The sequence below is a fragment of the Loxodonta africana genome, chromosome 1 (genome assembly GCF_030014295.1).
Source record: "Loxodonta africana isolate mLoxAfr1 chromosome 1, mLoxAfr1.hap2, whole genome shotgun sequence".
Taxonomy (NCBI): domain Eukaryota; kingdom Metazoa; phylum Chordata; class Mammalia; order Proboscidea; family Elephantidae; genus Loxodonta; species Loxodonta africana.
The window spans coordinates 35,370,453-35,514,631 of NC_087342.1; the positions used below are offsets into that span (position 1 = coordinate 35,370,453).

The following is a 144,179-nucleotide window of genomic DNA, read 5'->3' on the forward strand; positions in this document are numbered from 1 at the left end:
AAAAAAGAAAAGCTAAACTCATTGCCGTCGAGTTGATTCTGACTCATGGTAATCCCTTGTGTTACAGAGTAGAACTATAATCCGTAGGGTTTTCATGCCCGTAATCTTTACACAAGCAGATCGCCAGGCCTTTCGTGTTTGACACTGTTGGGTAGGTTTGAACTGCCAACCTTTAGGTTAGTAGGCGAGTCCAAGCTGTGCCATCCAGGGATCTCAATATTTTACATAAAAAAAAGAAAATAACCTGTTGCCATCAGGTCAACTCACACTCATAGCAACCCTGTAAGACAGAGTGGAACTGCCTCATAGGGTTTCCAGGGGGCCCCTGGTGGGTTCAAACTGCTGACCTTTTGGTTAACAGCCGAACTCTTGATCAGTACGTCACCAGGGTTTCCAGTATTTGGCATAGCTGACAATAAATTTATAGAACTTGCTACTTTAAGAGGTGGTACTGCTGAAAATATAAGCATACTAAAAATGGTTTCAGCGAATTCACAGACAATAGTTTCAAAATGTATTGCATAAAATTTAAGAGAAATCCTTATTATGTTGAGTTCAGCGACGTTCTCATGACACGTTTGGTTTCAGTTACTTAACACTGTGCTCTATCTTAGCACTTACTTCTTAACATTATTGTTGTTACTCGTCTGTTTCACATGAGCTGATGAACTTTTCTGATGAGAGGTCCCTGTGCCTAGCACTGGGTAAATGTTAAATACATGTTTATTGAGTGGAGGAGTGAATCACATGATGATTTGGCCTGACAGTACGTCAGAATCGTGCTCACTTAAGTACTTTAGGTTAGTCGATGAAAATAATAGGATTAATACAGGAATAAAATCTTTTTGAAAAGCTTCCCAAAGTGTTGATTCGAAAAGAGCTAAACCTATTGATGTAATGCTTCCATTGTAATCTCTATATAAATATCAAACCAAACCAAACCCATTGCTGTTGGGTTGATTCCGACTCATAGCGACCCTATAGGGCAGAGTAGAACTGCTGCATAGGATTGCCAAGGTGCAACTGGTGGATTCAAACTGCCAGCCTTTTGGTAAGCAGCCAGGCTCTTAACCACTGCACCACCAGGGCCCCCTATATATAAATAAGAATTTTTAAAAAATCTAAAAGAGCAGAAACATATCAACTCTATATTTAAAACATGCTCTCTGCATCAGATTTTTATACAGCACCTGACATTAGTGTAATTTTAGGTTTGTTAGCTTTGCCTTGAAGACTTCTCGTTCTTTTCCCTTTTACTTAAAAGAGAAATTTTTATTTTAAATCTTGAAATTAAGCTTACGTAAAGAACTCCTGATTTAAACGTTCAGCTTTTATAAATGTCAGAAACCAGATGTCTAAAACATTACAGATGACATGCATTTAATTTATAAAACACAAATGTAAAAACGCATAGGAATGAAACACCAAAATCAATTTGCTTTTAATTCCATGAATTCCTGTTAATTTTTTTAATTTTTATGCATGACATTTTATTGGGTCATGGAATTTACCATTTTCTGCATCAATGACATATTGGATTCAATGACAAAACCCTAATTATTATCCACAGTGTTTACCCCTGATGGGTCCATTTATGATATTGGATAAAGAACTTGTTTTTATTGATTGGTTTATAACTTTGTGTGTAATGATCACATTGTGCCTTTTTGAGAAAACCTACTGAGAAGTTCTTAAAAAATCAAAATGTATAAAAATCACCTTCACCATTTCAGAATCCAAGGTCCTTTTTGAGTTAATTTTAAAGATATATGAAACACTATGATCTTGGTGGGTTATTTTCATATAAAAAAAATTGCATGTAAGCCTTAAATTTAAAAAAAGTTTTTTTTTTATTAACTTTTATTAAGCTTCAAGTGAACATTTACAAATCCAATCAGTCTGTCACATATAAGTTTACATACATCTCACTCCCTACTCCCACTTGCTCTCCCCCTATTGAGTCAGCCCTTTCAGTCTCTCCTTTCGTGACAATTTTGCCAGCTTCCCTCTCTCTCTATCCTCCCATCCCCCCTCCAGACAAGAGTTGCCAACACACTCTCAAGTGACCACCTGATATAATTAGCTCACTCTTGATCAGCATCTCTCTCCCACCCGCTGACCAGTCCCTTTCATGTCTGATGAGTTGTCTTCGGGGATGGTTCCCGTCCTATGCCAACAGAAGGTCTGGGGAGCATGGCCGCCGGGATTCCTCTAGTCTCAGTCAAACCATTAAGTATGGTCTTTTTATGAGAATTTGGGGTCTGCATCCCACTGATCTCCCGCTCCCTCAGGAGTTCTCTGTTGTGCTCCCTGTCAGGGCAGTCATCGATTGTGGCCGGGCACCAACTAGTTCTTCTGGTCTCAGGATGATGTAGGTCTCTGGTTCATGTGGCCCTTTCTGTCTCTTGGGCTCTTAGTTGTCATGTGACCTTGGTGTTCTTCATTCTCCTTTGCTCCAGGTGGGTTGAGACCAATTGATGCATCTTAGATGGCCACTTGTTAGCATTTAAGACCCCAGACGCCACATTTCAAAGTGGGGTGCAGAATGTTTTCATACTAGAATTATTTTGCCAATTGACTTAGAAGTCCCCTCAAACCATGTTCCCCAGACCCCCACCCCTGCTCCACTGACCTTTGAAGCATTCATTTTATCCCGGAAACTTCTTTGCTTTTGGTCCAGTCCAGTCCAGTTGAGCTGACCTTCCATGTATTGAGTGTTGTCTTTCCCTTCACCCAAAGCAGTTCTTATCTACTGATTAATCAATAAAAAGCCCTCTCCCTCCCTCCCTCCCTCCCCCCTTCGTAACCACAAAAGTATGTGTTCTTCTCAGTTTTTACTATTTCTCAAGATCTTATAATAGTGGTCTCATACAATATTTGTCCTTTTGCCTCTGACTAATTTCGCTCAGTATAATGCCTTCCAGGTTCCTCCATGTTATGAAATGTTTCACAGATTCATCACTGTTCTTTATAGATGTGTAGTATTCCATTGTGTGAATATACCACAATTTATTTAACCATTCATCTGTTGATGGACACCTTGGTTGCTTCCAGCTTTTTGCTATTGTAAACAGAGCTGCAATAAACATGGGTGTGCATATATCTGTTTGTATGAAGGCTCTTGTATCTCTAGGGTATATTCCGAGGAGTGGGATTTCTGGGTTGTATGGTAGTTCTATTTCTAACTCTTTAAGATAACACCAGATAGATTTCCAAAGTGGTTGTACCATTTTACATTCCCACCGGCAGTGTATAAGAGTTCCAATCTCTCCGCAGCCTCTCGAACATTTATTATTTTGTGTTTTTTGGATTAATGCCAGCCTTGTTGGTGTGAGATGGAATCTCATCGTAGTTTTAATTTGCATTTCTCTAATGGCTAATGATCGAGAGCATTTTCTCATGTATCTGTTGGCTGCCTGAATATCTTCTTTAGTGAAATGTGTGTTCATATCCTTTGCCCACTTCTTGATTGGGTTGTTTGTCTTTTTGTGGTTGAGTTTTGACAGAATCATGTAGATTTTAGAGATCAGGTGCTGGTCGGAGATGTCATAGCTGAAAATTCTTTCCCAGTCTGTAGGTGGTCTTTTACTCTTCTGGTGAAGTCTTTGGATGAGCATAGGTGTTTGATTTTTAGGAGCTCCCAGTTATCGGGTTTCTCTTCATCATTTTTGGTAATGTTTTGTATTCTGTTTATGCCTTGTATTAGGGCTCCTAGGGTTGTCCCAATTTTTTCTTCCATGATCTTTATCGTTTTAGTCTTTATGTTTAGGTCTTTGATCCACTTGGAGTTAGTTTTTGTGCATGGTGTGAGGTATGGGTCCTGTTTCATTCTTTTCCAAATGGATATCCAGTTATGCCAGCACCATTTGTTAAAAAGACTGTCTTTTCCCCAATTAACTGACACTGGTCCTTTGTCAAATATCAGCTGCTCATACGTGGATGGATTTATATCTGGGTTCTCAATTCTGTTCCATTGGTCTATGTGCCTGTTGTTGTACCAGTACCAGGCTGTTTTGACTACTGTGGCTGTATAATAGGTTCTGAAATCAGGTAGAGTGAGGCCTCCCACTTTCTTCTTCTTTTTCAGTAATGCTTTGCTTATCCGGGGCTTCTTTCCCTTCCATATGAAATTGGTGATTTGTTTCTCTATCCCCTTAAAATATGACATCGGATTTTGGATCGGAAGTGCGTTATATGTATAGATGGCTTTTGGTAGAATAGACATTTTTACTATGTTAAGTCTTCCTATCCATGAGCAAGGTATGTTTTTCCACTTAAGTATGTCCTTTTGAATTTCTTGTAGTAGAGCTTTGTAGTTTTCTTTGTATAGGTCTTTTACATCCTTGGTAAGATTTATTCCTAAGTATTTTATCTTCTTGGGGGCTACTGTGAATGGTATTGATTTGGTTATTTCCTCTTCGGTGTTCTTTTTGTTGATGTAGAGGAACCCAAGTGATTTTTGTATGTTTATTTTATAACCTGAGACTCTGCCAAACTCTTCTATTAGTTTCAGTAGTTTTCTGGAGGATTCCTTAGGGTTTTCTGTGTATAAGATCATGTCATCTGCAAATAGTGATAACTTTACTTCCTCCTTGCCAATCCGGATACCCTTTATTTCTTTGTCTAGCCTAACTGCCCTGGCTAGGACTTCAAGTACGATGTTGAATAAGAGCGGTGATAAAGAGCATCCTTGTAAAAAAAAGTTTTTTTTCAAGTACATCTGTTTTCAGGTGGCAGGAATATTGCAAGACGAAAAGACGATGGCTTAATTCCTTAGGGATCCTTCCAACCATAGTGTTTATTTCATTCTATTCTCAGTAAAGTGAGACCAGATATGTTCCATTATGTTAAGGGTGGTTTTAGCTGACCCCAAAATCAAAATTTTGCCAGATTTACTGTTTCCCTTGAAGAAAGAAAACATTTTAAGTTGGGGGTGTTGAGAAATATGAAATTCATATGGAAATGTGTCCTTTTTTTGCCTATTGACTCTTTTTCCATTCTGAATTCATCCTTCAGGAAAAAGAAATAAAAATCTTGTTACAATTCAGATATGGGAAATCATTTTGTATTATTTTAAAACCAAACCAATAAGAATGGGAACAATTTTCTGTATAATTATGTGTTCCCTCTTACATCTTTTTTTTTTTTTTTTAAGTATTTAGATTCTTGTTTGACTAAGAAGGTAGCATAAATGGCAGTTTGGTTGTTTTTAGGAACTTCTTAATGCATGAACACACAGTCTTAAACTTCCCTCCAATCAAATGTTTTTAGACTGGTTTCCTTGTGTAAATAAGAATTTAGACCAGTGATTATCAAACTAGGGTATATCAAGTCACCTGGAGAGCTTGTTAAAACACAAATTGTTGTCTCCACTCCAGAGTTCTTGATTCACAAGTTCCTAAGTGTTGCTGATGCTGCCTGTCCCAGTGAGAATCACTGGTTTACACTGTTTGGTTAACAGCTGTGTTTCCTCCCTCATACCTGAGGACGTAATGGTAATAATAATCAGTCAGGCATTGGAGCAGGAATGGCTGCAACAGTTCAGGCGCTCTCAGGGGGTGGGGCAGAGATTGGAGTCTTCAGGACGTGGTGTAGGTTGAGGAAGACCTTCAAGTGATTGGATTTTTTCCCCTCTATCATCTGCCTCTTTGAACTCCCTCCCGGTTAGAGAGCCCAGGTCTGTGTGAAAGACTGCACCCAGGATAGTTATGGCCTCTCCCAGAAAACAGAAGGACACAGCCCTAGAGTCAGAGAAGAAATAACAGTTGCCTCAGTGCTTCTCAGGTGGCACAGTGGTTAAGAGCTACAACTGCTAACCAAAAGGTTGGTTAGCCAACCAAAAGGTTGGCGGTTTGAATCCACCAGCTGCTCCTTGGAAACCCTACGGGGCAGTTCTTCTCTGTCCTACAGGGTCGCTGTGAGTTGGAATTGACTGGACACAATGGTTTCAGTGCTTCTCAAAGAGTTAAGGAGAGAAAGAAGTGGTTACATTGCAGCGTGATTAGAGTGGTAAAGTCATGGAAGGAGTTTTTTCTGAAAATAATTTTCATTGAAAGTATGGTTGAATTATACTTAGGAATATCCACCTGAATAGTGTTTATAGTTACAGCTTCTTCTTGTACTTCTGTTACTGGACCAAATTAACTCTGACTTAAAGGTCAAAGGACATTTTTTTAAAAAGTGTATTATTTATCCCCCAAACAATCCCATGGGTAGATGTTATTATCCCCACTGTGCGCATGAGGAAGAAGTACAACGAAAACGCTCCCTAGAAGGGAGGATGATGAGACTTTGTCTCACATACTTTGGACATGTTATCAGGAGGGACCGGTCCCTGGAGAAAGACATCACGCTTGGTAAAGTACAGGGTCAGTGGAAAAGAGGAAGACCCTCAACGAGGTGGATTGACACAGTGGCTGCAACAATGGGCTCAAACATAACAATTGTGAGGATGGTGGAGGACTGGGCAGTGGTTTATTCTGTTGTACATAGGGTCTCTATGAGTCAGAATCAACTTGACGACACCTAACAGCACAACACAGATGAGGGAATTGAAATTCAGAGAAGTTAAATAATTTCTAGAATCACAGAGTGAGTGACAGAGCTTGGTAGTGATGTTCTGGCTGCAGTAGGTTGTGTGAATTTGGGTAAAGTCCATAACCTCCATGCCTAAAGTTTCCTCATCTATAGAATGAGGCAACATTAGTATCTACCTTCTGAGGTTGTTTTGAGAATTAAATGAGTTACTAAGCCTTAAATGGCTCAAAAACCAAATCTGTAGCTGTCGGGTGGTTTCAGATCATAGCGACCCTATAGGACAGAGTAAAGCTGCCCCATAGGGTTTTCAAGGTGTAGCTGGTGGATTCAAATTGCTGACTTTTTGGTTAGCAGCCGAACACTTAACCACTTTGCTGCCAGGGCCCCTTAAATAGCACAGTGATGTGTAGTAAGTGCTCAATAAATGTTATCTCTTGATGGGCCGACTTCTACTGAGTATCTACCTTTGTGTTGGGTAATCTTTCTCATATGTATCACAGGTCAGCAATCTCTTATCCATGATTTAGAAATCCAAAATGCTTTGAAAATGAAGTTGTTTTTCATAAATAATTTAGTTGCAAAATCTTAGGTGACCTGAAGTCATTTGTTGGCAAAACCTGACCTGAACTAACATGCAGTTATTGACAGTGTATACTTCTCCTGTTCAGTGTGAATATACTTCCATTCTTCTGCAGAAATATTAATGCTTGATGATGTGGGGTGCTGCCCCAAGGTGTGGTTGGGGGATTCTGTGATTTATAATGAACACACTTCTAAAATCTGAAAAATTCCAAATTCTGAAATGTATCTGTCCCTAGGGTTGAGGCTAACAAATTGTGGGCTTATATGAGTATGTGTTCATATGTCTGTCTTTCTGTACTGGGAACTCCTTGAGGGTTGGGCCTGTGTCTTATGCATGTGGAATCCGGCACCTGGCACATAACAGGCATCCAGGAAATGTTTGGTGAAAGAATAAACTGCTGGAAACACAGCACTTGGGTGAAGGGAAACAGACTCAAGAGCAGTACCTTATCTATTTTTTGTAACACAGATAAAAGACTCCCTTCAGTTCACAAGCGGTTGAATTGTTTTACTTTTTGGGTATTTAAGAATGCTTAATGTAACGAGTAATTTGCTACCAACAACAACAAAAAACCCAAGTTAATGCCTCTTGCTTTAATTTCAGCATCTCTAGCTGAATTTTTTTCTCTTAGCCATTTGTTCCGTGCAGCTCTAGATTTTTGGCTAACTTCTTGAGAAAGAACGCCATGTGGGAATATCTATATGAGGAATACTTGGGGCAGGGATGGGCATGTGTGTTTTAAAATTCCTCAGAAAATGATAATAACAGCTTTAAATACATTACCATATTAATTATGATTTTTTATTTGCAAATAAAGTATAAAACCGAAGACCAAACCCATTGCTGTCGAGTCGATTCCCACTCATAGCGTCCCTATAGGACAGAGTAGAACTAACCCATAGGGTTTCCAAGGAGCAGCTGGTGACCTTTTGGTTAGCAGCCAAATGCTTAACTGCTGTGCTACCAGGGCTCCAAGTAAAGTGTAGGAATTAGAAATCTAGATTACAAAAAGAAAAGTAGAATGTTAGTATTATGATAATCACAAACTTAAAATCACTTTTTTTTTTTTATAACTTTTATTAAGCTTCAAGTGAACGTTTACAAATCCAATCAGTCTGTCACATATAAGTTTACATACATCTCACTCCCTACTCCCACTTGCTCTCCCCCTCTTGAGTCAGCCCTTTCAGTCTCTCCTTTCTTGACAGTTTTGCCGGCTTCCCTCTCTCTCTATCCTCCCATCCCCCCTCCAGACAAGAGTTGCCAACACAATCTCAAGTGTCCACCTGATATAATTAGCTCACTCTTCATCAGCGTCTCTCTTCCACCCGCTGACCAGTCCCTTTCATGTCTGATGAGTTGTCTTCGGGGATGGTTCCCGTCGTGTGCCAACAGAAGGTCTGGGGAGCATGGCCGCCGGGATTCCTCTAGTCTCAGTCAGACCATTAAGTTTGGTCTTTTTATGAGAATTTGGGGTCTGCATCCCACTGATCTTCTGCTCCCTCAGGGGTCCTCTGCTGTGCTCCCTGTCAGGGCAGTCATCGATTGTGGCCGGGCACCAACTAGTTCTTCTGGTCTCAGGATAATGTAGGTCTCTGGTTCATGTGGCCCTTTCTGTCTCTTGGGCTCTTAGTTGTCGTGTGGCCTTGGTGTTCTTCATTTTCCTTTGCTCCAGGTGGGTTGAGACCAATTGATGCATCTTAGATGGCCGCTTGTTAGCATTTAAGACCCCAGACGCCACATTTCAAAGTGGAATGCAGAATGATTTCATAATAGAATTATTTTGCCAATTGACTTAGAAGTCCCCGCAAACCATGTTCCCCATACCCCCGCGCTTGCTCTGCTGACCTTTGAAGCATTGATTTTATCCCGGAAACTTCTTTGCTTTTGTTCCAGTCCAGTTGAGCTGACCTTCCATGTATTGAGTGTTGTCTTTCCCTTCACCTAAAGCAGTTCTTATCTACTGATTAATCAATAAAAAACCCTCTCCCACCCTCCCTATCTCTCCCCCCCTCGTAACCACAAAAGTATGTGTTCTTCTCAGGTTTACTATTTCTCAAGATTTTATAATAGTGGTCTTATACAATATTTGTCCTTTTGCCTCTGACTGATTTTGCTCAGCATAATGCCTTCCAGGTTCCTCCATGTTATGAAATGTTTCACAGATTCGTCACTGTTCTTTATAGATGTGTAGTATTCCATTGTGTGAATATACCACAATTTATTTAACCATTCATCCGTTGATGGACACCTTGGTTGCTTCCAACTTTTTGTTATTGTAAACAGAGCTGCAATAAACATGGGTGTGCATATATCTGTTTGTATGAAGGGTTTTGTATCTCTAGGGTATATTCCGAGGAGTGGGATTTCTGGGTTGTATGGTAGTTCTATTTCTAACTCTTTAAGATAACACCAGATAGATTTCCAAAGTGGTTGTACCATTTTACATTCCCACCAGCAGTGTATGAGAGTTGCAATCTCTCCACAGCCTCTCCAACATTTATTATTTTGTGTTTTTTGGATTAATGCCAGCCTTGTTGGTGTGAGATGGAATCTCATTGTAGTTTTAATTTGCATTTCTCTAATGGCTAATGATCGAGAGCATTTTCTCATGTATCTGTTGGCTGCCTGAATATCTTCTTTAGTGAAATGTGTGTTCATATCCTTTGCCCACTTCTTGATTGGGTTGTTTGTCTTTTTGTGGTTGAGTTTTGACAGAATCATGTAGATTTTAGAGATCAGGCGCTGGTCGGAGATGTCATAGCTGAAAATTCTTTCCCAGTCTCTAGGTGGTCTTTTTACTCTTCTGGTGAAGTCTTTGGATGAGCATAGGTGTTTGATTTTTAGGAGCTCCCAGTTATCGGGTTTCTCTTCATCATTTTTGGTAATGTTTTGTATTCTGTTTATACCTTGTATTAGGGCTCCTAGGGTTGTCCCAATTTTTTCTTCCATGATCTTTATCGTTTTAGTCTTTATGTTTAGGTCTTTGATCTACTTGGAGTTAGTTTTTGTGCATGGTGTGAGGTATGGGTCCTGTTTCATTTTTTTGCAAATGGATATCCAGTTATGCCAGCACCATTTGTTAAAAAGGCTATCTTTTCCCCAATTAATTGACACTGGTCCTTTGTCAAATATCAGCTGCTCATACGTGGATGGATCTATGTCTGGGTTCTCAATTCTGTTCCATTGGTCTATGTGCCTGTTGTTGTACCAGTACCAGGCTGTTTTGACTACTGTGGCTGTATAATAGGTTCTGAAGTCAGGTAAAGTGAGGCCTCCCACTTTCTTCTTCTTTTTCAGTAGTGCTTTGTTTATCCGGGGCTTCTTTCCCTTCCATATGAAATTGGTGATTTGTTTCTCTATCCCCTTAAAATATGACATTGGAATTTGGATCGGAAGTGCGTTAAATGTATAGATGGCTTTTGGTAGAATAGACATTTTTACTATGTTAAGTCTTTCTATCCATGAGCAGGGTATGTTTTTCCACTTAAGTATGTCCTTTTGAATTTCTTGTAGTAGAGCTTTGTAGTTTTCTTTGTATAGGTCTTTTACATCCTTGGTAAGATTTATTCCTAAGTATCTTATCTTCTTGGGGGCTACTGTGAATGGTATTGATTTGGTTATTTCCTCTTCGGTGTTCTTTTTGTTGATGTAGAGGAACCCAAGTGATTTTTCTATGTTTATTTTATAACCTGAGACTCTGCCAAACTCGTCTATTAGTTTCAGTAGTTTTCTGGAGGATTCCTTAGGGTTTTCTGTGTATATAATCATGTCATCTGCAAATAGTGATAACTTTACTTCTTCCTTGCCAATCCAGATACCTTTTATTTCTTTGTCTAGCCTAATTGCCCTGGCTAGGACTTCCAGCACGATGTTGAATAAGAGCGGTGATAAAGGGCATCCTTGTCTGGTTCCCGTTCTCAAGGGAAATGCTTTCAGGTTCTCTCCATTTAGAGTGATATTGGCTGTTGGCTTTGCATAGATGCCCTTTATTATGTTGAGGAATTTTCCTTCAATTCCTATTTTGGTAAGAGTTTTTATCATGAATGGGTGTTGGGCTTTGTCAAATGCCTTTTCTGCATCAATTGATAAGATCATGTGGTTTTTATCTTTTGTTTTATTTATGTGATGGGTTACATTAATGGTTTTTCTAATATTAAACCAGCCTTGCATACCTGGCATAAATCCCACTTGATCAGGGTGAATTATTTTTTTGATGTGTTGTTGGATTCTATTGGCTAGAATTTTGTTGAGGATTTTTGCATCAATGTTCATGAGGGATATAGGTCTATAATTTTCTTTTTTTGTAATGTCTTTACCTGGTTTTGGTATCAGGGAGATGTTGGCTTCATAGAATGAGTTGGGTAGTATTCCGTCATTTTCTATGCTTTGGAATACCTTCAGAAGTAGTGATGTTAACTCTTCTCTGAAAGTTTGGTAGAACTCTGCTGTGAAGCCGTCCGGGCCAGGGCTTTTTTTTGTTGGGAGTTTTTTGATTACCGTTTCAATCTCTTTTTTTGTTATGGGTCTATTTAGTTGTTCTACTTCTGAATGTGTTAGTTTAGGTAGGTAGTGTTTTTCCAGGAATTCATCCATTTCTCCTAGGTTTTCAAATTTGTTAGAGTACAATTTTTCATAATAATCTGAAATGATTCTTTTAATTTCATTTGGTTCTGTTGTGATGTGGTCCTTCTCGTTTCTTATTCGGGTTATTTGTTTCCTTTCCTGTATTTCTTTAGTCAGTCTAGCCAATGGTTTATCAATTTTGTTAATTTTTTCAAAGAACCAGCTTTTGGCTTTGTTAATTCTTTCAATTGTTTTTCTGTTCTCTAATTCATTTAGTTCAGCTCTAATTTTTATTATTTGTTTTCTTCTGGAGCCTGATGGATTCTTTTGTTGCTCAATTTCTATTTGTTCAAGTTGTAGGGATAGTTCTCTGATTTTGGCTCTTTCTTCTTTTTGTATGTGTGCATTTATCGATATACATTGGCCTCTGAGCACTGCTTTTGCTGTGTCCCAGAGGTTTTGATAGGAAGTATTTTCATTCTCGTTGCTTTCTATGAATTTCCTTATTCCCTCCTTGATGTCTTCTATAACCCAGTCTTTTTTCAGGAGGGTATTGTTCATTTTCCAAGTATTTGATTTCTTTTCCCTAGTTTTTCTGTTATTGATCTCTATTTTTATTGCCTTGTGGTCTGAGAAGATGCTTTGTAATATTTCGATGTTTTGGACTCTGCAAAGGTTTGTTTTATGACCTAATATGTGGTCTATTCTAGAGAATGTTCCATGTGCGCTAGAAAAAAAAGTATAATTTGCAGCAGTTGGGTGGAGAGTTCTGTATAAGTCAATGAGGTCAAGTTGGTTGATTGTTGTAATTAGATCTTCCGTGTCTCTATTGAGCTTCTTACTGGATGTCCTGTCCTTCTCCGAAAGTGGTGTGTTGAAGTCTCCTACTATAATTGTGGAGGTATCTATCTCACTTTTCAATTCTGTTAAAATTTGATTTATGTATCTTGCAGGCCTTTCATTGGGTGCATATATATTTAATATGGTTATGTTTTCCTGATCAATTGTCCCTTTTATCATTATATAGTGTCCTTCTTTATCGTTTGTGGTGGATTTAAGTCTAAAGTCTATTTTGTCTGAAATTAATATTGCTACTCCTCTTCTTTTTTGCTTATTGTTTGCTTGATATACTTTTTTCCATCCTTTGAGTTTTAGTTTGTTTGTGTCTCTAAGTCTAAGGTGCGTCTCTTGTAGGCAGCATATAGATGGATCGTGTTTCTTTATCCAGTCTGTGACTCTCTGTCTCTTTATTGGTGCATTTAGTCCATTTACATTCAGCGTAATTATAGATAAATAAGTTTTTAGTGCTGTCATTTTGATGCCTTTTTATGTGTGTTGTTGACACTTTCATTTTTCCACATACTTTTTTGTGCTGAGGCGTTTTTCTTAGTAAATTGTGAGATCCTCATTTTCATAGTGTTTGACTTTATGTTAGTTGAGTCGTTACGTTTTTCTTGGCTTTTATCTTGAGTTATAGAGTTGTTATACCTTTTTGTGGTTACCTTATTATTTACCCCTATTTTTCTAAGTAAAAACCTAACTTGTATTGTTCTATATCGTCTTGTATCACTCTCCATATGGCAGTTCAGTGCCTCCTGTATTTAGTCCCTCTTTTTGATTATTGTGATCTTTTACCTATTGACTTCCATGATTCCCTGTTATGTGTATTTTTTTTTAATTAATCTTAATTTGTTTGTTTTTGTGATTTCCCTATTTGAGTTGATATCAGGACGTTCTGTTTTGTGACCTTGTGTTGTGCTGATATCTGATATTATTGGTTCTCTGACCAAACAATATCCTTTAGTATTTCTTGTAGCTTTGGTTTGGTTTTTGTAAATTCTCTAAACTTGTGTTTGTCTGTAAATATCTTAATTTCGCCTTCATATTTCAGAGAGAGTTTTGCTGGATATACGATCCTTGGCTCGCAGTTTTTCTCCTTCAGTGTTCTGTATATGTCGTCCCATTCCCTTCTTGCCTGCATGGTTTCTGCTGAGTAGTCTGAACTTATTCTTATTGATTCTCCCTTGAAGGAGACCTTTCTTTTCTCCCTGGCTGCTTTTAAAATTTTCTGTTTATCTTTGGTTTTGGTGAGTTTGATGACAATATGTCTTGGTGTTTTTCTTTTTGGATCAATCTTAAATGGGGTTCGATGAGCATCTTGGATAGATATCCTTTCGTTTTTCATGATGTCAGGGAAGTTTTCTGTCAGGAGTTCTTCAACTATTTTCTCTGTGTTTTCTGTCTCCCCTCCCTGTTCTGGGACTGCAATCACCCGCAGGTTATCCTTCTTGATAGAGTCCCACATAATTCTTAGGGTTTCTTCATTTTTTTTAATTCTTTTATCTGATTTTTTTTCAGCTATGTTGGTGTTGATTCCCTGGTCTTCCAGATGTCCCAGTCTGCATTCTAATTGCTCGAGTCTGCTCCTCTGACTTCCTATTGCGTTGTCTAATTCTGTAATTTTATTGTTAATCTTCTGGATTTCTACATGTTGTCTCTCTATGGATTCTTGCAACTTATTAATTTTTCCACTATGTTCTTGAATAATTTTTTTGAGTTCTTCAACAGTTTTATCGGTGTATTCCTTGGCTTTTTCTGCAGTTATCCTAATTTCATTTGTGATATCTTTAAGCATTCTGTAAATTAGTTTTTTATATTCTGTATCTGATAATTCCAGGATTGTATCTTCATTTGGGAAAGATTTTGATTCTTTTGTTTGGGGGATTGGAGAAGCTGTCATGGTCTGTTTCTTTAAGTGGTTTGATATGGATTGTTGTCTCCGAGCCATCACTGGGAAACTAGTTTTTCCAGAAAATCCGCTAAAAAAAAAAATGCAGTCAGATCCCTATCAGAGTTCTCCCTCTGGCTCAGGCTATTCGGATGTTAATGAAGCCGCCTGGGGAGGGTGGGGGAGGGAACAGAGAGATAGGAGAGTAGCACCTCAGAATATAGCCAGAGTTGCTTGTCTTGCTTGGAATGACTATTATATCTGAGATTCCCGTGGGCGCGTCGCCTATGTGTGTTGGCTGTGTGGAGATTGCCCCCGGGGGGGTCTGGCCCGCTGGAGTCACGGTCAGATCCTCCGCTTCCAGCCCCATGCCCAGCGTCAAGGCTCCCCTACTGGGACGGTGCACTCTCGACTCCAAAATCAGTGGCTGCCTCCCGGGGACTTCTCGTCTCTCCAGCCGTGTGGCCGTGCCGCCCCCGCGAACCAGTTGGGCCTCCTCCCGGGGTTAGTTCAGATGGGTGGAGCAGCTCCCCGTGCTTGTGCCGTGACCGAGTGTCCCGGCTGGGACGCTGTTCTCCCCGTTCCAATACCAGTCGCTGCCTCCCGGGGACTTCTCCTACCGGCTGCGTCCCATGCCGCCCGCGCGACCCGGCTGGGCCCCTTCCCGGGGTTAGTTCAGGGGGGTGGAGCAGCTCTCCGTGTTTATGCCGTACCTGCGTCCAGTCCAAATCCCGGCGGGACGGTTCTCCGGCTGGGACGCTGCTCTTCCTGACTGGTACGCTGGCTCCAGGCTCTGGAAACAATCGCTGCTTCCCCGTATTAGTTCGTTCTCCATCTCTAAATCTGTGTTTGTTGTTCAGGGTTCATAGATTGTTATGTATGTGATCGATTCGCTTGTTTTTCCGTGTCTTTGTTGTAAGAGGGATCCGAGGTAGCGTCTGCCTAGTCCGCCATCTTGGCTCCCAACCCCTAAAATCACTTTTGATGAATAGACCTTTACCTTTATATTTTATGATTTCCAAATTTTAGGAAGCAAAACTAGTTTATGCTTAAAATTGTTAAGTATGATTTAAAATGTTCTTCCATGTCTTCTATGAGCTTTCATGAACAATGTGAAAATTAGGAGTTAAGAAATACTTGTATTTTCTAGTTTCATGTAGATTAAAATAGCTGTTCATCAACACAGCAGTATGATTGTACAGACTACATAATGCCTGGCTTTACTAAAATTTCTGGAGTGAGAAGGCCATTTGAATTATGCAACTGTATTTTTTTTTCCATTTTATTTAACAGATTGGCTTAGATACAATGACTTATTGGTATCTTCTGATATTTGTAACTGGTACAGCTGAACTTTTAAAAGATAACTGATAGGGTGCTTTCTGCTCCACTTAAAATGCTGTCACTATGTGATAGAGTTATTTAAAATGTATAAAATGAATCAAACCTTCATATTGAGAAAGAACTTAGTCAAGAAGTTATAGTAATTCAAAATAAGAGTACTGTGCTTGTATCAAACTCATTTCTGTTAAATTATTAGTTTAAAATTTGTTTAGTAAGCCTCTTCAATGCCATCTCAAAGATCAGTTGTGATGATAGGCTCAGATTTGACCTTGAGCAAAAGGCACCATTAGTGAAATTCCTTTAATATTAATTACACTGACTGTACCCCTGTGGCTTTTTTTTTTTTTGGTGGGAGGGTGGTAAAGGAAGGTAGAGATGGTTCATATATATCTCATACTTATTTTTATCTTCCTCCCAGGAGGGAAGTTTTGTAACTAGCTTGCTGAAGCTAGAACCCTGGGAAACATAAATGTTTAAGAAGTGAATTGGGAGAAAAAGGGCCCACAGAGAAGAATAGTCAGTGAAGTATAAGGGAAGCCAGGAAAGTGCGGTGTCATGAAAGCCAAAGGAGTAAGTTTAAATAAAAAGGAGATTCAGCAGAGAGGTCTGTGCTAGGCACTCATATTGTTATGCTCAGTAATTAAGCAATTGTTGGGTGAAGAGGAGAAGATCAACACAGAAAGTCTGAGTAACCAAAATGTTCTCTCTACTAAGTGACAAAACTGGTAAGTTTTCTTTTTATTTTAATGGAGTGAAAAGTTAGCTTCTCTTTTTAGCAGCAGGAAGAAAAGGAGGGAAAGACAGCTTTGATATTTGTTTTCAGACGTCCAGAGAACAGCTGTGGTTATCTGGTACAGGCATCCTAAGTGTCCTGACTTTGCAGCTTAGACGCATTTCTCAGCCCTTCGTCTTATACATGCCCTCTCTCTCTCCCTCATGCCTGCTTAAATTTAGCAAAAGTCTGTTGGTCATGAATGAGATTTGAGAATTCAGAATTCCCTGTGAGGTAATGGAGTCACGTATAGGCAACTGTCTTTAAAATTTCTCAAGAAAGAGAAGAAAAAAGGACTCTAATTGGAGGTGAAAGGTATGGTCAAGGAATTTGTCATCATTATGAAAAGGAGACACATGGGCATGGTTAGCCACTGATGGAAACAATCCAGTTGGAGGTGAAGGATTCCCTGCCTCCTTTGTCATGAGACCAAAAGAACTGGATGGTGCCCTGCTTATCATTACCGCACGTTTTGATCAAAGATTCTATAGAAGTGTCTTATCGGAAGGAGAAGAATGCAGAACAGAATTTAAAATTCTCACGGACTCCAGACTTTTTGGAGCCATGGAGGCTGGATAAACCCCTGAAACTATTGCCCTGAGATAAACTTTAAACCTTAAACCAAAAATATCCCCTGAAATTGGTTTAACCGGTAACAGACGTCTGCCTTGAGCATTATGCTCTTTATGAATCAGAATCAACTCTACAGCGATGGGTTTTTTTTTTTTTTTTTGGTTTATGCGGGATCAAATTGACAACAGCAACTTGAATGATTAGATAGGAACCTTAGAGGGCAGTGAGTTTATGTTAACGGGGGAGGAATAACTCAGAAAAGGAAGGTGAGAATGGTTGCACAACTTGAAGAATATAATCAATGTCACTGAATTGTGTATGTAGAAACAGCTGAATTGGTATATGTTTTGCTATGCATAGTCTCAACAACAACAAAATAAATAAAATTAAAAAAAAAAAGAAAGCGAAAGATTCTCCACAGATTATTTGCTGGGTGAAAGTGGGGGATACATAACTTTTCCGTGGACAAATTAGGCTGTTAACAACAGAACACACCGTTCAGTCTCAACTTCACCAATAGTGGGGCCATGATGGGACAACGGTTAAGTGCGCAGCTACTCACCAAGATGTCAGCAGTTCAAACCCATCAGTGGCTCCATGGGAGAAAAGACGTGGAGATCTGCTGCTGTAAAGATTACAGCCTAGGAAACACTATGGGGCAGTTTTACTCTGTCATATGGGGTTGTAGTGGGTCGGAATTGACTCGATGGCACACATCAACAACATCAACGATAGTGGAGTAACCAAATATTAGGTTCATTCTGATGTACTACAATATGAAGTCCATAGGCTCCACCACCCAGCCACTGCCGTCGAGTCAATTCCGACTCATAGCGACCCTATAGGACAGAGTAGAACTGCCCCATAGAGTTTCCAAGGAGCGCCTGGCAGATTCGAACTGCTGACCTTTTGGTTAGCAGCTGCAAGTATTCTTGCCAAACATGTTGAACTGGAATATAATCCAGGCTATAGATATAACTTCCTTCAAGTTTACAGGTAGTATAGGGCATACAGAAACAAGATAAACAGTACCATAAGGAAGTAAGCAGAATGTGGGACATTCTGTAGGACTAGTGGCTCAGTCTCTCTGCTAAGTTGATATCATAGGGAAAAAAAGAAAGCAGGAGGTGAGCAGTCCTCACTGGGGAAATTTAAGAGACATAGCTAAATGCAATATATAGTCGGATGTAAAAGAAAATTGGCAAAACAATTGGGGAAATTTCAAATAGACTGGGTATTAAGTATTAAAGAATTATCATTAATTTTGGTAGGTACAATAACATTAGGGTTTGGTAAAAAAGTGACATGATATTTTTAGAGATGTATACTGAAGTCAGCAAAAAAGCAGAAGACGACCCTCAATGAGATGGATTGACACAGTGGCTGCAACAATGGGCTCAAACATAGCAACGATTGTGAGGATGGCGCAGGACCGGGCAGTGTTTCATTCTGTGGCATGTAGGGTTGCTATGAGTAGGAACGGGCTTGATGGCACCTAACAACAACAACATACTGAAATATTTAGGGGTAAAATGTCTTAATTCTGTAGTTGGCTTTAAAATATTTTAGCAAGAAAAAAAGATGAAGTAAATATGGAAAAATATTAATGGTAAACCTACGTGATGGGTGTTACGGGTTTCGTTATCCTAATCGCTACTTTTCTGTTTACTTGGTTGTTTACTAAGCAACTTTAAGTTCCAGTAATAACTATCTTATTTGAGTTTCAGAAGGTCCAAAAAGGAGAATTTATATGTCTGTATTTCTTTTTACATTTTTGTCGTGCTTTAAGTGAAAGTTTACAAATCAAGTCAGTCTCTCATACAAAAATTTATAGACACCTTGCTATATACTCCTAGTTGCTCTCCCTCTAATGAGACAGTCTGCTCCTTCCCTCCACTCTCTCTTTTCATGACCATTCCGCCAGCTTCTGACCCCGTCTGTCCTCTCATCTTCCCTCCAGACAGGAGCTGCCAGCATAGTCTGAAGTGTCTACTTGATCCAAGAAGCTCACTCTTTACCGATATCATTTTCTGTTCCATTGTGCAGTCCAATCCCTGTTTGAAGAGTTGGCTTTGGGAATGGTTCCTGTCTTGGTCTAACAGAAGGTCTGGGGGCCATGACCACCGGGGTCCTTCTAGTCTCAGTCAGACCATTAAGTCCGGTCTTTTTACAAGAATTTGGCGTCTGCATCCCACTACTCTCCTCCTCCCTCAGAGGTTCTCTGTTGTGTTCCCTGTCAGGGCAGCCATCGGTTTTAGCCAGGCACCATCTAGTTCTTCTGGTCTCAGGCTGATGTAGTCTCTGGTTTATGTGTCCCTTTCTCTCTAGAGCTCGTAATTACCTTGTGTCCTTCATTCTCCTTTGGTCCAGGTGAGTTGAGTCCAATTGATGCATCTTAGATGGCGGCTTGCTAGCATTTAAGACCCCAGACGCCACTCTCCAGGGTGGGATGCAGAATGTTTTCTTAATAGATTTTATTATGCCATTTGACTTAGATGTCCCCTGAAACCATGGTCCCCAAACCCCCGTATGTCAGTATTTTTTTAAGTAGATTGATACATAAATGGAGAATTTAATCTTTATTTCTCTCTTTTTTAACAGTTGCTGTCATGTGTTAATTCCGAGATAACAAATGTAAAGGATGAGTGAACTGGAGCAGTTGAGGCAAGAAGCAGAAGAGCTGTGAAATCAGATCCAGGTACGAGCTAACTGTTTGTTTTGAACTTTTAGCAATTCTTTTTAGTATCTGCAGTTACATGGTAAGGATCAGCATGAATCCAATCCCCAAAATGTGGAAATTGATCCGGTCCTCACATTTCCACTTCTCCATCCTCATTGCCAGCTGCCCTGTGATGCGATCTCTCTTTGACTGTAGCCACCCGGAGCTCACAAGTTAGAGGGACACGGTCCTTCAGGTAGCCCAGTAGGCAGACACCATTTGCAAGTTTGTGGAGTCCATATAACACCCCAACTTTCTGACCTGCTGGCCACAAATTCGGTGCTGGTTTCCTACTTCCCCTTCAGGATGTCAGCCACAAGCTCGTGAGACCATAAGACACCCTTACTTTCTGACCTGCTGGTTCCTACTGTACCGTTGGGTTCGATAGTTCACTGGAAAGACTCACAGAATTTGTGAAGAATATTTTTATACCATACTTATGACTACAGATTTATTATAGCCAAAAAGGGTACAAATGAAGAGATGCATAGGCCCTGGGAGGGTTCCCAACTCGAAGCTTCCCTGTCCCAAGGGATGCGCTGCCCCCTGAGAGCAGATGTTCTCATCAACCAGGAAGCTCTCCGGGCCTTCATGTCCTGGGCTTTTATCAGCCATCCCTGCATGATAGGCTAAATCATGCCTCCTAAAGCTAGTAGATGTCAGCCTCCTAGGTGAGTCTTTGGTGCTCTGGCCAGCCCTCATTCTCACATGTGGCCAGGAAGTCCCAAACCAAGGCACCGACCGCAATTACTTCAAAGGTTATTTCTCTGGAGCCAAGGGCAAAGACCACCTTACTTGGGGCATAACTAGGTCCTTCACCCTATAGCAATGTACAAAGTTGCTCATTACTTTACCAGTCTATGTATATTAAATAATTTATGAGGCTGGAAATAAACTCTTCAAATTTTGTCCCTAACAATTATTTTTGTAAACTAATGACTTCTGCATCCCTGAGAAGTTAATATTATGTATGTCTCTGTGTGTGTGTGTATATATATATATAATATAATATTTATTGGGGCCCTCGGGGCACAGTGGTTTAAGCATTTGGTTGCTAACCAAAGGCCAGCAGTTCGAATCCATCAGCTGCTCCTTGGAAATCCTGTGGGGCAGTTATGCTCTGTCCTGTAGGGTCTCTATGAGTCAAAATCTATTCGACAGCAATGAGTTTATTATATTTATACTTAATATTATATATAAATACATTATAAAATTAAATATTTTATATATATATATACACACATACACACATGCTTGCTGAAAAACAAATATAATTCCCTTCATATTCACACAACTGGAATTGTAGTTTGATTTTTGGTTCAATATAATGAAGCAGATACTATCACATTATAATATACTAGATTATGCTAAAAAATTAACAGTTGCTGTTGAGTCGACTCCCACTCTTGGCAACCCCATGTATGTCCGAGAAGAACTGTGCTCTATGGGATTTTCAGTGGCTGATATTTCAGAAGTAGACAACCAGACCTTTCTTCAAAGGCACCTCTGGATAGACTAGAACCTTCAACCTTTTGGTTAGCAACTGGGTGTGTTAACTGTACCACCTAGGGCACTCCAAAATAACATTAAGATTGCAGAAAAATATTAAAAATTATTAGTGGTACTTTTGGTTTTAAGGTGGTAAAGACATGTCTAATAAATCTTCCTCTTGCAAATCAACTCAAAGCAATAAGGATCATGAGATAAAAACACAAGCTCTACCCTCAATAGAGCTAAAATACTTACAGAGCTTCAAACCATAACAGGATGTGGAAGCACCGCCAAATGCAGTGATGTGGGAGGGAAGACTCTGGAGAAGACCCTGCAGGTGTAAATCTCAGACAAAGTAGGTCGCAGCTCCTGAGGGACACCACCACCCATCGCTTGTTTGGAACAGTGGAAACAGATCCTTCCTGGACTTTGTTGGCACTGAGGAACATCAGTGAAGGCAGAACTGAGGACAAAAGGATAAAAACATGTCATCTTTCAGGAAGCTTCTCTTGGTGAGCAGGGCAGAGAAGAGAGACTTGTGCGAAGCCTAGAAGCTGCTATTTCTTCTGTCTTGGGAAAAGTAAAGGCTGAAACAACTTAAAAGTATAAGTGAAGAACTTCAACACAAAGCTGGGAGAAGCCCTGATAACTTGCAACACTGCTGTGGCCCCTCCCCATTATGAACCTTTTGCAAATAGCTATTTCAGAAGACTTCATGTGATTTACAAGTCAGGAAGAATCAAAAAGGAACAAGCATAACATCTACGCAAAGATTTTACGAGAAAAGAGCAGGAAAACAAGGGAAAGATGAAGAATACTTTCCAGAAAAATGTTGATATTAAGAAGATAGAAATCATAACCAGACTTGCTGCCATGAATTCAAGGAGATTTATGATTTAAGGAAAGGAGACATGGTGGCACAGTGGTTAAGTGCTCAGATGCTAACTGGTAGGTTGGTAGTTCGAACACACCAGCTGCTCCGTGGGAGACAAGACCTAGCAATCTGCTCCCGTAAGGATTACAACCTAGGAAACCCTATGGGGCAGTTCTCTGTCCTGTAGGGTTGCTATGAGTCAGAATCAACTTGACGGCACACAACAACAACAACGATTTAGATACAAATTAGAACTCTGAGGTGTCTGAACAAAGCTGCCAAAACAAAGGAGGGATTTATTTTGCCTGGAATGATCGGAGATGGCTGTGTGGGCTAATCTGTGTGTTTGATGTTACTGCCACCAGCAGAACGATTGCTCCACCACCTTTGCTTCCTTGTGCTGCTTGCTCCACGTGCTGATTGGCTAAGCATATGGTCACATACCCATCTCATTTAGGCCTCATGGCAACCCTGTGAGGCAGGTGGTATTATTTTATTTTACAGCTGAGGAACAGAACAACTAGTAAACCAGTTGATGTAGGATCCAGACCAGGTTGTTTTGATCCCGAAGCCTTGCTCTGTCACCAGCGCCGCACTGCTTTCTGGACTTGTTTACCAGCATCCTTTCCTACAGCCCGTCCTGTAGCCTTCCTGGTCTTGCCGTTGCCTGCCCTTGCCCACCTTCTGCCTTTTTTCACATTGTTCCCTTTGCCTGGAATCATACTCCATCTGCCCCATTTTTACTCCTTGGAACCCTCTCCATCAAGTACCAGTTTTCCTCCAGAAAAACCTCTTCAGACAGAACTACTCACTTGGATTTGCTGTTTCTGCTGTTGGAAGGCAGCATGGCATGGTGCCTGGGCTCCACCTTTTAATTACTTTGTAGCTGTGAGCAAATTTCTTAACCTTTTTGAGTCTCAGTATCTTTATTGCAAAAGGAAAATACCATTGCACATTTTATATGTTTGTGGACAGGATGAAATGAAATAACAGTGAAGGACTTAGTCCAGCACCAGTAAGTGGCAGTTCCTTGTTTGTACAGCACTTCGTCCTTCTGTGACCAGGAGTACCACAGCCTGCCTTGTGTTCCAGTTGCTTCTTCGCATTTGCTTCCACCACTTGTACTTGGATGGAAAGTCCGTGTCTCAGTGGTCTTCCTCTCTCACCAGCATCCCAGCACAATGTCCTGTGCTTCCTCCCATGATTTCAAAGACCATGTACTTTTCTTCTCTGGTTAATCAGGTTATACTATATTTAAGGTCCCTTTCTTCCTTCTTTCCGTTATTTCTTCCTTCCTTCCGAAGTGTATGGTGTAAACACAGGGTATAATATAAATGTATGCTCTTTGATGCACATACGATACATTTAAAGTAAAAAAAACACAAAGAGAAAATATAGATTTTGGTTTTTTTTTTAATTTCTTTTGTGACCATTAACTCTTTGATTTGGAATGAGAGATATGTCACAGTTCTTATCTTTTACACAAAGATGTTAGTATCAGATCTTGTATTTTATGTTGTAGCAGATAGTATGGAATTCAGCCGTTAGTTGGGAATAATTCTTTTATATCCAGTTTTATAATGGATCATAGTGCTCATAAAAGTAAATTCTTCTCGATGTGAGTAGAAACTTTCATAATAAAATTTGCCAGTGAATGCTGCAAAGATATTTGTAGAATTCTTGTATTCAGCATGATGTTTAATTTTCAGTACCGATTTGTACTGTAGTTCAGTAATTTGCATCTACAGTTCTTTATTGCACTATTAATATTAATATGCTGTCTAGGTGGTACAAATAGTCAATGTGCTTGGCTTCTAACTGAAAGGTTGGGGGTTTGAGTCCACCCAGAGGTGCCTCAAAAGAAAGGCCTGGTGATCTACTTCTGAAAAACCAGCTATTGAAATCTCTGTGGAGCACAGTTCTACTCTGACACACGAAGGGGTTGCCATGAGTGGGAGTTAACTTGACAGCATCTGGTTTGGTGTTTTTTCTTTTTAATCATAGTATTTAAAATAGTGCCTGGCACATAGTAAGAGAGCAGCAGATTTTTGTCAAATGACTAAATCAAGAATGATGACTTGAACAATGTTAGTTCATTTTCCTAAAGCTTGAGGTCAGAGAACCTTTTTTTTTTTTTAGAGATTAGTCTTCAATTCCAGCAGTTTGGGAGCATGGTACAGCCATGACTGTCATTCCTGAAGATTCTTTTCATTTAGGGAAGGGAGCACAATTATTTCTTGCCAGAGGAGGTTTTAAAACCCACAATTTGGCTGAGAATGAGAATCAAATCAAATGTTTGTGCAACTGCTTGTGAACACCCGAAAAGATCAAGCCTGTGATCCAGTCTTTGCTGCAAGCTGAGGCAGGCATTTTTCCCTTGGCTGGCTGAAACAAGTTCCTTTAGGACATTTATTCAACAAATATTGTGTGCCTTCTGTTTGCTCAGAAGTATGCTTAGGTACTGTAGGGAGAAATAAAATCGAAGAGGATACCCACCTAAACTTTAAGAAAAAAAAATTGAAACCCTAGTGGCATAGTGGATAAGTGCTATGACTGTTAAACAAAAAGTCAGCACTTTGAATCCACCAGGCGCTCCTTGGAAACCATACGGGGCAGTTCTACTCTGTCCTGTAGGGTGACTATGAGTCAGAATCAACTCAATGGCAATCGGTTTTTAAAGTCTAGCAGGAAGAATTAATTATACTGCTGATTTTTCTGTGTATAGAATCTTCTAAATTTGTTACTTTCTGGTAAATTTGGTTTAAAACATTTTATTTCTTACCAAGTATGTTTTTGCTTACCTTGTTTTATTATATTCATTTCTATCCCACTATCTTCCTTTTGATAATTCCCTTTAGTTTGTATTTTTTTTTTTCCTTTTCCCATTTGAGGTCTTTTAGGAAGTCTATCCTAAAATGTTTAGGTACAAATACTTGCATACAGGTAGGGAGCTTGCTATTAATATAAAAATATAGATGTCACTCAGTATAAATTGTTGCCTGTTATATAAAAATGATTTTCCTGAGATAATCGTATCTTATTTTTATAAGTAAAATGTTTTGTTTTAATAGCATTTTAAAGAAGTGGTTTTCCTTTTTAAAATATTTCTGAAATAACCTGGAATATACTATAAATACCTTCCCTATATCTCAACTTTTAGGTGGCAGAACAAATAAAAGGGAATTCAGAATTCTTGTTTTGTGCTGAAGCTTGATATCAAATATAACTCTGAATACAAGGGGCTTACTAAGCCCCCCCCCCCGGCTCATTTTATTCAAGGGATGCAATTAAAATTAAAAAAAAAATTATAAACAAAAAATATATTTACACAATAGAATTGAGAGCCCAGAAGTAACCTGTATACCGGTAGTTCGGCTTTCCACAAGGGTCCCAGGATCATTCACTGGGGGAAAGCATAGGCGCTTCATCACGTGGTGCTGGAACAATTGAATAAATGTGGACTCCTGCCTCATGTTGTATATAAAAATTACCTAAAATGTATCAAAGACCTAAATGTAAGAACTAAACTATAAAATCCTTAGAAGTAAACTTAGGTGTACATCTTCATGACCTTTGAGTAGGCACTGGTTAAATTTGACATCAAAAGTACAAGAACAAAAGAAAAAAATAGGTGAATTTAACTTCCTCAAAATTAAAAGCTTGTACATCAAAGGGCACTAACAAGAAAGTGAAAAGACAGCCTCTGTCAAATGGAAGGAAATATTTGCAAATCATATATCCAGTAAGGGTCTGGTATCCAGATATAAAGAACTCTTAGAGCTCAACAATAAAAAAGACAAACTTGCTAAAAAATGGGCAAAGGATTTATATAGACATTTCTCCAAGGAGGAAACACAAATGGCCAGTAAGAACATGAAAGTATGCTCAACATCCTTAGTCATTAAAAAACCCAAACCAAACCCGATGCCGTCAAGTCATTTCCGACTCATAGTGACCCTAAAGGACAGAGTAGAGCTGCCCCATAGAGTTTCCAAGGAGCGCCTGGTGGATTCAAACTGCCGACCTTTTGGTTAGCAGCAGTAGCTCTTAACCACTACGCCACCAGGGTTTCCTCTTTAGTCAGTAGGGAAATGCAAATCAAAACCACATTGAGATACACTTCATACCTACTACCTACCAGTACCATGGAGTCTGTTCCCACTCAGGGAGACCCCACGTGTGTCAGAGTAGAACTGTGTTCCAGAGGGTTTTCACTGGTTGCTTTTTCAGAAGTAGATCACCAGGCTTTTCTTCCAAGGTACCTCTGGGTGGACTCAAACCTCCAACCTTTCAGTTAGCAGACCAGAATGTTAACTGCACCACCCAGGGACTCCATCAAATAGTTCAGCCACTGTGAAAAACAGCTTGGCAGTTTCTGAAAACATTTAAAGTTTCCTTGCTGTTGTTGTTGTTAGGTGTCATCGAGTCAGTTCCATTTGATAGATTCGATACTGCAGAAGTTGGTAAAAATCTTCAGTTTCTTCATCTTTGGCCTTAATGGTTGGTGTATAAGTTTGAATAATAGTTGTATTAACTGGTCTTCCTTGTAGGTGTATGGGTATTATCCTATCACTGACAGCATTGAACTTCAGGATAAATCTTGAAATGTTCTTTTTGACGATGAATGCAACCCCATTCCTCTTCAATTTGTCATTTCCAGCATAGTAGACCATATGATTGATTCAAAATGGCCAATACCAGTCCATTTCAGCTCACTAATGCCTAGGGTATCGATCTTTATGTGTCCCATTTCATTTTTGACGACTTCAATTTTCCTAGATTCTTATTTCGCACATTCCACATTCCGATTATTAATGGATGTTTGTAGCTGTTTCTTCTCTTTTGGAGTCATGCCATATCAGCAGTTGAAGGTCCTGAAGGCTTTACTCCATCCACATCATTAAGGTCAACTCTCCTTTGAGGAGGCAGCTCTTCCCCAGTTGTATTTTGAGTGCCTTCCAACCTAGTGGCTCATCTTCCTGCACTGTATCAATGTACTACAAGTTTCTTTACGACTCATTAATTCTAGTCCTAGATATATTACTCAAGAGAATTAAAAACATGTTCACTCAAAACTTGTACAGGAAGGTTCGTAACATCATTTTTCAAAATAGAAAGTGAAACTAACAAAATATTCATCAGCAGACTAATGGATAAACAAAATGTATATTTTTCAGACGTGGAATATTATTCATACGTAAAAATGGGTGAAACTCAAAAATATTATGCTAAGTGAAAGAAGTTAGTCACAGAAGGTCACATACTATATGACTCTACTGACGTGAAAGGTCCAGAACAGGTAAATTTATAGCAGAAAGTAGGTTGGTGATTGCCAGCAAACGGGGAGGAGAAAGATAGGAGGCATGAAGTTTCTTTTCAGGGTTATGGAAATATTCTGGAATTAGATGGTGGTGATTACAACAATATTGTGAGTATATTAACCACTGAGTTATTCACTTTAAAATGGTTAAAATGATGAATATTATATGTGTTATCTCAATAAAAACTTTTTTAACAATAAAGATTATGTGGTACAGTGAAAAAAGTATATATGCAAATTTTTTAAAAATAATACAGCATTATTTTTAATCATATCAAGAGGCTCCCACATCTAAACATGTTGTAACCATCTTTCTTCAGAATTCCAGGAAAGCGTGTAATGATGCTACGCTTGTTCAGGTAAAGTATTTTTTTTTTTCTCTTTTAGTAATTCACATGAAGTAGCTTGACACTGAATGCAAATGGCATTCAGGTTCTTTTTATTAGTACTTAATACTGTATGAAAACGGAGCCCTGGTGGCACAGTGGTTAAGAGCTCGGCTGCTAACCAAAAGGTCAGCAGTTCCAGTCTACCAGCTGCTCCTTGGAAACCCTATGGGGCAGTTCTACTCTGTCCTATAGGGTCACTGTGAGTCAGAATCGACTCAACGGCAGTGAATTTTTTTATTTGAAAATACTTTATTTGTCAAATGTACAGTACAAGGGCTTCTTGAAGCATACTATTAAAGGTTCTGCAGACAAGTAAGTCCTATAAAAATATATAGATTCATGTAAATATAGCATATGCCCCTTTGTAAGTAGTTTCTGATGTGTGTATGTGTGTGTGTGTACGTGTGCCCTAAGTAAACATTTGTTTTTCTTACAGAAACTCTTAGGAGAGTTTGATTGGTTTAATTAATATTATTTTTTAAGGAAACATTTTATGTGCTGTACATATGTAAACCTAGCTTTCTGTTACCAAACCAAAAAAGGAAACTCATTGCCATTGAGTCGATTCTGACTCCCAGCAACCCTGTAGGACAGAGTAGAAGTGCCCCATAGGGTTTGCAAGACTGTAATCTTTATGACACTAGACTGCCACATTTTTCTCCCTTGGAGCACCTCATGGGTTCGAATTGTCAACCGTTCATTTAGCATGTGAGCGCTTTACCACTGTGCTACTTGGGCTCCTGACTTTTTTGTAGACAATTAAAATTATAAATATTTTACTTTTTGAGCTTCTATTCTATTATTAAATTTTTATTTGTGGTTAGTATTTTACTAAAGTTTACAGAAATGTCTTTTTTTTTTTTTAAATAGTCTGTAGAACATATTCTCATCTCTAGTGGCAAATAGGATCATTTAATCATGCTTTATTTTTTTGAGCAACATGTTGATCCCATAACAACTCTGAAATTATATTAAATTATCTTCATAATTTAATAAAACATAAGATTGTTTTATGTCTACTTTTTTCCTCTACTAATTGTTTCTAGGTTTAAGTTCTTTTCTGAACCATGGCTAAGGTAAAGAATAACATTTTTATTGCTTTCTAAAAGATCACATCAAACATGGACTCCATGGGTCAAATACAAATGCGAACAAGACGTTCGCTGAGGGGTCACCTAGCTAAAATTTATGCTATGCACTGCGGATATGATTCAAGGTTTGTACCTGTTGTTTTCAAACTATCCACAGAATTATTTTTGCTAAGAATCATCATTTGCATTTTATTTGTTTAAAAACAAACTCTGTATGAAATGTTTGCAGAAAGTGTATCCATTATGAACACTTTGCTTTCACTAAAAATATTCACTGACATCTTAAAAGTTTAAAAACCTTTAATATGGAAAGTAAATGTGCCTGAAAAATCTCCATCATTCATACAGTGGAATGTTATTCAGCCTTACAGAGAACTGCAGTCCTGATGCATGCTATGCATGGGTGAACCTTGAAAACGTGATGCTGTAATAAGTCAGGCACCAAGCTCTTATGGGGGAATATGTAAATTAAATAACTGACAGCTGACGTAAAGCTAAGCCAAATGCTTTGTTCTTTATCTTAGAGAAGTTTAAGATCAAAATAATTTACACATTGATATAGCAAACTTTTAACGCAAAATACCAAAACCAAAAAAAACCAAACCCGTTGCTGTGGAGTCGATTCCAGCTCCTAGCTACGCTACAGGACAGAGTAGAACTGCCGTATAGGGTTTCCAAGGAGCAGCTGGTGGATTCAAACTGCCGGCCTTTTGGTTAGCAGCCGTAGCTCTTAACCACTGCACCACCAGGGCTCCAAGTATGATTACTTGAAAAAATGTTAGTGGTTCTTGATTTCCTTAAACATTTTTTAAGAGTTAAATCTTCATAGGTAAACAAGTATCACCAAGGAACCTACTGCACTTAGTCTTCCTCCTCATTCTGATGATCAGCCCTTGACCCAAGGCTGTGCCGTCCTCATGTGCAGGTCAGAGCAGGTGCACGCAGTGCTTTTCAGCCTTACTTTAGTGCGAGAAAAAGGAGCCTTGGTGGTGCAGTGGTTAACGCTCTCAGCAGCTAACCAAAAGTTTGGTGGTTTGAACCAATCAGCCACCCGTGGAATAAAGGTGTGGCAGTCTGCTTCTGTAAAGATTTACAGCCTTGGAAACCCTATGGGGGCAGTTCTTCTCAGTCCTGTAGGGTTGCTTTTGAGTCATAATCAACTCAAGGGCAGTGGATTAGTTCAGTGGGTAGTACAAGAGGCTCCAAGCCTTTTCAGTGATTTAAGAGCGACATGTGCAGGAAGTGAAGGTGATTGTGATGAAGAATTTGTCTGGAATATAGTAGGGGTTGGTTCAATAGTTCAGAGTAAGGGCACATTTACCTAACGTTAAAGGGCAAATACGAATTGTCTGTAAGTCTGACCTTCGTAAAGTGAGGACTTACTGTACTAATTATTTAGCTGACTCCATACTCCTTAGGTAGCTGTGAGTTGAAATCAACTTGACAGCAACTTTTTTTTTTTTTTTTGATATTCCTTAGCATGGCAAACAAGCCTTTCTACAATCTGAGTCTCACCTGCTTTTCTAAATTTATTTTTCCTGTTTCTCACAAACTGTATACAACTGAAATATTCATAGTTCCTGAAACACTTTCACTGTGTTTTTCTGCCTTTTGTCATTGATCATACTTTACCCTTCTCTTAGAATATAGACTTTTCTTTAGCTCCCAAAATTGTGCTTTTCGAGACACATTCCCTTTTACGAGGCTTTACTTGATTAACTCAACTAGCACTGCTTTCTTTTTCACTGTCCTATAGGCTTTTTTTTTTTTTATACCACTCCTCTGACATGTTTCACTTACTTGAATTATTATGATTAAGTTAAATGTCTTCTCTCCACCACTGAGGTAGGTCTCAAGGGCAGAAGTATGGCCTGTGTTGTACCTATAATGCTTTCAAAGGCTCTCAATTAATGTTTTTAGATTGAGTAAAATAAGACTGTTTGGCTTGCGTATACTCCATCGTCTGTTAAATTTCAGTAAGTCAGTAAATACTAAACCAGTCAGCTGGTATCTACCAGAATCTTGAATGAGAACTAAAATGTTGCCACCATGAAAAAGTTGAATTATCACCAGAGATGTTTTTAGTCCATTGCTAAGTCTTATTTTATGTTAAAAACTTTTGGCATGCAGCATTTTTTTTTAAAGTTGGGAGAATATTTTTGGTATCAAGTTATTAACTAGAAAAATGGTAATTTTTCTTTTCTGAATTGTTCTATATTGATGCAGTGTGTAACTAATTTAAATTACTTTTTTTCCCCTAAGTATTGAATTATTTTTGTGTTTGTTCTTCTAGGCTACTAGTCAGTGCTTCCCAAGATGGAAAATTAATTATTTGGGATAGCTATACAACAAATAAGGTAGAATTTTATGATCATTCTTTTAAATGACCTTGTATTGGGTTTGCCATCCACTGATTCTTTCCTTTATTCTACTTCAGACTTTAATTTCTTTCTGGGAGAAATTGATCCCATTTATTCTAATCTAGATCCTCTCTTTAGGCTTAAACCCATTGCTGTTGAGTCAATTCCAACTCATAGCGACCCTATAGGACAGAGTAGAACTGCCCCACAGAGTTTCCAAGGAGCGCCTGGCGGATTCAAACTGCCGACCCTTTCGTTAACAGCCGTAGCACTTAACCGCTACACCACCAGGGTTTCCACTTTAGGCTTAGTGCTTGCTTTCTATTCCCAAGGACAACTACAAGAATATTACTCAGTGTGTTTTACCTGAGTCTCCTGTTTCATATTTGAATATTAGAAAGAATGATACACCATTTTTATATGTAAATTTTTTTTTTTTTTTTTTCAAATCTCATTCCTAATACGACAATGACCCTGAATTTTTTATTTCTGGTTGTGGGCAAGCCAAATGGCTAGTTTAAACCTTTTTTTGGTCCACTCAGATATTGATTTGAAATTCTGGACTGCTTAGAAGGTATGGTAAATTGGAGGTACATTAGAATTTGTTTAGATTTCTAGGTGGTGAAAGATTATGGATCCTGATATGACCACCGGAAGGATCCCTGGCTTGAAGTTGTTGAGTGGTAGTGAAAAAGTTTCAGAAGTACTTGCACACGTCAGATACCTTTAGGTTCTGTATGCACTTATATCACTGTTTTTGTGAAACATTTGAAAATACTATTCCGAGAAATAAGCAATAGCTTCAGCCTGATGGAAATTTTAAAGCTAGTCAAGACAATTATTGTAACAGAACAGTTTTTTTATGTCGTTGTTGTTAGGTGCCATTGAGTCAGTTCCAATAAATAGCGACCCTATGCACAACAGAACAAAACACTGCCCCCGGTCCTGCGCCATCCTCACAATTGTTGCGATGCTTGAACCCATTGTTGCAGCCACTGCCAGCTGTTTCTTCTCATTTTGAGTTGTGCCACATCAGCAAATGAAGGTCCCAAAAGCTTGACTCCATCCACGTCATTAAGGTCGACTCTACGTTGAGGAGGCAGCTCTTCCCAAGTCGTCTTTTGAGTGCCTTCCAACCTGGGGGGCTCATCTTCCAGCATTATATCAGACAATGTTCCACTGCTATTTGTAAGGTTTTCACTGGCTAATTCTTTTCAGAAGTAGACTAAGTAGACTACTGGGTCCTTCTTCCTAGCCTGTCTTAGTCTGGAAGCCCATCTGAAACCTGTCCACCATGGGTGACCCTGCTGGTATCTGAATACTAGTGGCATAGCTCACAGCATTACAGCAACACATGAGTCCCCACAGTATGACAAACTGGCTGATGCTTTTTTATGTTAATCAGCATTAAACCTGTATCTTGTTCCTAAAACAAAATAATTTTTTCTGTGGTTTAAAAATGTCATTTTAGATTAAATGAGAACGCAGTAGTAATTAAATAATGTGTTGATTTCCCATATAGACAATTTGTCCTTGCTGTTCACTAACAGGTTATATTTTGCTACCTGACCTGTACTTGATTGGTGTTGCATAACAAGGCACCAGACAGGGACGTGACTAGATCAGTGGAAAACTGTTGCCTTTGTTGGAATGGGATTGCAGCATGTGCCCTGTTAAGAGAAGGATGTGGTGGCATCTCTTTTAATTGTTCAGAAAATTCCTTTTTTGAGCACTGTGGCACAAAGAATTTTGTTAAAATCTTTAACATATAACACTTGATTTTTCAAATGGCTGTATTAGCATTACAACATATTTGTGTCTTTGCTTCTATTACAAGATTGATTTCTGAAGAGAGTACTTTTTTGTTCTTTTGCAGCTTTTATCTCTATTTCCACTTTTCCTTTTTTTTTTTTTTTGAATATTGTGTTTTAGGTAAAAGTTTGCATAGCAAAGTAAGGGTTCCCATTTAACAGTTTTTGTACAAATTGTTCCATGCCATTGGTTAGTTTTTGCAGTGTGTCAGTGTTCTCATTATTTCCATTCTGACTGTTCTGTTTCCATTTATCTAGCTTCCCTGCCCCTCCTTGACTTTTCGTCTTTGCTTTTGAGTAAATGTTGACCACTTGGTCTCGTATAGTTGATTGTTTAATGGATCACATTCCTCAGAGGTGATATTTTTTATTTTATAAGCTAATGTATTATTTGGCTGAAGGGAGATATCCAGGAGTGGCTTCATTCCAAGTTAAAACAGTATCTTAAGGCAATAGTCTTGGGGGTTCCTCTAGTCTATATCAGTCCCGTAAGACTGGTCTTTTTGAGGAATTTGAGGTTTTTTCGGCATTTTTCTCCCATTACATCCAAGACCTTCAATTGTGTTCTTGGTCAGAATGGTTGGTAGTGATAACTGGGCACCATCTAGTACTTTTGGTCTCAGGCTAGAAGAGGCAGTGGGCAGTTAGTCCTGTGATCTAGTTTCTTCATTGAGTCTTTGGTTTCCTTCATTCTCTTTTGCTGCAGATGGGAAGAGACCAATAGTTGTATCTTAGATGGCTGCTTGCAAGCTTGAAAAGAACACTTTTTAAATTCAAATGATTTGATGGTATGGAAAAAAAATAGGCATTTTAATGTGGATTAGTATTTTATTTTTCATTGTTCACGTTCTCAAACCATAGCCATCTTTATTTTATTTGGTATATCCTTCATAGCAGGATTTAATTTTTAGTGTATTTGCTTCTGTGCCAATAGGTTTGAAAACCTGGTGATTGTTTTCCTAATCTTTATTTAGTAATAGTCTTTGTGCATGGCATTTGTTCTGCAGATGCATGCGATTCCTCTGAGGTCCTCGTGGGTGATGACCTGTGCCTATGCTCCCTCTGGTAATTATGTTGCTTGTGGAGGATTGGACAATATCTGCTCCATATACAACTTAAAAACCAGAGAGGGAAATGTGAGAGTGAGCTGAGAGTTACCAGGTCACTCAGGTGAGCTCCACTAATGTTATCCTTTCCTTAGATTCCCTTCTTAGAATAAGCTGGTCAAGGAGAACAAGTTACAAATTGTTCTCAGCTGGCTAAGGGGTGGGTATTGAGTGAGAGAGTAGAAATTACTGTGCATCAGGGAAGCAGTGATGACTTTTAATCATGCAAGTGGTAATCATAATTTTATTTTTCTTTCAAAAATAGCTGGACTATTTTTATAAAAATGTTAAATTTACTGCAAAGAATTCAAACAATAATGAAAAATGCAAGAAGAAAGCAAATATATTTTTTCATATTTTCTTTTGCTATATAATTAAGAGATTTTGGCATCTGTACTCAATCACAAAATTGAAAATATGTTTTAAGAATATATTTATGGCTTGGAAACACTGAATTTCTGTTATGGGTGATGGAAAAAATTGGAAACAGTGGTGATGGTTGTACAACATGATGAACGTATTTGATGTCACTGAATTGTACACTTAAAAAGTGTTGAAATGGCAAATGTTTTATATATATTTTTACCACAATAAAAAAGAATGTATTCATGAAGTATTTATCATTATGTGATAGTGTGTTGTGTGATTTGCAGTGCGTGCACCATAGTCCAGCAGTACAGTGCTTGCTCAGCAGTGCTAGTTTATTGTTGCTCTGGTTTCTGCCCTTCTGGGCTTCGGCAGTGCTACTTGACCATGCTTCCACACATCTCTGGAATGACCTTTTCCTGCCCTTTCCATATGTTGAAACGATGATGAATGCTGAGCTTTCAGAAGCCACATCTTTCATGAAGCCTTCCCTGCTGCTGCTGTCCTAATTTCTCATAACACTTTCTTACGTATTTCTCCAAGGTGCTTAACACAGTCTACTGTAGACCATAGTTGTTTGTGTAGAGGAGCATATCTCCCTCCTGGGGAATTGTCAAGGCACCCTGGTGGCGTAGTGGTTAAGTGCTTGGCTGCTAACTGAAATGTTAGCAATTTGAACCCACCCAGTGGCTCCACGGGAGAAAAGACGTGGCGACCAGCTCCCATGAAGTTTACAGCCTATGAAACCCTATGAGGCAGCTCTACTCTGTCCTATAGGGTCACTGTGAGTCAAAATTGACTCAGTGGCAACTAATGATAACAACAGGTAATTGTCTTAGGTGGCAGTGAATTACTCAACTTAATAACTTTCAGAGTACCCAGCACAATGTCATTGGCCCAATAAGTGTCTAAGATGGGTTTGTTGGATAAAGTGTAGTTGCAGACAGCTTACAGTTTGAAGTAATTAAAAGTAGCACTATAGCTTATACTGACAGAACAGCTGGTGGATAGGTATTATATTTTTAAAAATACATCTCACTATTTTATACTTTAATTGAGTTATTCAATCAGTGATATCCTAAAATTTGCTGTTCTCTGCACTGTAGGCTACTTGTCCTGCTGCCATTTTTTAGATGACAGCCAAATTGTAACAAGTTCAGGAGATACAGCTTGGTAAGTTTGTTTCAGAAGAACATTGACTTGGGGGTTAGGTGTGGCACTAGGAACTAACATAAGAGATAATAGCCATTAAGTGTGTGTTTATCCATTTTTAATTATAGTGCTTTATGGGACATCGAAACCGCCCAGCAGACCACCACATTCCCTGGTCGTTCTGGAGATGTGATGAGTCTCTCTCTAAGTCCTGATATGAGAACTTTTGTTTCTGGTGCCTGTGATGCCTCCTCCAGACTCTGGGATATTCGAGATGGGATGTGTCGACAGTCCTTCACTGGACATGTGTCAGACATTAATGCTGTCAGTGTAAGTGAAGAGCTTCCTCAGAGAAGCTGATTGTGCGTTTAGAGCGTTGAGCCGCATAGCATGATTTTTAAAGCAAGTTGCTTTCAAGGATTCTGATAAACAATGTGCTCTTATAACACGAACCCCCACGTAATAAACGTTCTAGTCAGGAAAACAGGTTTTTATTTGCAAGCGAACAATAAGTTTTATTTCCAAGATTAGAGTGATAGATCGATCAGCTTGAACAAACAAGCAGGCCATGGATGTACGCAGCAGTGTACGTATTCAGTTGAGAAAAAAGCCCCATATCTCTGGGGCCAGAGGGAACAACCCAAAGAGAGAACAATCAGGAAGGAAAAGGCAGCTCTTCGGTATAGAGTATAAAGTTGGAAATCTTTCTTACCCCAAAGTCTGTTGTTACACTGCCTTACATGATCTTTGTATATGTCTATGGAATAAATGTTTGCTGATTTTCTTTCTAGCTTTTTCCAAACGGATATGCCTTTGCCACTGGCTCTGATGACACCACTTGCCGGCTCTTTGACCTTCGTGCAGACCAAGAGTTATTATTATATTCTTTCATGACAATATTATCTGTGGAATCACTTCTGTAGCTTTCTCAAAAAGTGGGCGCCTCCTGTTAGCTGGTTATGATGACTTCAATTGTAATGTATGGTACACGCTAAAAGGAGATCGTGCAGGTTAGTAAATAAGTACACATTAGGTTCATTTTCTTACAGTTTTGTCAGGAAACGTGAAGAGGTTTCCATCTTGCGGTATTCCAGGGCCTCCATGCACGTGCTGGAGATGTGGAAAATGGCAGCCAAGCGGTTCTCGGTCACCTTGTTGTTGTCATCCTTTGAGGGCAGCTATGGTCCATAAACTAACATTTATACTTCCGTTTCCCAAAGAGTAACGTCTAGCTCTGTATTTACTTGTTTGGTAATTTTTGGCATATAGTTTAGTAAATATGATTCAGTATTTTTTTTTTTAAATCACTCTTTTCTAGCCTGATAGGAAACCTTTCTGCTGCTGTGAATCATCTTTTGGAGCAGACCTTGTATGAGATAGGACCTAGAAGACTTTGAGTTCTCTGCTGCAGGTTCCAAAGTACTACAGAGCACGTCAGGCCATACTGGGGACTGTCACTGATAAAAACTTAATGTAATGTTTAAATTTAAAAAAAAAATTAAATTTTTACTTATACATAGTTTAAGGAATAAAATGGTTATTCATGCCTTGTTAACAAAAAACAGCAGTCCTCTGACTCCAACGTGTATTTTTCTCCTCCCAAAGGCAGCTACTTTTGACTTTTTTTGGAATTTATTTTCATATCTTAAATAACATGCCTGTATTGCTGCTCCTGAGCCCTCGTGGAACAGTGGTTAAAGCGTTTGACTGCTAACCAGTCCCACTCTGTGGGAGAAAGATGTGGCAGTCTGCTTCCATAAAGATTTACAGCCTTGAAAACCCTATAGGGCAGTTTTACTCTGTCCTGTAGGGTCACTGTGGGTCAGGATCAACTCCTCAGCAGTGTGTTCTTTTTGTTTTATTGCTGCTATTTGATTTTTTTGTTTGTTTAAGTTTTAGGTTATCTGTTAATAACTTCTGGAAGATGAGGGTTTGCTTTCTTTCTTGAACATCTCTGTCCCCAACCACAGCCACATCCTTCCCATCCTGCATTTTTTCCTGTATACAACCCAAACCCACTGCCATCTAGTTGATTCTGACTGGACAGAGTAGAACTGCCCCATAGGGTTTCCAAGGCTGTAAATATTTTACAGAAGCAGACAGCACCGTCTTTCTCCCGCGGAGGCACTGGGTGGGTTCTAACCTTTTAACTAGTGAGCCTCAAGCCTCCTTTTCCCCATATAGGCGTATACCGTTTTGTTTAGAACAACACTCACTGTTTACATAAAAAGTATTTACTACTGAGTCATGAGGTATACTATGACTTGTTTTGCTATAACCAAAAACCAAAACCAAACCTGTTCTGTCAAGTCTATCCCAACTTATAACGAACCTACAGGACAGAGTGGAACTGTCCCGCAGCATTTTCAAGGAGCGCCTGGTGGATTTGAACTGCCAACCTTTTGGTTAGTGGTCATAGCACTTAACCACTACACACCAGGGTTTTCTCTTTTGCTTTCCAGCTTTTTAAATAGATACTTTCTGGAGTTAAGTCAATTTTTGGTTTATTTTTTGTTTTCTCTGTACTTCTCACTGGTTCATCCTCAGGCTTTCTGCTAGTTGTGGTATATGATATTTCATTCACTATGCTGGGGATCCAGTGGACCCTCTCAATCTAGAAACTCGGACCTTGCAGTACTGGAAAATTTGGGGGGCTTATTTCTTTGCAAATTTTTCTATCATTTATTTTTTTGCAAATTTTTCTATCGGTATTTTTCTCTTCTGGAACTTCGGTTATTTTTATGTTGGACCTCCTAGACTAGTCCTTTGACTTTATTGTATTTTCTTCTATTCTCCATGTGTGTCTTTTTTTGCTGTATGTTCTGGGAGAAATCCTCACCTTTTCCTTCAGCCTTTCTGTTAAGTTTTGCTTTTTTATTTTTCTATCATCTTTTTGAGAGCTATTTTGGTCTTTATTTTTTATGGTACCCATTCTTTTTTCATGAATGTAGTCTTTTGTTTCTTTGAGGTTATTAATGATAATTTTTTTTTAAAGTTTTCTCCTTTCAGCACTTTATTGTGTCTTCCAAGTTGCTTTTTTTTTTTCCTCCTGTTTACTGACTTCATTTCCAGTCTTTATTTTTGAAGTGTTTCTTCAAAAGCCTATGACTCTTAGCTATTTATTCATTTAAGAGTGGGTGCTAAAAATATTTGAAAGCTTTCTGCACTTGGTTGGGGCATATTGACTGTAGGCCTAACTGAAGTGCTATCTGACCAGGCTTTCTTTCACTGGGGAGCCCCTGGTGTATCTTAAGGTCTTTTTTCCCTGGGCTAGTCATTTTTTTTTTTTAGTCATAGTCCCCTGAGATGGACCTTCCTACGTGGAGTGTCTAAGCTGGCTGCCAGAGTTCAGAGGCTGATTTCAGAAGGAAAGTGTGTGTATTGGGGGGCGGGGGGAAGGGAGAACAATTAGCAAGTAAACTTTCTTTAGTTTCCATTTCAGCACAGTTTCACCAGTCTCAGCTATGTCTACTTTCCCCCAGGCAAGACATCCTGTTTTTCTTGCTCTGGCAAATAAATCTCTAGTCTTACGCCACAGTGCAGTATAGTTTGATTCTGATCACCTTCTAATGCAGTCTTATTTTAGCCCTACTTTGCCCCTACCTGGTTCCAAAGATACCTGGTTCCAGTAGTGTCTGACACTTTTGGGGGTTCTGCAGTATAATTTTGTTTCTTGGCTTACCAGATCTTTGGCTTTGAATTCAGCATTTTGGGATCCACTAACTCGGTTACCACCATCCAGCTTATAAAATTTTGTTGCCATCACCTGCCCTCATGTTGTCACAGTCCTTGTGGGTTTGTGCCCCTTTAGAGCCCCGTAAAGTTGTTGTGTTCCTAGGGAGTGGAGGCAATATCAGTGTTCCCAGGGGTTATTTTCTGACTCTTAAGAAACTGCAGAAAACTTGAGTTTTGTACAAGTTGATTTTTGGAAATATCCTGTTGCCCAAAGCCAATTGCTTTTTTTTAAGGCGTTAGGTGTTCTGCCTGGATTGAATCACTTGTTAGTATCTGTGACAAAATTGGGAGCCCTGGTGGAGTGGTTAAGAGCTCGGCTGCTAACCAAAAGTTTGGCAGTTCCAGCCTCTGCTTGGAAACCTTATGGGGCATGTCTACTGAACATGGGATTGCTATGAGTCGAAGCCAACGCGATGGCAGCTACCAACAACGACATGACAAAATGTGTTTGTCTTCCACGTTTTTAACGTGTGCTTGAATTTTAGTTTTGCTTTGTTTCTAGCTGACTTCAAACTTCAAGTTTGCTCAAATGGAACTTTTGCCTCATGGTTGAATCTTGATGTGTGAATTGCTAATTAATTCTCATCTCCAGTGCAACTTGGAGTATTTAGCAACAATATTCAGTTTTGTTATTTTAACCCATAGTGGGAAACTTTCCCATTGCAAAAATTTGTCGTACGGGAGGTACTGTGGGGAATATTAATGGTTAGACAAGATAATCTTCTCTTCCTGAGACTGAGTGAAAATGATGTGCTTCATTATATAGAGAGGTGATTCAGAGTCAAACACAATATATTGAAGAAAACATTCTTGAGAAATTGATATGTTCTGTTTTCTTCTTTGTCACATGGAGCCTCTATGAGTTGAAATCGACTTGATGGCACCTAAAAACAACAATAACTTTTTCTTTTACCTTTTACATTTCTCAGTTTTCTCCCAGATATTTGGTAGTATTTTGTCCTATGTGGTGGTCAGATATCAAGTGAGTTTAACTTTAATATGCAAAATAAACTAAAACCAGATGTGTTGAAGGTTTCAGGAAGTTATAATCCACAATGATTTATCTGTCCCGGTCATTCCAGTGTTTGATGGTTAGCAGAAGAAAGTAAATAAATTATGTTGGTCTTTTTGGAAGTGGTGATGTAAGACAAGTTCATTCTTATGTTTTTGTGATTCCTTTTTTTTTTTTTTTTTTGGCAAAAGACTGTTTCACTGAACGTCATTTAAATTTTTGTTTTTGTTTTAGAGAAAATAGCATAGCTCAGTAGCAAAATTTTGACTGTGATATAGAATGAACTTACTAGAGATGTAGAATAAAATTCTACGTTTTCCTAGATGTAAGAAAACTTAATCATAAAATAACATTTCAAAATTAAAAACACGAATTGATGCACATCGTAAAAATTTTAAGTATTTTGAAGTACATGTTCAGCTTGCTTCTGACCCTCCATTTTCCCCCTCAGAAAAACCTGTTAGTTTTTAAGCACTGCTCTATTGATCGCTTATGTATATATTTGTTTAATTCTAAAACTCTGCAGACTTTTTACTCAACCTCTTTTTTTTCCAGGTGTCCTTGCTGGTCATGACAACCATGTCAGCTGTTTAGGTGTAACTGATGATGGCATGGCTGTGGCAACAGGCTCTTGAGACAGTTTTCTTCGAATCTGGAATTAACAGTGTTGTACGTATTTTCTGTTCTCCGTTGGTACCTGGAGAAATCAATGCTACAGCCTATAGCTGTGAAAAAAAATTCTGCCTTGTATTTGCAGGTGAACATTTTTCTATTGAGATTATTATATACAAAAAGAAACTTTCAGTAAACTACAAAAAAAAAGCAAAGGTGCTTACTAAGATCAAAAGGGCCCCAGTGCATTAATTTGAGGAGTTCGGTTAATTTAGCCTTGAATTTTTGCTTGTCCTCAAGTCTAATTTTTTATTTTGTATAGAACAGAATGTACATGTTAGAACAGAATGTACATGTTATCGCAGCCTCTATCATGTTTGATTGTATGTATTTGAATTTTTAAAGAACTTCATTGGTAACTTCGTATACCTGTCACAGTTCTGAGCTTTATAATGGAAGAACTAGGCACAGTAATAGGTGGAAGTGGTACTTACATTTGGAGAATATCTCCTTGAATTCTGACCATCCTTTTCAGTATAAAAGAGATCCTGATTGCTTAATGTTTAAGAATGCTGATAGGCCTGGATGCCACCGAGGCAAGTCCTTTCAGTTATCGTTGGTTCCTGGCACACCCTTTGCCATCTGATTAATCTCCAAAAACGCTCACATTCAGTTCTTTGAGGGGGCAGATAATCTGAAGGCCAGGGAGTAGAGATGTTTCTTTGCCATTTAAGACATACATAAGAAACTTTAACTAGAATTTATTGTATTAATAAAAAGTAGATAGCAGTAATAGCACATAAATGGTCCTTAGCATTTTTAAAGGCTAGTTATGATCAAATGACATTTGAGTAGCCCTCTAAATGGTCAATTGAATTTTTTTCTATTGATTTAATATCCTGGAACTGAGTTAGTAGGATACTCATTATTCACAAGTTTGATGAACACTGGATTGTCACTGCACGTGAAGAGTCTGTCCCAGTGTCTTCTGTCAGCATACATCTGGATGGGAAGCATAGTGTGACAGTGTTACATTTTTGAGAGAAATGTTAAAGTTAACCAATGATTAAACCCAACCCAGTGCCCTTGAGTCGATTCCAACTCAAATAGCCCTACTTTATGAGTTTTATGTTCTTGTAATATAAAGTCTGAATTGATATAAGCTTTTTTTTACTTGTGCCTTCAAATTTCTTAAAATGAGACATTTAAGCTTTTTGCTGTTCTGTAGGATTTCTCCTCTTAGCACAAAAGAGTGCTTTCTAAGTGGTTTTGCTTCAAAGAATGCCTAGATCTCAGCCAAAAGAAAAACTCCTAAAGCAATTCTTGAAGGAGTCAGAGAAATATATATACTGAGCAGTTCTTCTGTTTGTCAGTGGTATACTGTGTCTGTTACTAGGAAGAAAACAGGCCCCCCTGAATTTTAAACAGAGATACTTTTCTCCCTGGATTTTTTCTTACAAATAAATCTAAATGATGGATAGTAGAAGATTGTTGGTCTTAATGGGGAAAGTTAGTTAGAAATGCAGTGTTTTGTAACTTAGTGAATTGTTTTAAGTTATTGTTGAGATAGATCACTGTAAACTTTTGGTCACTTGTAACCCTAATCTGAATACTCCCAAATTTTACCCGTAAGTTTCCATTTTTATATTGTGAATGTGCTAACTAGTGCATCAACTAATGGAGTATCATTTTTCTCTATTGAGGTCAGTTTTTATTAGAGAATAAAATGGATAAAAGCAGATTATAATATAGGACCAAACTAGAATATTTTAGATGGCAGGAATGAATGTATATTTCTATTTTTGTTAGTATCTATGAACTTTTTTCTAGTACTATTTATGAACTATATCTCTTCATAAGGAGCAGCTCTTTGAGACAAGGCAAGATTTTAAAGGAATTTCCAATAAAATGGGGGAGGGAGGAGTTTGCCATGTAGCTCAGCAAATCATTCCCCAAAATAACTTCATGTATAGTATCTTTCTACTTTGAATGTTATTCTAGTAACAAGGTACTTTAGTCAAAGATTTTTTTGGAGAGGTGTTTAAAGCAATTCCCTTAATTGAATATGTCCTAGGCAACTTGAAAACCCTATCTAACACTTGTGGCAAATTATACATATGACAGAATAATCTCATTATGTCTTAGTTATCCAGTGCTGCTGTAACAGAAATACCACAGGTGGATGACTTTAACAAACAGAAATTTATTTTCTCACAATTTTAGGAAGCTGGAACTCAAAATTCAGGGTGCCGGCTCTAGTGAAAGGCTTCTCTGTTGGCTCTGCGGAAGGTCCTTGTCTCTTCAGCTTGTTTCCTGGTTCCTTGGAGATCTCCATGTGGCTTGACATCAGTCTTCCCCCATCTCTGCTTCTTTCACTATTGACTTGACACAACCTATACTAATCCTGTCTCATTAACATAACAAAGACAACCCCTTCCCTAATGGAATAATAACCACAGGCATAGAAGTTAAGATTTACAACACATATTTTTATGGGGACACAATTCAAAACATTCCACTCTGTGGCCTCCAAAAATTCATATCCTTGCTACACACAAAACACATTCACTCCATCACATCATCCCAAAAGTCTTAAATCAACTCCAAGTCCAAAATCTCATCTTCTGAATAAATCAAATATGGGTGAGATGTTAGGCATATTCCCTCCTGGGGCAAAATTCCTCTTCATCTGAGAACCTGTGAAACCTAGAATATAGGTTATCTGCTTCTAAAATACAGTAGCGAAACAGGCACAAGGTAAACATTTCTGTTGCAAATGGGAGAAATTGGAGGAAAAGCAGTGTTAACAGGCATGGACCAAGTCCAACACCCACCAGAGTAAATTACATTAGCTCTTGAGGCTTGAAAATAATCCTCTGTTCTCTGATACCGTCTGGGCAGTGGCCCTGCCCCATGCCCTCTGGATTCTGGGTGGAGGACCCTCGGCCCTGGGCTTCGGCTCCACCTTGTAGGCCCATTGGGATGGCAACTCTGCTCCCTCGGCTTTGGGTGGCCCCCACACCCAGAACCGAGTTGGCGAAGATCCGACTCTTTGAAACCTAGGAGGCTGTGGCGTCACCCTTTGAAACTGAGAAGGCCCTACTTCCTGTGCTCCTTCCAACAGTTCTACCAGCTCTGAGCTGCTCCAGGGATGATCCTTTGCTTTTCTTGGAGGACATCAGGTATAGCTCCTTTGGCCTGTTACCTGCCTACCTAAGGAGCAGACAGCATTCTTTCCTTTCATTCTTTTGCTGTCCCCTTCAGTCTAAGCTGATGGGCTTTCTGCTGTGGTAGTTAGTTAAATCCATCAGTCACAGGCTTAATCTCTAACAAAAGATTGTGTAGCCACATCCTTGGTGAACATTCTAGGGCATGTGTCCATAGTTTGTGCAACAGAATTTTCCAGATCTGTAAGTGCTGTTTTCGTTTTGCACAGTTCATCTTTAAGTCCATCTCTTTCCTCTCGCATTTTACTATAAGCAGCAAGGAGAAACCATGCAGCCCATGGAGTGCCCAGAGGACACACCTTTCACCACAACAGTGAGGTACAAATTTGTGAAGGGAGCCCCAGCATCCTTGAAGACTGCTGTGATTGCTATTTTATGTAAGTCAGATTTGACAGTAGGAACTGCCCTAACTAAATTAAGACACAATTACGGTGCCAGCTAGGAGGCTGTATGTGATTCAAACCAGCATCCACTATATGGTGCTGTTTCTCCCATAGCCAAGATTCTCTGGTCCAGGAATCAAGGGGTGGAAATGGGAGTGGCCCCAGACACTGTTACCCCTAGTGACCCACTCGCAAAATTTTTGCTTCCTTTCCCCACAACCCTATGCTCTGCGGGTCTAGGGGCCTTAGTTCCAAAGGAAGGAATGCTCCCACTTGGAGACACATCACTGATTCCATTGAACTGTATGTTAAGAATTACCTGGCCACTTGTGGCTTCTTATGCCTCTGAATCAACAGGCAAAGGAGTTACCATACTGGCTGATGTGATTGATCCTGATTACCAAGGAAAACTGGATTGGTATTACATAATGGAGGTAAAGAATAGGATGTCTAGAATACAGGAGATCCCTTAGGGTGCCTCTTAGTACTACCATGCCCTGTAATTAAAATAAATGGAAAACTACAGCACCCCAATCCTGACATGACTACTAAATTAGTAGTACTAATGGCTCAGATCCTTCAGGAATGAAGGTTTGGGTCACCCCAACAGGCAAAGAACCATGAGCAGCTGAGGGCAAAGGGAATATGGAATGGGTGGGTGGTAGAAAAAGGTAGTCCTAAATGCCAGCTACAACCACGTTGACTAGTTGCAAAAATATAGACTGTAATTGAGTATTTCTTCCTTGTTTTGATATACTTGTATGTGTCCGTGTGTATATATGTGTATGTGTATGTGTGTATATATATATATATATATATATACACCAAAACCAAACCCCTTGCCGGTGAGTCGATTCTGACTCATAGCACCCCTACAGGACAGAGTAGAACCGCCCCTTAGGGTTTCCAAGGAATGGCTGGTGAATTTGAGCTGCTTTTTGGTTAGCAGCTGAGCACTTAACCCATGTGCCATATGAGGTATTTTTGTTTTGCTTTCTTCCCTCTCTTATCCCATTCCTTATTATAAAATATAAGATGTAAATAGGGCTAGTGCATTTTTTGGTTGTACACGTGTTATATCATCTTAGGTGCAGGTATGACCTTATGATTGTCTTTATTTAGAGATTATGTATGGTTTGAAGAGATGTGTAGAGATGCCAAGTTGACAAGGGGTGGACTCTAATGGTTAGTATGTGTTATCTTGGCTATGCCATGATTCTCAGTATTACGGAATTATCCTACATTTTGTGATCTGATGTTTAAGGGGAGTTTTCTTGGGGTTGTGGCCTGCATCCAACATATATGGACGTTTTGGAAAAGTTCGCTGCCTCCGACTTGTCATTCTCTGACCTTGGTTCTTGGGATGTGAGCCAGCAGCCTTCCACATCACTTGCCAATGCTGGGTTCATCAGCCCTCTGCAACTCCGTAAGTCAGGAGGCTGACCCATGGATTTGAGACTTACCGGCCCCTATAATTTGCGTGAGCCATTTCCTTGAAATAAATCTTTCTCTATATATTTACACATATATGCTTCACTGCTTCTGCTCTCTAGAGAACTCAGCCTAAGACACATTACGTCAGCTACCTTCCTAGTTAAACCTCTGCAAGTGACAGGCGTTCCAGTTGCTAAATATTTTTATTTGCAGTTTGAGTTCAACTGGTTGTCTAATTCTGTTGTGCATGAGACTTCCTGAAATCAGTGAGAATATATAATTTATAGAAACATTGTATAGTCTGACTCTTAGTTTTTCAAGGCTAAAAACATGGCCAAATTTCACTTTAAGGAACGAGTATCATCAAGAATACTGCAGTTATCTGTTACCTATTTTTCTTCTTTGCCTTATAAGAAACATCATAAGGTAAGTGTGCCTCAGTGTTTATTTACGGACTATTTATTTCACTTCATAAAGAGTAAAAAAATATATATATATAAAGAGTAGATCTTTGAAATCTGGCAAGAATATTTTGAATATTTTACTCTTTTCTAAAACAAAGTGATTGCTGTGTGGTTCAGCAAATTCTTTTCAGAAAAGCTGCTTAACAAAGCACTTCTTGCTATCAGTAAGGATTTCTCCTCTACTTTGAGGGACAGACCTGATTTCCATCAGCTCTACTATTAAGGATTTAGATGAAATGCCCAGATTTCCTCCCTAGCTCATTTTATAATCCTGATTCCATGATTACACACACATTACACACCAAGTTAAGTTTCCTCTTCATAAAGGCAAAGATTTGGGCTTAGTATTGCAACTGCAAGGGAGCCTAATAGGCAGCTCTTGCCATTTTAATTTTGACCCAGCTGAACGGATTTACACTGAATGATAATGGTGCCCTAGTCTCCTAGAGATAATGGATGTAGGTGCTTCTGGAATTTTAAAGTTAACCCATTAAAAGAGATGAATCTTGACTTCTCCAGGTGACAAGAATGAAACCTTATTATTGCTAAAAATTACTATGTAATTACTAAAAATTACTTCTAATTCCAGCGATTACTATTGCTAAAAATTTTCCAGTTAACATCACTGCCAGCTCTATAACTGAGGCTCTTCTAATACTTTTGATGTCCAAGATCTAATAGTAAATTAAGACTTTAACCATTTTCAAGTTAATTCAAAGAATTTATGCTTTGCTTACTAGTGAATGTCTCACATTTTAAATTATAAACACAATACTGTTGATGTGTTTGAAACTTACAGAAAGTGATTAAACAATCCCCCAAATGTGCCTGTCATTTCAATACTGAATGTATGGTTTCTTTAATCTTTTAGGGTACAACAGAATAAAGCTTTTCAATTTTTTTTTTTTTTAATTAAGTACTATGTTTAGCTTCTCCTTTCCCTTTTGCCATTGTGGAAACAAAATTTTAAACAATTTCTTAAGTCCTGCTAAAATTGCTTAAACACTCACAGGTTAGACCATCCTTCTTATAAGAAAGGAAGTTAGTTTACAGCACAATGAAACTATTTTGAAATTAGATTCAGTAGAATGAAGAACATTTCAGATTTACTGTTTTTTTCTCCCATTGTTAATTTTGAGTTGCCTCCAAGTGCTATATTTAAAAATATTGGCTACAATAACAGGTACTCATTAAGTTGGTTTGTAGTAGAATGTGTAAGCTAGCATTTCATATTTTAAATAATAACTTATAATCACAGATTGATGGTACATCTTGTATTAAGCAAATGTGTTTGCATGTTGGTAAAATTTCCAAAAAGTCCTTTTTTCTTAAATCCAATTACTGATTTTATAAAATACAATTAGGATAACACAGCATTATGATAAAAATGTTATTATTGATGTTAAATGTGCCCAACAAAATCTTACAATACAGTTGTGTTTTTTGTTTTTTTAATTAATGTAACTTCAGTGATATACTTGGTAGGTACTTCAAGCCTTTTCTGCCTTTTACACAATGGTGCTCTGTCCTGTTCTCTTCTCAAAGCATCCAAACTCTTGTATTGGTGTAACCTTATCCAAAGGCATCCACATCTAAGTGGATTTTTAAAGTTTATTAAAATATTTTCCGCTATTATAACATTCTGAAAATGGTTTTCTTCACCTAGAATAGTTTCTACACACTTGTAGCTGGCTGACTATGAAAATCAGTATTACTAGTTATGGAAGGTAAGCATGCTAGATTCCAGCTTTTCTGTAAGAACTTTAAACCAAGCAGATTGCAGGCTTGTACCATGACTCAGTAGTGCTCTTGGATCTTTTCTTGCACAATGATTCATTTCTTTATTTGTACAGTAGCTCACTGAAATAATGTTGCTGTGAATTGATACTGTGATCAATAAAGTGTTTTTTAACCAGATTTCATTGTAGCATGTTTTAAGTCAATTTTTCATAGGATTAAAAAAATAATAATTACCAGAACCAAACTTCAAGGCCAGTATTTTATGCTCAGCCTAATTCGTTTATCTAAACATGGGTAATTATTATTTTCTGCATGAAAAATTAATGAGCTGTAGGAAGCAGGGGATAAGGAGACTGGACTGCTAATGACCCATCCTTTGGTACCATAAATGTCTTCTGGGTCATCAGAAAGTAAAATTGTTATTCTTTCCCCGAAACTCCCTCAGGATAATTCAGTTCCCTTCTATATGATTTTTTAAATAACCATTCTACTGCTTAAAGTATTGATTAAAAAATGTCATCCCCACAACTCTGGGAATAGAAGGGAGGGATTAATGTCTTAAATTTACTTCAAAATAATGTGGGAGATAAAGCAAGGTTGGCCATGAGTTGATAATTCTTCAAATAGAGTAACAGGCCCATTGGGGTTCATTATGCTTTCTGGCTACTTTTGTCTATGTTCGATAATTTCCGTAATTTTTTTTTTTTAAATTATGATGTGAGCCCACCTTATAATGTGAGTCCACAGCAATGTAGGTTGAAGCAAAGGGCAGGAATAAGCTCCCCTCTGGCACTTTTGATGTTTGTTCTATTGACAGAGAAGAGTACTAGAGAAGTACTGTTATTTGCATAACTAATACGGAAACCATCAGTAATCTGTCATTTTGTCCTACGTTATGCTGGAAGCTCTACCACTGGTACAGGCATACCTCAGAGATACCGCAGGTTCAGTTACAGATCATTGCAATAAAGCAAGTCACGTGAATTTTCTGGTTTCCCAGTGCATATAAAAGTTATGTTTACACTATAGTCTATTAAGTGTGCAATAGCATTATGTCTAAAAAAACAATGTACATACCTTAATTTACAAATACTTTATTACTAAAAAACGCTAACCATCATCTGAGCCTTCAGTGAGTCATAACTTTGCTGGTGGAGGGTCTTGCCGAGATGTTGATGGCTGCTGACTGATCAGGGTGGTGGTTGCTAAAGGTTCGGGTGGCTGTGGGAGTTTCTTAAAACAATACAACAGTGAAGTTTGCCGCATTGATTGACTCTTCCTTTCACGAAAGAGTTCTCTGTAGCATGTGATGCTGTTTGATATCATTTTACCCACAGTAGAACTTCTTTCAAAGTTGGAGTAAACCCTCTCAAACCCTGCCGATGCTTTATCGACTAATTTTTTTTTTAACTAAATCCTTTGTTTTCGTTGCAACAATGTTCACAGCATCTTCACTAGGAGTAGATTCCATCTCAAACCACTTTCCTTGCTCATCCTTAAGAAGCAACTCTGCATCCATTAAAGCGTTATTGTGAGATTGCAGCAATTCAGTCACATCTTCAGGCTCCACTTCTAGTTCTCTTGCTATTTCCACTGCATCTGCAGTTACTTTCTCCACTGAAGTCTTGAACCCTTCAAAGTCATTCATGAAGGTTGGAATCAACTTCTTTCAAACTCCTGTTAATGTTTGATATGTTGATAGTTTGACCTCCCACAAATCACGAATGTTCTTAGTTTCATCTAGCATGGTGAATCCTTTCCAGAAGGTTTTCAATTTACTTTGCCCAGATCCATCAGAGGAATCACTATCTATGGCAGCTATAGCCTTAACAAAATGTATTTCTTAAATCATAAGACTTGAGGGATGTTTTGTTAAAAAAAAAAAAAAACCAAACCCACTGCCGTCGAGTTGATTCCAACTCATAGCGACCCTACAGGAGAGAGTAGAACTGCCCCATAGAGTTTCCAAGGAGCGCCTGGCGGATTTGAACTGCGAACCTCTCAGGTAACAGCCGTAGCACTTAGCCACTACACCACCAGAGTTTCCAGACGTTTTGTTAGCAGGCATGAAAACATTAATCTTGTGCATTGACCAAGTGCATTGTCAATGAGCAGTAATATTTTGAATCTTTTTTTTCTGAGCAGTAGGCCTCAACATTGGGCTTAAAATATTCACTAAGCCATGTTGTAAACAGATGTGCTGTGATCCAGGCTTTGTTGTTCCACTTACAGAGCACACAGTAGATTCAATGTAATTCTTAAGGGCCCTAGGATTTTTGGAATGGCAAATGAGCACTGGCTTAAAGTCACCAGCTGCAAGCCAGGCATTGACTTGTCCTCTAGCTATGAAAGTCCTAGATGGCATCTTCTAACAACATAAGGCTGTTTCATCTATACTGAAAATCCGTTGTTTAGTGTATCCACCTTCATCAGTTAGCTAGATCTAGGTAACTTGCTGCAGCTTCTACAACAGTAATTGGCTCACTTTTAACTATTATGTTACAGAGACGGCTTCTTTCCTTAAACCTCATGAACCAACCTCTGTTAGCTTCAAACTTTTCTTCTGCAGCTTCCTCACCTCTTTCAGCCTTCATAGAATTGAACAGAGTTAGGACCTTTCTCTGGATTAGGTGTAAGGGGGTTTTGTGGCTGATTTGATCTTCTATCTAGACCACTAAAACTTTCTCTGTATCAGCAATAAGGCTGTTTCACTTTATCATTCATACGTTCACTGGTGTAGCACTTTTAATTTCCTTTAAGAACTTTTCTTTTGCATTCACAACTTGGCTAACTGGCGCAAGAGGCCTAGCTTTCGGCCTATCTTGCTTTTCAACATGCCTTCCTAAGCATAATCATTTATAGCTTTTGGTTTAAAGTGAGAGACATGTGACTCTTCACTTAGACACTTGGAGGCCATTGTAGGGTTATTAATTGGCCTAATTTCAATATTGCTGTGTCTCAGGGAATGGAGGCCCAAGGACAGGGAGAGAGGGGAATGGCTGGTCAGTGGAGCAGTCTGAACATACACATTTATCAATTAAGTTCTCCATTTTATATGGGCATGGTTTGTGGCACCCCAAAACAATTACAATTTCTCAGTGCAGGGACCCCAGGTCCAAAGGACGCACCTTTCTCCTGGCTCTTCTTGGTGGCGTGAGGTCCCTCTCCTCTCTGCTTGCTTCTGTGTTACATCTCAAAACAAACTGGCACAAGATACAACTTAATCCTGTAGAATTGTGTCCTGCCTCATTAACATAACTGCCTCTAATCCTGCCTCATTAACATCATAGAGGTAGGATTTACAACAAATAGGAAAATTTCATCAGATCACAAAACAGAGGACAACCACATAATACTGGGAATCATGGCCTGGCCAAGTTAACACGTTTTGGTAGGACACAATTCAATCCATAACATTCCACCCTATGGCCACCAAAAATTCATGTCCTTACCCCATGTAAAACTTTCACCTGTTATCATCCCAAGAGTCTTAACTCCAAGTCCAAATTCCATTTTGGGGAGAAAGTCCTCCTCATTTGTGAAATCTAAGATACACATTATCTGCTTACAAAGTAGACAGAATGGTGGAACAGACACAAGTTAGACATTTCCATTAGAAACGGGAGAAATTGGAGGGAAAGAAGTGGTAAAAGGCACCAAACAAGTCAGCAGAACATGTCAGCTCTCAAGGCTTGAAAATAATCCGTTCTCTGAGACCATTTAGGCAATGGCCCTGCCCTCCAGACACTGGGTGTTGGCCACACTCTTTGGATTCTGGGTGGAGGTCCTTGGCCCTGGGCTTCAGCTCCACCTTCTAGGCCAACTGGGACAGCAGCTCTATTTCCTTGGATTCGGGCAGCCTCATTCTCTTGGTCTGAGTGGCCACCCTGCCCTGGAAGGTCTCGTTCTTCTGCCCCTTGGGCATGGCAGCCCTGCCCCCTCAGCTTCGGGCAGTGGATCTGGTCCCATCCCACTGACACTCGTGAAAGGCAGCCCCACGCTCCGGATCCAAGTTGGTGAAGATCTGACTCTTTGAAAACTTTGAGGCTGTGGCCCCACTATTTGAGGCCCAGCAGGCCATGATTTCACCCTTTGAGACCCCCGAGGTTGTGGCACTACCCTTTGAGATTGAGGCAGCTCTGCTTCCTGTGCCCCTTGTCTCTTCAGCTTCCTCTTCCTAGTTCTTTGGCCTCTCAGTTCCTCGGGCATCTTGGGCTGCCCCAGCTTCTTCCCTGCTCAGGCGTGTGTTCCAAGGCTCTTCAGCTCTACTGGTTAAGTGCCTGGAGGCATCCCACTCTACCAGTAAACTTCGGCCAAAGGCACTCAGCTCTTTTGCTCAGTGGACTGCTCCAGCACCATCTCACACCGGTCTCCTGGTTCTGCTGCTGCTATTTCTTTGCTGCTGTCTGCGATGCCTCTGGTGTTAAAGCTCAAGGTCCTTACTTACTTCTGAGCCCTCACCAGAATTGTCTTTGATGTCCATAATTCTACCAACAGTCTCTTCAGGCAATCTAGACAGCTTTTAGAACTCTTATTGCCTCTACTCATTACTCAGTTCCAAAATTGCTTCCACGTTGTAGGTATCCATTAGAGCAGCACCCACTCTCGGTACCAAATTTGTCTTAGTTATCTAATGCTTCTGTAACAGAAACACAAGTGGATGGCTTTAACAAAGAGAAATTTATTCTCTCACAGTCTAGGAGCCTAGAAGTCCTAATTCAGGGCATCAGCTCCAGATGAAAGCTTTCTCTGTCTGCTCTGGGGGAAGGTCCTTGTCATCAATCTTCTCTTGGATCTAGGAGTTTCCCAGTGCAGGGACCCTGGGTCCGAAGAATGTACTCTTCTCCTGGTTCATCTTCCTTGGACTGTGAGGTCCCTCTCTTCTCTGCTTGCTTCTTTTATATCTCAAAAGAGACTGACTCAAGATACAACTTACTCCTGTAGCTTGTGTCCTGCTTCATTAACATAACTGCCTATAACTCTGCCTCATTAATCACAGAGATCAGGATTTATAACACATAGGAAAATTACATCAGATTACAAAATGGAGGACAACCACCACACAATACTGGGAATCATGGCCTTGCCAAGCTAACACACATTTTGAGGGGACACAATTCAATCTGTAACATATGCCTACAGTATGAAAGATGAAAACTCATTAAATACCAGTATAAATATTACATTTATTACCTACCAGGCAAACAGGTTTATTTTCTTCTTGCAAGCTTGCATACTTGCATTAAAAAAAATGTACTATTTTGTAAAAAGTTTAAGAGTGTACAAAGTTTATAAATAATCCTACAAACATATATAGTAAACAACCAAGTATATGTGCAATTTGAAACTACATCAGCTGTAAATTACATCATTTTTGTATAATTCATGGGCTTGGTCAGAGGTACACTTATTTTTAGACGTAAGGTTTGAGTTTCATTATTTTAGGGTTTCATTTCTAACATTCATACATCTTTCAAATCTGATCAGTTAGGAACTACATTCAAACAAGTAACTGAAAATTTACTATGCCAAAACCACTGTATTAGTAGGCCCCAAACTTCCATGTGCATGAAAATCACTTGGAGAGCTTGCTAAAAGAGATTGTTGGGCCCCAACCCTAGTGTTCCTGATTCAGCAGGTCTTGTATTTCATACAAGTTCCCAACTGATGCTGATGATCCAGGGACCAAACTTCAAGAACCACTGAGGTGACAAACTACTATCCTGTTTCAAAAGTTCAAGTACTTTCTATGTAAAGGTCAAGGCCTTGGCTTGTAACCTATATTAGCAGTACCCAGGGTTAGACATCAGCTTTTCATGTTGTAGTTGCCACCTGCTCCCACTTGGTGGCCTGTACCATTATGTGGGTTATAAATCCACGGCAAAAGCTATAAACAAATATTCACGTGCATATGAATTTGAATACTGCATCCTATTAATCTCACTTGCGTAAACATATAAGTATTTTCGCAAGGCTTCTATGCCCTAAATAATGGTAGTTTCTCCAAAAAATATCTTCAAAAACAGAGTTCCATCTGCTTTGGAAAGATTAAAGATTAAAAAGCATCCAGGAGCCTAAAAGGCACAGAAAAGGAAGTACTGAGTATTAAGAAAAACCTGAAATGTCATCCCTCCCATATAACAGAAGCATAAACTATAAGTGGGATGCTGATTCTCTAACAAGCTTCTAGGTGATTCTTATCTGCTGGTCCTCAGACTGCATTTTGCATAGCGAGGCCCCAGAATAATGTCATTTTTTCACATTCCCATGTAAGTTTCAATCAGTTTTTCAGACAGATAAAGACACAATACTTAAACCCATAAACATTTCGCTAAGGTAGAAAATGCATTAATAATTTTTAGCCTGGCCCTGGCAGTTTCATACAATCAACAGCCTCCCTTGAGGGAAAATTCAGTAAATGCATTCTGAAGAATAGCTTTTTTTGCACATGACTATAATTGCTCCAAGTTCAGACCTCCCATATCTGTGGCTGTTTTTATTATAAACCCCTCGACGAAAACTGACAGAATAGGTCTCCTTACTGGAATCACAGCTGAAGTAAAGTTGAAAATGTTTCTTTAGAAACAGATCAGAAACTTACTAGACCCAAGTAGGAGACTGTTTATAATAACAAACCTTTATACTGTTTTATATCAGTTTTAATGGGAATAAAAGAGGGAATAAAAACAGCACGTATATTAGTGGTTTACATACCTGCCATGATGGCAAAAGTGATTGTAACTTGCATAAATAATACACTCAAGAGTATCCCATATTCCTCCTTGGTGACTACAGCAAGGCAATTTACAAAACAAAAAGTAACTATTCCCATTAAAGCAGACATCAAAAACTAGTTCTGAGAAAGAAGATGAAAGGAGCATTCTCCAACTCCTGGATACCAGGAAGCAGAGTTTTTCTGAATCAAAAACAAAGAAAAGCCCTAATTAAGAGCTCAAGGCCCCACCCCTCAGGGGTACATAGTTGGTTCATTCAGTTGCTTTTAACGAATTAATTATTTTAACATAGCAAATGATTTGGCCTTTTCTGTATCCAAAATTATAACTAAGGACATCAACACATTATAACACTCTTCATAAATGGAAATACCCTGAGAGAAATAATTACCAAAATCGACACAGGGATTTGTTACTAAAGTTTGTATAATTCATATTTAAAATCATTTCATAAAAATAACAACTGTTCCAGTCTTCCAAGTTGTTTTCCTTCTATGACAATCACTGAAGCAATCTCTTAAGATTCTTCACTGCTTGAATGTAGAAACTGCTTAGTAAAATTCTCCAGCTCATTTTCAAGTTGAACAGCTTTATTTCTAATTAAAAAATGAATAAAACACCAATCTAATTATCATAAAGGTCAATGAGAAAAATGCATTTTGTCTTATCTTTAAAAGAAAAACTCAGTATCCAACTGCTGCTACCATTTACCTGAGCTCAGATTCAACTATTATTCAACTATTACCCTTTTCAGGGTATTTATTATATGTGCTATTAATAGCTTTGTAATAAACATAGACCCCAGTGTCCAGGACCTAAAAAAAGTTACGTACACTGAGAAAAAGACAAAAGCTTTAATAAGAATAAGAAACACAACAGTGGAGTCGTATGATCTTACGTGGGAGTTATATCCTAAAGCCAGTACATAAACTCAAAGTCACAGTCATAACTGCCCACAAAAATTCCCTTTAAGTTAACCACAAAGTATAGAAGTGGTTTTATGTATATACAAAAATAAATGGTTTATGGGAAAGGGCCATGGTATACCAAAAATATTTTGTTTAAAGACTAGAATCATACTTGATGCAGCCCAAATGTCCTTAATATGAGAGGAACACTGCAACTAAATCTGAAAAAACACGGATTTCTGTCTCCCATTCTCATACTATGCCAGGGTACATATTTTTTATTTTTCTGTTTTGCTGAGTGCATATGGTTGAGGTAATATAAGTTAAATACACATATGCTATGAACTCCACTGCATATTTCTTCAGTCAGCTCTTCTGAAGTACTAGTTGAATTCTATCTGAATGGCTGAGCCTAACCTAGTAACAACAGAGATTCCAATTTTTTTTTTCTGTTAAAAAAAGGATTAATTAGCAGATCAAAATTATTCAAGTGGTTTTAGTAAAATGAGAAAAGACATTATAAATACCAGTAATCTACTTTATCATTTACGTTGTACTATAACCAGACGAAACACTATCTAAAAATCTACTGAAATAAAAACAAAACTCCAGAGCGTAGTTTCACCAAATTTGAAGGGTGTATCTGGGAATGATCTAACTTAACATAGAAGCAATGAAACATGTGATAATCATTTGGGTGGGATGGGTGGGTGAGGGGAGGGTGATGATATCAAGTGACAGGCAATCGCCTTTTCCATAGATTCTGAAACTGAGGTGCAGTGAGAACGTGACTGCTCATCTTAAGACACCATGGGTAAGGCACTACTAAAAATGTTTTAAATATATGTCCCAAAATTCAGGTCTTAAGGACAGTCCCTTCAAACTGCAAACACTGGCTACTCAGCTACTCCTACATGGGCAATTGTATGCAGCGTAAGTCCTGGTAAGAGATGAAGTGATGCTTAATGAACATGCAGGTGGCCCAGCTAATAGCACAATGAACATGCAGGCAAGCCAGCTAACAGGCACAATGAACACGCAGGTGAGCCAGCTAACAGGCAAAATGAACATGCAGGTGAGCCAGCTAACAGGCACTAATGCTCAAAGTTAAAAACTGCCAAGAAGTATAGACCTCATGGTGACAGTTCCTTTCTTGTCCCAAAACGCAAAAATTTAGATCCAAAGAACCCATTAATAAACCACATTACATCAGAAAATCCATATTCTATCAGGAAATCTTATTTACTTTTTGCCTCAAATTTAAGTATACCCAATAGATCCTAATGAGAAAATAGCTATGGGTCCTGGATATACAGGACTAAAAACTCATACACTTTTAATTACAGAACTGCTCTGAAAACAGACTCATATATAGCCTAACAAGGAGTTACAAGTATAGATCTATAAAATTCCTTATAACTCAGAATGTCTATATGAGTCCAGGGATTTGTAATGAAGTAGTACTGTCCTTTTAAAGCCTATTATTTTTGTTGTCTCCTGTTGAAATTAGATTTCATGAAATTGCAAACATATGGAATTGAATTTGGAAAATTTAAATTTAAGCCAGCACAGAAAAAGTTTTAATACAATTTACTAGTGATAGCACACAATTATATTTTTTGTAAGGAGACCACCAATAAATGTTCATGTTATTGAGGAAAAAAATGTTCAAATACCTTAAGAGCTTTGAATTATTTTGTATTTTCTCCAACTGATCTATTTCTTTGGATAATCTAGCAATTTCTTCTTCCAGATGTCTTTGAGTAATATCAACTTGTTGGCACAAGCGAGCAAAAGTGGTAGCCATCTCCCTTAAAAAAAACAATTTTTATCAGCAGTCATGAATGCCGTTTAAAAGGAGTAAGCTTTAATTTAATACTTATATAAAATGGTAACCACAAGTACTAAAAAGTAACTAAAACACAAGGTATCAAAGAACATAGCTAAGAATGTATGAAATGGTATGGCGCTTGTAAACCTAATACAAGTTTAATTTCATTTGGCCTCAAGACAAATATTCGAGAGGCAAGACTGATTACCTCAGTTACACAGTTTGAGTATGAGTAGTTTATAAAAAGGCAGAAGGTGGGTGTATTTCCTCAGAAGCATAATAAACCTTACTCTTGTCCCCTGCCTTGTAAAAATAAGAAATTACCAAGAAGAGGAAAGAAAAGAATTTCATGAATTGCTGTGGTGTAGGCAAAATTACTTTGAATCATAGCAAAATTCCACTGTGTTTCTAGAAGAAAAAGGTTATATTTAATTTGTGTGGTAGCAAATACATTAGCTTTGGCAAACATTATGTTTGTATTTTCAAAACTGGAAGCATGCCTGGTGTGTGAGTACCTCCTGAACATGACTGACTGACCTATTCATTTTTCTTTGCAACTGTTTTTCTGAGAGTCTTCATCTTTGCCCTGGTCTTCTTCCGCTCCATCTTCTTCCCCAATCCCCCTCCCCAAACCCCAATAATAGACAAATGAAGCATGTTTTGCTATTTTAATATTTTATTAAATTTTTAGTTAGTATATTTTAACTAATTACTTGGGCTTGCTTCTATTACACTGTAAAGTCCTCTAAGAAAGAAGATTAAGTTATCTTAAACTTTTTATTTCCCATAACCACTAGCAGAGTTGTCACATGGCAGGCAATTAATAAATGTTTAATGATCAAATAAATGGAAAGCAACATTTAACTGTGAGGAGCCCTGGTGGTGCAGTGCTCAAGCATTCGGCTGCTAACCGAAAGGTTGGTGGTTTTAAGCCACTAGCTACTTGGTGGGAGAAAGATGTGGTAGTCTGCTTCCCTAAAGAGTACAGCCTTGGAAACCCTATGGGACAGTTCTACCTGTCCTATAGGGCTGCTATGAGTTGGAATCGATTCGAGGGCAACCGGTTTTTTATTTTTTTAATTACGTTTATTTTTACTTATGTGACCATCAGCTGATTTCGTTAGGAGATTCAGGTACCTTCGTTACAGAAAAGAATTTTCCTTAAGATAAAATGAAAACTATCATAAAACAGGAGCTCACAAGATATTTGGTAAATGAACAAATGAGTGAACAAGTTTGACAGTTTCAAGTTTGTGGCCTCCTGGTTTCCATTCTCTACAGCTTTAACTTTCATCTAGTTTTGATCTTGTGTCTGAAACAGTTTAACTCATCTCGTCGTCATTCCTCTCTTCTTAAACCAAACCATTTTACACACCACACCACTGCCAGCTTATTTGTTCTAGAGGTAAGTGTTGATGCTGTCACTCCCAGGATTCCTAATAATCCACATCCCACTTCCTCAGGGTTCTGTCTTAAGTATATTCAAATGTATCCCTTTTACACACACATCTGCCACACTGGTATTTTCTCTTCATGTCTGTGAACACATCTTTTTCCCCCCACCCTCCTGCCTCAAGTTGGGCTGTTTTCTCTGCCTGGATTGTTCTGTGTGCTCAAATCTCGTGTGCTACCTCTCCTCCAGGAAACCTTTACTGATTCACTTTCCTTCAGGATTTAAGTAACTTCTTACAACCTTACTTTATGAGATCACTTTATCTTCCTTTTATATTACTTACCACTTTTAACCCTGCAATATAATTACAATCCTGTATCACTGAAATTAAGCTCAGGGACTTTTCCAAACACAGAATATTTTGCCTTGACTTAGCTGGAGTTCTACATATTTTTAGTAGATCAATAAAACAATATTTAAGATGCATAAAAGCAAAACTAGGTAGAGCCAGTTATTTATTATAATAATAAAATCCTCTTGAGTTCTAAAAAATTGTACCTTTAAACTTACCTGGACAGTAAAAATAAATTACGGTCACCAAGAATTAGGAATCTGCCCACGGTCATGTGTTTTGAGCCCACTGGTTAACTGCTAAGATCAGTCTTTATAATTTAGAAACTACAATTATCTTAAGGGTAGGAACCTGAATTTTGAATAGGTCTGCTAAAGAAATATCTTTAGAAAACCCTCTGGAGTTCTTGGAAGGTCCTATCTACCAATTTGCACGTGTTCAAATCTAATCGAACGGGAGAGCAGGAAGAATAGTCATGAGGAAAGAGAGAGGGCAGAAGTGAGGATTCTGAGGTTTGGTGTTGTTCTATTTCGTCACTTTTGCGATAGTTACAAAATGTACTCATTTTGTGATGATTCTTTGAGGTGTATACTGATTTTTTTTTTTTTTTTTATACATCCTACTTCAATAAAACTTTTTTTAAACAAAAGATAATCTTTCAACTTACTGCTGTACTTGATGGCTGCAGTTCGCACTTGTGAAGCTAACGATCATCTGCAGTTTTTCAGCTGCATAGTTCACAAACTGCTGCTTAAAGGCTCTCTCCTTGGCACGGGTGGTCCAGGTCAGCCGTTCATAAAGATACAAAGCTCCATACATACTTAATGAAACAGATATCAGCTTCCAGCCTATAGTTTTCCAAATCTGTAAGATGAAGTTATAGCTTACTTTGAGAAGGAAAAACACCACTTGGGAGATTATGTTGTTTTTAGTTGCTGTCAAATTGATTCTGACTCATGGCGACTCCACATGTGCAGAGTAGAGCTGCTCCATTGAGTTTTCAAGGGTGTGACCTTTTGAAGCAGATTGCCAGGCCTGTCTTCTGAGGCACCTCTGGGTGGGATCGAATAACCAACCTTTTGGCTAGTAGTCAAGTGCTTAACCATTTGTGCCACCCAAGGAGTCCTTGAGAGAGTCTACTAAAAGGGATTTTAGGAACTACATCAGCTCCCTACCGATCTTTGAGTCAAATCCATTGTGAGAAAATCTGAGGTTACTGGAAATCAATCAGGCTGAAAAGCCCAACTGATTTAGGCATAAATATTAGGGAGGAATTTTTATAACCTGCCAGACACTTGGTATCAATGTATCTCAAAATGGATAAAGGCCTGCTAATATATGTATTTTTTTAAGGACAGAGATTTAAAAAACCAAAACAAGTAAATCTATGCTGTTAATAATACAAAATACTCTTATATATTAGAATAACTACTAAAAAAAATAGTTTTTGATATTTACGGCAGAGCTTCCTAACATGGACTTAAAGATTTGTCAACAAATTCATCCCCTTGTTATTCCAATGTACAAATATAATTTCTGTGTGTGCTGTGACGTGAAAATTGTTAGGAAGCATTATTTTAAGGACAAGCTATATTTTTTATTTTTTAAATGTAAGATTAGACTTATGAAACTCTTTGCAATTTGTTATTTTGAACCTATAAATATATCACTTCATAGATCCTGGAAATAGAAGTAAATGTACCTGTTTTTCATGATCTCAAAGACAGCTTTGCAAAAATTTCAGTTTTAGTTATACCAGAAAAGAACGTTTCTTACCACTCCTCCAACAACAACGATGCCCACAGAAGTTCTAGATGTAAGAGAAGCTAATCCTGTTATTAAGGTAACCATGAGCTCTTCCTGTGATGCGTTATCTGGCACAGCTGGATTGGTAGGAGCAGTGGGAGTAGAAGCTAAAGATCTAGGGAGCTGATGAGGTTGGGGAAAAATATTACCGTTAAACAACTACAAATCAGTTACATTTATATTCTATTGTATTTCTTTTAAAATTACAGTAGCAAATCTGTGAGAAATTACCCCAAATATTACTGTAAATATATGAAGAAAATAAAATTGGGTCTGAAAATTATTTTCTATGACATGGGCAAAAGATATTACGAAGAATAATGAATTTTCTTAACATACAATGGAGTCTACCTATAACAGCTGGCCCTCGGACTCTTGAGAGGAACTGAAACTGTACTTTTGAAAAAAGTCACACCAAAAACATAATACTTAAAAACAAAAAACAAGGAAAACAAATAGGACTTCAAAATAAAAACCTTTTACACCTCATTAAGAAAATCATATGCGACCTAGTTTGTTTGTTTAAAATAGGCTAACACAATTACAAATGCAGGAATAGCAGAGGACAAAAATTAGATAATTGGGACCTCATAAAAACTAAACACTAATACTTACCAAAAAACTTTATCAAAGGAGTAAAAAGACAACCTATGGACCTGGAAAAAAATCTTTATAAATGACATATCCAATAAGGGTCTAATCTCTAAAATATACTGAAAACTTCAACAACTCAATGGCAAAAAGACATAACAGCCCAATTAAAAAAATGGGCAAAAGATATGAACAGACACTTCACCAAAGAGGACGTTCAAGTGGCCAACAAACACATGAAAAGATGTTCAAAATCATTAGTCATTAGAGAGATGCAGATCAAAACTATAATGAGATACCATCTCACCCCCACTAAAATGGCACTGAAACTGACAACAACAAAACAGATAACAAATGTGGGGGAGGATGCGGGGATACTGGAACCCTTATCCTTTGCTGGTGAGACAGTAAAACCATTACGGAAAACAGTATGGCACTTCCTCAAGAAACTAGAAATGGAACTACCTATGACCCAGCAATCCCACTCCTAGGTATACACCCCAGAGGCCTGGCAGAAGTGACATGAACACACATACATGCACACCTATGTTCAGGGCAGCATTATTCACAATTGCAAAAAAAATGGAAACAGCGTAAGTGTCCTTCAGTGGATGAATGCCCATTGCCACTGAGTCGAATTCCAACTCGCAGTAACCCTACAGGACAGAGTAAATCTGCCCTACAGGGTTTCCAGGGCTGTAAATCTTTGCAAAAACAGACTGCTGCATCTCTCCCTGCAGAGTGGTTGGTGGGTTCAATCCACCGACCTTCCAGTTAGCAGGCAAGCACTTAACTACTGCGCTACCAGGCTCCTCTCCAGTGGAAGAATAGATAAGCATAATGTGGTACATACATACAATGGAATACTACCCAACCATAATGAATAATAATGAGTCCAGGAAACATAACATGGATGGATTTGGAGGGCATAATGCTAAGTGAGATAAGTCAATCACATAAGGACAAATACTATATGATCTCACTGTTATAAGAAAAAAGAATATATATATACATACATATATATATACACACACACACACACACACACACAGAGAGACCAATGTTCGCTGGTGGTTACCATGGAAGAGTGGGAAGGAGGAGGAATCACTCTTTAGACTGTAGATACTTGTTTTTTGGTGATGGGAAAGTAGCACAGACTGTGGGTGTAATGAACACAGCCGGACCTAAGTAAACAGTATCAGTCACTAAGAATCGCACATGAGAAAAAGATGTTTGTGCTAAAGAATAACCCGTTGCTGCTGAATTGATTCTGAGTCCTAAAGACCCTATAGGACAGTAGAACTGCACGATATGATCTCCAAGACTGTAAATCTTTACAGAAGCAGATTGCCACATCTTTCTCTCACAGAGCAAGTGGTGGGTTTTAACTGCCAACCTTTCAGTTAGAGCCAAGCACTTAACCACTACACCATCAGGGCCCCTGCTAAAGAATATGACATATATAACTTGCCAACAACACCAACGATAACCAAAAAACGAGTATATGGTCACATATGTGGGTACATAGGCATATATGTACATGAGTAGGTACAGGTGAGGATCGATATGTATGTGTACATACAGATATGTGTGTGCACACATATATATTCAAAGAGGACACAGTTACAGATACTTCTAAGACATAATCAAACACCTTGCAAGAATGGTTTTCTGGTTTTAAAGGCTTAGGACCTTAGTCTAATGGTACAACTCAATCAATTGGCACCACAAATCTCATGTTCTGCATCCTAGTGAAGTGAGAGCGTCTGGAGTCTTAAAAGCTTGTAAGTGGCCATCTAAGACACAGCTATTGGTCTCTACTCATCAGGAGCAAAAAAAGAAGAAAACCAAAGTCTCAGAGAAGAAACTAGTCTACAGGGCTTACAGCCTACATTAGCCATGGCCTCGTCTAACCTGAAACCAGAAGAACTGGATGGTGCCCAGCTACCACTACCAACCGTTCTGGCCAGGGCCACGATAGATGGACCCTGACTGAATGAGAGGAAAACATGGAACAGAACTCAGTTTCTTAAAAAAACCAGACTTAATGGACCAGCTGAGAGTAGAGGACTCCCTGAGACTACTGGCCAGACATACTCTAAAGCTTGAACAGAAACTATCCCCTCTGGTTACCTTTTAGTGAAATAAACAGAGTAGCATACAATATAAAGGGTATTATCCAAGAGTACAGTGCTCCATTAAAAACCCATCTATGAGACCAAAATGTCAACAATGACTCTAAAGCAAAGATGAGAAGATAAGGGGACAGGAAACTAGAGTACTAGAAATGGAAAAACCAGAACACAATTAAAGAGAATGTTCGCACGTTGTGAAAAATCTAATTAATGTCACTGAACAACTTGTGTAGAAATTGTCAAATGGGAACCTAACTGGTTGTGTAAACGTTCACCAAAAACACAATAAAACATTATTTAAAAAAAAGAAAATTAAAAGACAAGACACACACTTGAAGAAAATATCTGCAAATCATATATCTGGTAAGTGACGAAATCCTACAACTCAATAATAAGACAAATTAACTCAGTTGAAAAATGGGCAAAATATCTGAATAGACATTTCACCATAGAAGATATGTGAATGGCTAAGAAACACATGAAATGATGTTCAATATCCTTGGTCATTAGGAAAACGCAAATCAAAACCACAATGGAATACCACTTCATGCACACACTACAATCAAGAAGACAGAAAATAAGTGATGGCGAGAATGTGGAGAAACTGGAACCTTCATATATTGGTGGTGGTTCTTCAGAAAGACAAATATGGAGTTACAATATGACCCAGAGATTTCACTCCTGGGTATATATATACCCAAGATAAATGAAAACATACATCTGCATAAAAACTTGTACATGATAGTTCATGGCAGCATTATTCATAATAGCCAAAAAATGAAAACCCAATGCTCATTAATAAATGGATAAATTAAATGTGTTATATACATACAATGGAATGTTACTCAGCCATAAAAAGGAATGAAGTGCTGATTCATGCTATACAGCACTGATATACTGTAATGATAAACCTTTAAAACATATTGTATGATTCCAGTTATATGAAATATCCAGAAAGGGCAAACAGACAGCAACAGAGCCAGATTGGTGGTGGGTTTGGGGATGGAAACAACTACAAAAGGACATGAGATAAAGGATCCTTTTAATAAAGGGGTGAAAGAAATGTTCTAAAACTGGATTGTGGTGGTGGTTTTACAATTCTATACATTTTCTGAAAATCACTGAATTGATAAATACGATTAAGTTTTTTTTTTTTTTTAAATAGAATGCTTACATTTACTCTAGCCTTTTTGAAGCCTGAAAACAAAACCTCTTAAGATAAAACTCTTAAAATCAAAACCAGTTTAAAAAATTAATGCCAAAATCATCTATAACGGTACTGATAAAAACTTTAGGACCAGCTTTCCCTTATCCATAGTATACCTGAGAAATAGCTTTATGAAATAGATATTATCTCATAAATCGGCAGATTAGGTAAAGCTAGTTCTGTTAGAGAAAATCATATAAGCAAAATAAGAAAGGAAATTCTCAACACACCTGAAAGATAGGCTCTGATAACCCCAGAAGCACCCTCTGAGCATTTGTAGGACCCAAGAAACGATGAACAAGAGACGACCAGCCCAGGGAAAAATGAAATACAATATCCTCTTGAAAATCTGAACATAACTTGTGGCAATTTAGGTCATAGCTGAGATCAAATTTCTTGCAAGGGATTAGTGTATGTAGTTTATTCTGTACACCAGTTGGAAGTAATGGCTTCAAATTTTCTAGAAAAAACAAAAATATGGTATTTGTTTCAAAAAACAGTAGTAAATAATGTTTTGCCTTCTATAAAACATACAAAGGAAAATAAATCCTTGACCAAAGAGAGGGTGAAAAAAACTGTACATGACATTATGGACATAAATATTACCAATAATCTCCTGCTGAGATTGAAGGATAGAGGCATTAACTTCACTGGTGCACCGATCAGCCAGGTTTCTTCCCATACCATCTTCTATGTGCTTATTTAACTCCTGTTAACAATGGTAAATGTCCATATTATCTTTTCTCCAGAAAGTACTGCAGATTTTATACACTTTAAAAACAAAGTAAATGTTAAAATGATCTCATTCATGAAAGGATAACTGTTCTGTGTGCTTTCATATACAAGATAGCTTACATTTATTAAAGAGTGTACAAAAGATGTAATAGTTTAATTCTGTACCAAAGACACTAAACAGCCCACACCACTAAGTAAGAGTATAGGGCAAGGTGACGAAGCTGTCTCTGAATAATTGTTAACTAAAATTCAACTTACATTTTTATATACTTTTAACACACTTGGAGTAGGATGAAACTCAGAACAAAATTCATCAACCAAAACAGAGAGTCGACAAATTTCATCTGTCATTGCACAAGAAACCTGAAAATATTAAAAAATCAGAGGCCATGAATTAATAAGCAAGATTAACAACTAGTGAAAAAAAAAGAAAAAAAAAAAAAACAAAAAACCTTAAAGTACTCCTCTATGGTAATAAAAAAAAAAACTATGGTAATAGGTATAAGTTTTTTAGCATTACCAAAAAATACTTTCAGTCCTGTATGTTTTAATAAATTATTATTTTTTTTACCTTGTTTGCCACCTCCTCTGTAACCTCCCGGATTTTTTTCTTAACATCCAGTGTTAAAAGGTTCATCTGGTTTTGAATAAAGTCCAATCTATCAATTTGGTCTTCCCTCTCTTCCATTGAATACACTCTATTATAATATGAGAGTAATTAATATTCAGGGTATATTAAAGTCCCAGAGCAATTAAGCAAGGGCATTAATTTATGTATTGAACCACCCCTTAGCATGACACAAGAAAAAAGAAATCTCATATTTCAACATCTAAAAGGGTTCAAATATTTCATTTATAAAATACTTTATAGATGATTGGGTATAAACTATTTTGTCCTTCTGTCCATGTGGCACCTCAACGCCATAAGAGATTCATAAAGATTCTAAGTCTCCAAACACTTCACAGACATGAACAGTCAAAACAGAGCTCAATACTGTCTTAATTTAAACAAGCCATCAATAAATGGCAGCCTGCAAGCCAAATACAGCCTGCTGCTGATTTTTCTTAAAAGTTTCTTGGAATATAACAATACCCATCCATTTACCTATAGCTGTTTTCACTCTGAAGCCCTGGTGGCGCCATGGTTAAGAGCTTGGCTGCTAACCAAGAGGTCTGCAGTTCAAACCCACCAGCCACTCCTTGGAAACTCTTTGGGGCAATTCTACTCTGTCCTATAGAGTTGCTAGGAGTTGGAATTGACTTGATGGCAACGGGTTTGGTTTGCTGGCTTTCACTCTACAACTGCACAGCTGAGCAGTTGAACAAAAAAGACAGTATGAGGCACAAGTCTAAAATAACTACTATCTGGTCCTTTATAGAAGGTGATGCCTGCATGTCATCACAGGAAAACAAAGACCTGAGGTCCTTTTAAAAACATACTTAACTAAAAGTTCCCAAGATATTATGATTATACACATTATTTTTAGTTCATATCTTCTTTGTGCCATATTTAGTTCAATGCTCTATATTTTTAAAATTAATAATATTAAGGTCAATATGATGGATCCAATATTTGTTTGGACTACTACAGTAAAGCACCTGAGCTGGAAGGGGCTTCAATGGCAACATCATCTCACATATTAACAGGCTACACAGACGCCCCTCACAGGAGCTGAGATTAGACTCTGGGTTCTCACCCTTGTGTCTTACAGGCTAACAGTTCTCTACTTTTGTACATAATTTATTCCTGAGAAAATGCCAAAAATGAAGCAAGAGATAGAAGGGTTGAGCAGAGTTCTGTTCCCAGCTAATGAAATACATTTAAAACTCCCTATCGTACCTCACCTTGGATGCAATTTTGGATGCTTTGTATCTTTGTTCCACTGGCTTAAATCCACTGAAGGTCCAATGGAGGCTTAGTATCACTTTTGTCACCTCTAATAACATCCCGATCTTTGTTTCAACTTTATCAAATTTGGGAGAACTACACTTTCATTAAAGTATTGACACTTTTATGCATTTATTTCTATTCTTTATAATGTATTAAGTGGAATAAAACAGAGCAGTGCAGTATGACAAATAGGTTAATGCCTACCAAACTGCCATTCTGGCTAGCAGGTAGAATCACCAGCCAATAAACAAAAACTGACAATTGGCATAAAGAAGTGATTTCAGGTTGTTGGTGTATGTATATATGAAAGAATGGGTAGTAAGCTGAATATAAAAAAGAAAACGATCACCGTTTTGGACTTAAGCATAAAATTCTGCTTGAAAAAATGGTTCCTCCACTGCTTTAAAAAATCTCGAATTCACTAAACATTTTAAAATCACAATTCATATGTGGGTATACTGCATTCCAGGGAAGGTGCTGGTTTGTTCAACATTAAAGAATAAATATTTATTTGCAGTTTCAAACATTTCAAAAACATGCAAGTTAATAAATATTTCAAATTTTTAAAAAATATGCAAGTAGGCATCAGGTAAACCCACAAGGTTGGTTTTAGTGTGAAAAGTATTTGTAACAAGTTAAAACTTTAGTCTTAGGAATTCACACTGACACAAAAAAACTAACATTTTTATGTTGCAACAAAGTAAACGCATACCTTTTCTCTGCGGCTGCCACGTTTACTGAATCCATTATGTCTTTCACAGTATCTAGTATCTGTTTAGCTCTGATAGTGTGCTGTTCAAACTTTGTTTTCACTGCTGACTGCGAGATACACTCCTGCGAGGGGCCCAAGCCATAACACATTACTGTAATTCCATCCCAACATTTTCAGGAATTTAAACACAAAACCTTGCTGTTTGTAACTTTTCAAGGAAAACAAAACTACGAATGCAAAATAAATACATGGCAAACACAACGTAAAATTACAAAAGTTAAATGAAAGTACAAGGATACAGAAAAAGTTTTTACAGCAAGTTCATAGCTTTGTGTATTTCTACACAGTAATGTGCAATGGTTCTGTTGGCTCTAACATTAAAACAAAACAACAGGGCACAGTTTTCAATGTTAAAAAATGCTTCCCCATTAGAATTATTAGTTTTACCTGGATTATCTTTAATCTGTCCATTTTGATTTTTCTAACACTTTGCAACAGATAACCTAATAAAGTTCTTAATTGAGTTGTGAAACAGAATTATTAAAAAACAGTTGAGTCACTGTGATGATTTATATAAGGTTACTAAAAGGGACTTCTACAGATAAAACTTGAACAATTTAAAAAATAATCTAACAACAAACAACCTAAGTGATAGTTTAAATCATTTCAAGTATCTGCTACAGTTATTTCCAAGATAATCCTATTACTGTTATTGGGATACCTACCAGGTGTGCACACAGGCCTAACGCCTAACGCCCTATCTCACTTGTTTCACGTTTAAGCTAACTACAGCTCATAACACATTAATAGGGAGTAAAAATCAATTTAGTGTTTCATGACCAGTAGTTTTAAAACAAAAAATGTGAGAATGTATCATATATAGTGATAAATACATTTAGTTTGTAAAATTTGTTTCAGATTTTAACAGATGTACATACCAATTGCTATATAAATATATATATTTAACAGTGAGTAAATTTAACCATCAAAAGCTTGCCAAAATTATTATATTTTTTACTCATTTCATTTTTACTTCCTAGAAAGTCAAATTCTGTAATAACTACAAATGTTTACAGAGAAATGCTACCTGGTCTTTGGACAACCTAGGGAATACCAGGCTGGGTCACATCAACATCAGTAACCATGCTATATGTTTTGTAGATCTTCTTGGGCTTTTTTTTCTACGATAAATTTAAAATTGGGCTATACCCCAACCCTCTGAGGTTTCTAGGAAACCATCTTCTTGAACCTCTTTATATATTTAGCTAGTACAAATTGTGGTAATTACTTCCTGAAGTTAATTATTCTACCTCCTTTGTCAAAATAAATAGCTTTCAAGCTGTAAAAGGCATTCACTGAATATCCTAGTATATTTGTTACCCTAAAACCACTAGTATTTTATACTTTACTCAGTGTGCTACAATGAAACCTGTGAGAGCCAGAACTCGAGGGACTGCCTTGTTCTTCCAGGTCTCACGAATTTTCCGCCTTTGACAGGGTACAGTCTTACCACTTTTCTGTTGCTCTTGTGGAAAATACTTTCATTTTCCTTCTCTGACAGGTTTCTGCCTCTTTACACAGGTTCCAGCTTTCACAGGTTTTACTCTATTTAGAACTCATGCTTGTCCTTCATTCTCTAAGACGATTATATGCTCACTTCACTCAGACAGAAAGAAGACTTTTAATCTCTTTTGCCATTTTAGCTGCCCTCTTCAGTACTTTGGTTGAGGTACAGAAAACAAAATAGATTCATCTCTTTAGTTATGGAGCACATGAGAGTAATGTATTTACGCAACAGTTTATAACAACTTGTTAATCCTTTCTTGCACCTTAATTCAGAGTCCATTAGTTTTTTTGTTATTTAGCCTGACTTTTGTCCATGATGAAGTAAAGTTCATTTATAAATCACTTATTTTCACTAATCCTAAAGAGAGTAGTGGTAGGAAGTTACAACATTCCTGTTCTGTACCTGTCTAAAGCAAAAACAAAGCATTCCTGGATGGTTCTTCCTTCTTTAAAAATACCAAAAACTACCCCAAATTAAATATTTAAAATGTAATCTGCTTATTTTTAATGATCAATACAAAGCTTTAATTTTATTTGAAATAACTGTGCTTCATAAATGTAAAAAATTAATATCCACAAAAAATAAAGGCATAAAAATAAAATTTTTAAAAAAGAAATAAGGTTAAAAGAAATTCTATATTCCTCGATGAAGCAGATCTAGATATCAGCAATGAAGATCCAAATTCATAGATAACAGCACAGTGTTAGAGCTAGACGAGACAGAAAAAGAAAAATCTCCAAAAGTTATTAGGCAACATAAAAGCTACTCCTTTATTAAAAAATGTATAATGATGAATAAGGATAGAGAATAAAACAATCTTCTTCCAATTGAAAGGTATCCCAAACTGATGTTCCCACTGATCTGAAGAATATTAATAGGCACACTGCAAAAAAAATACTCTCAAGTAAGTATGGGAATTGCTAAATTAAACAGTTTCTTTACTGAATTATTTTTCAGAGCCTTTAATATACATAAATATAGTAATATGTTTATGAATTTCCAGTTTTTTCAAAAATTGCTGAGCAATGACAGCGTTCACTGTCTCCATTACAACCATATCACTAAATACATCAGGACTTGTGTCCTAAGCACAGGGACATTTTCCAACACAACCAAGATAGAATAGCCACGTTCAGAATATTTACCATTGAGACAATACTATTACCTAACACAGTTCACATCCAAGTTTCACTAATTCTTCCAGAAGATCCTTTACAACAAATCTATTCACATTTTAATGAAAAGAATTCTTTTATACCTCTACTGTGAGCCAAAGATTTGGGCTAAGAAATCTGGACTTCTAACTTGCCTTTAAAATATATGCCTGCCCAAATACAGTAAGAAAAAATATTAATAGTAACATTGCTTTTCCTTGGTTGATTATACCAAATTTAATTTCCAAGCCTGGCTTAACTTAGTCCTGTAAATGTCCTTTCAAATCAAATAAATCTGAGGAAGCCCAGGATAAAAATCAGATTGCTTGATAAAAATGATGAATTTGACATAAAGTTTTTCTTTTCACAAAATCCAGCTCATAAGGCTACAAAAACAAATGAATTTCAAAAATAGAGAATGTATATAAAAGCCATATTCTGTGATCGCAATGCAATGAAACAAAGAAATTAATGACCAAAAATTAATGATTAAAATAATTTGAATTTTAAAAACTCCGCCTTAAAAAAATGGCAAAAACAAAGATTAATCAAAAAACACTGAAAACCTACTGGATACCAAAACTCATGGGTTATGCCCAAAGCTGCACTCAAAATTCACAGCCTTTAAATCCTCTCGTAAAGAACAAAAAGCAAAGAACTTAAAAAAAAAAAAAAGAATAGATGGAAACTATGTTAAAGAGTAACAGAAACTGAGTAAAAATTTAAAAAGTGGTATTTGTCAATTGATAAGTGTTCAAAGAATGTAAATATAGGAGGGATAAAGGACAGAGATTTTTTAAATGAGCACAATTTCACGCTGCTAAATTATAACCACTGCACCACCAGGACTCCAAATTATAAATTCTCAGAAATGCACCAGTTTCTAAGAAATCATAAATAACCAAAACTGACTGAAGAAGTAGCAAATCTCAGATAAATGCTTTGGAAAAAAGACATCAAATAATCACCAAAAACTGCTCTGTCCCTTTATAATACATCCAGACACAGAATTTTTTTGCCTACTTGATTATTTTACATAAATTTGAATAATTCTTAGCTGATTCTTATTTTAGATATATCATAGTTTTATTTCAGCAAAATTTTCAAACTCTAAATAAAGCCTGATATTCTCCATGATTTTATGTAAAACTGTTATACATAAGCAATTTTTTTCGATACATGATTTTTAGAATCCCAAATAAACTTTTACAATAAAAATACCTAACTGCCAAGTTTTCTCTAAAACCATTTTAAAAGGATAGTTCCAAAGTCTGCCTGATTACTGCAGTCACCTGGAGAGCTGTTAATACAGATTCCTGGGCCCCGCCAGGAGATATCCTGGGAACGCAAAAGGTGCACCATGAGCCAATGTGAAAGGGATACAAACATTTTAATGTTTACCAAATCAGTGTATGATTTGGTAGGAGAAATCAATGATAAACACCCATGAACAAATACAAAGTTAAGCTTGATAAATAAGGAAAGACAAGGAAAATAGAACACTAAAACCTCTCCCCATATATTTTCCCCATGGATGAAGTAACTGGTAAGATTAGAGAGAGCATCAATTCTCTCAAAAAGCAAAAGGGAAAGAAAATAGACAACAACTGTCTTTAAGTAACTGGCACTTCATGCATCCTTCAGTTTGTCTGGAGAGAAGAGGACACGCACTGATACTCCAGAGGCCTCTGAACCATCAGAACGATCTTACCAAGACAGCTGGTAGTTGGTTTTCTTTCTTTCTCCAACACTTCGTCTTATCTGCCGAATGATCCTTCTCTCTCATACCATCTGCCTCGGTCTGCATAATGGTCTTTCTCCCTCTCCCCAAATTAAAAAGAATAGTGACCAAATGTTTACTTAAAAAAAATCTGGCAAGTATATTCAACATGCATATCCCTCCTGTCAAGGCAGTTACTACATACATAGAGGAATAATTACAGATGGCAGTTTCTTCAGTTCTAAGTCTTTTACGTTTCATTCGTGAAAGAGGGGGAGGGGAAGGATATGGAAACTAAAGACAGCTAGATTAAAAAAGATTAAAATAACAGTATGGAAGGTAAACATCTAAAGAGCTTTTCAGTCGAAGGTAGAATGGGTTTTAATGTCTATGAATAAAGCATCTACACCGCAGCATACGGAATGATCCTCCCTGCTCAGTTCTGGAAGACAGCTTCCTGGCCAACTGACTGGAAGAGATCCATATTTATGCCTATTCCCAAGAAAGGTGATCCAACCAAATGTGGAAATTATAGAGCAATATCATTAATATCACATGCAAGCAAAATTCTGCTGAAGATCATTCAAAAACGGCTGAAGCAGTATAGCGAAAGGGAACTTCCAGAAATTCAGGCCGGTTTCAGAAGAGGATGTAGAATCAGGGATATCATTGCTGATGTCAGATGGATCCTGGCTGAAAGCAGGGAATACCAGAAGGATGTTTACCTGTGTTTCAGTGACTATGCAAAGACATTACACTGTGTGGATCATAACAAATTATGGATAATATTGCAAAGAATAGAAATTACAGAAGTCTGAAGTGTGCTCATGTGGAACCTGTACACAGAGACCAAGAGGCAGTCGTTCAACGAGAACAACGGGATAATGCATGGTTTAAAATCAGGAAAGGTGTACGTCAGGGTTGTACCCTTTCACTATATTTATTCAATCTGTATGCGGAGCAAATAATCTGAGAAGCTGGTTTATATGAAGAACACGGCATCAGGATTGGAGGAAGACTCATTAACAACCTGCATTATGCAGATGACACAACCTTGCTTGTTGAAAGTGAAGAGGACCTGGAGCACTTGCTGATGAAGATCAAAGACCACAGCCTTCAGCATGGGTTACATCTCAACATAAAGATAACGAAAATTCTCACAACTAGACCAATAAGCAATATCATGATAAATGGAGAAAACACTGAAGCTGTCAAGGATTTCATTTTACTTGGATTCATGATCAACACCCACAGAAAGCATGCAAAAAATCAAATGACATATTGCAGTGGGCAAATCTGCTGCAAGAGACCTCTTTAAAGTATTAAAAAGCAGAGATGTACCGTTAGGACCAGGCCATGGTATTTTCAATTGCCTCATACTTAAGCAAAAGCTGGATAATAAATAACGAAGATGGAAAAATTGGTGCCTTTGAATTATGGTGTCAGTGAAGAATATATAATACACTGCCAGAAAAACAAACAAATCTGTCTTGGAAGAAGTACAGCCAAAATGCTCCTTAGAAGCAAGGATGAGGACACTTCATATCACGTACTTTGGCTATGTTATCAGGAGGGGCCAGTCCCTGGAAAAGGACATCACGCTTGGTAAAGTAGAGGGTCAGTGAAAAAGAGGAAGACCCTAACAAGATGGATTGACATGGTGGCTGCACAATGGGCTCAAACATAGCAACGACTCTGAGGATGGCACAGGACCAGGTAGTGTTTTGTTCTGTTGTACACAGGGTTGCTATGAGTTAGAACCAATTCGAAAGCACCTGACAACACCACCACTCAATTCTGCACACATTCAGTTTTTCATGTGCTTCAGCAGTTTTCTTCAAAATTCCTGAAGTACAAGAGCTATATGTTATTTTCATATTCATTAATTTGTTCAAAACACACGGTACAAAGTGTAAAGAACGAGCAAGTCCCAACACAACTCAGGCATGCAATAAACTTATCAAATGACATTAACTGTGTTCTATATATTGCTATAAATAGTACGGTAAAAAGAAAAAGGGATGATCTTCACTTTGCTCTACTATCTGTTCCAGCAGCAATTATTTTTGTTTGCTCTTGTCCAAAATTATCAAATACAGAAAATTTCACTCATCATTGTACAGCATAAGAAATACTGGGAAATAGCTTCTCATTTAAGTATAAATACATACGGAAAAAGAGTAAAGAAGAAATTACAATCTTTAATTCTCAGTTTTTGTGGACTGTCTATTTTGCAGGGACTTCCATTCTTCAAATTTTCTTTGTTTCACTTGCTGTGTGTATCAGTGACTACACTAAATAACAGCAAAGGTTACTGACAAGATAACAGTTGACAAACATAATGAAAACAGAGTAGATTACGATCACTCTCCAACTAATCACAGTTTTATATAAACCAATACACTTAAAATTCCTACCTCAAAGGTTTGTTCAAAATTCTGAAACTCCTGTAACCTTGCCTGAAATCCTTCAGCAAGTGCCCCACCTGTAATGCATAGGCAAAGATTTTAAAACCTTGTATAGTAAGACAAGATATCTAGCATGCTGCTTTTTTTCTAGCCTATTACTGTTTTTTTATTACTGTTGTAGTAGGCTGTTGAGTCTACACCTAAAAGGGAAACCTATAATTAATACATACCACCTTCTGGCATCCCCTGTGCTTTGTGCTTTCTAGCACTAAGAACTTCTTTGGCTGAAACAAAGAAGATACGGTTCTTTGCTTGTAGAGGGTCCACAACTTTGAGCTCCTCCACCAAGAAATTCAGACACCTTTCCATGTGCTGTCTGCGCACCTACCAAGAAAAGTAGAGCATTAACAGAGTTCTGATAATTTCAACAAATATAAGAGTTACAAGCAACAACTACGGGTCTACACTATACTCCACTTGTAGTCATAGTATAGTAAGTATAGTAAGTCATAGTATAGTAAGAGCTCCCAAGAAATTCTAATAAATGAAGTTGGATACTTATTAACCGGAAATCTCTTTCTATTAACCTAAATCAAGTATTCTTTCTTTGAACATTTATTTAAAATTCTGACATTCAAATATTACACAACCATTATAAAATATAAACAAATACTATTGCTTAGTGGCATGAGAAAAAGTTCCCAATTCTGTATAAGGATGTACATGATTACACTGAAAAAAAAAAACAAATTGCATGTAATAAAACAGTACTGGCAGGGTAGTAAGTGGTAGTATTTTTTGTACTCTTTTTTTTCCAAATTTTCTATAATGAAGCTTTCGTCACCTTTGGCTATAATTACCTTTGAGTGAGTGCTGTGATAAATTTGCTAGAATAAAGGTATTTTTACTTTTAAAATCAGAATTAAAATGGTATATTTTTCTTAAAAACATTGGGAATAAGGCTGGGGAGATTGCATTAGTTAGGGATTAAAGTTGCAATATCAGGTTTAAGATTAACACTTACATATCAGTTAGGTGTAAAGAGAAGCTTGCCAGAGTTTAGTTCTAGCCTTTAGCGTTAAGGCTACTATAAGCTATCTCTACGTTAAAATTTAGGAAGGTAAAGCTAAATAGGAATGAGGACCCATTTGGAGAAGAACCATCTGTAGATGGTATTTCCTAATTCTCTGATGATTCAATGAGACTTCTATTTGAAAAGGTTATGATCAGAAAACAAGAGTTAATAATAGCATAGAGAACTTTATATTTAGCACAATTACAATTTGGGGAAAAATGAATGATGGCAAATACTCTTAACATGCAAACAGTGATGGGATAATGTAGTTTTTTTTTTTAATATATTTGTTTTTTAAATTATCTACAATAAACACATACTACTGTTAGTGTCAGAAAAAGCTGTCTTATTAAGCAAATTAAATAAATACTATTTATAGACCATATGACAGATACTTTTCAAAAAAGAATTTCTACAACAAAGTGGCTAAAACAAAAAACAAAACAAAGCAAAATTCCAAGTGTTGGTGAGGATGTCAATCAACTGAAACTGTCAATCTGTGGGTGGGAGTATAAACTGGTACAAGCACCTTAGAAGAGGCTTTGGCTGTGTCTACTAAAATTGAATGTATTCTTAACCTATAATACATATACACCCACAGTTTATTGACCTTTCCATTACTGACACTTTGGGCCAGAAAAACTTTGTTTACGATGTTGTCCTGTGCACTGCAGGATGGGCAGCAGCATCCCTGACTTATGACCACTAGATGCCAATAGCACATGTCCCCAGTTATGACAACCAAAAATGTCTTCAGACATTGCTAAATACACCCAGAGTCAAAAGTGACTCTCTCCCACTGAAAACCACTCGTGCACGCCCAAAAGAAAGGTATACATATGCGTACCAAAGACATGTACAATCATGTACACAGCAGCATTTTTCATTACAGCTAAAACCAGGAACTTTTAACCACACGCTCATCACTATCAGCATGAATAAACAAACTGTGGTATATTCACACAGTGGGGTGCTACACAGCAACAAGAACACACCACAACAACATGGAAGAATATCACAAGCATAATGTTGAGATAAAGAAAGCAGACACAAAGTAGATACTGTATGACTCCATTAGTCATGCCTCAGTATCCACGAGGGATTGGTTCCAGTACTTCCACGGATAACCAAAGTCAGAGGATGCTCAACTCCCTTACATAAAATGGCACAGTATTTGCATATAACCAATACACATCCTCTGGTATACTTTAAATCATCTCTAAACCAAAAAGATCCCAATACACTTCACACTTAATGCTCTCTCAGTCTCTGCAAGCACTTTATCAGAACCAGAGAGACCACTTTTGCTGTTGTAGGCACAGCATTAACACTGCCACGAATTTCACCTTCTTTCTACTTTACTGTCTAAATGCTTGATTCATTCTTACCAGCCTGATAGCCCACCTCAGAAGGCAACATGTCACTTTTCAAAAGACCTAAGATTTTTATTTTTTTGCCTAGAGATAGTACTTTATGCTCCTCTTAGCTTTTGAGGGATTGCTTTGACCACTTCACTGCTTTTTAGGAGCCATTTTTTCACAGAAACAAAGGATGCACACAACACAAGTAGCGGATGAATGAGACGTGAAGGCAAATAATGCTCAACAAGGGCTGGAGAGACAGGATCTGTGAGATGACAGGAGGCTACGGCAGGGTATGCCCACACATCACTTCACTAGCATAATGATTCAGCGTAGTGCTCAGTGTATGGCAAATTCAAGTTTTACTTTTTGCAACTTTTTTCTATTTTTTCGAATATTTTCTATCTGCGGTTGGTTCAATCTGTAGATGTAGAACCCGCGGATACAGTGGGCCAACTGCATATAAAAAGTAGAACCCCCAAAATTAATCTATGGTGTTAGTAGTCAGGGTAACTGATTATCCTTAGGAGATAAGCTAAAGACTGAGAAGATGAGATAAGGGGGCTGCTGAGATGTTGGCAATGTTCTGCTTCTTGATCTGGACCCTGACACAGACATGTCAAATTTGTAAAATTTACTGAACTTGACACTTACTGTCTGTACACTTTTCTGTTATAATACACTTCAATAAAAGATAAAACAAACAAAATGGAAGTTTCAGGTTCTAAAATGCTTAAATACTACTTTTGTAATACAATTTTCTTTCAAAGTAGCTTGATACTCTGGTACTAGCTTAATACATGTGCCCACTTCTTCAGGTTTTCTATAATTATACCCTTTTCACAGGTAAGGGAGTAGTTTCCTTATGATGGTCTATTCTGTAATGTATATTGTTTTCTCAGATAACAATGTATGTGACTATATTTCAAAAGTTACGGGAAAAAATAACTTACATCTTCCATATATTCTGGCTCTGATGCAGAAGCATCCCAACGATTATTCAAAATAAAAATATTAGGCTTGGAAAGTCGCTCATTTACTTTGTGAAAAAACTGTTTTTCCTAAAAGACAAAAAAAATCCCATAGTATATTCACTTTTAGAAGCTATTTTATATATGCACATTTATAATTGAAACCTTATTTTAATCTAAAAGCTTGAGCCATTTAGACAACAGTGATTAACACCCATTGATAAGGGCTCCCAAAGCACTCTGTAAGCATTATATTTTTCAAAGAAAAGAAAATTAAAATAGAAGGCAAAGGCTGGATTTCTCTGCTCCTGCCATAAGTGATTCTGAAATTCAATTTAACAAGTATTTATCAGTCTCTACTATGTGTAGGTATACGAAAGGTACTCCTGGATAAGACAGCCCATGTTCTCAAAAAAAATACCTCAAATCCTTTTTAGAGTTAGGCTAAGTAAATTAATACCAATATAAGACACACGTACAACTCATTGTAATAGAGAAATGCATATGCCATAAATAATATAAATAAAATGCTATGACTATTCAAAAGGATACATCACATCTAGTTGAAATGAAAAAGGACGTGGTAAAAGAGATGGGCTTCAAAGTACTGATAATAGGGCTTTCTGAAGGATGAAAGTAGGGAGGTGAAAGAACTGTAGGCAAAGAATAGCATAAATGAAGGTACCAAAATCAGAACACACAGAGATTTGTTTATCCAGCACCCAAATAATGAGGTTATTCTAACATGGATTTTAAATGTTTTTCCACTTTTTTCTATCACCAGATTATAAGTGAATGTCAGTGTTGTCATGGCAGCCTGGTCGATATAATAGGCTGGGCTTTACAAACACCACAAACACAACAAAACAGAGGACTTGCTGGTTTAACACCCAGATTATAATCGTGCCCTGTCATTTCTATGTTTTGATGAAGAACAATTTTTTTTTAGATGCTACAATTTTGGATATTAGATTCCCGGACTCTGCAAATATAGTTTATCTGGGATAAGTCTAGTTCCAGACATTCTGGATAATCATCTAAGGATTGACAGAGGCTTGGAGTGTACGCAGGTAAAGTTGGAAAAGGTTGAAAAATGGTAAAGCTGGAGGAGGTTGACAAAAGTCAGAACATGGAAGGCCTTCCTGATGGAACAGGGGAGCTTTTTAAACTTTATTTAAGACACCTAAGTAAACATTTTTTGTTTTGGTTTTCTAAGTAAACATACTAACAATTCCGATGTCCATTCCCTCTGAGACTGGCAATGTATCAGAGTGAATGTCAACACCACACACCTAATACTTTGAACTAATAAAGATTCATCAGAAACCAGAGCTATCAAGCCCTAGATTGCTACTGAACACCCTTTAGATCGGACACCCTCTACTAAAGATTCAGCCTGTCCAGTTCCATGGAAACACAAACTCCTGATAACAGAGGTTCTATAGGATTTAGATTTCTCTCAGTTCTCAAAAGTGAAACTGATGTCATTTAACTTCATACCCAAACACAGTAATATAATTAAATCCTACCGTGTTCATTAGTGTTGATTCAGAGTTTGCAACCAAAACGAAGACATCCGCATCTAAGCAAAACTTATCAATCCAGCTATCCAGCTCTGTAGTGACATCTGTGCCTGGACTGAAGAAGTAAAATAAAAATTCTATTATATAATATTTTTCAAAAACAAAATGTGAGTTACATAAAGGAAAGTTTTTTCTTTCTTTCTTTCTTTTTTTTTTTTTTTTAAAGCTTTTGTAGTCTAGAAGGGCAGGATTTCTACCAGTCATTTGTATGAAGCCTGTAAGAGAGCAGTTACTGTAGGCTCAAAGTTTTTGCTTTATGTACCTCTATATATTTATCCCCCTGTGTGTCTGTCATTTTTTCGTACTGTGGGGCCTTTTGTGTTGCTGTGATGCTAGAAGCTATGCTACCGGTATTCAGATACCAGCAGGGTCACCCATGGAGGACTGGTTTCAGCTGAGCTTCCAGACTAAGACAGACTAGGAAGAAGGACCCGGCAGTCTACTTCTGAAAAGCATTAGCCAGTGAAAACCTTATGAATAGCAGTGGAACACTGTCTGATATAGTGCTGGAAGATGAGCCCCCCAGGTTGGAAGGCACTCAAAAGATGACTGGGGAAGAGCTGCCTACTCAAAGTAGAGTCGACCTTAATGACGTGGATGGAGTAAGGATTCTGGGACCTTCATTTGCTGATGTGGCATGACTCAAAATGAGAAGAAACAGCTGCAAACATCCATTGATAATTGGAACCTGGAATGTACGAAGTATGAATCTAGGAAAACTGGAAATCGTCAAAAATGAAATGCAATGCATAAACATCGATATCCTAGGCATTAGTGAGCTGAAATGGACTGGTATTGGCCATTTTGAATCGGACAATCGTATAGTCTACTATGCTCAAAGAGGAATGGTGTTGCATTCATCGTCAAAAAGAACGTTTCGAGATCCATCCTGAAGTACAACGCTATCAGTGATAGAATAATATCCACACGCCTACAAGGAAGACCAATTAATACGACTATTATTCAAATTTATGCACCAATAACTAGGGCCAAAGATGAAGAAATAGAAGATTTTTATCAGCTGCTGCAGTCTGAAATTGATCAAACATGCAATCAAGATCATTGATAATTACTGGTGATTGGAATGGGAAAGTTGGAAACAAAGAAGAAGGATTAGTAGTTGGAAAATATGGCCCTGGTGATAGAAACAATGCTGAAAATCGAATGATAGAATTTTGCGAGACCAACGACTTCTTCATTACAAATACCTTCTTTCACCAAAATAAACGGTGACTATACACATGGACCTCGCCAGATGGAACACACAGAAATCAAATTGACTACATTTGTGGAAAGAGACGATAGAAAGGCTCAGTATCATCAGTCAGAACAAGGCCAGGGGCCGACTGTGGAACAGACCATCAATTGCTCATATGCAAGTTCAAGGTGAAACTAAGAAAATCAGAGCAAGTCCATGAGAGCCAAAATATGACCTTGAGTATATCCCACCTGAATTTAGAGACCACCTCAAGAATAGATTTGACGCACTGAAAACTAGTGACCGCAGAACAGACGAGTTGTGGAATGACATCAAGGACATCATCCATGAAGAAAGCAAGAGGTCACTGAAAAGACAGGACAGAAAGAAAAGACCAAGATGGATGTCAGAGGAGACTCTGAAACTTGCTATTGAGCATCGAGCACCTACAGCAAAAGGAAGAATTCATGAAGTAAAAGAACTGAAGATTTCAAAGGGCCTCTTGAGAAGACAAAGTATTATAATGATATGTGCAAAGAGCTGGAGATGGAAAACCAAAAGGGAAGAACGCGCTTGGCATTTCTCAAGCTGAAAGAACTGAAGAAAAAATCCAAGCCTCGGGTTGCAACAGTGAAGGATTCCATGGGGAAAATATTAAACGACGCAGGAAGCATCAAAAGAAGATGGAAGGAATACACAGAGTCATTATACCAAAAAGAACTAGTCGATATTCAACCATTTCAAGAGGTGGCATATGATCAGGAACCGATGGTACTGAAGGAAGAAGTCCAAGCTGGTCTGAAGCCCCAGGAACTGATGGAATATCAATTGAGATGTTTCAACAAACAGATGCAGTCCTGGAGGTGCTCACTCATCTATGCCAAGAAATATGGAAGACAACTTCCTGGCCAACTGACTGGAAAAAACCCATATTTATGCCTATTCCCAAGAAAGGTGATCCAACCGAATGTGGAAATTATAGAACAATATCATTAATATAACACGCAAGCAAAATTTGCTGAAGATCATTCATAAACGGCTGCAGCAGTATATCAACAGGGAACTGCAAAAAATTCAGGCCAATTTCAGAAGAAGACATGGAGCCAGGGATATCATTGCTGATGTCAAATGGATCCTGGCTGAAAGCAGAGGATACCAGAAGGATGTTTACCTGTGTTTTACTGACTATGCAAAGGCATTCGACTGTGTGGATCATAACAAACTATGGATAACACTGGGAAGAATGGGAATTCCAGAACACTTAATTGTGCTCATGAGGAACCTTTACATAGATCAAGAGGCAGTTGTTCGGACAGAACAAGGGGATACTGATTGGTTTCAAGTCAGGAAAGGTGTGCATCAGGGTTGTATTCTTTCACCATACCTATTTAATCTGTATGCTGAACAGACAGTCTGAGAAGCTGGACTATACGAAGAAGAACGGGGCATCAGGATTGGAGGAAGACTCTTTACAATGCACAATATGCAGATGACACAACCTTGCTTGCTGAAAGTGAAGAGGACTGGAAGCACTTACTAATGAAGATCAAAGACCACAGCCTTCAGTAAGGATTACACCTCAACATAAAGAAAACAAAAATCCTCACAACTGGACCAATAAGCAACATCATGATAAACGGAGAAAAGATTGAAGTTGTCAAGGATTTCATTTTACTTGGATCCACAGTCAACAGCCATGGAAGCAGCAGTCAAGAAATCAAAAGACGCACTGCATTGGGCAAATCTGCTGCAAAGGACCTCTTCAAATTGTTGAAGATCAAAGACGTCACCCTGAGGACTAAGGTGCACCTGACCCAAGCCATGGCATTTTCAATCACATCACACGCATGTGAAAGCTGGACAATGAATAAAGAAGACCAAAGAAGAGTTGACACCTTTGAATTGTGGTGTTGGCAAAGAACATTGAATATACCATGGATTGCCAAAAGAATGAACAAATCTGTCCTGGAAGAAGTGCGGCCAGAATGCTCCTTAGAGGCAAGGGTGGCGAGACTGCATCTTACATACTTTGGACATGTTGTCAGAAGGGATCAGTCTCTGGAGAAGGACATCATGCTTGGCAGAGCACAGGGTCAGCAGAAAAGAGGAAGGCCCTCAACGAGGTGGATTGATACAGTGGCTGCAACAATGGGCTCAAGCATAGCAACAATTGTGAGGATGGTGCAGGACCGGACAGTGTTTCATTCTGTTGTGCATAGGGTCGCTATGAGTTGGAGCCAACTTGATAGCACCTAACAACAACAACAACAACAACGATATTTACCCAGCTGGCAAGACAGTGATTGACAGAGCTTATCCAACTGACAATTTAACAAATGCTAAAACAAAGTCTATTTACAAAAGATAAATAATTGGGTGATTTTTGACAATCAAGTAACATCATCTATATTTCAATCTTTTATATCTTTATGCTTTGGAAGGCTCAGAGGAGATTCAAGTGCTGATAACCACATACACAAAAACAAAACCCTCTACTAGGCATAAATTCAACATATCATCCTTTATCTGTAAAAACTGAAGTGAAACATGTACAACTGTCTATCTACACTTTAGCTCGATGCATCCTACGACAAATTTGCAAGATGACTGGTTGGGGCCATGGATGGAGTCTGGCTATGAAGCAAAGTTCATTAGCTAATACCGTATTTAAGTAAAAAATTTTGAGCTCACAAGCATCTTCTCTCTCATCTTAAACATTTCTGTTGATTACATGAAACACGAGTACAATGAAAAGTCCATCATCCAAAACAAAATGGTTTATACAGAACACTGAAATAATAACTGAAGACAACAAAAGAGCACACTAAAACTTTAAAAATCGCTGAAAATCTTTTGATTACATACATTGCTTAACAGATAGTATAATCATTTGTAAAGCACCAGTGTAGTAGGATGATTTAAAAAACACATAATAATAAACATAGGTTAAGAGCTAAAGGCTCAGAAGAGAGGAAAAAAAATTCAAAAGCATTCTATTATTCTTGAACAATAAAAAGCTGCATAAACTGTTCAGCAAAGTTATTTTGGGAAACTCAGTCTCAGGAACAAAGTCACTGTTGGTTAGGAAAAACCTACAGTTACACAATTTCCAAGGCCCAACCACTTATTCAAATTACAAAGTTAGTCTAGAAAAACTAAGACGAGTGGCTAAATCCTTGTAATTTCTTATAGGAGAATCAGGGCTTTCATGTAGCTATTAAAAAACAAGTCAACATCTCATCTGTTCCTTAGCAAATGAGAACAAAGCAGCAACTGAACATTTAAGACTTTAGTACTACATGCTAAAGTAAGCAGCATTATTCTATTAAAACTCCACCAGAGGAAAATGTAATTCACATGTAATTTTACCTGTCTACTAAAACCAGGTCATCTCTCAAGAGTGCACATTTTGCCTTTGGCCAAAACACATGTACGAGACAGCCAGCTTTCAAGTCTTTGTCCATATGGAGGGCGTGGGCCAGCTGATTAACAGTCTAAAGAGGAAGGGGAAAAACCTCCACTTGTAATAAAATTCAATAAAAACAAAAATACTATGCATCAGTACAATACTTATTTTTGCAAAACATGTACAAAACGGAGAACTTTGAATAATCTGAAACAAAACCATTTGAACAATCTTGAGAAGGCTGTTTTAAAATTACCAAGTAGAAAAAAAAATTAGTTCCCTTAAAACAGTTTAGTCTTACTACCCTGCAAAAATAATCAAGGTTGGAAACGTTCTAAATGCCCAACAATGAAAGTCTGGCAATGGAATCGTGTGCAACCCCCGAAATTGATGTTGTAGAAATTTACCGGTAGGAAAAGAAATTTATAATATTTTAAGAGGAAAAAAAATCAAATCAGAAAATAGGACACAGAATAGAAAACGATTTTGTTTAAAAAAAATTCACGCAAACATTAAGTCCATACCAAAGAATTTCCACTGGTTGTGGGAGGTGTGTGAGTTTTGGAGTTTCTTTTGTTTTTGCCTATTTGTATTCCCTGATACCTCTGAAATGAATACTTGATAATAAGAGAGAAAAGAAATAAAAGTAACTTCATTATTAAAACAGGCTTCAAAATGCCACAGGAATAAGATCCAGGCGATATAAGAGAACCCTGATACATACCCTCCTTTTAATGAAGGATTTTTCTTAGCAGTTATTTATATACACAGCCCTACTTAAAACCAATGACTGTGCCTACTCCTTTGATTTAAATTCACTAAGTACTTCTATTTCTCAAGATAACTTCTGACATACATTTATTTATTAATAGGTTAATCCAACACACTTAACATATTATGTATTACATTAAATATACAATTTTTGTAGAAGGTTTAAAACAAAATGAATAAATCAAAGAAAGAGCATCAACACACATACCTCCATGGTTTGTTTGTGACTTACATCAAATTTTAAAGAGAAATATCTATTTTCAAATAAGCAGAAGAGTCCTGATCAGGGTTGTACCAAGTTTCAAGTTAATTTCCATGGTGACAATGTTAGGTAGGGCTTTTTGTTTTTCTTTAACTGCTCACTTTCACAAATTTTTTGATAGAATTATAAACCTGTACTAAAATCTTAGTGCTTCACCTATAAAATTCAAAGTACGTATCTGACAGGGTTGGTTTGAGTTACTGTGAGTATTAAGAACAGTGCCTGGTACGGTCAATAAAATATTAGCTATTGTTGTGTTTCTTTTACTAAGAAAACTATTGCAGCATAAGACTCAAAGTCGATTTGAAACTTAAAGCTGGTCACTACTTCAGGTACACTTTTACATGTGGGAGTAGGGTCGGGGAAAGAAAAGAGCATGAAGGAAGAGGAATGAGACTAAGGAGCACAGATAAGGAAAAATGAGAGATTACTTTAACATAGCACTGCATTCTTTCCTTTGGAAATCTAAAGCCACCGGTAGTTTACAATCTGATTTGGTAAAAATCTTGATTATAACGCAACAGTGATTCTTTCATTTGAATGGTGGTTAACAGTTTGAAAAAAATTTCATAACATTACTTCATTTATTTCTCAGAACTAATCAGAAGAGTCTGCTCATTCCGAGGAGATAAGGTTAAACAGACTAAGTTCCCTGATTGAGATCAAACTCACAGATCCAGAACTAGAACCCATGACTTCACCTACAGTGTAGCAAAAACTAAATAGCACAGAGATTCAAACACTGAACATTTGCATTCACAGGAGAGATCTTTAGACTTAAGAGAAGGTAACCATAGTGAGAAACAGCCTTTTTCGAATAATTCTACAGGCTCAGAGGGCATGGGGGCTGTCCAGGTTCAATGTCTTACGCACTAAATTTTTGTTCTGTTTTGTTTTTGGATGAAGGAGTTTGTTGTTACTATTGCTGAGTGCCATCAAGTTGATTCCGACTCACAGTGACCCCATGTGACACAGCAGAACTGACCCATACGGTTTTCAGGCTGTAATCTTTACAGAAGCAAATCGTAGGGTCTTTTTTCTGCAAAGTTGATGGGTGGGTTCTAACTGCCAACCTTTAGGTTAGCACCTGAGGTGCTTAACCACTTTGCTACCAGGACTATGTGAAGGAGTCTAGTGGCACTGAATTGTTTTAAGAAATTTATGAAATGTACAGAATTGCCATTGGCTTTTATCTGATTAAGATATAACATTTATTCATAAATGTGGTTACTAAACACCAAGAAGAGAGCACACAATTTCCAATGACACAGACATGTCAAAATCAGATTCTGAGGTCCAATTATTTAAATAAATTTTTTTTTTAAATGGCAAGACTAAGACTGAACAATAGTGACAACACACTTTAATAACATTCTTCTCGCTGTGAATTTTTAAAAAGCACTAATAAATTTTTGGAGCCTTGGTGGCACAGTGGTTAAGAGCTTGCCTGCTAACCAAAAGATCGGCAATTTAAATCCATCAGCTGCTCCTTGGAAACCCTATGAGGCAGTTCTACTCTGTCCTACAGGGTCACGACGAGTCGGAATTGATTTGACTGCACCTAACAACAATAACAATCTATTTTTAACCCAAATTTACTTTTATGCTATACCAAGAACAGGTTTTGTTCTTTCAATAATTTGGCTCTGAAGCAAAATAATTTTAGAAAATTCAAAATATTAGTGATGGCTTTAATAGCTATGAATAGAAACATTAACAGTTCCTTCATCTCCAGCATGCAGACATCTTACCAAAAAAAATTTTTTTAAGAGGACAATTTAAGGACATTTTTCAGGTACATTACATCATTAAAATTTAAATATTATACCTTCACACTCTTTTTTTCATCTGATCCTTCTGTCATAAGATAGGCTTTATCTCCATCAGTTCCTTCAACACTCAGGAAGCAGTTGGTTGTATGGCCAATTCCACTAGGGAGAACTTTATCCCACAACATTGCATTGATAACAGAGCTCTTCCCACTGCTTGTCCTGAACAAAGAGAACATACAGTCAGGAAAAACAAACCATAATAGTAAAAGAAAATGTGTTTTTTCACGTGTCTAAGCCCAATTTTTTTAGAATTCAAATTTTGTTAAAATTTCATCAGACTGCATTTTTTTTACGAAAAGAGTTTAAAATTTGACTTACACAAACAGCAGCAATGTACATTTCAGTAAAATAAAGTAGGGAAAAACAAATTCCAACTTTTCCATAAAGCTATCCTTGACGTTTCTAACTTACATAACTTCTTGTGGCAATTTGAACACACAGCCCTAACATTTTTTTGACACACTCCCCTCATCACAAGATGGGGTCCAACGTCCCATTCCCTTAAATCAGGGCTGATTTGTGAATACTTCCAAATAATTTTTGTCAGAAGTGATACTGGGTGACTCCCAAGGCTAGGCCATAAAAGACAATGAAGCTTATTTTGTTTGCTGTAACATGTGCACTTGGAGTCTTGCCATGTAAGATTCCAGGTCCACCATCCTTTGAAGAAGTCAAACCAAATGGAGAGGTCTGGGCAGGTGCTGTTGCTGACAGCCCTAGCCAAGCAATCTCAGCCCAGGCACCAGGCATGTGAGTGAAGAACCCTTCTGATCATTCTAGCCCCCAGGTGTTCAGTCACCTTTAACCTTAAAGCTCCAGAAATTGTGGACGAAAGACAAGACATCTCTGCTGTGCCCTGTCTGAATTCTTGACCCATAGAATCTGTGAGCATAATAAAATGGTTGTTTTTAAGTTGTTAAGTTTTGAATAATTTGTTACACAGTCAATAGTTATCAGAACAGTTCTGATGGCACTGAAACCTAAGGAAAACTCACAACCACATGAGGTACTTGCTGTCAAATAAATCAACCCAAACTTCAGAGGCCATTCAGAGCCTGAGCTGCATGTGTCTGCTCACAGCACAGGAGAACGCTGTAAACCACACAGGCTGCGCCTACCTCCCAGGGCCTAGGAGCAAAAACAGCATCTATTTCTGTGGTATATGCTTTACCTGTTTTCCTCAGTATAAGAACTGTACCTTTACTTATGCTCTAGATATCGGCCCTACTACCTTCAAAGGGAACCATCTTGTCTCAATCATCTCAACATTGGCTCCTATTGTCACTATACCACAAACTACAAGGTCCAGTTCTTTGTTCTCAGACAAATTTATCACAAAGCCTTGCTGCAGTGATCCTAAAGCATAGTTTGGGAGTCCCCAAGATTCCTCAGGCCCACTGTGAAACTAGAGAATCAGACTCTCTGGAGGTACTCTCGGGGTGATTCTTATACATACTAAAACTTGAGACACCTTGTCACCCTGACTTCCCAAAACATTATACAAAAAACCCTAACTGTCCTTTTACCTGTCTGGCATCTTGAGTCCATCAAAGGTACCTTTCCCTCTCCCTCATCCTATCATTGTTTCTTCTATTACACACTCTCCCCCTGGATCCTCTCATCAACTCCTGGGCTCTCAATCACCAACACAAGCCAAAGATTCCTGAATGTCTATCCAAAGACTAGAACTTTCAGTCCAATCCCACATATCCAACTGCCTTTTGGATAACTCCACTTGAATGCCTGATACATACCACAGATGTACATCCAAACATGGTATATCCAAAACCAAATGCCTCACCTTTTTTCACCAAACCCGTCTCAATGAACAGCACTCGGTCAACCAAGTAATCTTTGCCTCTTCTTTTACTTCCCTGAGACAGTCACCAGGCCAGCCTAATCTACTCCTAAATATCCCTTTTACCACCCTTTTCTTTCCAGCTTCACACCTGGGCTCTTGTAATGTCTTCCCTAAATTAATCCAACAGCCTGCTACCCTTGTTCACTCCATTCTCCCCACTATATCCAAGGTTACAGTTACAACACCCAATCCAGGTCCTGTCACTGCTCCCTGTTTTTCACAATAAAAGATTACACAACTCCTTACGTGATACAAGGTCTTTTATGATTTGGCCCTGCTTACTTCTCTACCCTCTTGTTTTGACACTGTTCCCTAATGCCCTAAATTCAACGGGACTTAGAGTGCTCCAAACTTGCCATGGTCTCTTCTCTTTCCCTTTTCATTTGTGGCTCTCTGCATGGAATGGCCTTTTGGACCTTTTCACACCAAGCCAAAAACCAAACCAAACCTGTTGCCGTCATGCCGATTCCAACTCATAGTGACCCTTGTGGACAGATTTAAGAACTGCCCCATAGAGATTCCAAGGAGCATCAAGTGGATCCGAACTGCCAGCCTTTTGGTTAGCAGCCATAGCTCTTAACCACTAGGCCACCAGGGTGTCCTTTCAAACCAAACCTAGTACCTATTTTGCCTTTTTAAGTAGGACAGCTGAGTCATTAACTCTCCAGGAGGCCTCTTCCCTCCTACTTCTACTCCACCCTAACCTGAGTTATTGGCCTCTTTTATGGACCAACCTCATACCACACCCTGCATAAGACCCTGAGGGTATGGTCAACATGTGGCCAAGTGAGAGAAGCAGACAATAAAAACAAACAAAATAATACAGCTCTGCGAAAAGTTTTAAAAAGCACAAACAGGGAGCTTTAATAGAAAAGAACTGAGAAGGAATACTTTAGATAGTGTTCAGGGAAAGCTTCTAAGATCTAATAAGAAAATGGGCAGAACAAGGCAAAGGGAATTCTAGGCATAGGAAACTGCAAGTGCAAAAGCCCTGAGATGAAAAATAGCTTAGATGGCCTGTTAGTTTAGTGAATAAACAAATGTCTTTATTGGTACATACCACATCATAGTTGAGCAACCAAGTACAGGGCTAGTCAGTTGTCTTTGAATCCATAATACCTAGCAGTGCATGGCACACAGGTAGTTAACAAATAATTATTAAATGAATGCATATGCTAGAGCACAGATCACTCGATAACACAGACAGCTCCATTAACTATGGGGTTTCCTACTCTCCCCCTGGGAGTCATGGGGTTGAGAGTCTTTTCTGAAGACATTCGTGATAATTTGTGAGTTAACTTAAAAAAGTTAACTCACAAATTATGCACATCATTTATTTCTACTTCAATTCTTAAAACTGGTTGACGTACAATTCTTAGAGATGAGAATCCTTAAAAGATAAAAATACAATCGATCTTCATGAACCTTCATTTCATACCAGGGTGCTAAGATGTACAATTTTTTTATATGCTAACAACTTTAACATTTTACACTGGCAGAAACTGTGGTGGGAGAGGAGGCTGACTATCACTTATACCTACTCCTCACTTATCAACTATTTCATTATCCAACATTTCACATTTACGACAATATTAAAAAATCTACTGTCCAACTATTTTATGCATTAACATACGTCTGGTAGTAATGAACATCAAGATGTGAGACTAACACTGACTGTGAGGGTTAACGTTAAGTGTCAACTTGGCTAGGACAGGATTCTCAACAGTTTGGAAGTTATGTAATGATGTAATTTGGCAGTTACACGATGAGGTAGTCATCCTCCATTTTCACGTAACACCGGTTTTCACATAACAACCTGGTGTTTGGAATCTAACCATGTCGATAAGTGAGGAGTGAATATACTGAAACATCAGGAACAATGCTGGAGAAACTTACTTCAGAAAACTAACCTTGAGAAGGAATAAAGGATTACCTGCCAAAAAATGCCACTTTCATGTGTCTCCGAGATAGCACCTCACCAATGACAGAAAGTTTGCTTTTATACCCTTGTATTTCTATCACATCATCCTCAGTGGCTATTCGATCAAGTTCTGGATTCTTGTATGTTGCTGCAAAATTGAAATAGTATTAGAAAAAGTGACATAAGTGAATACTGAGTTAATTAAACAATGGAATATTTGTACATATTCTTTTTTGGTTTTCTTCCATAATATTAAAACACTATTTGAAAAATAAAAAGACTCATAGTTAGAATTTTTTAAAAGTTGCACACTTTGTGGCAGTGGGCCATAAGAACCCTGCCAAAAGAATTTGAAAATTATCAAACATTGTTAGTCTCCAAGAAGAGATGCCCCAAGGGAGCATTCCCTGTGTAGGTCAGGGGCCCAGTCAATAGTATCTACTATTAAAAAAAAAAAAAAATCTAAGTCTCAAAAATGCATTTCCCAATAGAGAAACCAGAACTTAATACCTACCTACTGTTCCACTCTACCTGGATCTTCAGATTTAAATCTAAGGAGGACTCACATGTTAAGTAAGAGTGAGGTTTGAATAGGAACCCCTCAGAAATAGAAACAGGGCCCAAGGAGGCCACCAGGCTAGGAAGGATTTCTTGACTGCTTCCCACAGGTTTAGAACACAACAGCTCATTTACCATGAGAAGGTGGAGAGGAAAGAAAACTGGAGGCTGTATCCCACTCTTGCCTGGTTTGGGGTTAACCGCCTACCCTAGCCCTAATGCCCCCCTCCACGGGTAGAAGTAGCCAGAAAAGCCTACTTTTGAAAAGTAGAAAAGCCCTTCACAGTTTTGTTTCACACTTTAGGATTAAGACAAAACCTGACATTTGCATATTTATTAGCTCTTTTCGAAGGTAAAAACATGGAGATTCATTTGGCTATGTGAATGATCCTAAATAGGGACAAATATTCCCACTTAAAACCTACCCAGTGCTCACCTAATTAAACTTTGGCTTTAACCTGTATTACCATACTTTTCTAATGCATTAATAAAATATGTGCAATCTGATGAAAAACAGAAGGACTGGGTTAAGTATCATTACATTCACTTTTGTTTTGCATTTTATTCTTGCTCTTTCATGTTCTTCCCTGATTTATTTGCTTCCTCCCTTTTTTGATACATTTTTTCTGAGGTTCTAGAAGAAGTTAAATTCAATTCAGTTTCTAAAGCTGATATTTACTAGCTCCTAGCATAATGCACAATCTGTAAGAGGTTCAATACACAGATGCTATAATGTTTACCTTCATTTTCTCTTCCTATCAACTTTTTAGAAAAAATATTCAAACATCAAGAGTGCCCGCTCCAATTCTTTCCAAATTGGAAACATCAAAATTCTATAGTGCTACTTTTTTTTTTTTGCATTCAAAAAACTTGAATTGCATCGGATTTGGTGTTAGGGACACATTAATAAGGCATGGTCCCTGCCTTCAAGGAGCTGAAAATCTGGTGAGGGTTAGGATGGAAAAGGAAAAAAGTTTGATTATACCAACCAACCAAACCACTGCAGAAGTTTACATAGTCCCTCCCTTTCCACTGTACATATTTGAGGGTCATGTAATCTTAAGAAGCTGGAAGAATTTCAACAGTTATTGCTAAAGAAGTACTCTCTACTAAAATATTTCTTTGTTTTGAAAGTGCCCTGCTGTTGCAATAGTTTAGCACTCGGCTGCTAGCTGAAAGGTTGGCAGTTCAAACCCACTCAGTGGCTCCACAAAAGAAAGACCTGGCAATCTGCCTCTCTGAAGACTGCAGCCAAGAAAACCCTATGGCAGAGTTCTACCCTGTCACATGAGGTCACTATGGATCGGAATCTACTTGAGGGCACTCAGCAGCAACAGCAACCACCTTTGTTTGAACAGTTAACACCCATCTAAGAAGTCTTTTTTCCCTCCTTCCCACTGCATCCCAGCCTAATTTAAGGATGAGATCGGTCTGAGGCCTTGGCTTAGGTGCTGAGTTGAGGGGGGAAGACAAATATAGTAGTTAAATGTGGCTGCCTGATTTTTAGCCTGGGTATTTATTGTGTGATTTGGGGAAGCTGCTTAACTACTCTGTGCCTTGATTTCTCATCTTTAAAATGAGTATATTAGAACCTGCCTCAGTGTTGATATGAGGGTTAAATGAATTATTAATACTGTAAAGTACTTACAACAGTATACCACACATTAGCATTCACTTCTTGGTTATTAAAACCCACTTAATCTTCCTTTTTGGAGGGCAGAAATTTTGTTATGGATTCCTTCAAAGTATATAGTACAATGCCCTATATGCGTTCAGTAACTAAGGCTGGACGTGTGAAGACTGTTGAAATGTCAAATGTTTTGTTATATTTACCACAAAAAAAAAAAATTAAAGGGGTAAAATAAACCTAACATAATTTTATTTTCAACATATTTTCTTAAAACAATCTTTTTAAGAACTTAAGAGAAACTAACCTTCAACAAAATGTGATCCTTCAGTGACAAACTCCAATAACTTATCAAAGATCGCAGTAATTGCCTTCTTAGCCAGCACAAAGTGCTTCAGGGGAGAAGCAGTTTCTGCCATTATGCTCCTGAGAGGAAAAAAGTGAGAACAGTACAAATTAAACTGGATGGTGGACATGCAAACTAAAGAACCTACTTGTGTCATTCGCTCCCCAATTAAATTAAACTGCCAAAACATTTTACAAACTTGTTTTTTTTTGTGCGAAGTGTTTTAAACAGACAACTGAAGACTTACTTTGAAGTGATTCTTTTCGCTAAAATAAGTGAAATCTAAGGGCCAAAATCTTGGTTGCAATTTCTATGTTATTTCCATTCGGTGAAAATGAAACTAATCACGGCTAAGTTACGACTGCACGTGACTCTTAGGGTACATCAGTGAACTGGGTCAGTCAGAAGAAGCCAAGCTCACAAGTAAGAGCTTCAGCTTCCCCACTTGAAGCTCTAGGTGGCTGGGATGGAGATGCAGAGTGAGGAAATAAAACTCCAAGATCACAATGCAACACTGACATTCAGAAATAGCTATCACACAAAATAAGGAGGCAAGCCGTAAAGAGAGCATCAAGTTTCCGCCAAAAAACTTCAAGAGATGTTTTAAGAAAAAAAATTTTTTTCTGGCGGCTTCTCAAGAAATAAACGTCAGCAAAGCCAAAAGCTCATACCCCAGTCTAATCCTGCCGTGTGCGCAGAATGGAGCCCAGGGGCCGAAAGTGAGGCTGATCCTTCGACAGAGGGTCAGGCCATGACCGCGCAAAGCTGCTGTGTAGGGAAAGCAGGGTGAGGACACGACCCCCTTCAGCAGGCGTAAGCACCGACCTCGGGGAAAGGCCTCCCAAGCCTTACGCACCGGGCGCGGGCCCGACCCCGCCCGCCGCACCACGCGCGCTGCTCCCGGTCCCCCACCCCAGGCGCCGGCCTCAAGGCTCCGATCCGGCCGCCGGCCCAGCCCTGAACCACGTTCGCTCGCTCCTTCCCTAATGATACCGCTGGTGGCGCCTGGTCACAACGCCTCGCGCACGGCTCCCCGCCCCTTGTCCCCGGCAGCTCGAAGGTCACCCCGACCGTCCCGAACGGGCCAGCAGCCGAGGCAGCGCGCACTCACGCTGTGCCAGCTCCCACTTGTCACCGGGCTACCACAGCTGGGCCACAGCCTCGCTGCCGCCTCATCCTCTCCAGGGAGGCTGCGAACGAGGAGACGCCAGGAGAAGCGACAGAAGGGCGGCCACTTCCGGTCTCTTGCCCTCCCCTCTTCTGTTTGGCTCCGTGGCCGGAAGTGCGTATACGTCCGGCGCCATTATTAACTGCAGGAGGAAGAGTTTGGTGTGGACGGACGGTGTCCTCAGAAGAGTGGTTGCCTGCTCCACTTTCAAACTTTTCCTCCCCTCCTTTCTCTGTTCAAAGTTTCCAAGGCTCTGCCCAGCCTGGGGAAAGCTAGTTGCCAGCAGCTGACTTAGGTAGAACTAGTAGAGGATGGGATTTGGTAGGGGCTGTGGGTTGGCTGGATAGAAGAGGATGGGGTGTGGTAGGGGCTGTGAGATAACAGGAATTCTAAGATACAAATAACACCTACATTATAGGTTCCGGAGCACTGGTGGTTCAGTGGTTAAGAGCTTGGCTGCTAATCAAAAGGTCAGTGGTTCAAATCCACCAGGCACTCCTTGGAAATCCTATGGAGCAGTTCTAGTTTATAGGGTCACCATGAGTCAGAATTGACCACATGGCAGTGGGTTTGGTTTTGGTTTATTGGTTGCTGTGAAAATTAAATGAGTCGATACCATGAAAAGTGCTTAGAAGACTGCTGGTTATATAGTAAGAACTGGACGAATCTCAGCTATTGTGTTTCTATTAGGCTATGAATACCAAGTAAGCAAATACAATAGTTTAGATAATTTTAGACAGTGCTTAATAGTCTGAAAACAAAAGCAAAACCTTGACAATGAGATAGAATAACTGAAGGAAAATGAGAAAAAGACTGAGCCACTTAGGTGGTCCCGTCCGAGGAGGTAATATTTCCTGGCTCCTCCCCAGGAGCCAGTCCTAGGAAAATCTGGAAGAAGAGCACCTGAGATAATGGAAACAGTAAATCTAAAAGCCCCTAAGAAGGAGAGTAGTGAGGTTAATGAAAAGAAAGAAGGCTGGTATGGCTGGGTTGTAGAGCTAAAATGGGAAATGGGAAATAAGTTTAGAGTGGAAGGCAGGTGTATGATCATATAGGCTACGATGGTTAAGACTGTGTGTCAACTTGGCTGGGCCGTGATTCTCAGTAGTTTAGCAGTTGTGTAATGATGTAATCACCTCTGTGATGAGATTTGCTATGAGCAGCCAATCAGTTAAAAGGGAGCTTCCTTGAAGAGTGTGACTTGCATCCAATATGTATAGACTTTGTGGTAAACCTGGATGGCTTTTGCTCTGCTGTGTATCCTGCATTTGGCTTGTCATCATCTGACCTCTGGTTCTTGGGACCTGAACAAGCAGCCTGCCATCTTACCTGCCAATCTCGAATTCTTGAGCCCCTGCAACTATGTGAGTCAGAAGAAGCCTCCAGCCTGATGCTTGATAGACAGACTTGGGACTTTCAGCCTCTACAATTGTGTAAGCGATTTCCTTGATATAAATCTCTCTCTATATATATAAAAAAAATACATACATATAAAAGAGCCCATTGCCGTTGAGTCAATTCCAACTCATAGCTACCCTGTAGGACAGAGTAGAACCGCCCCATAGGGTTTCCAAGGAGCAGCTGGTAGATTTGAACTCCTGACCTTTTGACATATTACCTGTGGTGTGTATATATATATATATATATGTACGGAGTCCTGCTGGCTTAGTGGTTAATCATATGGCTTCTAACCAAAAGGTCAGCATTTCGAATCCACAAGCTACTCCTTGGAAACCCCATGGGAATAGTTCCCCTCTGTCCTATAGGGTCGCTATGGGTCGGAATCAACTTGATGGATATATATATTTATAAAACCCAAACCAAACTCACTGCCGATTCCAACTCATAGCGACCCTATAGGAGTGAGTAGAACTGCCCTGTAGGGTTTCCAAGGCAGTAAATCTTTTATGGAAACAGACTGCCACATCTTTCTCCCATGGAGCAGCTGGTGGTTCAAACTACTGATCTTTAGGTTTGTAGCTGAGTGCTAAACCACTGCACTGCCAGGATTTTCCTATGTGTTATAAATCATAATCTCTGCCTGTGGTTAATGAGGATTAGGTGGTCACATCCCAATCCAATGTAAAGGGGTTTCCTTGGGGTGTGGCCTGCACCACATTTTCTCTCTCAAGAGAGAAAAGGAAAGGGAAGCAAGCAGAGAGTTGGGGACCTCACACCACCAAGAAAGCAGTGGCAGGAGCACAGTGTGTCCTTCAGAACCAGGGCTCCTGCATGGAGACGCTTCTAGTCCAGGGGAAGATTGATGAGAAGGCCTTTCCTCCAGAGCTGACAGAGAGAGAAAGCCTTCCCCTGGAGCTGATGCCCTGCTAGCCTACTTAGGCTGTGAGAAAATAAATTTCCCTTTGTTAAAGCCATCCACTTGTGGCATTTCTTTTATAGCAGCACTAGATGACTAAGACACCAGCCTAAGACATTTGGAAATGGCAGTGGTTGTAGAGAAACGAAATTGTAAGGTTAAGTTTTCTAAACTGGTTCTCAAGTCTGGTTAGTCTTAAAGATGTTAATGACTCTGCTTCTAGTAGTAAAGAGGGTGCTGCTAATCCATGGCTTGAGGTGGCAATAGAAATCAATAAAATATCACCACCAATAGATCAAGTATTAGTGAGAGGTGAGGCTCTGAGTGACTGCATGTTTGATACTTTTCCACAGTTTTGTCAGGAAGCTTGTTGGTTGGTACTACTTTCGCTAGACAAAGTGGTGGAAGAAAGAGATGAGCTCACAGCTTCAGAGTCACAGCTGAAGCACCACATAAACGACCTCAAAATTGCCACCTGTACCCAGAAAGAAAGCATTATTTTTTGTACTAATAGAGCTAATATTGCCAAAAACCAAACTATAGTCTTATTGTAAGAGTGGCGAATTACAATTTCAGTTGAATTCACAGACTTGCATGGTGTCTGAAGTTAAACTTGGGATTGACTCATATAGACAGATAATCAGGAGTCTGGGGACACTGAGCCACTAGATTCAGTAGTAGCACTTCTGTCAACAAAACCATTAGCAACTCCACCCCCATCTGTTGACATTAACCCAGCTGTGTCTGAAGAGCATTCGTCTATGATATCACCTGGGGCAGCGTCTGAGTCATTGCCTGGGGCATCACCAGAGGCGAATGCTTAGAGGACATTTCTGAATGTTCTCAAAACACATTCCCACCAGCGAACCCCGAAAGGTGAAGTACAAAGTATTACCCAGGAGGAGGTACTCTACACTCCAAAAGGAGAATATGTGTGGGAAAAGCTATTAAGAGGATGGGATAATGGTGTGAGGAACATAGTTGAATCAGTCTGAGTGTATTGATATGGGCCCTTTAAGCACAGATTCTTCATTCATTGTTTCAACTCGAGAGGTTAGCAAAGTATCTAATAGTTTATTTGGTTGGTTCGCTGAAGCATGGATTACACAATGACCTACACTAAATCAGGTGGAAGTACCAGACCTACCTTGGCATACTGTGGAAGAAGGTATCCAAAGGCTCAGGGAAATTGGCACTTTAGAGTAGATTTATCACATTAAACCCACAGACCCACACATGGAGTGCCCAGAGGAAAAACTTTTACCACAACAGTGAGGGATAAATTTGTGAAGGAAGTCCAAGAATCCTTGAATACTGCTATGATTGCTGTGTTATGTAAGTCAGATCCGACAGTGGGCGCTTCCCTAACTGAATTAAGACACCTAACTACAATGTGGCTGATTGGACCCAGTGGTGGTAGGGGCCAAGCAGCAGCACTCAGTCCACAAAGACTAGGTTGTGTGGTTACCATAATGGACAGCAGAATCTACGCAGTAATCAGAATAGTTTGATTCATATGGACTTATGGTGTTGGCTACTTAGTCACGGTGTCCCTAGGAGTGAAATAGATGGGTAATCTACTAAATGTTTACTTGATCTGTACAAGCGGAAGAATTCTAGGTCAAGTGAAAGGCAGTCTAACTTGAATTGCCAGAATAGAGAGTCACAGCCACTAAGTCAATTCCCAGACTTGAACAAGTTTACAGACCCATGACCCCTTGAATGAAGGGGAGGCCAGGTCCCCTTAAGGAAGGACCTTCACTACACTACTGTCTTAGTCATCTAGTGCTGCCATAACAGAAATACCACAAGTGGATGGCTTTAACAAAAAGGAATTTATTTTCTCACAGTCTAGTAGGTTACAAGTCCAAATTCAGGGTGTTGACTCCAGGGGAAGGCTTTCTTTCTCTGCCAGCTCTGCGAGAAGGTTCTCGTCCTCAATCTTCCCATGGTCGAGGAGCTTCTCAGGCACAGGGACCCCGGGCCCAAAGGACGTGCTCAGCTTGTGGTGCTGCTTTCTTGGTGGTATGAGGTCCCCAACTCTGCTTGCTTCCCTTTCCTTTTATTTCTTGAAAGATAAAGGGTGGTGCAGGCCACACCCCAGGGAAACTCCCTTTACCTTGAATCACGAAGGTGACCTGAATGAGGGTGATGTTACAATCCCACCCTAATCCTCTCAACATAAAATCACAAAATAGAGGACAACCATACAGTACTGGGAAACGTGGCCTAACCAAGTTGATACACACGTTTTTGGGGGGACATAATTCAACCCATGACAGCTGCCGAAAATTAATACTGTTAATCTTTCTTCCAGCCTTCCCCAAAGAGATCTAGAGCATTTTACAGGAATGAAAGTTCATTGGGGAAAAGGAAATAATCAGACTTCAGGGATTACTGGATACTAGGTCTGAACTGACACTAATTACAGGAGACTGAAAACATCACTGTGGCCCACCAGTCAGAGTGGGGACATATAGAGCTCAGGTTATGAATGGAGTCATAGCTCATGTCTATCTGACAGTGGGTCCAGTGGGTCCCTGAACCCATCCTGTAGTAATTTCCCCAGTTTCCTAATGCATAATTGGAATAGACACACTCAGCAAGTACCAGAACCCGGCACATTAGATCCCTGACATGTAGGGTAAGCACTATTGTGGTAGGAAAGGCTGTATAGAAGCCATTAGAACTGCCTCTCCCTAGAAAAATAGTAAGCCAAAAGCAATACCACATTCCTGGAGGGATTGCAGAGATTACTGCCATCATCAACGAATTGAAGGATGCAGGGGTGGTGATTCCCACCACATCCTCATTCAACTCAAATATTTGGCCTGTGCCAAAAAAAAAAAAAAATACATATGTGTGTGTGTGTGTGTGTGTGGGTCTTGGAGAATGACAGTGGAATATCAAAAATTTAACCAGGTAGTGACTCAAGTTGCAGCTGCTATTTCAGATGTGGTTTCATTGCTTCAGTAAATTAATATACTTTCTTTTACCTGGATGCAACTATTGGTCTGGTTAATGCGTTTTTCTCCATTCGTGTTTTGAAGGACCATCAGAAGCAGTTTGCCTTCACTGGCAAGGCCAGGAATGTACATCTTCACTGTTCTTCCTTAGGGATATATCAACTCTCTAGCCCTATGTCATAATTTAGTTGTCAGGAAGCTTGATTGCCTTTTCCGTGCACAAGGTATCACATGGATCTGTTACATTGATGACATTATGCTGATACGACCTAGTAAGGAATAACTAAGTATCAATGGTTCTGGTGAAATATTTGCATGCTACTCAAACCCCAAACCCATTGCCATCAAGTCAGTTCTGACTTATAACAACTCTAAAGCACAGAGTAGAACTGCCCCATAGGGTTTCCAAGTCTATAAACCTTTACAGAAGCAGACTGCCATGTCTTTCTCGCACGGAGTGGCTGTTGGGTTCGAATCCTCGACCTTTCATTTAGCAGCCCAGCATTTAACCACTGCACTATCAGGGCTCCCTATTTGCATGCTAAGGGGTGGAAAATTAATATGACAAAAATTCAGGCACCTTCCACCTGAGTGAAATTTCTAGGGGTCAAGTGGTGTGGTGCATGTGGAGATATTCCTTCTAAAGTGAAGGATACGTTATTGCATGTGATTCCTCCCACAACTAAAAAGGAGGCTCAATTCCTGGTGGGGCTCTTTGGATTTTAGAGGCACCATATCGCTCATTTGGGTGTGCTACTCTGGCATAGTTATCAAGTGACTCGAAAAGCTGCTAGTTTTGAGTGGGGCCCAGAACAAGAGAAAGCTCTGCAATGTGTTCAGGCTGTTGTGCAAGCCGCCCTGCCTTTTGGGCCATATGATCTGGCTGATCCAATGGTGCTGGAAGTGGCAGTGGCAGATAGAGCTACTGTTTGGAGACTTTTGGCAGGCCCCTACTGGTGAATCACAGTAAAGACCGTTAGGATTTTGGAGCAAACCCCTGCCATCTTCTGCAGATAACTACTCTTCTTTTGAGAAACAGCCTATGTCTTGTTACTGGGCCTTAATCACCATACGGCCTGAGCTGCTCATCATAAAGTAGGTGTTGTCTGACCCACAGAGTCATAAAGTCAGATATACAAACATCAGCACTCCATCATTAAATGGATGTGGTATGTACGAGATTGGGCCTGAGCAGGACCTGAAGACACAAGTAAGTTGCATGGGAAGTGGCCCAAATGGCTATGGTCACCACTCCTATCACATTACCTGCACTCTCACAGTCTGCACCTATGGCCTTATGGGGAGTTCCTTAGGATCAGTTGACTGAGGGAGAGAACATTTGTGCCTGATTTACAGATGGTTCTGCATGAAATACAGGCACCACTTGAAAGTGGGCAGTGGCAGCACTACAGCCCCTTCAGGGACCTCCTTGAAGGACAGTGGTGAAGGGAAATCCTTCCAGTGAACAGAACTTCGAGCAGTATACCTGGTTGTTCACTTTGTTTGGAAGGAAAAATGACCAGATGTGTGACTGTATACTGATTCATGGGCTGTGTTCAGTGGTTTGGCTGGATGATCAGGGACTTGGAGGAAACATGACTGAAATATTGGAGACAAGGAGGTATGGGGAAGAGGTATGTGGATAGACCTCTCCAAATGGGCGAAAGAAAGTGAAGGTATTTGTGTCTCAAAGGGTGACCTTGGCAGAGGAAGACTTTAACAATCAAGTGGATAGAATGACACATTCTGTGGAAACCAGTCAACCTCTTTCCCAGCCACTACCATCATTGCCCAACATAAAGGAAACAAAAATACTCACAACTGGGCCAATAAGTAACATCTGATAAATGCATAAAATATTGAAATTGTCAAGGATTCCCTTTTACTTGGATCTTCAATCAACACCCGTGGAAGCAACAGTCAAGAAATCAAATGACTCATTGCATTGGGCAGATCTGCTGCAAAACACCTCTTTAAAGTGTTAAAAAGCAAAGATGTCACTTTAAGGACTAAGGGGCACCTGACCCAAGCCATGGTGATTTTTAGCTCCTCATATGCATGCAAAAGATAGGCAATGAATAAGGAGGACTGAAGAAGAATTGACACCTTCGAATTACAGTGTTGGCAAAGAATATCGAATATACCATGGACTGCCAAAGGAATGAACAAATCTGTCTTGGAAGAAATACAGCCAGAATGCTCCTTAGACGCGAGGATGGTGACACTTTATCTCACATACTTTGGACGTGTTATCAGGAAGGACCAGTCCTTGGAGAAGGACATCATGCTTGGCAAAGTAGAGGGTCATCAAGAAAGAGAAAGACCCTCAACGAGATGCATTGTCACAGTGGCTACAACAATGGTCTCAAGCATAACAATGATCATGAGGATGGTGCAGGCCCAGGCTGTATTTCATTCTATTGTACATAGGGTTGCTATGAGTCAGAACTTGGCAGCACCACCTAACAACAACAACGTCCCTTATGAATATAGATACAAACATTTTCATCAAAATTCTAGCCAACAGACTTCAGCAACATATCAAAGAAATCATACACTGTGATCGAGTAAAATTCATACTAGGATTACAAGGGTGGTTCAGCATTAGAAAATCAATCAATGTAACCCACCACATAAACAAAGGAAAAGAATCATGTGCTCATATCAAATGATGCAGAAAAGGCATTCAATAAAATTCGGCACCCTTTCCTGATAAAAACTCCAAGCAAAATAGGAATTGAAGGGAAATTTCTTGGCATAATTAAGGGCATATATGCAAAACCAACAGCTAACATTATACCTTTCAGAGTGGGAACTAGACAAGGATGCTCATTATGACCACTGTTATTCAGTATTGTACTGTAACTCTTAGCCAAAGCAATAAGACAAGAAAGAGAAATAAAAGGTATCCAAATCAGAAAGAAAGAAGTAAAACTAGTTCTATCTGCAGATGACATGATCCTATACATAGAAGACTCTATAAAGATTCCAGAAGAAAACTGCTAGAACTAATGTAAAAATTTAGCAATGTTGCAGGGCACAAGATCAACACAAAAATCATTTGAGTTTCCTCTACACTAACAAAGACTACTCTGATAAAGAAATAAGAAAAAAAAACAGTACCATTTACCTAGCTCCCAAATTGATAAAATACTTAGGAATTAACCAGGGACGTAAAAAACTTATACAATGAAAATTATAAAACATTACTACAAGAAATTAAAAGAGACCTACAAAAATGGAAAGACATCCTATATTCATGGATTGGAAGATTTTAATATAGTGCAAATGTCAGTTCTACCTAAAGCAATCTGAAGATTCAAATACAAATCCCAGCAATGTTCTTTACTGAAATGGAAAAACTATTGAGCAACTTCATATGGAAAGGAAAGAAACCCTGAATAGCCAAAGAAATATTGAAGAAAAAGAACAAACCAGGAGCTCTCAAACTCCCCGATATCAAAACATACTATACAGCCACTGTAATCAAAACAGCCTCATACAGGTTCAAAAAAGATAGACATACAGTCCAGTGGAATAGAATTGAGAATGCAGAATTAAACCCAGCCATCTATGGACAACTGATTTTTGGCATGGAATGAAAATCCATTAGTGGAGCAGAGACAGTCTCTTTAATAAATGGTGCTGGCAAAACTGGATATCCACCTACGGAAAAATGAAATAGGACCCATACCTCACATCATACACAAAAACTAACTCAAAATGGATCAAAGACCCCCCACCCCCTGACACCCTTTTAACTCAGTACTGAAGACACTCCTGAGGTTAACCCTTCAGCCAAAGATTAGACAAGCCCATAAAACAAAATGAGACTAAATGGGCACACCAGCCCAGGGGCAAGGACAAGAAGGCAGGAGGGGACAGGAAAGCTGCTAATGGGGAACCCAAGGTCAAGAAGGGGAGAGTGTTGACAAGTCATGACGTTGGCAACCAATGTAACAACAAATGTTTAGTGAGAAACTAATTTGCTTCATAAACCTTCATCTAAAGCACAATTTTTTTAAAAATGGATCAAAGACCTAAGTGTTAAATCTAAAACCATGAAATTCCTGGAAGACAACATAGGAAAAAAAACTATGGGACCTAATCTTCTGTAAAAATAGGATAAAAAACATTATGACAAATATACAAACTGAAGAAGACAAAATAGATTAATGGGACCTCATAAAAATTAAAAACTTAAACTCATCAAAAGACTTTATTAAAAGTGTAAACAGACAACCTACAAACTTGGAAAAAATCTTCGGAGACAGTTTTTCTGATAAGGTTCTAATTTCTAAAATCTGTAGAAAAGTGCAACAACTCAATAAGAAAAAGACAACCCAATTGCAAAATGAACACAGGACATGAACAGAACCTTCACCAAAGAGGACATCCATGCAGCCAACAAACATGAAAAGATGTTCACAATCACTAGCCATTAACCTAAAAACCTAACCAACCAACTGCTGCCGTCGAGTCAATTCTGACTTATAGGGACCCTATAGGACAGAGTGGAACTACCCCATGGGGTTTCCAAGGAGCGTCTGGTGGATTTGAAGTGCCAACCTTTTGGTTAGCCGCTGTAGTTGTTAACCACTACACCACTAGGGTTTTCAAAAATACTCAGCATCTTCAGTCATTTTGGCTGGGTGCCATTGAGTCGATTCTGAGTCATGGTGACCCTGTGTGACAGACTAGAACTGTCTCATAGGGTTTTCTTGGCAATATTATCTTTGCAGAAGATCACCAGGTCTTTTTCCTGTGGAGCTGCTGGATGGGTTCGAACTGCCAACCTTTTCGTTAGCAGCCAAGCACTTAACCGTTTGCACCACCAGGATTAGCCATGAAAACTGCAATGAAATACCATCTTAACTCCAGCTAAAATGGCACTGACTGGAAAAAAAAAAAAAAAGAGCCCAAAAAACATAAGTGTTGGTGGGGATGTGGGAATACAGGACCCCTTATCCATTGCTGGTGGGACTGTAAAATGGTAAACCACTATGGAGAACATTATGGCACTCTCTCAAAAAAACTAGAAATAGAATTACCCTACGATCCAGCAATCCCACTCCTAGGTATATATCTTATACCCCGTTATATACCCATTGCCATCGAGTCGATTCTGACCCATAGCAACCCTAGAAGACAGAGTAGAACTGCCCTATAGAATTTCCAGGGAGTGGCTGGTGGATTTGAACTGCTGACCTGTTGGTTAGCACCTGCATCATTTAAGCACTGCGCCACTAGGGTTCTAGGTAAGTACCCTAAACCCGTTGCCGTGGAGTCAATTCTGACTCATAGCAACCCTATAGGACAGAGTAGAACTACCCCTTAGAATTTCCAAGGAGTGCCTGGTGTATTGTAACTGCTGACCTTTTGGCTAGCAGCCGTAGCACTTAACGACTACACCACCAGGTTTTCTGGGATATGCCCTTAAAAAAAAAAAAAAAAACTAGAGACCTAAAATTAATGACAAGGGCAGACACATGCACACCTATGTTCAGTGCTGCTTTATTCACAGTAGCAAAAGAAAAAAATAATGAAGTGTCCAGTGGATGAATGTATAAGCAAATTGTGGTACATATACACAATGGAATATTACACAACCGTAAAGAACAATGAGGTATCTGCAAAACATAATATAAAATGGATAGACCTGGAGGGCATGATGCTAAGTGAAATAAGTCAAGCATATAAGGACAAATATTGTATATCCCTCTTTTATAAGAAGAATAGATAAATATAGAGAGACCAATGTTTGTTGGTGGTGGGGTGGGTGAAGAAAGTAGGCTTTATACAATACAGACTAATTATTTTTGGTGGTGGGAAAAGTGGCACCGATTATGGATGTAATGGGCACAGTACAACAGGAGTAAAAACAAGCATTTGAGCACTTACGGATGGGTATAGGCAAATTAGAATATGGTTAGGTACAGGTGCATAGAGTGAACAGATTGAAGTGTCTGTAGATACATGTAGATAAAAATAAGTGGATGCAGACACATATATTCATTGAAGACATGAATACAGATATTCCTCAGACATAACCAAATACCTTCCAACTATGCTTCTCTGGGTTTGTAGGCTTAGGACCATAGTCTCATGGGACAACAACTCAGTCAATTGGCATAATATAGTTCACAAATATCATGCATCCTAGTGAAGTGAGTAGCATCTGGGGTCTTAAAAGCTTGCAAACTGCCATCTGAGACACAACTACAGGTCTCCACTTGCCAGGAGCAAAACAGAAGATAACCAAAAGCATGGGGAAGAAATAAGTCTACAAGAGCCACAACCTCATCTATCCTGAGAACAGAAGAACTAGCCTGGCTACCACCACTGACTGTTCTGTCTGGGGCCACAATAGTTGGTCACAGATAGATGGGAGAAAAATATGGAGCAGAACTCTAGTTCTTATATATTAAAAAAACAAGGCAAACTGAAACAGTAGAGAACAGAGGCACCCTTGAGACTATTGCCCTGAGACTCTAGAGCTGAGCCTATCCCCTGAGATCTCCTTTTAGTGAAATAGCAGAGTGGCTCACAAAATAAAGAATGTTACTGGTATAATCAGTGCCATACTTAAAAACCATCAGTATGAGACCAAAAGGTGAACAGTTTCTCAAAAGCTGAGAAGATAAGGCAGAAGAGAAACTAGAATACAGGAAAGGGAACAAACTGAACGCAATTAAAGAGGATGTTGACACATTGTGATAAATGTAAATAATGTCACCGAACAATTTGTGTGAAAATTGTCAAATAAGAACTTAGCTTGCTGAGTACACTTTAACCAAAGACCCAATAAAATATTATTTAAAAAAACAAACCTTAACCCCAACACTAACTTTTACACTAACCTAGATATAAGCCTAACCATAACAGTAACCATCAACTAAACCTAACCCTAAATATAACACTAACTCTAACCCTAGAACTACCCCAATAATCGATCTAGCTCTAATCCTACCTCTGACTATAGATATAACTGTAACCATAATTCTCATCCTAATTCTAAGGCTAACTGTAGATATAAACCTAATCCTAAGAAAACACTGACCCAAATGCTAGATCAAACCTAGCCATAACCCTAACATTAGTTCTAACCCTAAGTCTATTTCTAACAGTAACCCTCACATTCAGCCTAACACTAACCCTAAGGCTAACCCTACATCTAACCATAATACCTAAACTCTAACACTAAGCCTATTCCTAGATGTAACATGAAACCTAATCCTAACTCTAAACCTAACACTAACATCTACCCTAACCCTAATAATAGATCTAACCCCAGTCATAACTATAGACCCAACATTAACATTAATCCTAACCCTAGATCTGTTCTACACAAAAAGCTAACATTTTCCTAACCTTAACACTACCCTCATCTAGGGTATACCATAATCATTACCCTAACCCTGACTCTAACCGTAGATGTAAACCTAACCCTAAACCTGACTCTAACCTGAGATCTAACCATAATCCTAACCTTAACCCAACCTCTATTTCTAACATTAATGCCAGATTTAGCCAAAACCCTAAGCCTAATCTTAACCCTATCCCAATCCCTAAACCTAGATATAAAACTAAATCTAACCCTAATGCTAGATGACAATGTAACTGTAATCCTAAGTCCAAAATAATCCTAAATTTAGCGCAAATGTTAATGTAACCCTATCACTGACCATAGACCTACCACTCACCTGGACCTTAACCCTAGCCCTAACCTTTAACACTAACCCTAATCATAATCCTAACCTTACCTCTGACCCTAACCCTCATCCTAACCAAACCCTAATTCTAACCTTAAATCTAACCCTAGTTCTACAACTAACTACAACACTAACCCTAACCCTAGATCTAACCCTAACCTTAATGCTAACACCAGCCATAACCTTGGACCTAACCCTCAACAAAACCCTAACGCTAATCATAGAACAAACCCTTAACTAAACCTACATCTAACCCTAACCTTGGCCCTAAATTTAATGCTAATCTTAACCCTAAATCTAACACTAAAGCTAACCCTAATTTTAAGAATAACCCTAAGGTTACCACTAACTTTACACAAATCTATCCCTAACCCAAAACCTCGACTTAACCCTAACCCTAGATCTAAACTTAACCTAACCCTAAATTTAAACCTTACCCTAACACTAGATGTAAATCTAACCCTAATACCAACCTTATCTAAAACCTAACCATAAACTTAGATCTAATCCTAATACTGACTCTACACCTCAACCTAACATAAACATAATCCAAGATAAAACCCTAACCCTATCCCTATCCTAAGATCTACTACTAACCTTACCCTTTCTCCTAACCACAATCATAAAACTAACCCTGCATATAACCTGAAGCCTAATCCTAATCTTAATCAAGTTCTACACTAAACCTAAAGCCTAATCTAACCCTATCAATAAACCTAATCCTAAAACTAACTCTAACCCTAATCTTATTCCTAACCCTAACCTTAGCTCTAACCCTAACCCTGACCCTATAATAACTCTAATCCTATCCCTAACCCTACGTTAACCCTAGATCTACGTCTAATCCTGTAACTGGACCTAAGCCAAACCATACCCCTAACCCCAGATCTAACCCTAATAATAACCATAGATATAACTCTAACACTAAAACAAAACCTAAACCAACCCAATACCTATGATACTCTTAACACAGAAACTAACCACTAATTTTCTAACCAAAATCTAACAAACAACCTGGATCTAACAGCTTTGATCAAACCCTAAGCCTAACTGTGGGTCTAACCCAAAAACTAACCCTAACCTTAACCATAAGTCTGACCCTAAACATAAACCTAACTGTAGAAATAACACTAACCATAATGCTAGATCAAACCTAACCCGAACACTAACCCTAGATCTAACCCTAATCTTAACCTAAGATCTAATCCTATACTTAATTTTTACCCTGAACATAGATCTAACCCTTACACTATATCCAACCCTAACCCTAACCCTATCAAACCAAACCCTAACCACAAACATAACCCTAAGCCTCACACTTCATGTAATTCTAAATCTAACCCTAAGACAAACCGTAACACCTAAAAAAACCCGTTGCCGTCGAGTTGATTTTGACTTATCGTGACCCTATAGGTCAGAACTGCCGCACAGAGTTTCCAAGGAGCGCCTGATGAATTCAAACTGCCAACCTTTTGGTTAGCAGCCTTAGCTTTAAACCACTACACCACCAGGGTTTCCACACCTACCCCTAGCCTAGATCAAAAGCTAGCCCTATCCTTAATCCCAACCCTACATCTAATTCAAAACTATATAGTAACCCTAGAAGTAACGTCTATCTTAAACCTAACTCTAACCCTAACCATAAGCCAAATCTTAGATTTAACCCTAAACCTAAACACAACCCTCAACCTACCCCTAACAATAACCCTAACACTAGATCTAACAACACTAACACCGTCCCTAACACTAACCCTGTATCTAACCATAACTCTAATCCTAACCCTAAATCTGGAACTAACCATAACCCTAATTCTTACCCTAACTTTAAAACTAACCCTAGATCTAACACCCTACCGCTACTTCAGATGTAACTGTAGATCTAACCCAAGATTTAACTCTAACCTTAAATCTTGATATAATGCTAAACCTAATTTTTATCCTAAACCTAAAACTAGATCTAACCCTTACACTAGACCTAACCCCAGCACTAACCATAAACCTAACACTCATCCTTCATCTAATTCTGATCCTAAACCAAATCTTAACCCTAGATCTAACCCTAACACTATCCCTAAGCTCAATCCTAGATATAACTCTAACTTTAGACCTAGCACATACCTTAAACCTAACTCTAACCCTAACCCTAACATTATAACTAAACCTAAACCTAAAAAAAAAAAAAACCCTGACACTCAACCTACCTCTAATGCTAACCTTCACCCTAGATCTAATCTTAACCCTAAACCTAACACTACCCCAGCCCTAAATAATGACCTAACCCTATCCCTCAAGATAATGCTAACCCTACTCTAATCCAAAAAAACAAAAACTTTTTTTTTCTCTAATCTTAACAGTAACCCTAAATGTAAGAGTAAACCTAATCCTAACTCTGTCCCTAAACCTAACCCTAGAATTAACGCTGACCTTTCCCTAAAACATGTTTACCTGTGTTTCATTGACTCTGCAAAGGCATACAGCTGTGTGGATCATAACAAATTATGGATAACATTGCAAAGAATGGGAATTCCAGAACACTTAATTGTGCTCATGAGGAACCTGTACCTAGATCAAGAAACAGTCATTTAAACAGAACAAGTGTATGCTGCGTGGTTTAAAGTAAGGAAAGGTGTGCATCAGGGTGTATCCTTTAACCATACTTATTCAATCTGTATGCTGAGCAAATAATCCGAGAAGATGGACTATATGAAGAACAGGGCATCAGGATTGGAGGGAAAACTCATTAACAACCCACGTTATGCAGATGACACAATCTTGCTTGCTGAAAGTGAAGAGGACTTGAAGTACTTACTGATGAAGATCAAAGACTGTAGCCTTCAGTATGGATTACACCTCAACATAAAAGAAAACAAAAATCCTCACAACTGGACCGATAAGCATTACCATGATAAATGGAGAAAAGATTGAAGCTGTCAAAGATTTCATTTTACCTGGATCTACAATCAACAGCCATGGAAGCAGCAGTCAAGAAATCAAAAGTTGTATTGCATTTGGCAAATCAGCTGCAAAAGACCTCGTTAAAGTGTTGAAAAACAAAGATGTCACCTTAAAGACTAAGGTGTGCCTGACCCAAGCCATGGTGTTTTCAGTCACCTCATATGCATGCGAAAGCTGGACAATGAATAAGGAAGACTGAAGAACTGTTGCCTTTGAATTGTGGTGTTGGCGAAGAATATTGAATATAACATGGACGGCTGAAAGAACAGACAAATCTGTCTTGGAAGAAGTACAACCAGAATGCTCCTTGGAAGCAAGGATGGTGAGACTACATCTCACATACTTTGGACATGTCATCAGGAGAGATCAGTCTCTGGAGAAAGACATCACGCTTGGTAAAGTGGAGGGCCAGCAAAAAAGAGGAAACCCTCAACAAAATGGGTTCATACAGCGTTTGCAACAATGGGCTCAAGCATACCAACAATTATGACGATGGTGCAGGACTGGGCATTGTTTCCTTCTGTTGTACTTGGGGACGCTATGGATTGGAACTGACTCAATGGCACCTAACAACAACAACATAACCCTAAATCTAACCATAACCTTAAGCATAATCCTAGATCTAAACCTAAACCTAGTTCTGACTCTAACCCTAACCATAGATGTGAACCTAAACGTAACCCTAGAATTAACCCTGACCGTTATCTTAAATCTAAACCTAACCTGAACACTAAACCTCATTGTAAATCTAACGCTAACCCTAATCCTAACCTTGATCCTAACCCAATCTAAATTGGACCTTAACCCAAACCTTAATTCTAATTCTAACCCTGTATCATATCCTTAACCTAACCTAACATTAATCCTAACCCTAGAGCTAACCAAAAGTCATTCTAATCCTAACCCTATCCCTGTCCTTTAACCTAGATCTAACCTGAAATCAAACCTTAACTCTGGATGTAAAACTAACCCTAACACTAATTCTAATCTAACCCTAAAACCTAACCTTAAACTAACTCTAAAACTATCCTTAACCCAACTTTAACTTTTAACCCTAAATCTAATGCTAATTATAACCTTAAACCTAGAAATATCAAACCAAAACAGTTGTCGAGTCATTTCTGACTCATAGACACCAAATGGGACAGAGTACAACTGACCCATAGGGTTTCCAAGGAGCGGCTTGTGGGTTTGAATTACTGTCTTATTGGTTAGCAGCTGAGCTCTTTACCATCCTAGAGATAACTAAAAGTCTATCTCTAGCCCTCAACCAAACTCTGACTGTAACCCTAACCCTAGATCTAAATTGAACCCTAAACCTAACTTGAACCATATCACTAGTCCTAACCCTGAATTTAACAAGAATCCTAACCAAAACCTAATTCCTAACTTCTAGCCAAACACTAACCCTAACCCTAGATCTAACCTTAACCCTAACCCAAAACCTGACCGTAGATATATAACAATAATTGGAACTTAACCTTAACTATACATCTAAACATGCTTCTTACCCTAATCCTAAGGCTCACCGAAGATCTAACCCTAACACACGATCAGTCCTAACCCTAACCCTAACCCTAACCCTAACCGTAACCCTAGATCTAAACCTAATTCAAACATTAATCCTAACTACAGATCTAACCATAGTTCTTATCTAACCCTAAATGTAATCTTACCTCGAACCCTAACTCTAACCTTAACCCTAAGTATAGATCTAATCCTAATACTTTCCCTAACATATACCATAGATCAAACTACTCCAACCCTAATCACAACCCGAACCCTAACACTCACCGTTTGTCTAATTCTAACCCTAAACCTAATCCAACTCTAACACTAACCCAAACTCAAACCCTAGATCTAGATTAACCCTATTCCAAACCACAACCCTAGCTCTAACACTAATCATAACCTTAATCTTCGACCTAATGCTTAACTTAAACCTAATCCTAACCCTGACCCTAACCTTATAGCTGAACTTAACCTGTCCCTAACCCTAGATCCAACTGTAACACTAACCCTAACCTTAATCCTAGATCCTAATCCTAACCCTAACCATAACCCTAACCCTAACTCTCACCATAACCCTAACTCTAATCCTAACACTAACACTAATCTTCGTCATAGGTTTAACACTAAGCATAATCCTAAATCTAACCCTAACACTAACCCCAACACTAACCCCTAACCGTAATTCTATTCCTAACTCTAACCGTAACCATAGATGTAACACTAAACCTAACCATAGATTTAACCCTAACCCTAAAACTAACCTTAACTTTAACCCTTACCTTACCCTAGATCTAACCCAAAGCCTAAGCCTAGTGCTATCCTTTCCCAATCCTTTAGCCTAGATCTAACCTGAACTCTAAACTTAACCCTAGAAGTCAAAAAAAACGTAACCTTAACTCTAACATAACACAAAACCCTAATCCTAAATATTACCCAAACTCTAAACCTATCCTAAACCTCTCCTCAGTCAGAACAAAGCCAGGAGATGACTGCAGAACAGATCATCAGTTGCTCATATGCAAGTTCAAGTTGAAACTGAAGAAAATTAGAAAAAGTACATGAGAGCCAAAGTACAACTTTGAGTATATCTCACCTGAATTTAGAGACCATCTCAAGAATAGATTTGATGCACTGAACACAAATGACCGAAGACCAGATGAGTTGTGGAATGACATCAAGGACATCATACATGAAGAAAGCAAGGGATCATTAAAAAAACAGGAAAGAAAAGACCAAAATGGATGTCAGAAAAGACTCTGAAATTTGCTCTCAAATACTGAGCAGCTAAAGCAAAAGAAACAATGAAGTAAAAGAACTGAACATAAGATTTCAAACGGCGGCTCAAGAAGACAAAGTAAAGTATTATAAAGACATGTGTAAACAGCTGGAGATAGAAAACCAAAACGGAAGAACAAGCAGGGCATTTCTCCAGCTGAAAGAACTGAAGAAAAAATTCAACCCTCGAGTTACAATAGTGAAGGATTCTATGGGAAAATATTAAACAACTCAGGAAGTATCAAAAGACGATGGAAGGAATACACAGAGTTACTATAGCAAAAGGAATTGGTCGATGTCCAACCATTTCAAGAGGTAGCATATGATCAGGAACCGATTTAAAAAAACAAAACAAAACCCACTGCCGTTGAGTCGATTCCGACTCATAGCGACCCTATAGGACAGAGTAGAACTGCCCCCTAGAGTTTCCAAGGAGCACCTGGCAGATTTGAACTGCCTATCTCTTAGTTAGAGCCGTAGCACTTAACCACTACGCTACCAGTACTGAAGAAGTCCAAGCTGCACTGAAGGCATTGGTGAAAAACAAGGCTCAAGGAATTGACAGAATATCGATTGAAATGTTTCAATAAATGGATGCAGCACTGGAAGCACTCACTTATCTATGCCAAGAAATTTGGAAGACAGCTACCTGGCTAACCGACTGTGAAAAAAAAAAAGAGATCCATATTTATGCCTATTTCCAAGAAAGGTGACCCAACCAAATGTGGAAATTATCGAACAATATCATTAATATCACATGCAAGCAAGACTTTGCTGAAGATCATTCAGAAATGGCTGCAGCAGTATATCGACAGGGAACTGCCAGAAATTCAGCCGGACTTAGAAGAGGACATGGAACCAGGGATATCATTGCTGATTTCAGATGGATCCTGGCTGAAAGCAGAGAATACCAGAAGGATATTTACCTGTGTTTTATTCACTATGCAGAGGCATTCGGCTGTGTGGATCACAACAAATTACAGGAATTCCAGAACACTTAGTTGTGCTCCTGTGGAACCTGTACATAAAGTTGTTCAGACAGAACAAGGGGATACTTCGTGGTTTAAATCCAGGAAAGGTGTGTGTCAGGGTTGTATCCTTTCACCATACTTATTCAGTCTGGATGCTGAGCAAATAATCTGAGAAGCTGGGCTATATGAAGAACAGTGTATCAGGATTGGAGGAAGACTTGTTAACAACTTTCGTTATGCAGATGACACAATCTTGCTTGCTGAAAGTGAAGAGGACTTGAAGTACTTACTGATGAAGATCAAAGACCACAGCCTTCAGTATGGATTACACCTCAACATAACGAAAACAAAAATCCTCACAACTGGACCAATAAGCAACATCATGATAAATGGAGAAAACATTGAAGTTGTCAATGATTTCATTTTACTTGGATCCACAACACCCATGGAAGCAGTAGTGAAGAAGTCAAAAGATGCATTGCATTGGGCAATTCTGCTGCTAAAGACCTCTTAAAAGTGTTGAAGAGCAAAGATGTCACCTTGAAGACTAAGGTGTGCCTGACCCAAACCATGGTATTTTCAGTTGCATCATATGCATGTGAAAGCTGGACGATGAATAGGGAAGACCAAAGAATTGGCACGTTTGAATTGTGGTGTTGGCAAAGAATATTGAATATACCATGGACTGCCAAAATAGTGGACCAATCTGTCTTGGAAGAAGTACAACCAGAATGCTCCTTGGAAGCAAGGATGGGGAGACTGCGTCTTACAAACTTTGGGCATGTTGTCAGGAGGGATCAGTCCCTGGAAAGGACATCATGTTTGGTAAAGTACAGGGTCAGGGGAAAAGAGGAAGACCCTCAACGAGATGGACTGACACTGTGGCTTCAACAGTGGGCTTAAGAATAACGATTTTAAGAATGACTCAGGACTGGACACTGTTTCATTCTGTTGTACATAGGGCCACTATGAATTGGAACCGACTCAATGGCACCTAACAACAACAAGAAGAAACCTGTCCTTAATCCTAACCCTATCTGTACCCTTATCTATCGAACCCTAACTGTAACCTTAACACTAATTCTACCCCAAAAGCTGACACTAGACCTAACCCTCACCCAAACCTTAACTCTAACCCTACCCTAGAATTAAACGTAACTCTAACCCCAATCCATGTCCTAACCCTAGAGCTAACAAGAATCATAACTCCAACCCATAACTTCTAACTGAAACCCTAACCATAACCCTATTTCTAACAATAAACTTCGATCTAAACCTAACCCTAATTCTAACCCTAGATCTAACCCGAACTCTAATTTTAACCCTAATCCTAACTGTAACTCCAAACCTAACCCTAATTTGTACCCTGACCCTAAGGGTAACCTACATATACCCCTAACATATAATCAAACATAATTTTACCACTAGCCCTAACACTAGATGTAACCCTAAACTTAACAATATCCCAAAACCTAACACTAGCATTAACCCTAATCCTAGTCTTATATCTAACCCTAACTCTAAAGCTACTGCTACTCATAATCTTAAATCTAACCCTAACTTTAAACAGTCTGTAGCCATAGCCCTAATTAAACCAATACAAAAACCAAACCCAGTGCCATGAGTCAATTCCGACTCCTAGTGACCCTGTAGGACAGAGTAGAACTGCCCCAAAGAGTTTCCAGGGAGCGCCTGGTGGATATGAGCTTCCGACCCTTTGGTTCACAACCGTAGCATGTAATCACTACACCACTGGGGTTTCCTAGCCCTAATTATACCCCTAAAACTAAACCATGTTGTTGTTGTTAGGTGCCATCGAGTCAGTTCCAACTCACAGTGACCCTATGCACAACAGAGTAGAATGCTACCTGGTCCTGCGCCAGCCATCCTTACAATCGTTGCTATGCTTGATCTCATTGTTGCAGCCACTGTGTCAATCCACCACCTTGAGGGTCTTCCTCTTTTCCACTGACCCTATACTTTGCCAAACATGATGTCCTTCTCCAGGGACTGATCCCTTCTGACAACATGTCCAAAGTACATAAGACACAGTCTTGCCATCCTTGCTTCTAAGGAGCATCCTGGTTGTACTTCTTCTAAGACAGATTTATTCGTTCTTTTGGCAGTCCATGGTATATTCAATATTCTTCGCCAACACCACAATTCAAAGGAGTCAACTATTATTTGGTCTTCCATATTCATTGTCCAGCTTTCACATGCACAGGATACAATTGAAAATACCATGGTTTGGGTCAGGTGCACCTTAGTCTTCAAGGCGACACCTTTGCTTTTCAACACTTTAAAGAGGTCCTTTGCAGCAGATTTACCCAATGCAATGCATCATTTGATTTCTTGGCTGCTGCTTCCATGGCTGTTGATTGTGGATTCAAGTAAAATGAAATCCTTGACAACTTCAGTCTTATTGCCTTTTATCATGATGTTGCTCATTGGTCCTGTTGTGAGGGTTTTTGTTTTCTTTATGCTGACGTGCAAGCCATACTGAAGGCTGTGGTCTTTGATCTTCATTAGTAAGTGCTTCAAATTCTCTTCACTTTCAGCAAGCAGTGTTGTGTCACCTGAATAATGCAGATTGTTAATGAGTCTTCCTCCAATCCTGACGCCCTGTTCTTCTTCATATACTCCAGCTTCTCGCATTATTTGTCCAGCATACAGATTGAATAGGTATGGTGAAAGGATACAACCCTGGTGCACACTTTTCCTGACTTTAAACCAATCAGTATCCCCTTGTTCTATCCGAACGACTGCCTCTTGATCTATGTACAGGTTCCTCATGAGCACAATTAAGTGTTCTGGAAGTCCCATTCTTCACAGTGTTATCTGTAATTTGTTATGATCCACACAGTTGAATGCCTTTGCATAATCAATAAAACACAGGTAAACATCCTTCTGGTATTTTCTGCTTTCAGCCAGGATCCATCTGACATCAGCAATGATATCCCTGGTTCCACATCCTCTTCTAAAACAGGCCTGAATTTCTTACAGTTCCCTGTCAATATACTGCTGCAGTCATTTTTGAATGATCTTCAGCAAAATTTTGCTTGCATGTCTATAATTTCTGCATTTGTTTGGATCAGCTTTCTTGGGAATAGGTATAAATATGAATCTCTTCCAGTCAGTTGGTCAGGAAGCTGTCTTTCACCTCTCTGAGGTGAAAAACCAGTCTCCAGGAATTGATGGAATGTAAATTGAGATGTTTTCAACAAACAGATGCAGCAGTGGAGGTGCTCCCTTGTCAATGCAAAAGAAACTAAACCATAGCCTAAGCTTAATATCAACCTTAACACAAAAAATAACCCTAACCCTCTCCCTAGCCTTAGAACCAGCCATAAACATAACTCTAGCCCTAGTCCTAGCCATAATACAACACGAACCCTAATGCTAACCCTAGCTAGAGTCCTAGCACTAATAAAACACTAATCCTAATACTACCCTAACTCTAACCCTAACATTAAGCTTAAGTCTAACCAAATCCCTAAAACTAACCCTAATCATTGATATAACCCTAAACCTAACATTAACCATACCCTGAACCCTAAACTAACCCTAACCCTAGATCTAACCTTAATCCTAACCATAACATTAAGCCTTATTTTAGATGTAACCCTTACCTTAACCCTAACTTTAAAACTAGTTAGGGTTGGCTTTGGGTTAGGTCTAGGCTTAGTGTACATGTTAGGTTTAAGGGTAGAATTAGGGTTAGGGCTAAGGTTAGAGTTAGTGTTAGAGTTATGGTTAGGTTACAGGCTAGATTTAGGGTTAGATTCTAGAGTTTAGGGTTAGGGTTAGTGCTAGGGCTAGAGTTCCAGCTAGGATTAGGGTAAGGTGTATAGTTAGGGCTAGCTTTAGGGCTAGAGTTACAGTTAGGTCTATGGTTATAGTTAGGGTTAGGTGTAGGAGTAAAATTAGGGTTAGGGCAAAAACTAGAGCTAGAATTGGGGTTAGGTTTTAGGTTAGGATTAGGGCTAGGGCTAGGCCTATGGCTGATGCTACATTTAATGTTAGGGGTAAAGCAGGGTCAGGGGTAGAGCTAGTGCTAAGGTTTGGGTTAATGTTAGGGTTAAGATTAAGGTAAGGGTTAGTGCTAGATCTAGAGCTAAACCTAAGGGTAGAACTTGGGATAGGATTAGGGTTAGAGGTAGAATTAGCACTAGGGTTTTGATTAGAGTTTGGGTTAAGTCTACCATTAGGGTTAGGGTTAGGATTGAGGTTAGGGTTAGGTCTAGGTTTAGTGTATGGATTAGGTTTAGGAATACAATTAGGGCTATGTCCATGGCTAGAGTTGTGGTTAGGGTAAGGGCAAAGGCTATGGCTAGGGCTTGGGTTAGGGTTATAGTTTGGGTTAAGATTAGGATTATTGTCATGGTTGGCTAGATTTTCAGTTAGGATTAAGATTAGGGTTAGGTATAGTGGTAGAATTAGGGGTAGGACTCCTGTTACAGTTAGTATTAGGTTTAGGGAAATAGGGTTAGAGTTATGGCTACAGCTGTGGTTCAGGCTAGTGTTTATTAGTATGGTTAAGGTTAGTGTTAGGAATAGATTTAGGTAAGAATAAGTCTAAGGCAGGTTTCGGGTTAAGTCAGGGGTAGGATTAGGTCTAAAGTTAAGTCCATTGTCACAGAGCCTTTTACAGAGCTATTTTTAGGGTTAGGGATAGGTCAAGTTTAGGGCTAGGTTAGTGTTCAGGGTAGGGGTTAGAATTTGGGATCGGGCTAAGGTTAGCGTTAAAGTTAGGGCAGGGCTAGGGTGAATGTGAGGTGTAGGGTTATGGTTAGGGCTAGAGCTAGTCTAGGTCTAGGGCTAGAGCTATGGTTATGGCTAGGATTGGGGTAGAATTAGGGCTTGGGCTAGGTTTAGGCTTAGAGATAGTGTTAGGGTTAGGGTTAGAGTCAGCACTAGGGCTATGCCTAGTGTTAGAGCTAAAGTTAAGGTTAGGCCTGTGGTTAAGGGTTATATTTAGGGTTAATTTCGGTCTACAGTTTGGGTTAGATTTAGGGGCTGTGATGGTTAAGGTTGTGTGTCCACTTGGATGGGCCCTGATTCTCAGTGGTTTGACAGTTATAATGTAGTTGGCAGTTATGTAAAGATATAATCACATCCATGATGGGATCTTATGTAATGCAATCACTTCTGTGATGAGATCTGCTATGCTCACTGTACCTGACTGTTGAGTCAAGGTCTGAGATTGCCAAGGAAGACATGACTTACATACAGGCCTTGGATGGAACATTGCTTTACACACATTGAGAAGAGACAGAGTCAGATCCACTTCAATAGTGGGCATTGGTTCCCCATGGCCAGCCAGTCACTCCACTTCTCCAGCTGACACAGGGCTGTTGGTCTTCATGCACTCCGCTTTCCTGCAAGTTGCAGTAGTTGTTCCCTGCTCACTGGGAACAGATAAAGGGCCCATATAACACACACACTTAACAGTAAGGAGAGCCAGGAAAGTTTGCTGTGTACCCAGAACCATGAGGGAATTTCCCCAATAAGGAAGAAGAAATTAGGACAGAGGAAGGCTCAGGTCCAAGCATCCACTACCAGAGAATGTTCCAGGCCCAAGGCTTATGACAAGGTGGTCCAGGTGAGAGTGGGAAGGCCATGTGATAGACTGCTTTACCACTTTCTCAGCAGTCAGTGTTATGGATTGAATTGTGTCCTCCAAAAATATGTATTGAAGTCCTGGTCCCTGTACTTGTGTATGTTATTCTGTTTGGAAATAGAGTTTTTTTTTTTTTTCTTGTCATGTTAACAAGGTCATACCAGTATAGGGTGGTTCCTAAGACTAATCACTTCTGTGTTATAAAAAGAGCAAAATAGACCAGAGACACACACAGAGGGAAGACAGATGCCGTGTGAGGATTGTTTACCAGCAAAGATATGCCAAGGATTGCCGGTACTTACTAGAAACTATTTAAAAAGCAAAACACCAAACATGTTGCCATCCAGTCGATTCCAACTCATAGCGATTCTATAGGAGTACAGAGGAGAATTGCCCCATAGAGTTTTCAAGGAGTGGCTCGTTGATTTGGACTGCCGATGTTTTGGTAAGCAGCCATAGGTCTTAACCACTGCACCACCAGGGCTCTAGGAGAGAGGTCTGTATAAGAAATCAACATGGCTGAGAGCCTGATTTGGAATTTTAGACTCCAGAATTGTGAGAAAATATATTCTGTTCTTTAATGCCACCCATTTATGGTATTTCCATTATGGTACCAGTACGTAACTAAGACAATATTTGATAACAGAGAGTGGGGGTGCTGCTCTAATGAATACCTGAAATGAAGCTTCCCACTAAGAAACCAAACCCAACCCATTGCCATCCAGTCATTTCTGACTCCGGCCTGGTGATTATTTATGAAAATTAGCCAGTGAATAACCTATAGATCACAACAGAATATTGTCTGATACAGTGCTGGAAAGTCTGGAGTTGAGCAACCCATCAACCATTTAATCAAATGAATCAATCAATTAGTCAATTAAGTCAATTAATTAACTAATGAATCAAGCCAAACAATCAGCCAATCAACCAACTAATCAATCAAGCTGATCAGTTAATCAATCAAGCCAGTCAAACTGAGACAGATAGGGTTAACTATGCTGGTGGAACAAAAGAAGTTGGACAAACAGGAACCACACCCTGTCAACATGAGATAAGGTTGAAACAACCCGTGAATTACTATCTCCTTTTTAGTGTTTTTCTAGTCCCTTCCCTCTTTACAGGATCTGCATGCACAGAAGAACAAAGTGTGACCACTGTTTAACCTTCCTTGGCCCACAGAAGATGGCGATTTAATGTTGAATATCTGTAAGCTTGCGCTATATCCCATAATAAGTGATTCTAAGGGCTTCCGAGAAGCCTCCATTTTGAATATCAGTGGGTTCCATCTTGGATTCCAGATAAGTGTGCAAGCTAATTAGTATGTACCGCCATCCTGAGAAGTACCCACCCCTTGAAAGAAGCCTGCTAAATATTCATTACTCTTTCGTCTCCACTGAACCCATGTAAGTCCTAGCCTTGCTTCCCTTTTAGAGTCAGTCTTTTAGAGAGGCATAAGCCCTCACTGACTCCTTTTACTTGTCACAAGTAAAATAAACCTGTTAGAGCTGAACCCAAAATTGTCTCCTCTGTGTATTCTTGTAAGAGAAAGACAAGGACACATTGAGTCTGGAGGGCCTCTGTTCCCTTGGAGGTAACAAAGCCATCATTCAACTATTGAAACATAAATAAAGCGATAAAGATAAAAAGAGTACAGATAAAAATAAAAAATAGATAAATTAATAAAACAAAATAAATATTACCAATAAAAAGAAATAGCAAATAGTAACTGAATTCCAAAATAAACATTAAAATAATTTCACTTCATTTATTTTATTATATTCAATTTTAAATTATATTTGATATTCAATTGTATTGAATAATTTTAATTTTGTATTTTATATACAAACTTTTAGTTAATGGTTTATTTTATTTAAAATTTAATTGATGTTTTTATTTAATATTACATATAATTATTTTATTAATTTGATTTAACATATTTAATATTTTGTGTTATATAATTTCATGTTATTTAATTTTATTTAATATTTTATTCTGTTGTAAAATAACTTAATTTTATGTATTTTACTGTAAATTAATTTTATGGTTGTTTTTATATTTAATATGTTTTTATTTTTTAAGTTCATTTTATATTTTCATTTTAAAATTTTGTTTAATTATATTTATGTTTATTTAATTTTATTTTATATAATTTTATTTTATTGTACCGTAAATATTTTAATATTTAATTGAATTTAAAGTAATCTGTACCATAATTTATTTAGTTTTACATGTTACTTGTATTTTATGTCATTTTATTTAATATAAAATGTTATTTAATTTATGTAAAATTAATTCTATATTTCATTTTATTTTAATTTCATTTTTAAATATTAGTGTTTCATTTTGTTTTGATTTATTTTATTTTATATTATATGTTTAATTTAATATTTACTTTAATTTACATATTTTATTTATGGTTTCATGTTATTTATTGTATTTTATTTAACATAATTTTATGTAATGTATTTAAAATGAATTTTATTTTAAAATGATTTGATAGTTAATTCTATTTTTAGTGTTTAATTTTGTTTTATATTCTGTTACTTTATATAATGTTGAATGTAATATTTAGTTTATTATTTGATTTATTTAATTATAGTTATATTTAATTTTGTTTAATATTTTATTATATTGCATTTATATATAAGCTTTTATTATATATACTTAAATGTATTATAGTTTATTTTATTTCATTTAATATTAATTTTATTTTTGATATTTTTAGTTAATTGAATTTAATGTAATATTTAATAAATTTATTTTGGTTTTGTTATTTTATTTTATCTTGATATAATTTAATGTCATTTTATATAATAATTTACTACATTTTACTTCATTTAATATTTAATTTAATTTAAATTAGGTTTCTTTTATTATATTTATTTATTGTATTTTCAATTTTTTTTACACCAGTCACAGTCTGGTCCTGCAAAAGATATTTCCATAAGTTGAAGGTAATTAAAATTATTTGACATCATCATTGGGTCATGAGAAAATGTCAAAAATGGCAATACTCTCATTTGAAAATGAGATAAGCTAAGAAGTATATTTATAAAATATTAGGGATATCATTGCTGATGTCAGATGGATCCTGGCTGAATGCAGAGAATACCAGAAGGATGTTTACCTGTGTTTTATTGATTATGCAAAGGCATTCAACTGTGTGGATCATAACAAATTACGGATAACACTGTGAAGAATGGGACTTCTAGAACACTTAATTGTGCTCATGAGGAACCTTTACATAGATCAAGAGGCAGTTGTTCGGACAGAACGAGGGCATACTGATTGGTTTAAAGTCAGGAAAGGTGTGCGTCAGGGTTGTATTCTTTCACCATACCTATTCAATCTGTATGCTGGACAAATAATATGAGAAGCTGGAGTATATGAAGAAGTACGGGGCATCAGGATTGGAGGAAGACTCATTAACAACCCACGTTATGCAGATGACACAACTTTGCTTGCTGAAAGTGAAGAGGACTTGAAGCACTTACTAATGAAGATCAGAGACCACAGCCTTCAGTATGGATTACACCTCTACATAAAGGAAACAAAAATCCTCACAACTGGACCAATGAGCAACATTATGATACATGGAGAAAAGATTGAAGTTGTCAATGATTTCATTTTACTTGGATCCACAATCAACAGCCATGGAACCAGCAGTCAAGAAACCAAAAGACGCATTGCATTGGGCAAATCTGCTGCAAAGGACCTCTTCAAAGTGTTGAAGAGCAAAGATGTCACCCTGAAGACTAAGGTGCACCTGACCCAAACCATGGTATTTTCAATTGTATCCTGTGCATGTGAAAGCTGGACAATGAATAAGGAAGTCCGAAGAAGAGTGGACGCCTTTGAATTGCGGTGTTGGCAAAGAATATTGAATACACCGTGGCCCGCCGAAAGAAGGAACAAATCTGTTTTAGAAGAAGTACAACCAGAGTGCTCCTTAGAAGCAAGGATGGCGAGACTGCGTCTTACATACTTTGGACATGTTGTCAGAAGGGATCAGTCCCTGGAGAAGGACATCATGCTTGGCAGAGTACAGGGTCAGCGGAAAAGGGGAAGACCCTGAAAGAGGTGGATTGACACAATGGCTGCAACAATGAGCTCAAGCATAACAAGTATTGTAAGGATGGTGTAGGACCCAGCAGTGTTTCCTTCTGTTGTGCATAGGATCGCACACTCGACAGCACCTAACAACAACAAAGCTAAGGAAGTAAAATGGTTATAAATTCTGATTTGGGATTAAAAAATTTAAATGTCCAACTTGAAGTTGACATGGAAATAGTCTAGAAAACAGACGGTTCTGTGCTCGCTCTTGAAGAAAAGCGTCTTGGAGAAGCCGGGGGTTAGCTCCTTCTTCTGCAGTCTGGGTGGTGAAGTGGGTGCGTTGTCCTTACTGCTCACTCGGTACCGGTTTGGTCCCGAAGCGGTCGGTTTGCTCCCTGGGGCTGTGGGCCCGGCGGGAAGCTAAGCCCCTGCTCTCTCGGTGCGAGCTGCGTCCAGGTCCCACCCGGAGGAGCAGCCGGCGGTTCCCACGCTCCGGTGGCAGGGAGGGCGGAACTGGCTGTTCGTGCGCCCTGTAGTGGCCGTCCTCCGAATAGCTGAAATTCAGGGTCGGGTGATTCTAAGCCACGAATTTGGGAGTTGAAACTGAGTGGGGTCACCATCCAGCGTCTTGATGGGAAGTGTAGGGATAACAGGAAGTAAAGCAGTAGCTCAATATTCAAAAGTCCACGGACTGCTAGAACTATCTAGAGGGAGGAAACAGGAGAGCAGAGGGGACCAGAGGTGGAGAAGGCCGGTCCTCCTCTGGCCTGGGCTCTGTTGCTCCGGGTCCAAACACCCGCCTCCCCACCAGGGCAAGGTTAGTCAGTGGCTGAGCCTCCAGAAGATTTTCTAAGTAACCTTTCAAACTGCTCAGACCAGCCACAGCCTGCAGGGGATGCCTTAGGGAGTAGGTTGTTGTCGTTATTATAATTAGTTTTGGTGGTGGTGGTAGTAGTGATCATGACACTGAGTGAAGTTTCTTGATTCACAGAGATTGACTGCACATGATCCTCTGCACACATACACACACCTGGGGCCCAGGCTCCTGAGTTACCATCGGGTGCATGCTCCTTGGATGAGGCTCTGGAAATTTTCCAAGTCCCATCTGGATGCTAGGACAAGTCTGTGCCGACCTCAGGGTCTTGGGGAGGGCATCCATGGTGTGCCTGAGAGGCAGAGAATTTTTCTAATTCTACTTGGGGGCCTGGCAATCACCTGAGCCTCATGGAAACTTTTCTCAGTGCACTGAGGTGCTCGGAAACCACTTGTGTCAGCAGGGCAGTGGGTCAAGGAATGAGATGGAAATGACGGTCTTGTAACATGTATACCAAATTGGCCCAGCCACTATAAGGCCAGGTATTAATGGAGGAAATAGGAAGTGGCTATTTTTTTCTTCAAGTACAATTCATGAAGGGAGGATAATTCACACCTCAACCAACTAAGTGGCTACAATGTGTGTAGACATGTAGTGAACCCAGTGTACAGAGATGAGTAGGAGATTAGAAGCTCTGACTCTGGCCTTTCTCACTTAAGAATACATCTTGTAAATCATAGTATTAGAAATTACGGTAAACAAACTTTCCTATTCTCCTTATACAGCTGGAAATTATTCTACAGTGAATATAGCATTCTATTTTATCCCTAGATCTTACTGAGCTTATTATGTTGCTGTTAGGTGCTATTGATGCGGTTCCAACTCATAGCGACCCTATGTACCACAGAATGACACTGCCCAGTCCTGTGTTATCCTCACAATTGTCGTTATGTTTGAGCCTACTGCTGCAGCCAGTGTGTCAATCAATCTCGTTGATGGTCTTTCTCTTTTTCACTGACACTTTACCAAGTGTGGTGGCTCACCCCTCAGCCTTCATCTCTCCACCTTCTGCTGACTATTTCCTTCCTGCTCACCTTGTAAAGTTGTTGGCTTGTTCTGGATCCAGCAGCTGTCTCTTGTCTGACTTCTGGTTCTTGGGACTTGAGGTAGCAGCTTACCTGTCCATCTGGGATTTGTGGATCTTCACAGCCTGCGAGCAAGAGTCCTGCTTTCCGACCTGCCTATCTTGGGTTTGCCAGCCACTGCAGATATGTGAATCCAGAGAAACTTTTCGGTCTTGCCTGGCAGCCTTGGGGATTCCTCAACCTTCACAGCTTGTGAGTGGGAGCCCTGCTCTCCAACCTGCTCATCTTGGGTTCACCAGTTTCTGTGGCTCTGTGAATTGGGAAAGGCTGCTGTCCTGATCCAAGAACTTAGGACATTCCAGCCCCTACAATCACATGAGCTGTTTCCTTGATATAAATCTCTCTGTATATGTTTATATGATTTACTGGTTTTGCTTCTCTAGAGAACCCAGCCTAAGACGCCCAGCATGATGTCCTTCTCCAGGGACTGGTCCCTCCTGATAACACAGCCAAAGTACATGAGATGAAGTCTCTCCGTTCACGTTTCTAAGGAGCATTCTGCCTGTAATTCTTCCAAGACAGAGTCGTTCATTGTTCTGGCAGTCCGTGGCATATTCAATATTCTTTGTCAACACCATAACTCAAAGGCATCAATTCTTAATTGATCTTCCTTATTCCAGCTTTCAAATGCATATGAGGTGATTGGAAATTACTATGGCTTGGGTCAGAGCCCTGGTGGTGCAGTGGTTAAGAACTTGGCTGCTAACCAAAAGGTGAGCCATTTGAATCCACCAGCTGCTTCTTGGAAACCCTATGGGGCAGTCCTACTCTGTCCTGTAGGGTCACTAGGAGTCAGAATCACCTCAACAACAATGGGTTTGGGTTTTTTTTTTTTTTTTTTTTGGTTTGGGTCAGGTGCACCTCAGTCCTCAAAGTGTCATCTTTGCTTTTTAACACTTTAAACAGGTATTTTTCAGCAGATCTGCTCAATACGTCGTTTGATTTCTTGACTGCTGCTTCCATGGGCATTGATTGTGGATCCAAGTAAAATGAAATCCTTGACAACATCAGCCTTGTCTTTGTTTATCATAATTTTGCTTACTGGTCCAGTTGTAAGGATTTTTGCTTTCTTTATGTTGAGGTGTAATTCATACTGAAGGCTGTGGTCTTTGATCTTCATCAGCAAGTGCATCAAGTCCTGTTCACTTTCAGCAAGCAAGGTTGTGTCGTCTGCATATCACAGGTTGTTAACAAGTCTTCCTCTGATCCTGATGCTGTGTTCATCTTCATATAGTGCAGTTCCTTGAATTATTTGCTCAGCATACAGATTGAATAAGTATGGTGAAAGGATACAATCCTGATGCACACCTTTTCTGATCTTATTATATAAAAAAAACCCACTGCCGTCGAGTCGATTCTGACTCACAGCGACTCTATAGCTTATTATAAAAAAAAACTATATAGTGGCTTTCCAATCCACTATAGGCCGGTCATCTCCAAATTCCTAGTTAGAACCCAGAAAAATACCTCAGAGTTGTATCCACACCGGGGCAGTGTTCTCCACACTTGGATGACTCCAAACATCAAAATCTAACATGTCCAGAACAAATCTTTTGGTTACTTTTACAAGCTTATTCCCTGTGGTTTTCCACATGGTAGGGAATGGCTCTGGTGACCATGCTTTCCGTGTAGGCTTAATTCCAGAAGTCACCTTTGATTCTGTTTTCCTCATCACATATGTCTGATCCACTAGCAATTCTTGGTAGCTCTGGCTCCAAAGTACACCTCAAGCCTGTCCTCTGTTCCCACCTGCACTATTTACCATCATTCTTCACCCTAACCACTGCAGAAGCATCCTGACCAGTCCTCTGTATTTGCTGTGCTCAGGTTACCCTGGCTTGCAGTCAGTTCCTGAGACTGTCTTCCTTTCTCCAGATCGTTGAACAATAAAAGGGCATTCACTTGTCTGCTGCCTCCTCCCCTTGAGCTGCATGCTTCTCAGAAACTTATTTTCTCTCTCCACTCTGTCGTCTCAGTTCTGATTTTCTGCCTTTGGCTCCACTGCTTTGATAGCCTGCATACGTGTGTGCTTCAGGGGTCACGGAGACAAATGCTTGGAGGGATTTTTCTTAGTATGATCATAGTTGTTGCGTGGTGAAGTTGATTCTGACTCAGAGCAATCCTATATGACAATTTAGAACTGTCCCCTAGGGTTTCCTAGGCAGTAATCTGCATGGGAGCAGATCACCAGATCTTTTCTCCCCGTGAACGGCTGGTGGGTTCCAACAGCTCACCTTTAGGTTATCAGCGGAGCGCTTAACCATCACACCACTAACCAACTCTGCACAGAAGAGGGCCTTCTCCTGACCCCTCCGGCCTCCTCACTCCGCACACCTGCCTGCCGCTAGACCCCTCCCTCCCCTCTTGACGCCCAATCCCATCCCGCCTGCCCCTCACCTGGGCCGCTGGGCAGGGCCCGCAGCCAGGTTTCCCACCGCGGAGCCAGTTAGTCAGGGAGACGGTAGAGGTGATTGACCGGGTAGCTCCGGTGGAGTGAGGTTGGTGTTCGCGCCGCTCCAAGTACTGTGATTGCTGAAAGGTAAGAGACTCGGGGACTCGGTGGTGCGGGTACCTGGCCCCAAGCTGAACACGCCTGGCCCAGCGAAGGTGTGTAGGGCGCCCCGGTCCCTGCTTGCGCCCTGCAGTGTCCCCTCGTCCCTGGTGCCGGAGGGTTCGAAGGGGAAGGGGCCGGGCGCCGGGTTAGCAGCTCCGCAGCCCCTCACGCCGACCCGGCCCTGGATGATTCCCAGCGGCGTGGATGTGCCGGCGTGGGGGAATGCCACGGCACCAATGGGCTCCGAGAGGGATCTTCGGGCCCGGGACACACAGAGGGGCGGTCGGATTTGCACCCCTGGAGATGGCGGGTCCAGCCGGGGGGTCTAGCTGCCGTCTTCCCTCTTGCCTCGGGATTTGAAGGGCTGTGCGCGTGTGGTAACGGGGAGCCACTGCCCCCCACTTGCCCGGCGGGTTTGCGGGCCAGGCCGAGGGAGGGCCTCCCGAGGCCTCGCGCCTCCTTACTATTTGGGGGCGCTGTGGGAGGCCGAGGCGCCCTACGCCCGGGCAGTCTGCTTTCTGCGCTGGGGGCTTGGCGCGGCTCCGGCCCCACCCAGAGAGGTGCAGGGATCCCACTCCTTGTGGAAGGAGTGACTCAGTGTCTGTTAACAGTGTGGATGTCTGGGTCCCCCTCCCCCTGTGGGGTGGCCGGGGGGCAGGAGGGAGGGGTCCTGAGCACCCATTTTGTTAATTTAAACATTTGTGCGTCGCTGTCTGCCAGTCACCGTGGATTTGAGAGTCCCTCAAGTTGTCGGGATTTGGAGTCTCTCGGTGGGAGGACATCTAGGGTCTCGGAAGCTGACATTTGAAGATCTTGTGTCGAAGGGTTAGCCCCGGTGCCGCAGTGGTTAAGAGATCGGTTGCCAACCAAAACGACAGTTTGAATCCAGTTGCACCCCGGAAACCCTGCGGGGCGGTTCTACTCTGTCTTAAAGGGTCGCTGTAAATTGGAGTTACTCCACAGCAGCGGGTTTTTTAACGGGAGCTGAAAGTTTTTGAGCGGCTGGAGCCGTGGGCACGGACCCAACTTCCCGCCCCTGCAGTCTGTCCCGCCCCACCCCGGGGGATTGGCTGCTTTGGGTCCCCAAGCTCAGGGGTCTTTGAGGAGCTGACAAATGTGAATGACGCGCCGCAGGCCCTAGTCGACCGGGTACACCTATTGACTGAGTCCTGCATGGAGGGTAGTTTCGGGACGTTCCCTCGCGTCCCGAGTGCGGGGCGAAGACTGTCCCGGGAGCGGACACCAAGTGGGGGGGCCTGCGGGGCCTCAGGGCGTGGAAGGGCTCAGCATCGGAGGTTCCCACCCTCGGGGGCCAAGTGTGCAGAACCTGCGGTACGCACGCCCTCTCGCGGCCATAAGCCAAATCGCTGAAATTCAGTGTTAGACGATTCCAAGCCTTGGGCTGGGGCATTGAAGCTGCGACGGGGGGCGCAGTACGGTGCCCGGACGGAAACGCCGGACGCAAACGCCGGACGCCGGAAGTGAGCTGTGGTGGGGCGCGCCGTCCCCAGCCCGGACGGACACGCCGGACGCCGGAAGCGAACTGCGGCGGTGCGCGCTGCCGGGTGCCTGGACGGAAATGGCGGAGGCCGGAAGTAAAAAAGCACAGCTCAATATTTAAGTCTACCGAGTGTGGGAACGATGTGGAGGGAGGAAACAGAGAGTCGAGGGGCCCCGAGGGCACTGATTTTTTGCATTACTTTTCATGTTTAGAGGTATCGCACTGAAGTATTATTTATCTTGATCGCTGAGTTTTTGGTCCCTGAAAGTTTGCACTCTAGCCCCTTCCCTGTGCCCAGACATTTTCACGGTTTCTCACTGCCTTAGGTCTGTACCTCATGAGCTGTTACCATGCGAGGAGCTGTCCTCAGTTTCCTCTACCTCATCCCCTCCTGGGCCAGGTTGGGAACCTCACGAAAAAACTCCATTTTGTTAGAAAATGGAAAGCAGTCAACCTCGCCAACTCTTGGTGTGGACCCGCCCGCCCCCTCCAAGAAGGGAGCTGTAACTACAGGGTTGCAGATGGGCATGGAAGGAAGAAAAGGGACAGAATAAGGGTCAGGAGGATCCAGATGATGAGGTTAGCACCCCTTGTTCTGTTGGGGGTAAAGCTCTGTCCAGAGAGGGGAGTGACTGGTCAGAGGACACGTGGCAAAGACTGCTCAGACCACAAGCTTCCTGTAGTCCATCTCTGAATGACTGGCCTGCGTGGCATCCGATGCTGTCAGGTTGATCCTGTCCTCCATCCACCCTAACCACAGTCGTCTACATTCCCCACTTCAACCGACCCTTCCTCCAAGGAGGCCTGGTTCCTTTTGAAACAGGCTGCTCGGCCATATTGAAAACCCCAGTCAACACCCCTTCCCCTCCTCCTTGTCTTGCTAGCCACAAGCTTGTTTTGAGCAGGAGGTTGCAGCAGGTAATGGCTCCGTCCACTGACTAGCCCTAGTTACACCTTGAAGCACGCACAGATTGAAATCACATCCTTCAACTAACCCCCCCCCGCCCCCACCCCCAAACATAGGCTGGGAGGGCTAAAAGCAGAAAATTCCGGGTACCAAACCCAACCCCCTGAGGCCATTGAAAACAAAAAGCTCCCCAGCCCCCTTAGTCAGCGAGCACATGGTCTTAAGGTCACTAGACCCCACGTGCTCCTTGTATACGCACACAATAAACTTGCCACTTTCTGTTTCTGTTGCAATCAGTGTCCGTCTTATTTCAATCAGCTAATAAGACAGGACAAGAACCCGAGTGGCGTTCCGTTACAAATTCTGGTGACTTACGCCAGGACGGCTGACTGTGAAACCCTGGCGCTGAGTATCCGGACCCCTGATACCCCTTAAGGCGCGCCCGGATCTCATTTGATCGGTAAGGAGTCTTGGGCGGCTACCGTGATTTCCGCTCGGGACAAAGTCCGCCGCGTCCCCACCTCAGCTTGGGAACAGAAACTGGACGGGAGAGGCCTCTAACTTCAGGTGATTGCGCTCGACCAGGTTGTTCCACTGGTCTCGGGAATTAGGCAGAAAGAGAGAGGGTGGTCAAATGCAGTCCTAATCCAGACCCAATAAAAACGAGGGAAATAGGGGTTGTGGCCCACTGGGACCCACTCTTGCCTAATTAAGGGGCCCTTGCCCCATTGGCGGTTGGGTGGGGGGGTTCAAGTACCTCTGCGGTTTTTCGGAACATTGTTCTCCTCTTTCTCATCTTAGTATCCACTCTGCTGTTTTTGCTCTCCGTATTTTATTTCCTCTGTTCCATGTAGAATAGGGTGGGTTTTTTTTTTTTTAACCCCTGAGAAGACTGTAATCCCAAGAATTACCAACCCTAGCTGTGGGTTGTAGATGTAGGTCTCGGTTTGAGAACAGCCCAAGAAAATAAACTTGAGAGTCCCTCCGTGGCCTTAAAGTTTTGTCTTGTTTTTTTTTTTTTTTTTCCCTCTGTCTTAAAAAAAAAAAAGAGAGATACATGGTGAAAACAGATTTTCAGTCTAGACTGGGATCTGAATCACAATACAGAGAACACCTTGGGCACAGTGTTAAGATTTTAAAAAGAGGTTCTCTCCCAGGGCTGAGAAAACTCTTGGCTGCAGTGCATGAGACAAATAAATTACTATTACGCTAAAAGAAAAGCTTCAAAAACTGAAAGAAATATAGGGTTAAAAATCTCTTGGCTAGTAGAACTGACCTGCCAAGTTTACGCTGAGATAAAGAAATTATCTTTTGCCTTTCAAAATGCCTAGGTGCACTTAAACATATGTAAATGAACCAGGACAACCTAATCTTGTCTTCTACCTGGATTTAAAAGGTAGGTACAGGCGGGACAAAATCAGGCCTCAGCCACCAAGGTCAAATAAAAATCATAATGACACACCCAAAATGGCCTAGAAAAATGTTTCCAACCCTAGCCAGAAACTTAAAGGTTATATCCATATCAATGAATCGGTCAATTAAACAGAGACTTTGTGATTTCCAAAGCCAGTTGATGAAATCTTTAAGGGCTAAAATTAGATAGGAAAAATATATATATATATGGGAGATAGTAAAAGTTAAATGAAAACTTGGACTATTTAAAGCAACTTTATTTCAATTTGTTATGTTTTATGGTATACAGGCTTAAAATAATTTCTAAGACCTTTTAGGTAACTTTTTGATGTTGAATTGAGTTAATAGATATTTGTCGTAATTTAAGCTTATATACTTTTGCTTTTTATACCACAGAGAAAGGATATATGTGTGTGTATATTTGGGTCAGCTCATAAGTGAGTTCATTTTTGCCGTTTAAAGGGATGTACTACAAGACATATACAACAAAGACAACTTCTAAGAAGTTTATTAAAAAGAAATTGATATGGTCAAGAGTTTTATCTGACTGAAGTTTAATGGTTTAATTTATCAGATTTTTAAGAGCTTTTATAGCACATAAAACAAAGAATTAGGTTTCTTGCTGTTAAAATAACAAAATTTTCTTTCATTTCTGAGTTAAAGAGTTAATTATTAATGTAACCTGCCTCTAAAACAAAGGTTCAGTCTCATTAGAATAAGATACCTGAGTCAGAAACCAAACCACATGGCTTTAAGAAGAAAAAAAGCTAAGGTTTTTATTTTGAGATCTTTGGTGAAATAAGTATTGTTTCACAGTAACTTATGATAAACTCTTGACAAGTTGGAAACTTCATGGAAAGCCACAAAATTTTTATGAAAGTGCTGAAAAGGTCTATTTAACATGTTATAAAATACATGGAACCTGTTGTTAAAAATCAGGAGAAGTGCTGATTCTTTCTCTTTGGGTTAAAATTTATATGTTAGTATTTCTTCTTATGTTTTTGCCTAATATTACACAACAAATGCATAATATTATGTCATAATTTTATTATTTCTTTATTGCTAACTTGTTTCAAACTTTATTTTTTGAATCTAACATCATCAAAGCCAATAGTTTTACTGGAGAATTCAAATCATTTACCTATGAAGTTATTTTTTTTTATTACTATTCAGGTATTTAGAGACTTGATAATCTTGGTATATTCTTAGTATATACTGACTATATGGTTTTATGTCTCAAGATTATTATGTGTTATGTCTGAAGTTCTTTAAAAATATGGTTATTAGTGGGTATATTTAAAAATATTTTTATCTAAAGTGTTTTTTTTTTAACTGATTTTACTTGGCCTTTATATTATGCTTGTAATTAATTTCTATCAGGTCTTTGACGATTAAGAGTTATGTTTATAAATTTGTCATGGCCATAATAAGTTTTGTCATCTACAGATAAATTTTTACTTTGCCGATTTTCCGAAAACATTTGACCAGAATATCTCAACAAAAAATATGGACTGTATTGAACTTGCAAAAAAGACTGTAACTAGACTCAATCAAGATTTCCAGAACTCTATACAGAAGCTGATGGTTTTGCAAACTGCAGTCGATCCAGAATCACGTGCAACAGAAGTTAACTACATAAGACTGAGTAAACGAAACGATACTATGGGTTTTATGTAAAAATATTTCTGATATTTTAAAGTCTTTCTTTCTGGAAATAATGCTTTAAGGTCCTACATTCTAGATATAAGAAGTCATTTTCCTCTTTTCTCCTAAATTATCTACCTAATGGGTTTATTATTTTAACTCTTGAATTAGAAGTTCCTTTTGGTAAACTTAGAAAAGTTGTAAATATCATAACAAGAAAAGTGTCTAAAATTTGAGCTATGATTTTACAAATTAGAATAACATCAGATTTTCTATTAGTTATCTCAAAGAATAGTTTGTTCCTTAATAGATAAATGTTGCTGTGTTTGTATTAATATACAATCTTAGGTTTGAGAGAATGTAGTTGTTACTGAGACACATGAAAAACAGTTACTGATGCTACTTACGTGTAAAGAAACACCTCATGAGATTTGTTTCCTTGGTTCAAAGACCTTACAGTCATGGTTTCATTGATTATTTCAGACAATTGGCCTAGTGTTAGTGTTTCTATTTTACCTCCTGATTTACTGTGTGGTGCCTGAGATCTTAAAAACCAGATAGTGCCCAATTACCATTTATTAAACATTTTTAATCAAAGATTCTATTACAAGATCCTGATCCAAAGAGGGAACCATGAAAGACTGTATATAATTTTCCTAAAATCTAGATTTCTGACTTTCATAAAGGTTGGGACAACTACATAGGCCATTGCCTTTGGGTGTCCTTTTAAACCTTGAGCTTTGAGAAAAAAACTGATTCGTAAAGCCACTAGTAGTCAAACAATTGTCCAGATAAACTAATAAGACCATTTTGCTCCAGACATTATGCTTTTTTTTTTTTTTTTTGAAAAATTCGGTCTGTTTTGAGAAACTGACTCCAAAGATGAGTAAATAGAGTTATATTTAAGGTAAATCAGTAATTGGTTTAATCAGTTTTCAAGACAATGTTGTATGAAATACCTGTCTAATGCTTGTAATCAAACTCTTACCCTCTTGCTGTATAGAAAATTATGTAACTTAGAGAAATCAGGATCTCAGGGATCAACCTTATGACTCAGACTCCATTTTGTCTTAAATTCCACTTCTGCTTTTGAGAAAGTGACCCATGACTTAAGTAAACCATTGAGACACAGCTTGCCCTCAGGGAAAACACTTAATATGTTTTAGACAGATTAACTAGAGAGCTCCAACAGGAGAAGTCCGTCCTGTATTATCTTGCTAATCACGTATTCTTTAACAGAAACTTGTTTGTCATATATAAATTTTTCTATGCCTTCTGTTTTCTCTGGACAAACTTTGTGTACTTTATAAACGATATGTTTTTGTGTGGTAGATCCAACTAAACAAATTTAGATGATCCCTTTCCAACTAATAGTGAATTTACATAGACAATTTCTTGTTTAGATTCCTAGCTAATCTGGGCAATGAATACGCTTTGAGAACTTTAAGATTATCTTTAGATATTCGTAGTAAATACTAGAACAGTAATGTTAATTTGTTATCCTTTGTAAAACGAGAGTCAGAAGAAAGCTCATTGGTCCAACACTCAAGGTATGACTGGTAAATTTAATTCCTACTTATGGTATATTTGAATTGGAGAAATCTTTTTAAGAAATTTATCAATCACTATGTGAAAAATAACAGACATAGTGATGTTGTTAGTGACATAAAAACACAACAGTAATCTCTACCTCATTAAGCCAAAGTGACATGAGATAACAAAATAGCCTTAGATTTTTATTTATTGGTTCAAGAAAGTGTAATATGTGCTGTAGCAAATACCTCTTGTTACATTTCGATAAATAACACAGGAGAAATAGAACAGGATATACATAACGTTGGATAGCAAGCTACTTGGTCACACACTGTAACACCCTTACAAACACCAGATTTACTTGTACTACTACAAGTAATATTCTTAGTCTACATCCTGGTAATATTAGGCATAATAAAAATTTATCCTATTGTCTTACACACCTAAAAGGCAAAAGAAGGCCTCGGGCTAAAATGTTGATATACATTGAGTCTGCTCACTTCAACAATACAATTTAATCAGAACTTCACTCATCCTGGTGAAAAACCAGATGATAACCAATGGAAAACCGGCACCGTGAGTTTAAAGAACCTGCCATGGTCGCCATCTAGGAGCCTGACTAAGTCCAGGTATTGATCATTGATGTGGTATCTCCAATCTCCGACCAAAAAGAAGAAATGATTTAAGAAATAATATTAGAGTCATTATTACCTGTCCTTTAGCATAGAGAATGTGACCCAGCTAGAGCTGGACTCACAAGGACTCATCAACTGGGCCCGCAGGTATAAAGACAATAGATAGAATTATCTTAGAAAAGGTCTTGTAGGGAAATTTCACAAAGCCAGAACATAAAAGACTTTCCACTCTTATATTTTTCTATTAACACCTAGTAAATAGAAATTTGTTGCACCAATGAAGACCCTCCTGACTGTCATTACTGAAACCTGTACCAATGATCATTAAAAAAGACAATTCAGAATATAAGATCACAGGTTCTAGCCAATTTGTGAAAAGGTGAAGCTTTCAATGGCTTTGCTCATTTTATACCCTGTAATATTCTCAAAAAAAAAATTTTTTTTTTTTAATATTCTCAAGACTTGAAAAGACATGACTGTAACAACATGCTTGTCTACTTCCCACTTTTGCCTTTTAAAAAATATGAACCAGTGAAAAGACTTAAGTGGCTATTCAAGAGATGAAACAAAGTATCATAAAAATAAGTACTATAAAAGTATTAAGAACTGTTTTTGCTCTAGCCATTTTACTAACTTCTATTTTAACCTTTGCTTGTGTTGTTCCTCTCTCTAGATAAGCTTATGTGTCTTGGTGTATGCCTTAATGAGTTGATGCCTTCTCCCCTGAAGGGTGGGGTCATTTCAAATGATTCAAAAGTTCCAGCTCCAAAAGATGATTGCCCAGAAAATTTGACCCATCCCCCTATCAAGAAGGGAGACAACAGCCTAATAAAGGGCCACTTTTTTTTTTATATAGATACAAGAGAGATAAAACAGTTTAAATCAGACAACACAAGAGTTCCACTTCTCTAGCCCTTAGATCTCTATGCCCCCATCCAGCAAGAAGCAGCTAGAGAGACACGGCGCCCTGTTTCCCAAGATTGAGAAACCTACAACAAAAAGGGGGGATTGAAACAGGCTGCTCAGCCATATTGAAAACCCCAATCAACACCCCTTCCCCTCTCTTTGTCTTGCTAATCACAAGCTTGTTTTGAGCAGGAAGTTGCAGCAGGTAGTGGCTCCGTCCACTGACTAGCCCTAGTTACACCTTGAAGCATATGCAGATTGAAATCACATCCTTCAACTGACCCCCCCACCCACCCCCAAATATAGGCATGGGAGGGCTAAAGGCAGGAAATTCCGGGTACCAAACCCAACTCCCTGATGCCATTGGAAACAAAAAGCTCCCCAGCCCCCTTAGTCAGCGAGCACGTGACCATAAGGTCACTAGACCCCACGTGCTCCTTGTATACGCAGACAAGAAACTTGCCACTTTCTGTTTCCGTTGCAATCAGTGTCCGTCTTGTTTCAATTGGCTAATAAGACAGGACAAGAACCCGAGTGGCGTTCGGTTACACTTTTAGTGGGGAATGGGAGAAATCACAGTGTGGTTGCTCAGTGATGTGTCATTGCTTCCTGGCCATTTAGTGGACTGACCTGGAAAACAGACACACAGCCACAGGTGTATGTTACTAGTTGCTGTTGAGTTGTCTCCAATGCATAACAACCTTATGTATAACAGAATGAAATGTTGCCCGGTCTTGCGCCATCCTCACAATTTTGGGTATGTTTGATCCAATTGTTGCAGTCACTGTGTTAATCCACTCATTCAGAGTCTCCCTTTTTTCGCTGACCCTCTTCTTTTCCAAGCACGATGTCCTTCTCCAGCAATTGATCTCTGCTGATGATGTGTACAAAGTAAGGGGGATGAGCTCCCTCCATCCTCACTTGTAAAGAGCATTCAGGCTGTACTTCCTCTAAGACTGATTTGTTCATCTTTTGGCAGTCCATGTGTATTCAATATTCTTCACCAACACCACAATTTGAATGCATCAATTCTTCTGTCTTCTTTTTTCGTTGTCCAGCTTTTGCATGCATATGAGGTGATTGAAAATACCATGTTTTGGTTCAGGTGCTGCATAGTCATTAAAGTGACATCTTGGCTTTTTAAAAATTCTGAAGAGGTCTTTTGCAGCAGATTTTCCTCAATGCAATATGTTGTTTGATTTCATGACTGCTACTTCCATGGTTCAGCCTTCCATGGCACAGGACTGGGCAGTGTTTTGTTCTGTTGTACCCAGGGTCACTATGAGTTGGAACCAACTTGATGGCACCTAAAATAACAAGCTTCCATGGTTGTTTGATTCAAGAGGGATGAAATCATTGATAGCTTTTTCTTCACCATTTATCATGATGTTCTTTACGGCCTAAAGGAATAATTTTTTTTTGTAAGGATCAACACAAAGCTGGTTCCTCTGAGGCGGAGGTTAATGATGTCACAAATCCTACTTTTCCCAACTGCTGTATCACTCCATCATCTCTAACATCAACCACTGCTCCTCTCCTCAGTACTCTCCCTTCTGTCTTTGGGTTCTGTAACTTGCTGCAACGTCTCACAGAATTCACAAACTGTATAAAGGAAATGGTTCACATGGTTGTGGAGGCTGGCAAATCCTAAATCTGTAGGTCAGGTGTAGGCTTCTCCTGACCCATGTGGCTGCAGGGGCTGACAAAAACCAGGCCGGCAGATCAGATGATAGGTCTCCAGCTCACAGGGCTGCAGGAAGCCAGTGAACCCAGAATCGGCAGGTCAGACAGTAGGCTCAAGTCCCAAGAACTTGAGGTCAGATGATCACAAACCAGATGTGGGATCCAAAATGAGAGAGAGAGCCCCTCCAGAGCACCTACTTGAGTAAGGGTGGGACTTGAGTCATGCCCTCCTGCCAGGTTGTGATTCAGGATACACTCCACACTGACCCTGCCTCATTAAGATATAGAGGTTAGGATTTACAACACATAAAATGGAGGGTAATTATGATAATTCCATCAGATCACAAAATAGAGGACTAACCATACAATACTGGAAATTGTGCATTAGCCAAGTTGACTTATAACTCCAACCATCACGGGTTCCATATACCTTATTTTCATAGTCCCGCTCAATTGTTGTGTGTGAGTCACAAAGACCATGGCTAGAAGGGCCATAGTAAGTAATTCTTTGCACTGCAGTCCACTCCCTGGCTCTTGTAGCCATTGACCATTTCATACCTGAAGGATTAACTTTCCCTTCCCAATCATTTTACCAGTCCAAAACAGTCATTAACAATTGGTCCTTCAGTAGGGTGAGGTTACTCAGGTATCAGCCATTCAGGTCCGCTGCAAGTACCCATCTGATCTGGTCAGGTTCTCCAATGCCAGCTTCACCCTTTCTGGCATCTGGTAAAATTTAACTGTGAGATTATTGCCTTGCACTGAGTCACTCTCAAGGTATCAGCTCTCAAGCTATCTAATGTTAGATTTCCCAGCTGCATAATCTGTTTATTCATTCCTTTACCTTCAGCTATTATTTCTCCTTCCTTCCACTTGTCATTTCTACTCAAACTTTTCCACTTTGGGAAGGAACATCAGGTTCAGCTGCTATGCTTGCTAGTCCAGATTGCTGGTAGCAAGACCAGTGTAACCAGTGCTTCCTCTTCAGTCCACTCCCATTCATGTTGGGTATGGTTATGTAGGTACAACACTAGCAAGCTATCTCCATCACTAGACAATACGGCAGTATTCATTGTCAATCTCAGTTTATCCCATCAGGTCCTTGGGAATTCTGATGTACATGTTTAGGGGTATAGTTACAGTCTCTTGTTCGGAGATCATCCCTGCTTCCAGTACCTGCAGCTTTATCTCTGGTCATGGGATTGCAGCATCTGGCGGGAAAAAAGCAATTCTAGGTGATGTGAGGAAGAACTGTATAGTGGCACGGAAACAGGCTGCTCAGCCATATCTTGAACAGAGCCTGTGCCATTTTTCTTTCCCTAGCCTGTCTCTATCTCCAAAGTATGGTTTTGCTCTCTTTGTAGTTTAGTTCCCCTAAAAGTTAAAAATTAACTAATTTTCCCCTTAGGGCTGTGGAAAAACAAGTGATACCCATCTAAGCCTGTCAGGCAGGACAATGCATCCGTCTTATGACCAGGAACCAGGATCGTGCCACTCACCCCCTGGGCTGATGAGACAATGACAAGAAACAGTCTACATGTCTGAGATGTGACCACCATGACCACACAGAAGAATGGACATTCTACAAGTTTCTGAAACCCATGTCCCCTTCCTATAAAACCTCCTGCTGGTGTCTAGTTTGGAGAGGCAGGTTTTGGAGGATATCATTCCCCTTCGTCTCCTATATATCGATATATAATAAAGCTCTTGCTACCCACCTCACCTCTGTCTCAAGAATGGGCCATTTGCAGCAGGCGGCTCTAGCTCGCAAAATTGCAGTAACAGCCCCAGCATCCTTTCCCACTCCCTCTTCCCTAGATCCCCCAGAGAAGTGTAGGAATAAGTCCAGTGGAAATCCTCCCTTTGTCCCCCTCATACTGAGTGTGAGTACACACTCATGAAGGCATGTGAGCCAGCTCTTCATGGTTGTATCTCCCCCCATTTTATATAACAAATGTTCAATTGCCCATTCCAATTCTCTATCAACCATTACTCTGAGGGTGGTATGCAACATGGTATGTCCATTTAATATGATATTTCTTGGCCCATTGCTGCACCCTGTGGGCTGCAAAATGTGTTCCTTGGTTGATAAAGTATAACTTGGTGGCCCAAATTTGTACAGTATCTTTTGTTGCAATCACTTAATGGTGTTTTTGACATTTGCATCTGACACGGGATATACAAAGCCCAGTTCAGAGTAAGAATCTGTTCCTATGAGGACCCATTTGTAGTTACCTGGTGCCACTGGTGTCGTTGATCCAATATAATCAACTTGCAAGCTATGTGCAGGGCCTTCTCCCCATGGAATCTGTCCCATAACCATCTTCAACCTCTGTCTTTTCTTGCTGGCAGACAGAGCGGTTCTTATTACCATTTTGTGCCTTATTTCTGGTTGCCTGCAGTATGGCATGGGTGGCTCCTGCCCAAATTATTCTCGGGAATTTCACCATTTGGGCAGGGCCCTGGATTTTTCTGGATTTATTAACCTGCCTCTGTTGGTCATGTGGGCCATCACTGTATTCAAATCAGCCCTAGGCTGTTCTTCAGTGTTTGATATTAACATAATATCATCAATGTAATGTATCATTACACTTGAGATCTGCATCAAGTTAAAGTTTCTTCTAACCAAACTGTGACAGTAAGCTGAAGAATCCAAGTAACCCTGTGGCAATGTAGTAAAATTATATTGGGATCCTTTCCACGTGAAAGCAAACTGCGGCTGACTCTTTTCTGAGATTGGGTTTGAGAAAAAGACATTTGCAAGATCAGTCACTGAGTACCAGTCTCCTTTTGCCTGCTGTGTTTTCTGCACTGTTGATACTGTGTCTGGAACAGCTGAAGCCACAGGTGGTACTACTTTATTTAGGCCTCAGTAGTCTACTGTCAACCTCCATGAGCCATCTTCCCTTTTCATGGGCTATACAGGGTGGTTATACAGAGAATTTGTTGGCACCAACACTGCAGTCTTTAGCATGTCTCTAATCAAAGCTGTAATCTCTCTTTGTCCACCAGGTGTCCTATACTGTTTCGGGCTAACAACTTGAGTGTGTTTGGGCAATTCTAACGGTTCCCATTTAGTATGTCCAATCCATACTGGCCTAAGGGCAGACTTACACGCCTTCAGTTTTACAATACCAAGTAGAGGGAGTGTTCCCCAATTAGATGCAATATCCACACCAATAATACATTCAGGTAAGGAAGATGCAACTACTTCATACAAGATCTGTTTAAATTTTCCAATTATCATTCAAACTTTCACCTTAGTCCCATCAACCCTTGCATCCCCTTATCCTCCAGACTTAACCTTAGATCCCTTCAAGATTTTATTGGTGGCTTTGGGATTACAGTACAATGGGCTCCTGTGTCCAGAAGCCCCAAGAAAGCCTCTTCCCTACCCCTGGGTCATTTTACCCACACAAGTGCATACGTCCTTAGGTCTCCTCCTGGGGGCTGGACCAGAAGACCCTGGTCCTCTGTCAGTCCTTATCTTGATCAACTAGCTGAGCCTCTGCTTCAAATGGTCCCAGGTGGGAATTCCCATCATTAAATTCCTCCTGACTGTGGTAAACAGGATGGACTTGTCTAGGCCTCTTTAATGTTGGAGGACCAGCAGGAGTTTCCATTGGTCCACCTAGTTTCCTGTAGTGCTGCATTAGAACCTTTGTCTCGACTCCATCAATGTCTGCTATATTCATCCCATTTCTTAGTAACCATCTGTCATGGATTGAATTGTGTTCCTCCAAAATATGTATCAAATTGACTAGGCCATGATTGCCAGTAGTGTGTGATTGCCCTCCATTTTGTAATCTGAAGTAATTATCCTATGTGTTGTAAATCCTAACCTTACGATGTTAATGAGGAAGGATTGGAGGCAGTTATGCTAATGAGGCAAGACAATCCACAGGATTAGGCTGTATGTTCAGTCAATCTCTTTTGAGCAGAGAGGAGAGGGACTTCGTATCCACAAGAAAGAAGAACCAGGAGCAGAGTGCTTCCTTTGGACCTAGTGTCTGTGAATCAAGCAACTCCTAGGCCCAAGGGAAGATTGATGACAAGGACCTTCCCCCAGAGCTGACAAAGAGAGAAAGCCTTCCCTTGGACCTGGCACCCTGAATTCTAACTTCTAACCTCCTAGGCTGTGAGAGAATAAATTTGTTTGTTAAAGCCATCCACTTCTGGTATTTCTGTTATAGCAGCACTAGGTAACTAAGACACCATCTAAAAATCTCCATTCTGCCTTTTGCCATTCTCCTGTGAATCACCCTCATGGATCTGTAAGACTTATGCTGGGAAGCTGTGCCAACAGATCTGACAAGGCTTTTCAGATTGTTGCTTTGTTTGAACAGCAAGGTTACATGGGGGTCACCATGTAGGAGGGGCTTCCTTGATTATCATATTTACATGACCTGTGTTAGGGCATACTCACTTGATGAGTATCCTCATCACCATAAAGCTATGCTAGCACGGCTTGCATAAGCAGCACATCAGCTGTGTCCTCTGGAGTGTTCCATTCAGTAGTTAGAAGTGGGGAGGGGGCAGTTTCCCTTCTCAGGATAAATGAACCGCACTGAAATTTTATCCAGTTCACCA

General features: G+C 39.2%; 2 protein-coding genes across 5 annotated transcripts; one reads left to right on the forward strand and one right to left on the reverse strand.

Moving 5' to 3' along the window:
* The first annotated feature begins 19,705 nt into the window (after positions 1–19,705).
* On the forward strand, positions 19,706–72,093 carry GNB4 (G protein subunit beta 4). The gene is given in 10 exon segments (XM_010592772.3): positions 19,706–19,801; positions 27,828–27,866; positions 29,006–29,112; positions 31,281–31,344; positions 34,166–34,328; positions 35,737–35,803; positions 35,911–36,112; positions 36,574–36,669; positions 36,672–36,792; positions 41,085–72,093. Coding segments are annotated over 10 exon segments (996 nt in total). The 5' UTR covers positions 19,706–19,744; the 3' UTR covers positions 41,165–72,093.
* MFN1 (mitofusin 1) lies at positions 53,562–95,549 on the reverse strand. 4 transcript variants are annotated; one of them, XM_064279736.1, is made up of 19 exons: positions 95,417–95,547; positions 94,977–95,073; positions 94,267–94,385; positions 91,787–91,922; positions 87,989–88,151; positions 85,091–85,215; positions 80,470–80,578; positions 78,923–79,030; positions 75,764–75,917; positions 75,543–75,610; positions 68,685–68,806; positions 66,653–66,779; positions 66,340–66,444; positions 65,953–66,055; positions 65,577–65,806; positions 61,384–61,536; positions 60,275–60,471; positions 57,708–57,842; positions 53,562–55,719 (listed from the first exon to the last, which is right to left on the reverse strand). In XM_064279736.1, exons 3-19 carry the CDS (start codon positions 94,376–94,378, stop codon positions 55,641–55,643), a joined length of 2,226 nt encoding a protein of 741 aa, XP_064135806.1. In that variant the 5' UTR covers positions 94,379–94,385; positions 94,977–95,073; positions 95,417–95,547; the 3' UTR covers positions 53,562–55,640. The 4 variants fall into 4 exon arrangements, with proteins under 4 accessions (XP_064135806.1, XP_064135810.1, XP_064135804.1 ...); XM_064279740.1 differs by having other exon boundaries at positions 94,977–95,070; positions 95,417–95,541; XM_064279734.1 differs by lacking the exon at positions 94,977–95,073 and having other exon boundaries at positions 95,417–95,549.
* Positions 95,550–144,179: the final 48,630 nt, after the last annotated feature.

Coding starts and splice junctions, on each gene's coding strand:
- MFN1 (XM_064279734.1), bottom strand. CDS start 94,378: ATGGCAGAAACTGCTTCTCCCCTGAAGCACTTTGTGCTGGCTAAGAAG. Junction 88,152..91,786: donor AAAGTGGCATTTTTTGGCAG/GTAATCCTTTAT, acceptor CTCTTTGTTCAG/GACAAGCAGTGGGAAGAGCT. Junction 79,031..80,469: donor AATCAACACTAATGAACACG/GTAGGATTTAAT, acceptor TTTGTCTTTTAG/GAAAAACAGTTTTTTCACAA.